The sequence below is a fragment of the Eulemur rufifrons genome, chromosome 7, assembly GCF_041146395.1.
Source record: "Eulemur rufifrons isolate Redbay chromosome 7, OSU_ERuf_1, whole genome shotgun sequence".
NCBI lineage: Eukaryota > Metazoa > Chordata > Mammalia > Primates > Lemuridae > Eulemur > Eulemur rufifrons.
In genome coordinates this window covers 285,364,822-285,484,457 of record NC_090989.1, presented here as the reverse complement: position 1 = coordinate 285,484,457, position 119,636 = coordinate 285,364,822, and the positions used below count along the sequence as shown (strand labels likewise).

The 119,636-nt window shown below is 51.8% G+C and overlaps 2 protein-coding genes across 3 annotated transcripts; both read right to left on the bottom strand.

Moving 5' to 3' along the window:
- Nucleotides 1–12,491: 12,491 nt before the first annotated feature.
- On the bottom strand, nucleotides 12,492–85,078 carry CAMSAP1 (calmodulin regulated spectrin associated protein 1). Its single transcript, XM_069477105.1, has 17 exons — nucleotides 84,890–85,078; nucleotides 65,016–65,278; nucleotides 63,767–63,928; nucleotides 53,861–53,941; nucleotides 49,976–50,117; nucleotides 41,932–42,071; nucleotides 41,742–41,838; nucleotides 30,323–30,497; nucleotides 27,786–27,877; nucleotides 27,206–27,290; nucleotides 24,100–26,518; nucleotides 22,768–22,904; nucleotides 22,012–22,220; nucleotides 21,499–21,601; nucleotides 19,830–19,945; nucleotides 18,733–18,851; nucleotides 12,492–14,397 (listed from the first exon to the last, which is right to left on the bottom strand). The coding sequence occupies exons 1-17, from the start codon at nucleotides 85,002–85,004 to the stop codon at nucleotides 14,095–14,097; spliced, it is 4,758 nt and encodes a 1,585-aa protein (XP_069333206.1). The 5' UTR covers nucleotides 85,005–85,078; the 3' UTR covers nucleotides 12,492–14,094.
- Nucleotides 85,079–96,540: 11,462 nt separating this feature from the next.
- UBAC1 (UBA domain containing 1) lies at nucleotides 96,541–117,204 on the bottom strand. Of its 2 annotated transcripts, XM_069474819.1 has the most exons (10): nucleotides 117,008–117,204; nucleotides 112,125–112,245; nucleotides 111,192–111,265; nucleotides 107,627–107,734; nucleotides 106,442–106,544; nucleotides 106,076–106,184; nucleotides 105,282–105,504; nucleotides 102,271–102,357; nucleotides 101,033–101,171; nucleotides 96,541–97,060 (listed from the first exon to the last, which is right to left on the bottom strand). In XM_069474819.1, the coding sequence occupies exons 1-10, from the start codon at nucleotides 117,143–117,145 to the stop codon at nucleotides 96,945–96,947; spliced, it is 1,218 nt and encodes a 405-aa protein (XP_069330920.1). In that variant the 5' UTR covers nucleotides 117,146–117,204; the 3' UTR covers nucleotides 96,541–96,944. The 2 variants fall into 2 exon arrangements, with proteins under 2 accessions (XP_069330920.1, XP_069330921.1); XM_069474820.1 differs by lacking the exons at nucleotides 111,192–111,265; nucleotides 112,125–112,245.
- Nucleotides 117,205–119,636: the final 2,432 nt, after the last annotated feature.

Here is a 119,636-nt window from a genome sequence, read left to right as displayed (position 1 = left end):
CTCTGGAGGGTGGGGGCCTGCTGGGGGCCCGACCGCCCTTTCATGCGCCCCCTCCTGCCTGCCCAGGGCCCTCCCGCTGTGAAAGCGCCCGGTGAGCCCTTGGTGAGAAGCAGAGCCAGGGTGGGTGGCCAAGAAGGGGTGCAGGGACTCACAGGGCAGGGGAGTCCTGGGGCCTTGATGCTGTGAAGCATGGTTGACACTGGGCGAGAGTGGCCGGGGCACATCCCAGCCGGGTGAGGGTCTGTCACTGGCTCCCGAGGTCCCACCAACAAGCATCCCCTCCCTGCCATCTCTCTGCACGGGCAGGGCCCCACGGCCACCTCAACGCCGAGGAGCCTTTGCGCCCCCTTCCAAGGGTGAGTGGAGTCCCCCAGAGAGGGCTGCAGGCTGGCTGCCCGGGAAGAGCTGGGTACGCTGAAGAACCGAATTCCAAAAGGTATCACTGCCTAGAATGAACTAAAAGAATATTTTTAAATGTTTTGCAGCACATTTTTTGGAAACACAAAAAATTAGTAAGAAACCTTCTGTTTTCCTCATACCTAATTGATCTAACAGAAAACTTTGCTCAAAATAATACCAGCCATGTGCGGGGTGAGTGTAGCCATGGACGGATGAAGTGACTGTTGTGCAGGGCGAGTGGGAGGGACGGGCGTGCTCAGGTACAAGGTCCACACGACCTGTGACGTGGCACAGTGTCATTCACAAATGGATTTGGGTTAGTTGGAAATAATACTGCAAGCTCTAGCGCAACCACTAAAAAATATATTTAAAGTATAATTGATATGCTAGGAAAAGAAAAGATACAGAATCATATAAAATGCTAAATAAAGAGAAGTCAGAAAAAAAGAAGACAGAAACTAGGAACATAGGCAATGAATGGAAAGCAGTTACAAACATGATATTAATACAATGAAAGCAATGATCACATTAAATGTAAATGGTCTAAATATACCAATTAAAAGACAGACTGACAGATTTTAAAACGTCTCAAAATTATCAAGAGTCACGTAACCAGCACGCCAGTCCCAGCCTCAGCAGTGGCCAGCATCGCACCCCAGCTCCCCGGCTCACCTTAAGCTTGGACGGGACTCCAGGCCGGAGGGCTTTAAGCAGTTCCCAGATGACGCAGGAAGGCCAGTGCCTCGCACGCCGCCAGCCCCAGGGAGCCGTGCTCCAGCTGGCAGGACAGGTCTGCAGGAAGCAGCCACGGTGGGGAAGGCGCCTGCCCCACCTGCAGAGAGCCCGCGGCCAGCACCAGCCCGCAGGGGAGGCAGGCGCACAGGGACGGGGCACAGGACGTGAAGAGAATCGCATGGTCCACTGGCATTGGGCCTCGGATCTGAGTCCACACCCCAGGGCCCCACCTGTCTTGGGCTTTCTGGGCCCTCTGCAAGGTCTGCCAGGCAAGCCCCAGGGCAGTGTGGAGCAGCCCCTCGCCTTCCATCCTGGGGGGACCCCCGCCAGCCACTGACAGGTCCCCCTGCTCTAAGGACCCAGCCTCTGCCAGCCTGAGCAGCCAAGTCCCCCTCCAGGGCTCCGGTTCCCTCTCCTCCCTGGGCCCTGCTCCGGCCCCCAGAGCTGCCCCTTTGTTCGCGGACAGGAAGCAGGGGACTGGCCCCGCCAGCCCCACACTGCCCAGGTCTGCCAACGCCTCTGGCCATGTCCGCCCTTCTCTGGCAGCCCCCTTAGCCCAGGCGCCCCCAAGAGCTAAGCAGCTGTGAGGGAAGGGCGTCTGGCCTGGGCCTCAAGTCCCCACCAGCCCCTGAAGCCTGGCTCCGGCCCCTGCACCCCAGGCAGGGATGGCGTCCTGCAGCTCCTCTCGTCACGGGAAAGCTGGCCCCCCACCCCGCCCCCCAACACGTGAGCGCCCCAACAGCCCCGGCTTTCTCGGAGGCTTTCCCACCACTGCTCACGTGACCCCCAGCGAGTCAGGCAGGGTGCTGGCAGCCGAAATCGCTACAGGCCAGTGTTCCCCGTCCCAGCCTGGGCACCCCGGCCGGAGCCCCCGAGCAGCCTGCGCGGCCACTCTGGGCTGAAGGGTGGTTTTCCCGCTTCCCATCCTGGCTGCTTAAAAGTGAAAATGGTACATTATGTGATAAAAAAATTAATAGGTCCAAAAAAAAAAGGAAGGGGGCTTACACACGAAACCTTCCCCACCGCGGTCTCACACCCTGAACCACCACCAGGCAAGTCCCTTTGTGTCCTCCTGAACGTCTCTGTGCCCGCCAGCCTGCAGCAGGGCCACACTCCTAAACCACTCTGATCACAGCGCTGGCCGCCTCCCTTCCCGTGGGAGCAGACAACCTGGCAGTCGAGGCTTCCTCCCAGAGCACGGGCCGACCAGAAACCAGGGTGGGCACGGGACTCGGCGGGCGTGGGGGCCAGGGTGACCTGATGACCACAGGCTGCCCACAGCCGACTGTCCTCAAAGCCCAAGCCAGCCCCACGCGGGGCCCCACCGTCCCTCCACCTCCTGCTGAGCTGGGCCATTCAGGCAGCTGCCCTGGGTTCAGACGGGAAACATTCCAAGCCACAGGACAGTCTGGCCCCATGCCCACGTGCCCAGGGTGGCGAGGCCAGCAAAACTGACCTGACCTCAGGAGGCTGGGGGACAGCTGTGGGGGCCAGAGAGCGGCTGGGCCCCGGGGGCCACCTCGGAAGAGCTCGCAGCTGTTCAACAGGCAGCCAGGGCTGTTCACGCCCACCTCCATCTGGACCATGGAACTCTGCCCAGTGCCAGGGCAGACGAGCGGGACGCGGACTCAGAACACCCCTCCACCCCAGCTCAGGGCCAGTCTCAGGTACACACCTGCCCGTCCGCCAGCCGACCAAGCCACCTGCCACGGCCGGTGCATCCAGCCCCGGGGTGCAAGGTGACCAGCCAGCAGGGCCTTGCTCGGACCCTGAAGTCACAGACCCGGTGTCACTCAGGTGGCCCTGGTGGAGGGAAGCTCAGCTGCCCGAGTTGCCGGGAGGATACAGTGGCGTCCGTGGGGTGGCCGAGAGGGGCATCCGGGGCCGGCACGCCGACCTGTGCATGCAAGGCGAGCTTCTGCGCGGGCACCATGAGGCCCTGCTCGGAAGAGGGCCCCTAAGCCACGGCTCCCCCTTCGGATCATGCCCCGTCTTCCCAGCTCCTCTTGCTCCCGCCACACCTTTTCCTTTGAACACTCACAGGCGTCATCTCCCAGCCAGGCTCTGCGACATGCCCCCCACCCCCAACATTGACCATTCGACCCCCCAAGAACCGTGCGCAGCAGGTACCGGGTTCCCTTTGCTGCAGGACACCTCTGCGTGTGGTGGACCAACTCACTTGGTTCTCTCCCGTTTCTCGCCTGTGGTTCCCAAGAATACCTGTAGAATGTGCTGGAAGGCAACGCCCCGAGATCAGGAGGGACTGTTGGGACAGCGCTGTCCCAGTCCCCCCGACACAGGCTGTCCTGCAGCGCCTTAGCCCAGGGGGAGCGAGACCCGGGCGGCTGGTGCAGGTGGGGCCTTCTCCCCGGCAGCCCTCCTGAGCCCGGGGGACCAGCGTGTGACGAGCCCGTGCTGCCTGTGCGTACGCGACAGTTCCACCTGGCGTAACGGCGCGTGTGGGGCGTTCTGTCTCCCCAGACTCAGAAAGGCCGGTAGCCAGTGCACAGCGAGGCTGCTGTGCTATCCCCTTCCACAGATGGGCAAACCGAGGCACAGACGGACCCATCACCGGCCGGGGTGTCTGGCTGCTGTCCGGGCTGGGGACCAGAGCTCTGCGCTCCTGTAGGAACCGACTCTCAGTCCACACCCAGCACCCGCCACGGCCCAGGGGCCTCACTGTCGCTCGCGGCCGGAATCCCTCAGCACCAATGCTCCCGGCTCCCACGGAGACGTCTCAATCCGCCCAGCAACCAGGTCGAATTTTCCTTCTAGACTCGGTCCACTGGCCTCGAGTTCTCCACCAGGGCACAAACTCCTAAGGGGCAGGGCTGCCCACTCGTCTGTCCTGTAACACCTTCCCATGGTGCTTCTCCGCCAGCACCGAGCCCGCATCACCTCAGAGAGGACCAGGAGAAACGCGAACTGCCCAAGCTGCGGGAGTGACCGCCCAAAGTCCCTGATGCATTACCAGCTCTTTGCGATTCCTTCCAGCTCTAGAAATCTTGTTATACAACTTAATTTCTTTAGATGAGCGGCAGAGTCGCGGGTGTCCATGTCCATACTTTGTTTCGCATCTAACACACGCGGCTCCACTCCTCGCACAGTTCCCAGTATTTTATAATACAAAAATGGAAAGAAACCACGTGAGGTCAGTCGGCCTTGGAAACAGCAGCTCTCCCAGCGGTGGAAGACATCTGCTATGAGCCGACCTGCACCCCCATTTGTAGGCTGAAGTCCTGACCCCTCTACCAACATGACTGTTTTTGGAGACAGAGTCTTTAAAGAGGTCATTAAGTTAAAATGGGGTCACTGGGGTGAGCCATATTCTAATCTGACTGGGGTCCTTGTAAGAAACGGAGGTGAGGGCTGGGCGTGGTGGCTCACACCTGTGATGCCAGCACTCGGGGAGGCTGAGGCAGGAGGATCACTTGAGCCCAAGAGTTTGAGGTTGCTGTGAGCTACGGTGACCCCCAACTGCACTCCAGCCTGGGAGACAGAGCAAGACTCTATTTCAAAAAAAAAAAGAAAAAGAGAAGGCGATGAAGACGCAGACAGGTGCAGAGGGACGACCCTGTGAGGACACAGCAAGAAGGAGGCATCTATAAGCCAAGAGTGACCCCAGGAGGAACCCACCTGCCAATCAATACCTTGACCTCAGTCCTCCAGCCAGAGAACCTACGAGAAAATTACTTTGTTGTTTATGCCACCCAGTCGATGGTGCTCTCTTATGGCAGGCCTAGCAAATTCTACCATCTACACAGGAGCAAACAATTCCAAACTGGCACAAGCTCTTCTGGAGAAGAGAAAAAAAAGGGATACTTTCCAAGTCCCTTGTGTTGCCATCGTAACTGTGGCCCCAACCTGAAAAGAACTGTATGAGAAGAAAACTCCAAGGCCCCACATCTCATGACATCACACCAGTAAAGCACCAGCGAACCAAATCCAACCACGCGCGGGAGGCTCACACGCCACGCCCAGCCGGGCTCACTCCAGCAATACAGGTCAGTCTGACGTTAGACGGACCGGTGAATTCCCTGCATTAACAGGATGAGGAAAACAGTCACGATCATTTCGATAGATACAGAAAACGAATTTGCTAAGATTCAACATAGCTTTTGGCAAACTAAGAAAAGGAGGGAATCGCCTTAATCCAATAAAGGATACAAAACACAGGACGAAGGTCCCATTGAACGTTAAATGTGATTCGCCATCGCCCCAGGCCAGGGCGTGAGCAGCTGCCCACAGGGCCGCTCTGTGCGCAGTCTCGGCCCGCCCGCAGCCCTCGCCAGTGTTGTCAAGACAGACACACACAGGCTTGGTGACTAACGATGGAGGGAACAAAACCATCACTCGCAGGATCTAACACGGAAAGTCCAAGTCAGTCTACAGATGAACTGTTGCAATTAGTAAGTTTAGCAAGGTTGCTGGATTCCATTTGACAAAAATCATCCATGTTTTTCTATTTACCAGCTGCAATCAGAATGTGAAATTAAAGAGAAGATACTAGTTATAGTAATATAAAGCATGAATTACCTAGCAATAAATCTAACATTAGAGGTATTAGACCTCTACTGGGAAAGCTACAAAATGTCATGCAAGCTTTAAGAGTTAAATAACTGTTAAATAACCCACCATGTTCGTGGGTCCAAGACCCAATACTAAAAAGATATAAAATCTCTCTAAATGGTTGTATAGCTACAGTGCAACCCCAAACAGAATCTCAACTTCTGGGGGTTGGGGGGAAGCTGGGTAGAACCCAACACGCAAGGTCCCCAAACCCAAGGCGCTCCTGATGGAGGCGGCTGGCGCCACACACCCTGTTTTACGACCACGCTGCGGCACGAGGCCCATGCCGTGGCGCCGCACGGACAGGCTGCAACACACAGCCACAGACTCCAGCTTCAACCACCACGGCCATTTCGACAGTTCTGCAGATCAGCGTCCGGTAAGCTCTCCCTGGGTTGACCCAGCTGTCTGCAGGGTCCCACCTTTCTGGAGACTGCGGGAGAGAAGCCGCTGCCCGGCCTTCTCCGCCCTCTGGAAGGTGCCTGTGTCCCCGGCTCAGGGCCCCTTCCCACCTGCAGCACCAGGGACACTGCCTCTCTCTGTGGCGGGGGTGCGGGCACAGACACCACGGAGTGGAATGAAGGAGAGAAACAAAACCACAGCCAACGGCACCGCCAAACGGTGGGGGAAGGCCGGTGTCCCCAAGACGTGGCTCTGGGATCACTGGATACCCGTTTAGAAAACCAAACGACGAAGACTTCCACAACACACGCAGGCGTGAAGGCCAACTCCAGGTGCACGGCCAGAACCAAAAAGGCTGAGACGGTAATTCCAAAAATATCTTCATGACCTCATGGTAGGGACAGACTCCTAAACTCTAAAAATAAGAACATTAATAATTTGGCCATTCAGTCTTACGAACGTCTGTTTATCCCAGACAACACAGAGAGTGAGAAGCCGCAGAGAGGATGATATTTATACCTTCTGTAAATTATCTTTCAAAAATTCTTCTGTAAATTAGAAAAGACAATTCATTAGAGAAACAGACAAGAAACTTGGGCAGGCCTTTGGTAGGAAGAAAACCCAAATGACCAACAAAGAGACGGAACACGCTCCACTTTGGTGGCAACAGGGACACGCCTGTCAGCAGCTCTGCGAGGCGCGCGCTGTGTCTGAAACGCCCGGCGACGGCTGAAAGGAACCACACAGGGCGCCTGTGCTGCTCACGCAGCGAAAGGAATCCCGTGCTCTGGACTATGAATCGGGGAGAAGAAACCACCCGACTAGATAAAGCAACCTAAGTAAACAAGGCCCGGAAACAAACGGAGCTCTCACGGAGGAGGGGCATGCTGGGTGCGTACACGTCTGGAAAGACGGGTCCCCCTCACTAGCACGCAGGAAACACAGGGCAACACCGACAGCCGGCGACGGTCGAGCCTGCACCCCGACAATCCACGCGAGCCCACTGTGCGCCAGCAGCTCCCGGGCCCCCGGCCTGAGCTGGAGACGGCGCTGGGCCCGTCCTGCCCGGTGGTTCGCTCAGCCCGGCCCCTGCCACGCACATTTAGCACCTCTGACTCAGGACGGCTGTAGCCGCCAGCGCAGCACACTGGCATCAGCAGCTTTCTGTCTTGGTGGCACAGGGTGACGGTGCATCTTAAAGCTAAGGACATCTCAGCTTCAGAGAAACGCAGCGTTGCTCTGACGCGCTCAGCCCCGACCCCGCACTGGCCCTCAGCGCCAGGAGGCCGGGCGTGCTTGTGAGCTGGTGGCGGAGCGCAGACTGGCGCAGGGGCCTGTGTGCGCACACCAACAGCCTGGTGCCGGGCAGGGCAAGCGGGGCAGGTGGCTTTCCGTTCTCACCTGTACACTCCCAACCGTCTGGGGCCAGCACTTCCAGTGACCGTGCTATTTTAAAGCAACGGCTATTTACTCAAGTGACCTACTTCTAGCCCAGGGCAAGGAAGACAGCTCTGAAGAGGAGGGCGCCGCCCAGCGTCCCCTGCAAGGCAGCACAGAGCGCCGACCCCACCACAGCCCTTCCCCACCCTCGCGGGAAACCCTCCCTGCCGCACCCCCATGTCAGAACCAGGCCTTTCCTTCGTACCCCGAGTCTACGAGGCTGACGCCACCTCTGTGGGGCGTCCAAAACCAGAGCCACGTCACCAGTTTTTCTTTGAAAGCACAGAAGTCAGGCCTGCAGCTTCTCAGGAAAAGGAGAGAAACCTATTTGCTTATAAACTCTCAGACCAGGAAAGCAGATTCATCTAAGAAACCACGAGACCTCTGGCCCCGGCTTTCCAGACGTTTCTCAGGCCCCTGCACAGACAGCACCAGAGCGGCCACCAGCAGGCGTCTCTGAAGTGCCCTGCAGGCAGGGCCGCAGGTCAGACGCTGAGGAGATGACCACCAGCCTAACTGCCAATCAATCGCCTGCCATCACCCGACTTCGAGCATCAGGTCAAAGTTCACACGCTAACATCACAGGCTCCACCCTTCCATACCCGTGAACACGTCTACACAGCTGCAGCAAATGTCACGTCTTGTATAGGAAGTGCCACTGCAGGGTGCCACCCTGTGCACTTAGCTGTCCACCCCAGATCACCTGCCCCCCAGATCTTCACTCGCCCACCCCACCCACCCAGTGTAACCAGCACTGGGACCACCCCACTACTCACATGCCTGCCCAGGGCCAGCCCCCGCCGCCACCTCCTCAATGAGCCAGCAGGCCTCGCCGGTACCCACCCGGGGCTGGCACCTGGACCAGAAGGCCTTGCACCACGTGAGGCCTTTGCACGCGCTCTGGGTGCTCAGGACACTCCCGTCTCCTACACGGCCCTTCCTGCTCCCCGAAGGTGGGCCTGGCGCCCGGGAGCTCGGCGAGTCAGACCGTTTGGAAGAACCCTTTCCACTCTCCAAGCTACTTGAACGCGTAAAGCTGTTTGAAAACCTTATCGGTAACCCAAATAGTTACACACAAGCTGTGATTTTCTTTCTTTTCCTTTCCCCTAGCAGATGGCACCCATGGCCCTCACGTGACAAGAGACGGATTGTGTCTAGCTACTCTGCGGCTGCTCCTCCTCCCTGAGAACACACTGCCCCTTCTCTGTGACCGTCCCTGGTGCGTCACAGCAGGCAAGACTCCAGCTAGAGACCCTCCACCCAGGCCACGGCGCCCACGTGTGCCGGTCCTCACCTGCAGCCAGCAGCGCCCCTCACCTGGCCCTGCAGAGGCCCCGTCTGGCTCTCGCCGGCTGCCCGGCGGGCCGTGGCTCTCACCGCTCCAGATCCCTACCGCGGGAGGCAGGGCAGTCACCTCCCCGGACCACCAACCAACACTGGCCAGGCTGTGCGGGACTCCAGCACACACAACTTTCCTCACAGACGTTTCTGATTGGGGAGAAGGAGTGAGGGCTCAGCGCTGGCCTCACCCCAACAGGAAGTTCAATCAACTTTTACTGACCCCCGGCCCGGTGCCAGCAGCGACGGTCCAAGCTAACCAGAGCAGCGAAGGGAGACGCCCTCCTCCTCCGCACCAGCTAGGGGAGACTGTCCCACCAGCTAGGGAAGACCGCTGCTGAGGCTCCGGTGCTGGCTCGTGGTCCTCGGCCCTTAAATACACATCACACGTAACTGAACACAATGGCGGCTGCTGTCCCCAAGGAAGGTAAACACCCAGTGCCAAAACCCCCACCCACCGTGTGATGCGGCCGATCAACTTGCCTGGCAGTGCCCCGTCTCCTGGAGTTGGACAAAGTATTAGCAGACCCGGCTTAGGAGCAAAACACCCCAGGGGGACTTTGGTGACAAATATTGGGAGCCACCAATTTAAAATGAGAACAAGCACCCTGGGCAAGTCCATGGCTGCACACCCGTGGGCACGTTCTGCTTCCGTTTTTAAAAGAATAAGGACCGTATTGTAATGAAAACAAAAACTTACCACCTGGAATAAAAGGAAAAAAGTAAATTCTTTTTCTTGAAAAAATGGAGATTAGAGAGCTTTACCAGTTCAACTAAAAATAACTGCTTAAAATAATCCCAACACCTTAAATTCCCGTCCCAAAGCGTCACACGCCAACGTGCCCACAATGCGGTCACAGGGGTCGCCCGGGGGAACAGAGGTGAGCGCCACCTCGGTGGTCTGGGTGACCACCCCTCAGCCGCCAACGGCACAGGATCCTCTACGCGTCAGTTTAACCCACACGTCAATAACCATGGCAACTGTGACAGGAACTTGCTCTCTGCGACGGCAGGAGGAAGACTGTGCATCGCTCTCTACGACAGGAGCGCGACAGCGTGGCTTTTCTCGACCTTGCCCCGTGGTGGCAAGTGCCGACCCTGCGAATGCCATCACCTGTGCTGCCAGCGCGCGAGTGGCCCCCTGGCACGTCCCGGGAGCCCCAGTCTGGGCAGGACCCCGACGCCCTCGAAGGCTGCTGTGTGCACAGCGGGAAGGCGGCCTGCGCCCCACGTCACAGCGTCCCCAGCTGAAGCATCTCAGCGCTTCCACTTCGAGAACAGCATTTGCCAGATGGGAAAAGGCCCAGCGAGTGCTCCAAGGTCAAGCTGGTTAATTGCCGACCTTCAAGTAATACTAGCCTAGGCTTCGTTTTTATGGCAAACGAGGTTTTAATACTGATTTTTTTTTTTTTTTTTTTTTTTTAACAGAGGCAACCCAAGCTTTTCATTGCAAGGCAATGTTACACCCTGGAACGAATCATTCACAAATGACACGCATGGGCCTGACCGCATGGCGGCCAGGCGCTAATCGACACTCCTCCGCCCGGCTGTCCACTCCCATTCTGCTCTGCTTTGGCAAAATACCTCCCCGCTTGCTACGTGAGGAGTAACTCAGAGAACGTAACGTGCTCTCTCTAACGGACAGGGAACAGGAGGTGTGAGCAGAGAGCTCTGCCGACGGAGCCTGCCCTCCTCTAGACTCGGGCTGAGGCGCCCCTCTCTCGGCTGACACTGACGTGCCCAGCTCGCCTCCCGGGAGGTGGCGACAGGCAGGCCGAGGAGCCCGTCACCTGTGCCGTCAACTCAGGGGGCCTGGGCTTCTCACAGGAGCAAGTGCTGTCCTCTGAAATCCCCAACGAGCTCCACAACTTGCGCCTTCAAATGGGTAAGTCACGGCGACTGGAGAGTGTCATAATATCCAATGTGGCTCTGCTGGGGACGCCAGGACCCCCTCAAGTGCCCTTAAAAATCTGCCTCCACCTTAGGCCCAGAGAAAACCTCAACTCCCTCTAGGAAAAGGAATGGTACGGAAGTCTGAGAAACACCATCCTGGACATGCCTGTTCTCCGGCCAGCGCCCATGGATTTGACCACCACCGTGGTGCGGAAATACAGCTGCTGTCCTTTCCCACACTCGCTCACAGAAACGACGAAAGGAAAACGCAAGACAAAACTGCTCTGAAGGTGCCCATTCACACTTCTCTCAAGTCAAACCCCACTTTGCAAAACAAATCATAATTGTAAAAGGTTTCCCAAGTTGGTTAATTCTTAACAGCAAATTATGTTTCAATAAATGCTTTTTCCTCCAAATGGCAATCATAGTTTCAGAGAATAAAATAACCTAGGGCCAGGCACAGTGGCTCACGCCTGTAATCCCAGCACTTTGGGAGGCTGAGGTGGGAGTGTCGCTGCAGCCCAGGAGTTCTTTTTTTACTATTTTTTAGTAAAGACAAGGTCTCATGCTCCAGAGATCCTCCTGCCTCGGCCTCCCGGAGTGCTAGGATTACAGGCGTGAGCCACCGCGTCCAGCTGGCCCAGGAATTCAATACCAGCTTGAACAACAACTGAGACCCCATCTTTACAAAAAATTAAAAAAAAAAAAAAAAAAAAAAAAAAAAAATTAGCCAGGCATGGTGGTGCACCTGTAGTCGGGAGGCTGAGGCAGGAGGATCGCTGGAGCCCAGGAGTTGGAGGCTGCGGTGAGATATGATGATGCCACTGCACTCTACCCAGGGCAGCAGCTCGAGACGCCCCCCGACCCCCACCCCGCCAAAAAAAGACCACATATCAGCAGACAGATTTGTAAAGTAATGGGCTTGTTCAAGTTTCATTTATCTCAAACACCAACCCCTCTGGGCTTCCAGCACGGTCAAGGATTTACATATAATCTTCTTCATATAGAATCATTTGGTTGACACTTTCTTTAAAAGTTATATTCTACATGGGTAGAGCAACTTGTCTTAAATAACACTGTTAGAATTCTGAAAGGCAATGACAGACAGGCAGCTGTTCCACTGTGAGAAACCTGCAACACAATACAAATACTACTGCAGGTGCTCTGGAGAATATGAAACATTTACAAACACTACATCTCAATGTCATAAACTGAAAAATAATGACTACACCACCACTGAAGCCGGAAAGCCTGAAACGAACCCCGTGTTTGGAACTTTTTGTAACGAACAGAAAAGTGGCTGTGCCAATGCTTGAAGAACACACGCATCACGCACACGCTGGCCCGGGGACCGGAGGCATCGGCCACGTCTGCGGCCATGTTAGTGCCTAGTGACACAACAAACAGCAAAAACCCTGCATGCTCAAGAACAATTTTCAGCATGTTCCACATATTTGACTAATCACAGCAAGAAAATTTAGAATTTACTCAGAAGTTCAGGAGGAATGCAATTTTCCAGCTCTAAGCCAGAAGTACCTCTAACTCTTCTTTAATTCCACTTATTTGTGAGCCTGTAAATAAAAACAACATGAAACTCCCCTGAAGGAGCTGGCGACACTCGATCGGCAGAAGGAACCAGATCAACCTCACACACGTGATTAATATAAAGCAATTAGTTCATTACTTTATTACATTTTAGTGCTTCCTTAAAATAAATATGGTAATAGCATGTCAAACATACATGGGAAATAAAGCACACGTGTGGAAACATGGTAACAGAAAACTCACGCAGGACTGCTCAGTGCTCAGCACTTGAGAAACGACAGCCGCCAACGGCCCCTCGCGGGAAGGGAGCGGCGGCGTCTAGCACGGTATGTACAAGGTCGCACGACTGCACCCTCTTCCCACGGACTGAGGAGACGGAAGGAAGGCCTACAGTCCCGTGTGGTGTTTTGTACACAATTCACGTGCCTTTTTCGTCTATCTAAAATTAGGTAACAGTACACTTGTCTCTAACCTTTTCTTTCTATTGATCTTTAATTTTTCTGCAGTTCAAGATAGGTTCAAGTAACACTCCCAAGAGAATATGTGCAAAACTAACATAAGTGGCTCCGGAATCTTCCAGCAGCTGGTCAGTCACAGAGGTGTCTCAGCAGCTGTGGCCAGCACGCATTCGCTCCCTGGGAATGTCTGTTCTGGAGAAGTGTCAACCCCTGTGGGGACCAACATGGAAAGGACCCAAAGCCATTCCACTTACTTGGAGTTCTGAAATAACTGCAAATAACCACTTAATTGCTGTTAAATAGGCAACAAAACAAAATTATCAATCTAAACTGAGAGCCACACACTCCTCTTAGAGCATGCCGCTCTTCCAGAAGCAAGGGTCAAGACATGACAAGTAGTGACATAACAAAACCACTAAAAGAACTGTCAGCGTAAGTGCATCATTTTAGGAGAAACATGCTCAGAGTGAAAAATATTCTACTTTACCAAAATCTGTCTTTATTAAAGTGAACAAATCATTAGAGCACTATCCAAAACTGAATCAGCAATGGCGTGGTTGGCTCAGCCTGCCACTTTAAACGAGGCAAACGCCACTAATAGTACCATTCACGGTCCTCATGATTGGGTGTCAGAGATAATCACCGCCACACTGGTAAGCATCATTCTAGCAGAAGACAGACTTTGCAGACTTCAGTGCTTTCAGTGAACTGGTATTTTCAGTAAACTTTTTCTGAGCAGCAGGGAACAAGAATTTTTTCAGAAATCTTAGACTTGGATATAAATGTTGGCAGTAGACACAATCAATAAATATCATACAACTTCTCAAATGAAAAAGATTTCCCACTATAAATTCCTTCTCTAAAGACACTCCAACACCCGACCCAGCGCGAGTCTGTCCTACACTCGCAGGGGCTACAGCCAGCCGGCACGAGGGTGCTGGGTGATGTGCAAAGGGGCAAGGTGAGAGGCAGGAAAGCAGAGTGGATTGCGTTCAACTCGTACTGACGGAGAACTTCAAGTAAGGGAGGCCGGCGGCCCAGGGGTCTCGCCCATGGGGGCCTCTCCTCGGGGGCCTCAGTGGTGAGCGGCGACCACAGCAGCAGGAACCACGGGGAACACGGCGTTTATTCCTCCATCCTCACGCCACCTGGCAGCCCTGCGTGAACTGGGAGCTAAGAGAGGGGTTTTCTTTGTTGTCTAGAAGCCTCTTTGCAAAAGGTCTGTTGTGACTTTGCACACTTCGTACCCAAATGGATGAAAATAATAAATAAGAATCCCGCGGGCAGGCCCTTCAGACACTTGGCCGCGTCCGTGTCATTTACGAGTCTGGGTCTTCTTTGGCACCGCAGGCCGCTTGGGCTGCCACAAGTGGTTGTGGATCGTGAGCGCGTCCACGCTGACGGACATGGTTTTGGCAGGGATCAAGTTAAACTGTTTTCGGTCTGAGCTGTATTTATACAGCTTGTCAATCATCTTCTTGGTGATGTTCTTTGGCCCCGTGCCAGTGAGTTTGTAGATTTCTTCAGTGTCGGGGTAGTAGCAGTAAAGCGCCCTGAACTGGCAGCCAGCGTCGCGAAACAGTATGATGTAGTGGTTGGCGTCACACTTCTCCAGCTCCTGTGTGGAAGGAGTAAAGGAGACTGAGACACTTCAGAGTCACTCCAGTCCTCATAGGTCCCCAAGCTCGCCAGGCACCACACCGGGAGAGGTGACCGGCCAGGCAACCCCACCCGTAAGGGCTTTCTGGTGTGTTAACTACAGTCCCCCTAGTTTAAACGATTAGGTGCACCCACTTCATGGGACACCGTATGCCACTGAGATGTCACTTTAGATAAAGGAACACGCTTTTAAGATTAAGGGAGCAGTGACATGAAAAGACGCTCCTCACCGTCAACCACCAGAGAAATGCCCCTAAAAAACCACAGTGGGACGCCCCCTCACATTGCTAGGATGGCGGTGACATCAGACAGACAGTGACAAGTGGCGGCAAGCAGGCGGAACTAGTCACTGCTGGTGGCCATTGGTACAGCTGCCGTGAAAACAGCTTGGTGACTCTTCACGCTGTTTAAAACAACAGTTACCACAGGGCCCACCGAACTCCCCTCTCGTGTGTATTTAAGAGAAATGAAAACATGTATCCACACAGAAGTTTGTATGTAATTGTTTATAGCAGCACTGTCCCTAACAGTCAGAAAGTAGAAACAAGAACATCACATGCACGTAGCAATAAAAACTATCTACAAACTAGAAACAACCCAAGTGTTCATCAACAGATGACTGAATAAACACACTGCGGCCGATCCATGCAGTGGAATATTACCCAGCCATAAAGAGAAACGACGTTCTGACACTAACTGTAACTCGAAGACAGTATCAACATGTAACGCCACGTGGAGGAAACCAGAGCCACAGATCACGCACCTTGTGACTCCATTTATAGGAAACGTCTGGAAGGGACAAGAGTAGCTCAGCAGCTACCAGGACGGATGGGGAGGGAATGCTGACGGGTGTGGGGTTGTTTTGGGGGGAACGAAAATGTTCTGGAATCATACAGTAGTGGTGGTTGTACTTGTCTATGAATATACTAAAAAGCACCAAATTGTATACTTTAAAAGGGTGACTTTTATGGTATGTGAACTATATCTCAATAAAGCTGTTAGCAAAGAAATAGAAAAATCTACAGCAAATATGGCAAACTGCCAACACTTGTCATGGTGTTTGGTGTAGCATGTTCTGAGGTTTGGAACATGTTTTTAAATGTCATAATCATTTTTAAAAATAGGCCCTCCTCACGCTGGGAAATCTGAGCACAGTGCATGGGTTTCACTTTCTACCCCAGCAGTACTCAAAGTGCAGCCTGGGGATCCCTGAACACTCTCCGGCATCCGCAAGGCCATCCCCTGCCCCGTGAAGTTCAGACGTCACTGTCACACTGTCATCGGCTGCTCACTCTCCTCTCCTGGGCATCCCCTTTCCAGAGGCCACACGACATGTGAGGTTGTAACAGGTGGCACGTAGAAGCTGCTAAGATTCTAACTTTCTTCTATAAAGCCAGGAATTGAAAAGATTTATAAAAATGTAAAATAATGCTACTCTTCTATTTATTCTTGCTTTAGAAACTAGTTATTTTTTACGAATGTATAGTTTTTGTCAGCATATAAGGGGTGTATTATTTTAAATATTATAAATATTTTTTAAAAGGTTAACTGGAAAAATTGGAGTCCAAAACCATACACACAATACTGACTTCAACTACGCACATGCTGTGTTCACGTATGAGCAGCACCAGAGGCCAGTCGGCGGGCTTAGCTTGCAGGGACAGTGGGTGGTGGGTAGCAGATGGCATCCCACTGACGTGAGCGCTGCCGTGCGGTGAGAAGGGAGCGCGGTCCCCTGGTGCAAGCGTGTCCTTAGAGCAGGCCGAGGCTGCTGCCGTCCAAAGGCCTGCATCCAAGGCCTTGCCGCTGGCGGAGGCCCCAGTCACCAGCAGGCAGGAGGAGCTCCCGCGCCTAAGCGCTGGTCTCCACGCTGCTTTCCTTCCAGGGGTCTAGAACTCCGGTGCCTGCAGGCACCAGGGGGCTTTGTGACCAGCCCCCAGTGAACGCTCTGGGCATCCAGCGCTGCAGGGCTTTCCTGAGCAGGAGCACGGCCCCCGGGCTGCTGCACTACCGCTGCTAGAAGCGTGTGCTCCAGGTGACCCAGAGCACGGGGCCCACACACGGGGGCTCTGACCCCACTGGGGTCTTCTCCCCGAGCACTGGGTGTGGGCGCTGAGCACCGCTGTGATGACCGGCGTGAGCGCCCACACAGGGGTGCAAGAGTGCTCCGGGCATCTGCGTGTGGGGAGACCCGGGGGACCGTGGCCACCCACTCCTCTGCGTGGAAATCTCGTCAGGAAAAACAGGATCCCAGGCTGCTTTTGCCCTCGTCAAATGAAACAAACTGGACAGGGAGGGGGAATACCACCAGTCTAGACAATCTGCGTTAGTGAGAAAAGGACACACCTGTTTTGAAGAGGAGGGTCACTAATACCACGTGCCATTTTAATTTTTTTTAGCTAAAAAGAACCCATGAGGACCAGGGGTTGGCCTTAATTATTAAACAGTAGAATTTCTGATGGAAGACAGATCACTGCATCATTTTCATTCATTCATTCAAAAGCCAACGTACCCCAAGGTCAGCAATCTAAGACCCACCACACCCGTGCCTGGGTCCTGGCGCAGGCTCGGCTCTGCTTCTCCGTCCCTAGAATTCCACTCCTGCCAGTCGTAGGAGCCAGCAGGGACCCGCCCGTAAGTGTCAGGTTCCTGTCTCCAAGCTCCTCCTTGGCCTGTGCCCCTGGATGCTTCAGAGGTGCCCGAAGTCCACACGCTCACAGAACCTGGCCTCCCAGGCCTCCCCACTCCACCGCACCTCCGTCTCACTCCCTTGTGCAATCAAGAGGCTCTGCAAGGCTCCACGCTCAACCCTGCCCCAAAGCTGGCCACGCCCACCCCCCCACCCTCCCAGGCCTGACCCTCACTCGCCCCCACTGCCCCTGCGCTTTCCTGCGGTCAGTTCTGACCCTCTTTGGAGGGCAGGTTGGTCACTGGCCCTCCTCTGCCCACACCTCGCATCCGCCTGTTCCACTCAGAGCAAAGCTGAAGTCTTCTCTGGGCCCACAGAGGCCCTGAATGATCTGTCCCTTGACCTCTGACCCCACTCCCCCTACTGGCCCTCCGAGTGTTCCCCAGCACACAGGCTCGCTCCGCCTGCCTGGAACACCCTTCCCCCACACCTGCAAGCTTCCTCCTTCCCTCCCTGCAAGTCCCTGCTCAAACGCCACCTTGGCATGGAGACCTACTGTGACCGACCCGCTGAGCTCGGCAGCAGTCTCCACATTTCCAGCCTGTGGCCAGCCCTGCGTCACAGCGTTTTCAGGGAATCAGCCACACCCACTGGCCTGCGCACTGTCTGTGGCTGTTTTCACGCTAGGGTGACAGGACACTTACTGCGTGGCCCTGCACAGAGGTCACCTGCGATTCTTCACCAGGTGACGACTCACCTCACCAACGTATCCCAAACACCCAGGACGGCATGCGAACAGGGAGACACACCCTGGGTCCTCCTTACTCCTTCCCCTGCAGACCAGAAGCTTCCGACTGCCAGGGCACATCAGGCCCTGACCTTGGCCCATCTACTTCCGGCCACCTGCTGCAGCCTTCCGCCTCCCAGCGGCAGAAGCTGGACCTCACGCTGGCAGCAGAGGTGGGGGAGTCGGACCTGCCCTGCTCCAGCCCACAGCCATGCGCGCCTAGGGCTCAGGGAGGGAAGAGTCAACAAAACAAGCAAGCAGTATTTACCCAGACAGGCTTCCCATTTCTCCGTGATCCGCACTCAACCCTGGAGCCCCTCCTGCCACCGTCACCGTCCACTCTCTCTGCCCTGCCACCGTCACCGTCCACTCTCTCTGCCCTGCCACCTGAGCACAGTGCCGCGCCAGCCTCCTGTATCTCCAATCACCTGGTTCCAGCTGCCAAACTAGTTCTACTATTTTTCTCCACTTAAATTTTTACTCAAATTTCCCCTTCCCCACCTCCCCTCACACCCCCACTTAGTGTCACCCACCTGGGTGACACAGATGAGTCTTCTCACCCGGCCTGGAAGGCCCCTGCCCTGCCCCTGGCTCTGCTCCAAGTGGAATGTGCGCTGGAGCGTCCACTCGGCTGGTCTAGGTCCCACTTCCCTGTCACAATTCTGCCCTGCTCGAGGCTGTCCCAACTCCTAAAGCCACAGCTCAGATGAGCACGAATGCCCGGGAATCACTGAGGAGAAGAGCCGTCACTCTTACGGCAGAGCGATGTAGCAGAAATTATGTACAAATAATTGTGAATGTTTTCTATTAAAAAGAACCCCTGATTTAGAAACACCTTTTATTCCACATAAAATTTAGTGGTAAAATCTGATACTTGCCTCCAATATTGAATTCTTGTGCGGTTCATTCACTTTTCCAGCCAGGCAGCAATGGGATATCGCATTGTGAATGATAGGCTTGTTTGATTTGCTACTGGGTTCCTTAAAGAGCTTGGGACCTAAGAAACCAGGGCAAGATTTGCAAAATTAGCATTTTAAGGTACAAACACACACACAAAAGAAAACCAACAATTTCTTAGCAGCGAGCAATGGGTAGGCTGAATTATGGATATTTGTGATTTTTTGAAAATGGGAAGAGCCACTTCAAATCTATTTGAAAGAATTCCGAGTTAAAAATTTTACAAAAACTAGGCTGGCTGCAGTGGTGTGTGCCTGTAGTCCCAGCACTCTGGGAGGCTGAGGCGGGAGGATCACTTGAGCCCAGGAGTCGGAGGCTGCAGTGACCTGTGATGACGCCACTGCAGTCCAGCATGGGTGACAGAGTGAGAACGGAAAGAAAGGAAAGAAAGAAAAGAGGGAAAGAAAGGAAGGAAGGAAAGAAAGGCAAGGAAAGGAAGAAAAAGAAGGGAAGGAAAAGGAAGGGAGGGAGAAGAAAAAAGAAAAGGGAGGAGAGGAGGGGAGGGGAGGGGAGGAGGGGAGAGGAGGGGAGAGGAGGGGAGGCGGGTAAGGGGAGGGGAGGGAAGGAAGGAAGGAAGGAAGCAAAAGAAAAGAGAACAAAAAAGGAGAAAAAAAATTTTTTTACAAAGACTAGAGTAGTAATTTACCCCCTTTCTAACTTCAGTTTCTTTACTGTAGAAAGACAAAACCAGGAACTAACTTTAAAAGTCTCAGGTTCAAAGTGCCCAGGACGCATGCAGCGCGCTGGCCCTGTGGGTGGTGGGTGACAGCCCCGTGCCTCCCACCGCCCTGGCTCATGGCAGACAGCAGGAGGGGGCCAGATGGGCCTGAGAGCTTCTACTCGGACAATGTACCTGTTCCAAACACCAAACAGCTAAACACAGCTTTCTGTCGCTAAATAAAACATTTTATTAGAAAAATACCTTTTAGACTAAAATAAAGAACAGATTTTAAAGAGCGCTCCACGAAGGCGTATGGACATGTGCCCAGTGACCTCCGAGGAGGGCGTGGGCCGTCACCTGTGTACTCTGCCACAGAGGCCAGGGAGGAGGCTGCGGAGGCGGTCTCCCAGTCTCGGTCCGTGCTCCTGCTGGGATTGCGGCTCAGTATGGGCAAGGCCTCCATCGACTCAACTCTGCAGAAAGGACAAAGGACGGGAAGGTGTAGCCACAGGCCACCCTCCCTCTCACCTGCAGCCAGCAAGGGCTGTAGCTACTTCTGTCACCTGGCAGCAGACCAGCCGGCAACCAGGGTGGGAAGCTGACCAGCATGGAGAGGGGCCTTCGGTGGGGGGCTCGTGTCGGCACCCACCCCGGACGGCATCGACACTCTGGGCAACGTATGAGAAACAAACGCTCCAGACGCTACAGAGTAACGAGGCGAGTCGGCCCCTCACCAGGGAAGTTTATCTTCGTGCAGCCTTTCCCCGGGGCACCGCCCTGTTGGAGCAGGGTCCAGGCACAGCACCGAGCCCCAGTGCTGCTGGCTCGGGGAGCCAGAGGGTGAAGTTTGGGCCGCCTGTGCTGCTGCCAAGCAAGGGATGGGACCCAGGGAAGGAAGGGCCGTGGGGGGCCGAGTCTGAAACCCAGGCCTCAGTGACGCCGAGCCCTGGAGGCCTGAGCTGAACCCTACAGGGAAGTCTCCACTGAGCACAGCAAATGCCGGCGCCAGGAGGAGGGACACAACTGCCCAGAGACATCATCCGCAGCACCGGGCTCTGAATCCAGCCAGAGTAACTGAACCCAGAGTCCCTCAAAGGGACCCTCCACAAGCCCAGGAGTCAAGAAGCCATGAGGCATGGAGAGAGGCAGGAAAACGCAACCACGGTCGCCAGAGCAGCAGCCACACAGACGTACACATGCAAACAAAGGACGCCCACAGCACTCGTGAGCAAGTGGGGGCTCAGCAGAGGCCCCTGGAGCCCTCGAGGAGCCGCCCATCGAGGTCCACGAGGGCCCCTGGCACACCCTCAAAAATGACTCTTTGACCACATGACCAGTGTGGGACCCCAACATGCTGCCCTGAGAAAAATGCACTCTCGCCCTGGGCTGTATCCGCCAGGACCGTCACCCTCATCCTGTCCAATCACGTGGAGACCGTCTACACAGCAACTGGCCTGTGCGCACCACAAACACAGGGCCGAGAGAGACACACTACGGACCGCCTGGGATCAGAGGAGACGGCAGAGACGCGGCGTGCCGGCGCCACGCAGGCCCCAAGCCGATCCCGGACCCGGAGCAATACAGTTATCAGGGACACGGTGGGGCAACTGACAACTGGATGTGGACTTCAAATCAGACCAGAGCGAAGTGCTGGTGTGACACCTGTGATTACGCAAGAGCAGGCCCTGTTCTAGGAAATACGCACTAAAGTGCTTGACCTTCAAGGGCCGGACGTTGCCCACTTGCTACAAACGAGAGCAGACGCATCTGCATGCGCAGCCAGGGGAACAAGGGGGGAGAGATGACAAAGCAAATGCCACCAGTTTAACCAACCGGTGGGCCTGAGCGGAGGGCACTTAGGAGTTCCTTGTGAAATTACTGCAACCATTCCATAAACGTGCACTTATACAAAAATTAAAGTTGAAAAACAAAGGCATCTCTCATGTGGTTTTTAATCTCAAAGTTCCACTCTCCCCTCTCAAATGTCCCCAGTCCCGTGCCCGGGGGCTGTCCCGGGCCTGCTTACCGCTGGGAAGGTGTGCCCCCCGAGTGAATGCTCTCCGGTTCCGTTGTCGCGGCGGAGGCCAAGGACAGGCTGGACCCAGAATGAGTGCGGCTCAGGTTGTCAGCTGCCAGAGATAGAAACAGACGCCAGCGCAATGAGGAGCTGTCACCAGGTGCCTATCAGCCCCCCTATCCTGGGGCACGCCGTGCCTCCCACTGCCCCACGGTGCTGGACAAAGCAGCCGGGAGCAGACCCTGGCGTCTATGGCATCCTGAGTCCTGCGGCCTCGACCCCCCACCCCCAGCCCCTGCCGGGGGGACCCGCTCTGCATCTGGATGAGTCTCACCATCTCAGACCATTCGCCCTGGCTCAACTTTCTCTTCTGTAAAATGGGGACAATCCTCCCCACCCCTCGCACCTCACAGTTCTTGAGAAAATCAAAACCAGATAACGAACGTGAGCACTCTACAGGGTGAACAAAGCTTCCCGTGCGTGAGGCACAAGGGTCACACGCCACACGACTGAGCCGCTTACGCGTCGAGGAGCACTTGGTTCCCGAGTCACTACACGACTCTTCCCGGTGGACTGACTTTGGCCGTGGCTTTTTCGCCTTTGATTTAGGTTTGCCAAGTCCCTGTTCTTCCAAAATCTGCTGCTGCTTCCTTCTCAAGTACTCCTGTTTTATGAGCTCTCGCCGCGCCTTCTCCTCCTCCTTCCGTATCCGATCTTCCTCAGCTTTGCGCCTGGGAGGACAGTATGTTCAGAATGATCCTGAGTTACAAGGATTCTCCTGCAGAACAATCTCCCTGACACGCCACCTCCCACAGTACTTGGCGTTGTCCAGGCACCGATTCTTTCCCCTGGCCCCCGGGCCTGAGGGTGGGCCGGCTTGCCCAGGGGAGGACACAGTGGCCACAAGGCAGCCCTGGAGGTGACCGTGACCCACCCTCGCTTCCCGGGAGGGCAGTGTGACTGCGGCAACCTGCTTCTTGAGCTGCACAGTGGAGGCCTGGCCGTAAAACCAGGGATTAGACGCGCACAGCTCATGGGCTGTCACGGGAGTTAAAGATCATCCCGGGAAGCGCTTGAACCAGAGCCTGGCACGGGAGACCCACCCAAATGCCTGCGACTGTGGACAGCGCCTGACAGCAGACATGCGGAGTGGAGTGATGTCACCAGGGACACTCCCTGCCGACCACGCTGGGCTGGCCTCCAGGCCTGCCACTGCCCTGCTCAGTCTGCCTTCCACGTGGCCCCCGCCCCTCCTGGACACAGAGCAGGGCAGGTTACCGGGCCTCATCCCGCTTGAGCTCAACTTCCGCTTCCAGCTGCTGCTTCCGCACGCGAGCCTCTTCTGCCTTGCGCTGCTGTTTGAGGAGGAAGGCTGCCCGCTTCTTGGCGAGTTCGTCTTCTGCTTTCTGTTCATCCTACAAAACAGACATCACACGCCACGTGGCAGGAAACACCCTTACGAAGCCCAACACAGCCTCATGTCAACCCTGCAGCAGACTTTAACAGACACTTAGAAAAGCCTGACGTGTATAGTCCAAACATTCTTTCCTCTTTTTCTAACTGATGAATAAGTGCATTTTTATAGACCCTAAAATACGAATGGAAAAGAAACCATGGCATTTAAAACACATTTGAAAGTTAGCCAACATTCTAAACGCCTCACACGGAGTTCAGTTTGCCTTAAAAACTACGGATGTGCTTCCAAAATATGAGCTAATACTCAAGTTGATTATTAACTTGTTTACATTTTAAAAGTACAAATAGCAAATAAACCATCTTTTGAGGAGATAAACCTGACGGTCTTGTATTATGCCATCCACGTTCTAACTGTCTGCAGGAAGAGCACATGGCGCATGCGCCCCGACAGTGGGAGGCGGCTGGCTGCCGTGCAAACACAGGGGTGCCCTGACAAACTACATGCACGGCTCTGCACATCGGACACCGCGTGTAGCCAGCTGCTCCTGGGTACCCACCCGCACTGCGTGTGACGGGGCTGGAGACCACAGGCAACTGCAACACAACGGTGAGTGTTTGTGTGTCTGAACACACAGAAGGTACAGTAAAAATACAATGTTACGATCTTATGGGACCACTGTCAGTGCCCAGCTGTCACTGTGAGGCGCCTAGCTGTACGTACTATTAAAACACAAAACAGGTTCTCACAATTTATGTTTCTCTTCATCTCAAAGAAAAAAATTGCAAGAAAGGCATAGATACAGAGCAAAAAAAGAAAAAAATGTTTTTAAAGCTCCTGTGTGTGTCCAGGGTCTCTGTATCAGGGGTTGGCAAACTTTACCCAGAGGCCAAGTTTGGCCCGCCACCAGTTTCTGCAGACCCTTCTAGCTACACATTTCTATTACATTTTTAAATGGTTGAAAAATATCTTGAGATATATGAAAATTACACGGACTTGCAATTCCAGGGTCCACAGGGAAGTTCTGCGAACACACAGCCACACCCATCGCCTAGGCACTGCCCATGGCCGCTGCCCTTCCCTGTCTGGCCCCTGCACTCACCCAAGCGCTTGTCACCCTCTCACAGCCAAGGGGAAGTGGCGACGCCTCATGACTGCTGGAAACAACTGGAAACAAACGCTACCAGTCTATTTACCTTGAAGAAGAAGCCGACCCCGGGCTTCAGGTCACCTTCGCTGACGAGATCTGCCGAGACGTCGACACTCACTGCCTCCCCGTCCTCGTCCGGGGCTTTCAGGCCCGAGAGGTCGACTTCGATGAGGCTGGCCTTGCTGCGCAGGGGCTCCTCCACGGGGACGCTCTCCTCTCCCGAGACGTCCGAGGCGCCCGGGCCTGCCTCCACACCAGCGTCCGGAACCTCTCTGAGGCCCGTCTGCTCCGACACCGTGTTTGTGTCTCTGCAAGAGGACAGCACCAGCGTCCGCTGGTTGCTTTCGTCATGGAGCCTGTAACTGTCAAAGAGACACTTCCCGTGCGCGTCACCGCCAGGCTCTGCAGCAGCTTCTGAGCCGGGGTCAGAGGGCGTCCGAGGGCGGTTACTTGGGGGGAAGGGTCTCAGATGCGGGAGCGTCTCTACGCTGGGTGTCGGAGTCTTGCTCCGGGAGGAGCCCTGCTGCCTGTCCTTCGGGACCTTCAGCTCGGCCGGCCTTCCAGAGCGGGAATTCCGACCCTGACCAAGACGAGGGGGCTTGCGGTGGCCTGTCACTGCAGTCGGGGAGAGCGGCTCCACAAAGTGGAGTGACGCCTTTGCTTTCTGGTCCTGTGAGTTATTTTTAGAACTCGGAGTTGGTATTGTAGGAGATTTCATAAGAAGCTGCTCTTGCTGCTGAGAAATCTTTAATATCGCCTGCTGCAGCGTACTGATGGTTTCATTAAGCTTCTCGATGGAAAGGTCACACTCGTTCACGTCTACGACCTCTCCAACGTTGTCTTCCAGGAGAGCAGCAGAAATGACCTTGTTTTTCTCCACGTCATGCAGCACGGCGGGGTCTTTCGGTTTATGCTGCTGAATGAAGGCCAGGCTCTCTCTGTCCACATCTTGGGCCTCGCTGAGATCTTCTCTCTGCTGCTCCTTCACGAGAAACTCTTCAGTTTTAGAAACACCATCGTCAAAGTCCTCCCCATTGTGCTGGGAATACTCTTTTGCAAAGTGCTCTGGCTGAAGTGGCTGGGAGAGGACGTCGGCCTTCCCCTTCCGCACCACGTGCAGGAACGCGGCCTTGCCCAGCTTCAGGCGCTGCCGCGCGGACAGAGCCTCCATCTTCTTCTTCTGGGCCTCGATGGCCCTGCGCTTCTCCTCCAGCTGCATGTGGAGCTGCACCAGCTCGGACGCCAGGAGGCTGGCGGGGTCCTTGCTGTGCCTGCCTGGGCTCTGCTCCCTCTTCTGTCTCCACGTCGTCAGAGGGGCCGGGCAGCTTTCTGACGCGTCTGGTGTGGTCTTTTGGGAGCTGCTGGTGCTGGACTTGGTCTCACAGCTGTTGAGTCTTTGGAGCTTCCTCTCCGCGAAGCTGGTCATCTTCACGCTTCCGCTCGCCATGGAGACGCTGCTGATCTGAGAGGTTGTGCTCAGACACGGGCTCGAGCGGCCACTGGCATCATCCTTGTCTTCGTGCTCCTTCACCTTCATATCCTCCTGCAGCTTGGCCGACTCTTCCTCACCAATGTATCTGGTGATGATCCCAGGATGGTCCTCGCCAGTGAAATCGTGCTCAGCTTCTTCTAGATCTACGGCGTCAGAGTCAGAATCCTGCCTCAGAATAGCCCACGGCTCTGAATCGTGAGAGCTGGGGCTTTTTGCACAGCTGATGTATAACCTTCCCTCTGCGTCCTCCTCGGCCCTGCCGACGTGCAGGAAGAAGCCGTCAGCAGCCTGTCCCTGAGGTAACGGATCGAACCCACCCATCGACAGAGGCCCGGCACGCGCTTCTCCTGCAGCTTCTGCTGACTGTGGTCCTGTCTCTGTAGGGTCAATGGTTGTGGGAAATTCTGAACAGGGGATTGGGGTAAAAGTCCTATTCAAGTCACGACTGCTGGTCACTTTCTTTCGTACCAGAGGCTGGTGGCCCTCGTTGGCCCTCCTGGACGTCAGGCTCCTTGGTCTCCCTTCCCCACGTTCGTCCTCCTTAGTGATAATCTGTTTCTCTTTTGTTGGCTTAAGCACCGCGGGCATCAAGGGCTCCAAGAAAAAACCGTCAGGCTTACTCTCCAAGGGGTCCGCCTGGCCCTGGGGAGACCTGGCACTTAATGTCAGGCCTGAGGCCCGAGGTGAGGCCCTGAGGACCTCAGGGTCACCACGGTGGGGAGCCACATCTGTTCTAATGATGGCGACAAGTTCTTCCTCCTCATCCTCAATATTGACATTGTTCAGGAGGCTCTTCCCATTGGCCTTGCTGGCTGTGGGGTGTGGCTGGTTCTGCGGGGTCAGATGAACTATATTGGACGCCAGACTGTCTTTGCTGATGGAGCGGGCCAAGCTGACGCTGTCGCCAGAGCCAGGATCCACATCGCAACTCGCCGCATGATGGAGAGCAAAGGGTGTCGGCTGGGACACGGGCCTAGAACGCAGGAAAGAAACCCACTGGATGCACCACACACACGAGACCCGACTCAGCGCCGACCGCGTGAGAACATTGGCTACGCAAAGAGAATGCAAATCTCACACGCAGAAGATTGAAAACCGCCTCCTCCCCAGGGAAAAAGAAAACCAGAGATGAGTGATTCTTAACCACTGTAGTCCCAAAACCCCTTGGCATCCTTAAAAATTACTGAGGACCCCAAAGGGCTTTTGTCTTGTTATATCTGTCAGTATTAACCTCTATTTGTCACACTAGAAATTAAAGCTCAGGCATTTTTAAACATTGATTAAAAATTACAGTAATAAGCCTATTACATGAAAAATGACTATATTTTTTAAAACAAAAAAGTCTACACAGTGTAAAGAGTGGCACTATTTTACACTTTCACAACTCTCTGGTAACTGGGTGGACCCTCCTATCTGATTCTGTCTGCTCTGACACCACATCACGTGGCCTCTGAAAAATCCCCTGGTACAGTCATGAGGGCACAAGAAAGGGGGGAATAGGCAGTTAACATCCTAGCATTGTTAGGAAAATAATTTTGACCTTGTGAACGCCCTAAAAGGGTCTCGGTGGTCCTTAGGGATCCCTGGACTTCATCTTGAGAACTGCTGTTTGGTCTAATGAACATCCAAACAGAAATGCCTTTGAAATGTGGAGAGTCACCTGTTTTTTTTTTCTGGCCACGCTACTGCTGCACCTCGAGGCTGACCATCGACTCGGGTTAGAGAACTAGATCGATGCCGCTGATCTGCAGTTGGAGGAAACAGTAAGTGTATTCAGTGTTGAGTAACCAATGTTATGCCATCTGAAATTCTTTCAGTATAACAACCATTTCTCTAGGAAATGAATTACGATTCAATAGTACTCCAAGGAAAGCAGATAATCAAAGCAACACCCCTTTCAATAGTTTCAGTAAGTAATGTGTGATTCAATAGTGATCAGTACAAAACATGATAATAAACTAGCCAGAACTACAAATGAACTTCAATATATAAAAGTTCTTGACTTACATAAACAGCAATTTTGTGTATATTACATATAATTTGTTGGCTTTTAATGATATTTTCACTGTAAGCTTATAAATTCTAAGGGACATAAATACAAATTAAAATTTATTCTGTTATAGTCTTCTTAAATAAATTGCTACAGCAAAATAAGATTAATTTTGAGAAGCATTATTTTACTGACCAGTAAGAGAAGAAATTGAGGAAAAGGGACGATGAAGAGGAAATGGGCTTCTTACCAGGGGGGTCCTCACCCTGCACCGCCTTCTGCTGTCTCTGCCTCAGCGGCAACAAGGGGTGGGGCGGGCTGAAGGCGGCAGTGCCTCTCCCACTACATGGAAAAGAATTTGAGAGAAAATCGCCAGCTTATTAAACTGCAAGTCCAAAAGCAAATGCAAAAGAAACTAGAGAGACCACCACGAATTCATACCACGCTGTGAGAAACTCACAGATTCTTTGGGGAAAATTACTATAAAAACAAACCGAAGGAGTACCAAGACTTCAAACTTGGGAGGAATATCCAAAAACTGGAGAGGACATACTGACTCCTGGTTGTAATCTGTGATACAACCAGCTTCAAATTTTAACAGCAAAACTCAAGTATGCAATTAAGGTTATCTTTTGAGATAAGCAAAAATAAAAATAGAAAAAGTGATCATTCAAAAAGTATGATTTTCAAAAATGCCTGTTATTGGTTCAATTTAAAAAAGAGAACTTCTGAGAAAAACAGATCATGGTGATGACCCCACTGTGTTGACCGCAGCTTTGAAAATACTGAAGGGCAACGTGGACGTGAGCCCTTCACAGAGAAGCAGGAATGTCCCACAGCATTGTGGGAGTGTGAAAACGTGCGTTTTTAGAGGACAATATGGCAACATCGACGAAAAGCTCTAAAGCATTCACATCTTTTCTATTCCTTGGATTATAATTTAAGAATGGTCAGAGGTACACACCGAGCTTCGGGTGTGAAGACATCCACTCCCAGTGAAGAATGGTGTGTGTGGAAAAGGTGCCATGCGTGCACGGCCCAGTGCAGTTTCAGCAAAGTGACACCTGTGGAACCAGCCCCCAGGAGTCCACACACTTACACCACAGGGAGGTGCTGTGGTCGTTTCACTCTGGGGAGAATCTGGCAGAGGGATAATTCACAAAGGTGGAATCACAGGGGATGCCTTACCACCCTGGGCTGTTGCTACCTCACCTAGGCCTAAAGTTTGGCGGGGGGCAGAGGGGGATGCTGCAAGGAGAGAGGGTCAAGGGCACTGAAAGCCCAGAGGAAGCAGGTGGTCACCACTTGGGGTACACGTGCAGACAAGCAGTATGAACGCTGCAGCCCAGACACTGGTGCCAAGAGCTGACCCCATGACGACACCCCATCTGTGGAAGACTGCACAGTTGCTCAAACTGCAGAAGGTACTCGCTGAATGGGAAAATTCCCACCACATCCTGTCAGGTAGAAACAGCAGATCACAAAGCACTATGGGTGCATTACACTCATTTTGTTTAAAAAGCAGCTTCCTGTGCACACATGCACTGCACATGCTGGATTCAACAACGGGAAAGCAAAGGCTGCAGAGAGGATGCTGAGCGCCACACCGGCCTGCACGTGAGCACACAGCTCTGGCCTGCAGAAGCCAAAGCCCTCCACCTCTGCTCCGGGTCTGGGGACACCCCATCTCAAAGCCCCCACATACAGAACACGTCTAAATCCCTACCTCAGCGACACCCTACACCTGGGCCTGCGCCCCTCTCAAAGTCCCAGCCCCTCAGGAAACAGCACTGCCAGTGCTACTTCTGCAGACCCAGATCTAGGGCTTCTCAGCCACCCCTTCCCCCTCGCTCCAAAAGCCCCACGGCTGATCCTTCAGCACACCGCCAGGCTGACCTAGCAAGCAACCTGAACACCTGAGCTTGTTTTATACCCTGCTGTCTCAATGAACTAGTCATTTAAAATCACTCGTGAATATCGTTTTAATCGTAAATGCCAACTCAACTGCCACATTTTAAACATGTTTTTCCATTTTAAAAATATCTTCTGCCCATGCAGGTTGGGTATGTTAACTGGCTCCAGGCTGGAACAAGCCTCCGGCCCTCCCGCCGCACAAGCATGAAACGAAGCTCACACCTACTCCAAGTGAAGGTTCCTTTATTCTCTCCCTAAATTCTGAGAGCAGTCAATCCACCCCAGATACGGTTATCCAAATTCGGTCTTGATGATGAAGACTCGTTTTCAAAAAACACTTCTTAAGCAACTCTATTTTTACACCAGTCTTTGAACAACTCTATTAATATATGCTTTTTTACCAGAATCAAAATGTTCCCTGAAGTTAATGAAGTAAATTGATATTCCTCATTGGCCATCACCGTGAGCAAAGAATTCACATTACCCGAAACGCAAGAGCATTTCACTCTTTATATGCTACTAGACTATAAAAAGCCAATTTAAACTATCAATTCAACTTTTCTAATCTTTAGATGACTTTTTAAAAAGTGTGATACATAGTGGGAAAGAGGACAGAGAAATACCTTTTGTCTAAATAACGTTAGGATGGGATGCAAGGCCTTTAAAGAATAGTGGACATAAGAGGCCAGATCATTCCTGGCCTTTGGGGAGGGGACTGAGTGGCCAGGGCAGGAGGACAACCTTTCACAAGCTACTCTTTTGTACTTTTTGTATTACCCATTAAAAAAAAAGATAACATCAATTAAGATTTTAGACTAACACGCAAAGGGACATGGTGGTGAACCGACTCTGAAAGTGGAAAGACAGACTTACAGGTACTCCGGCTCTTCTGGGTGCAGGGGGTGTCTATGGCAGCCGTCCGCCTGCTGCGCGGGGGGCTGCAGGTCGGCTGGGCTCCCCGCAGCAGGGCTGCCTAGGAAACTGCGTTTGGTCGCATTGGAGATAGGTACAGGAGGCCGGCTGCTTTTTTGATGTAACACTGTTTTAGCTACAGAAATAGCAATTTTACAAAAATGTTATTTACAGTTACTTACAACAACACTAGCAAGAAGCACAGAAAAAGTCCTGCAGCTTTCATAACCATTGAAGTAATTCAACTTTTATCTGAAACCAAACTTCTCCAAAAAAACTGATTTCAAGTTTAACAAATGCATTCTGTAAACAAGTGCTATAAATATTGTGCTACAATAAATACCAAAATTAAAAGATACAACACAGACTGGCAGGAGGAGGACAGGAAACGTGAACCAGCTGATGGGTTCTATCTTGGTCACCAGCACCCAGCGCCTACCCTGAAGCTCCCCACCAGTGGGCCGCTCCAAACCCACACGCCACCCACCACCAAGCCTGGTGCTGGAGGAGCTGCCGCACACCCAGCCCCTCAAAGGCCCACTGCCTCGGCGGGGTCAGAAGGGTCCTCATCTGAGACTAGCATGGAGGTAGCCGCTCTGTCAGGTCACTACAGCCCCTGAACCTGTGGGGTCAGGGAGGTGCCTAGCGGCTTGGGCTCCACTTCCCCGGGGCCCATGCCTGCTGGTCCACCTCCCTCAGGCTCAGACCTGAGCACTGACTCTGTCTCCAAAGCTGCTTCCCAGGCAACTGACCTATGGCACGTGGTGCCAGGAACAGCTAAAGGAGGCAAGAGATGGGGCCTTGGGGCCAGGTCGTCCCTGCCCAGCCAGGAACAAGGACCCACTGGTCCCCACTGGTAGGGAACGTCCTACCTGATGTGCTGTAAACACAGAGGAGACAAGCGTAAGGACAATGGGGTGGACAGCTGCACTGAGCTTTGCTAAAGCTCTAGGAAAGAGATAAGCAAAGGCTGGGAGACAGCAACAGGTGACCAAACGCCAGGAACCAAAGCCAAGGGCACCATGCTGCGCTCTCCTACAGCGGGGGGAGTGGGGAGACCAAGAATGAATGGCTCCCAGGGAGGCCGCTATCCCAAGGCGAGGCCTTGGACGGGAGAGGACGAGACTGTGACACATGGGATATGGACTTCTAAGGCCTTGAAAACCTCAAATTCGCAGATTCCCTGGAACTCTGAACCTACAGAAGGGGGCGCCCCTTCCTATTAAAAGCCAGCACCCCCGCTGGCCCCATGCTTGGGGATGACAATGAAGCTTCTCACTAGATGACAGGTGCCTCCTCCCCCACACAATACAGTATAATCAAGTTGTCAAAAGTCAAAGACAAAGAGAATTTTGAAACCAGCAAGAAGAAAGCGACTGATTCCATACCTGGGAACCCCTGTTAGACTACCAGCAGATTTCTCAGCAGAAACGGCAGGCCAGAAGGGAACGGAATAATACAAAGTGCTGAGAGGGGCGGAAACAATCAAGAGCACTACAGCCAGCAAAGCTACACTTCACAAATGAAGGGAAAATCAAGCCTTGGCCAGACAGAAGCTGAGGGAGTTCACCCCCTCTAGACCTGCCTTATAGGAAATGCTAACGGGAGTTCTTCAAGTTGAAATGAGAAACACTAAAAAGCAAATGAAGTATGAAACTCACTGATAAAGGTAAATATATAAACAAAACCCAAATACTGTATTACTATAACAGCAGTGAATAAATTGCTTTTAATTATAAAAGTTAAAAGACAAAAATATTTAAAATAACCCTAAATTATGTTAATGGTTACATAATATAAATAGTTATGGTGACATAAATAATACACAACGTGGAAGGGAAAAGCTGAGAGTTCTTATACAAAAGTGAAGGTAAGTTATTGTCAGCTTAAAACAGACGGTTACAAGAGATCTTACGTAAGCCCCAGGTAACCACAAAGAAAAATACCTATAAAAGTTACACAAAGAAAAAGAAAGGAAACAAAGATCATCAACACAAAACCAACAACAAAAAAACACAAATGAAGACAGCAGGAGAGAAAGAGGAACAAAAATAACTACAAGACATGCTGTTTTACTTCATCAGTTAAAAAAAAAAAGAAATAGAAAACAGTTAACAAAACGGTAACAGTAAATCCTTCCCTATCGATAAATATAATACTTCAAATATAAATGGATTAAACTCACCAATCAAAAAATACACTGGCTGAATGGATCGAAAAACCCAGATCCAACAACACACCGCCTACAAGAAACTCACTTCAGACTGAAGGACACACAAAGGCTGAAAGTGAAGGAATGAAAAAAGATATTGCAGGCAAATGGTAACCACAAGACAGCAGGAGTGACTGTACTCAGGAAAAATAGACTTTAAGTCAAAAACTGTCTCTAGAGACAAAAAAGGTCTTTATGTAATGATAAAAGGGTCAATTCAACAGGAAGATATGACAATTATAAATGTATATGTACCCAACATCAGACCTAAGTATATAAAGCAATATTGACAGATCTGAAAGGAGAAATATAGACAGAAATATAACAGTAGGAGACTTCAGTACTCCACTTTCAACAATGGGTAGAACATCCAGACAGAAAGTCTATACAGACAGCCGACTTGAACACTGTAGACCAAATGCACCAGACAGACACATACAGACTTCCCACCCAACAGCAGCAGAACACACGTTCTTCCCAAGCACACATAGCCCATTCTCTAAGATAGAGCCTATGTTAGGCTACAAAACAAGTCTTTAAACATTTAAGAAGACCAAAATCGGCCGGGCGCGGTGGCTCACGCCTGTAATCCTAGCACTCTGGGAGGCCGAGGCGGGTGGATCGCTCGAGGTCAGGAGTTCGAGACCAGCCTGAGCAAGAGTGAGACCCCGTCTCTACTAAAAATAGAAAGAAATTATATGGACAACTAAAATATATATATACAAAAAATTAGCCGGGCATGGTGGCACATGCCTGTAGTCCCAGCTACTCGGGAGGCTGAGGCAGTAGGATCACTTAAGCCCAGGAGTTTGAGGTTGCTGTGAGCTAGGCTGACGCCATGGCACTCACTCTAGCCCGGGCAACAGAGTGAGACTCTGTCTCAAAAAAAAAAAAAAAAAAAGAAGACCAAAATCATATGAAGTATCTTTTCCAAACACAATGGAATGAAACTAGAAATCAATAACTGCAAGAAAACAGGAAAATTCACAAATATGTGGAAACTACACACTCTTAAACTACTGTGTCAAAAAGGAAATCAAAAGGAAATTTTTAAAATATCTCCAGACAAATGAAAATGAAAACACAACACACCAAAACTTATGTGATGCAGCTAAAGTAGCACTAAGAAGGATGTTTGTAGCGATGAACACCTACACTAAAAGAAAAAAAGACCTGGAAACAACCACCTAACTCTACACCTCAAAGAGCTAGGAAAGGAAGAACGAACTAAGCTCAAAGCAGAAGGAAAGAAATAATAAAGATCAGAGTAGAAATAGATCAAATAGTGAATAGAAAAATAGAAAACAAATCAACAAAACTAAGAGTTAGTTTTGTGAAAAAAATAAAAATCACAACTCCCTTAGCTAGATCAAAAAAGAGAAGATTCAAATAAGTAAAATCAAATGAAAGAGTAGACATTATAACAGACATTTCAGAAATAAAAAGAGTCACAAGGGACTATTGTGAACACCTAGATGTCAGACTGAATAATGAAGTTGTGGACAAATTCCCAGAAACAGGAAGCCTACCAAGCCTGACTCAGGAAGAAACAGAGAGCCTGAGCAGACCAACAGTAAATAAAGAGACCGAAGCAGGGATCAGAGACCTCAACACACAGCAACGCCCAGGACCAGGTGGCTCCATGGGTGAATTCTATCAAATATTTAAAGAACTGATGACAATCCTCCTTCCAAAAAGTAGACGAAGAGGGGACACTTCTAAACACATTTTATGAGGCCAGCATCACCCTGAGACCAAAGCCAAAGACACCACAAGAAAAGAAAACTATAGGCCATTATCTCTGATGAACATAGATGCAAAAATCCTCAATAAAATACAGCAAACCAAATTCAGCAGCACCTCCAAAAGATTATACACTACGACCACGACCACGTGGGATTCACCCCTGGGAGGCAAGGTTGGTTCAACACATACAAATCAGTATGAAACACCACATTAACAGAGTAAAAGGTAAAAACCACATGGCCACAATAGCATGCAGAAAGGCATTTGACAAAGGCAATAGCCATTCATGATAAAAGAAAAAAAATCTACACAAAATAGTTATAGAAAGAATTCACTTCAAACGAAATAATGACCGTTTATGAAAAGCCCTCAGCGAACATTTTAATCAATGGGAAAAAACTGAAAGCTTTTCCTCTAAGGTCTGGAACAAGATAAGCGTGCTCACTATTGTCTTTTATTCTACATAGTACTGGAAGTTCTAGTCACAGCAATTAGGCAAGAAAAATTTTAAAAGGCATCCACACTGGAAAGAAGAAATAAAAATGTCTCTGTCTGCATAAGACATAACCCTATATGTAGAAAACCCAAAAGAACCATGCAATAACTATTAGAATAAATGAATTCAATAAAATTTCAGGCTACAAAATCAGCATACAAAAATCAGTATCATTTCTATATACTAACAAGGAAATACATGCAAAAGAAATCAAGAAAATAATCCCATCTATGGGACTGAAAATCCCATTTATGGCATCGAAAAGAACAAAATGCTTAGGAATAAATTTAACCAAGGAGGTGAAAACTATAAAACAATGATGAAAAAATTGAAGAAAACACAATAAATGTAAAGATATCCCATGTTCATGGATTGAAAGAATTAATATTGTTAAAATGTCCACACTACTAAATGTGATCTATTGATTCAGTGCAATCCCTATCAAAATTCCAATGGCACTTTCCACAGAAATAGAAAAACAATACTAAAATCCATATGGAACCATAAAAGACCTCACATAGCCAAAGCAATCTTGAGAAAGAAGAACAAAGCTGAAGGCATCAACACTTCCTAATTTCAAATTATACTACAAAGTTATAGTGCTCAGAACAGCATGACACTGGCATAAAAACAGACACAGACCAATGTGCAACAGAACAGAGAGCCCAGAAACAAATCCACACATTTACAGTCAACTGATTTGCAAAAAGGTGCCAAGAACACACAATGGGGAAAGGACAGTCTCTTTAATAAATACTGGGAAAACTGGATATCCACATGCAGAAGAATGAAACTGGACACTTATTTCACACCGTACACAAAAACCAACTCAAAAAGGATGAAGTAAAGACTTTAACCTAAGACCTGAAACCATAAGACTCTCAGAAGAAAACACAGGGAGCAGGCTCCTTACTGGCCTCAGCAAAAATGATTTTTTTGGATATCACACCAAAAATACAGGGAACAAAAGTAAAAATATACAAATAGGACTACCTCAAACTAAAAATGTTACACAAAGCAAACAATCAACAAAATGAAAAGGCAGCAGATTGGGAGGACATATTTGCAAACCATATAGCTGATAAAGGGTTAATATCTAAAATATATAAGCAACTCAACTTGATAGCAAAAATACAAATAATCTGATTTAAAGGTAGTCTATGGTATTAAATAGATACTGTTCCAAAGAAGACATACAAATGGCCAATAGGTATATGAAAAGTTGCTCAACATCACTGATCATCGGGGAAATGCAAAACAAAACCACAGTATCCCCATACCTGTCGGGTTGGCTATTATCAAGAAGACACGAGGTAAGTGTTGGTGAGGATGTGGGGAAAAAAGGGAACCCTTGTACACTGTTGGTGGGAAAGCAAATTTGTAGAGTCATTATAGGAAACAGTATGGGAGGTTCCTCAAAAAATTAAAAATAGAACTACCAGATGATCCAGCAAGCCCTCTTCCAGGCACCTGCCCAAAGGAAGTGCAATCAGGCTAAGGGCACCCCCGCTCCCATGCTCACCGCAGCCCCGTTCACTGCAGCCACGCGCAGAACCAACCTGTGTGCTGAGGACGGACGGATGAAGAACTGTGACGCACACACATGCAAAATGGAGTATTATTCAGTCTTAAAAAAGGAGCGAAACCTGTCATTTTTGGCAACATGGATGGACCTAGAGGACATTATGCCAAGTAAGCCAGACACAGAAAGAAAAACACTGCTTGGTCACACTTATATATGTGGACTCCTAAAAAGCAGCACTTAGAGAAGCAGAGACAGCAGGCGGCTGCCAGGGCTGGAGGGTGGGAGACAGGAGATGTTAGCCAGAGGGCACAAAGTTTCAGTTATAAGACCAGTAAGTTCCTGGGACCTGAAGGACAGCATGGGGACTATAGTTAATAACACTGTATTATATACTTGAAATTTGCTGAGAGATTGTAAGTGTTCTCAGCACGCACACGCACACACACAGAGGTAATTCTGTGAAGAGATATTAATTAGCTTGACTGCGGTATGTATACAAGAATATCAAAACATTATGCTGTACACCTTATAGACATACAATTTTAATCTTCCCTCCCAGCCACTGGGCCCACGACCAGGGTGACATCCAGCAAAACCCATGCCTGGGAGGAGAGGCAAACCCCTCCAGGGAGATGCAGGTGCAGCCAGCAGGCCCAGCAGAGCCAGGGGAGGGCGTGTGGCCCTGGACTCGGAGGGCGGGACCAGGGTGCTGATCTTGGGAGCACTCCCGAGACACAAGACCCAGCACGAGCCCAGGCTCACAGTGCACACGTCTTCCCGGGAAGGGCCTTCCTCATCAGCCAGGGGAACCACCAGAACTGCCACAGACAGCGGAGGACAGGTGAGGACTCAGAGGAGCCTGCAGAGGCTCAGGGGCACGTGGTCAGGGGGCGGCGGCGGCAGCAGCAGTGGGCAGCCCCCTGCTGCCTCTTCTGAGCCCCAGGGCTGCCCGAGCAACAGGTGCGGGGGCAGTAATCACCCACGGCAACGCGAGGACGGGAGGCGGCTTCCCAGGTGAGAGGCCAGGGTGGCTGCGATTACTGTAATGAAGTGCAGGGCTGGAGGGGCGGCCATGGGCCAGGGGAGTCATGGAAAATTGGAAAGAGCACAGCTTCCCCGGGAAAAAAACGGCCACGCGGCAGCAAGGGCACTGGTCAAGCCGTCTCGTGAGAAGCAACCAGGAACGATGAGCGGGCGCTACGGGCAGCTGTCCCACAGGGACTCAGGACTCCATGCTAGAGGGAACCAAATTACACCCTAGTGTCATAAAAAGGTATTTTAAACTAAAGCCCTCTGCTATCCAACATATTAGGAAAGCAGATGATCTGACCAGACGAAGCTCCAGGGCAGCATAAACGCAGGCCCCTACCGCCCCCACCCCACAAGCCTACTCGTCTTTCCTGAGGAAACTCGCTTGCCCTCCTCAGAAAGAAGCCTCCTCCCTGGGAAGTCGGGAGACTGCGCCCCCGACTCTAGCAAGCCCCTTCTGGGCCCTTCGTACGCACACAACTGTCTTTTCTCCTGGAACCCTTCTTGCCAGTGTTTCCTCCCAGCAGTGCCTGCCCCGTCTCTGAGACTAGCAACGCTACCGTGAGGGCACGTGGCGACGACTCCCCAGTCCCAGAGGGACCACCAGCCACATTCCCCGGACACCTCGGGTCATTATTCCATTCTACACCTCTCACTGACAAGGAGGAAACAGCAGCCGCAATGCCTCCGGGATTTGAAGGTCGCACGGTGTACCTGGGAATACTGCTCTGCCCCAGGTGGCCCGGAAGGCTTCGACTGGGGCCCAGAGAAGCAGAGTGCGCCTGGGCAGGGCCGGCTGCAGTGTGAGCAGCCCTGCCCCCCGGGCCACACAATTCAGCAGACCGCGTGGCACTACAGGTATGACATGCCATGTGGAGTCGACAGCAAGCCTGGGTCCTGGGACTCCGAAGCCACAGACGATCACACGGCAGGCCCTGGTGCTCTGGGCACGGGACACCCACTGCCATGCGCCCAGAACTGCCCATGAGGAGTCGAGTCCTGCCGGCCACTCACTCCAGGGCACAGGGTCAAGCACACCCACAAGACGGACGTGCTACCTTGAGACTGAGCCTGCAGAGGCCCAGGGGCACCAGCTGCAGGAGCACACGGACCAGACCCCGGTGAGCCAGCGCCGTAGCACCCACAGAGGATGGAAAAGGACAAAGCCCACGCCTGGTTAATAGGTGGATCTGTTCAGAACGCAGACAGACTCTGCCATCAGCCACTCTCGTGATGGGATGAGGGGCACACGTGTGAAGGGCCAGAGGCAGGGATGGAGACAAAGGGCAGGACTCCCGCCTGGCGAGGCTGCTAGAGACCAAAGCCACCTCTAATGTGGCACCAGCCCTTCGGAAGATCAACCAGCCACCCGACAGCAGCCAGAAGGGCCAGCGATTCATTCTGACGAGAGCAGACCATGCTGTGTCCGAGTTTGCCTCCCTGGCCACAGGGCTCCAGTCGGCACCACTGCCGCGTGGCTGACAGAGCAGGACCTACTGCACAGGGTCTCACACCACACTGTCAGTCCAGGGACACACCTACAGCCCAGGACGTGCAGAGGGGAGGGGGAACGACCACAGGACTCACTGGCCATGTCACATCCCAGAGGGAACTGTAAGCTACAGCTGCTTCCTGGCACTGCCAACTCCTCGTTCCCAGGCACCAGTGGGCAAGAGAAGGGGCCACCACTGAGACCTCTCTGGCTCTGGTGGCTCCACACACGCAGTTCCCTCTGCGGTCCCACTGCCTCCAAGTCCCCTCCCCACTTTGCCTAAAAACAACACTCTTCCTTTGGAGCCAACTCCTCCTGCTCCCAGTCTCTAGCACCTTGGCCATGGGTTCGTCACGGCACACACCAAAACGTTCCAGGGCTGAGTTAACCCAGCTGCCTTTCACTCCAGTGCTTAGAGGCCAGCCTGCCCCAGCGCCTTGCTCCCAGTCCTTGCTGAGCGAATTAACGTCAGGGAGGAGACCAGGCTCTTGGGAGCAGCAGCGAGCCGGAGGCAGGCCAGAGTGGGAAGGGGCGCGTGCGAGCCAGCACTCATATGCGGGCCCAATGGCAACAGGCTTCCCCCACCAGGCAGAACAGACTCAATCACCCCTTAAGAAACAGGAGACCTCAGAGGTCCCTGAGCTGCGAGTGTCCTGACAACGGCGGAGAAAGGCCATGCAGAGGAACCAGGAGAAGCCAGAGTGGGCAGAGCGGAGGCAGGCGTGAAGAAGGCGCGGAGCGGGGAGAGCACATTCTGCAAAGAGCAGGAAGAATGGAAAGCACTCTAACACCAGCCGCTGGCAAGGCCTGCACTCAGGGCTAACCTGAACTGGGACGGAGGCAGGTTTAAGAGTGACTGCAGTGTTTCTGTCTAGAAGATGGAACAGGTGTCTAGGGAAGAAGGGTTGGGAAAGAAAGTCAGTCCAGGGATGAACTGGTTCTAGGCCATCCGTGAGGAACTGAGGTGATTTAAGAACATTCAAACAGCAAAAGCTAACCGAGCAGTCTTCTAAACTTTGTCTTTATTCCTTCGTATTGTAAACTATACATCCACCCAGAAACTGCAGAAAAACATACACAGAGCTTAACAAAGACTTATACAGCAAAATCCACCTAACTAGCACTCGGGTCCAGAAGGGAAAATCACCAGCCCTCCAGTAACCCCCCACATGCCCCCAAAGGAACCTCCTCCCACCACTGATCACGCCTTCCACACACTCACATACACACACACGTGTCTCTCCCCCTCGGAAATACAGTGGAGTTCTGCCTGCTTTCCAGCTCTCTATGAAGAAAGTCACCCTGTGTGATATCTGGTGCCTTTATCACTGAGGTTCGCCCTGGTGGCTGCAGCTGCAGGGCATACGTTTCCAGTGCTGTGCAGCACCCCACCGCATGACAGCAGCACTGTGTATCCGCCCCACTGCAGACACGCAGGGGCTTCTTTCTTGCCACTCCCTAGGAGCACAGCTGCTCCCAGCACTCCCTCCCTGACTCCTGGCGCACAAGCACCCCATCTCCCGGGGTGTCCACAACAGGATGGGTTTGCCAAGCCAAAGGCAGACAAACCGCAGCACTGGGCAACGTCAAACATTTTCCAAAGAGGCTGCCCCAATTCAAACTCTTGCCAGCAGTGGTGAAAGTTGCCTCCCTGGACACTTTCCTCAACACCTGGCACTGCCCCCTGCTTTGCCAACCTGGCGGGGTGTGTGTGCGTATAACATATGCAGATCCTCGTCTATACCAAAGTTAGCTCCTGATAAACCATCGTTAGTTAAAAATATCATAGGCCAAAAATGCATTTAACACACCTATCCTACCAAAGATCATAGCTTAACCTAGCCTACCTTAAATGTGCTCAGAACACTTACATTCCTACATCTAACACAAAGCCTATTGTATGATAAAGTGTTAAATATTTCATATAATTCATGGAATGCTGAACTGAAGAATGGTTATGTGGTACTGAATGCACATCACTTTTGTACCATCGTCAAGTCTAAAAATCTTAACTTGAACCATTGTAAGTTGGGAACCATGTGCATATATCACTTTGTTTTAACTGGCAAACCCCCCGTTGTGGAGGCTGAGCACCTTTCCATAAGTTAATTGGGGATCCAGGGTCCCACTTTCATGGAGCACCTGTTATTTTCCTCATTTTCCTACTGGTTTTTCTATCTTCTTATTGATATGAATGAGCTCTTTATATAATCTGGATACTACTTATTTACCTATTATATACATCACATGTATCTTTTCCCCCTCTACGGCTAGTTGGGATTTTTTTGAACTCTTTTTATCATCTTTCAATGAAAAGATGATCTTAATTTTAATGTGCCTCAATTTTCAATCTTTTCCTTTGTGGCTTATGCTTTTATATTCTTTATAAGAAATCATTTCCTAACCCAAGGTCATGAAGACATTCTCCTATATTAACTTCTTAAAGCTTTCTAGATTGTCAAGGCTGGAAGATTTATTTCACTCTGTGGTAAACAGACTTTTTTTTTTGCCTTATTTAGAGGGAAAGTAAGAATTCCGGAGGGTGAGAGCAGCCATCATGGAATAAGGTGGAACGGTGCTTCCTGACCGAGAAGTTCATCAGAACCACCTGGAAAGCTTTTCCCAAATTCTTCAGGCCCATCCCTTCGATTCTGACTCCGCGGAACTGGGGGGTGCTGCATGGTTTGAAGGAGCTGAGTGACTCCAACGTGGACCACAATGGAAAAGTCGCAAACAAGACACTAAGGCAATGACACAGATCTCTGTATTTCTAAAGAAACTACTTAAATATAAAAACCATCACCATACAAAAATGCAGAGCTAATTAATTGGACTCCATCAAGGAAACTGCTACCGATCCATGGGAAGTTTGTCACTCACCATCTTTCAGCTCCTGAACATCCCTGGGCTGAACAAAGTCTGGTTTGACGTTCTCAAACCACCAGAAGAGCTCAGCGATAAAAACCATAACATTTGGCTAAAAGGAAAAACAAAGACAAAAAGAACAGGACATGATAAGTAGCTTATTCACGCACAGTTTTAAAATGTGTGTTCAATAATTCATTATTACCTTCAACACTAAGGGAGCATACAGCATGTCCTCCAAGGTGAGATAAAAGCATTTGTTAAGATACTCGTTGGAGAATTCTCTCAGGAGCCGGATGTTGTACAGACTATCGGCCATCGACGTCACCTCCTTCAAGCATATGTCTGACAGACAGAAAGAAATCACAATTTATTATGAAGATATCCTGCGTCATAGGAGTATTGTGTGTGTACAGAAACATAAAACTCTGAACCAAAAAACATTTTATATAAAGGTAGTGGTGACACTTAAGGTAACGACATTAAGAGATTTAAACATTACAGTAAATATTACAAGTAACACTAAATATAAAAGGAAAAGCACTCAAAAAAAAAAAAAAAAAACCTGGAGAAAACTCTCAGGTCTGAATTTGGTGGTGAACACCCACCCGTAAAGCCTGACAGAAATCACTGAGATCCGCGGTTGGACCAGGAAGGGAACCTGGCCGCACGGCAGGAGGTGAGCAGCAGGTGAGCGGTGAAGCTTCATCCGTGCCTACAGCTGCTCCCCATCCTCACAGCAGCAGCGCTAGGTTCCCACAGGAGCGCGCCCCCTCGCGTCCACTGCTCCCCGTGAGAATCGGAGGTGGCGCTGAGGCCTCAATGCTAGTGGTGCAGCGCTGGGAGGTCTGGCTGCACAGTAAATGTGAGGCGCTTGATTCGTCCTGGAACCATCCCCCCAACAGCGTCCTCCCTCCCCCTCCCCCTCAACACCTCCCCACCCCCACCCCTGGGGGAAAAATCTTCTTCCATGAAACTGGTTCCTGGTGCCAAACAGGCTGGGGACTGCTCACTTAGATTTTAAGATTGGGCTTCCAAAATGAATAGTAACAATCACATTTTAGTTTATAAAAGAGCCCTGAAGCATGTAATTAGCAAACATTTAACCAAATTTTTCAGGAACTGGAAACCCTCTGCATAAGGTTATTTCCCTGTTTGCAAAGGGTAGGAGGAAGGGAAAAGCATATATTTTAAAACGTCCAGCTTATCCAAGTCCACTCAGTGACAACACAGGCATTTTACTAATCACAAGAATCAAGTGACTATGCGTAGCCCAAGTCTCCGTCCGTGAAGAGGTGGGGGACAACTGGCTACTATTAATAGCATCTGGGGTGGGACAACTGCTCATTTCACACTGCTTTGCAGGGTGCCAGACCTCAGTGAGGACACGCCAGTGCACCACCTCCTGAGTCTAGGCGCTTCAGGTACAAAGTTGGGGGCTACTCTCACACAAGAACTGATAGAACAGCAGGATACAGCTCAAGACTAAATTAGAAGCTACTTAAGTTTATTTTGCCTGTACATGTATACATATTAAAACAGAGGAATCTGGCCAGGTGAGGCGGCTCATGCCTGTAATCCTAGCACCCTGGGAGGCTGAGGTGGGAGTACTGCTTGAGCTGAGGAGCTCAAGACCAGACTGAGCAAGAGCAAGGCAAGACCCTGACTCCGTCTCTACTAACAACAACAAAGAAAACCCAGAAAAATTAGCCAGGTGTGGTTGCACACACCTGTAATCCCAGCTAATTGGGAGGCCGAGGCAGGAGGATCACTTGAGCCCAGGAGTTTGAGGTTGCAGTGAGCTAGGCTGATGTCACTGCACTCTACTTGGGGGACAGAATGAGACTGTCTCAAAATAAATAAATAAAAATAAATAAAAAATAAAACCAAGGAATCTGAGAAATAACTTATTTTTAAATAAACTTTATTTCTAAGAAAAAAACCTGTTAAAAGCTGAGTAACTGTGCACATTTCTATTGGTAAGAAATGTTTCTTTTTTAAAATTCTGATTATGAAATATTATAACAACATATCTTATCTGTTTCAGATCTTGTTTTGCTTTGGAAATAAAACACAACGGATGTTGCTGGAGCCTATCTCCCTCCCCAAGAGCAGCCACTGTCCTACAGCTGTGAAGTGCCCTCCCCGTTCCTGCCGGAGCGCTGTGTCACACGTGGTATGTTCCTGCTGGAGCGCTGTGTCACACGTGGTCTGCATCCATCAGTAACGTAGCCAGAGAGAGCACTGTCTTGGCTTTGTTCACTTTACATCAATGATATCAAAACTATGCCTTATGATTTTTGCAGCCTGTTTTTCCCCCAAAACTCAATATTATGTTTCCAAGCAGATCTATGTTGACATGGGTCATTTGTCATTCAACAGCTACATGGTATTTCACAATTTTTTACTATGATAAAACATTCTGCAGCAAGCAAGCTTGTGCGTGCTCCTTGCACCTGCACAGACGGGTGCTGCCCAAGGAACCCCGGGAAGGGGACTGGCTGGGCCCTGAGCCACCCGCCCCTCCCGTGCCACACTCACCACGCTGTTCTCCCCGGCAGGGCCTGGACACCGCCACTCCCTACCCCCACCTCAGTGTCACATTTTAATGTATGCCAACTCAGTGGGTGTGAAATACCTCTTTTTGAAACAGCAAGTCCCTGATTACTGGTGTGTTATTCCTTCATGTTTACTGGCTGTTAAAGATGACTCCTTCTGTGAAATTCTGTTCTTCCTTTGCCTCTGGGTGGTTCCTCGTTTTCTGATTTACAGGATTTCTTTCTGTACTGTGATTTCAAAAGGACTGTATGACAATCCTTTGTCAGTTTAAATTTGTTGCAGATACTCTCTCATGGAAATGGTTTATCATTTAATTTTGTTTATGATGTCCTTTTGGTCACACAAAAGTTTTAAATTTTAATATGGTTAAATGTAATAATCTTTTCTATTACTTGTGCTTTTTTATAACTTAAGTAATCCATCCCTACACATCAGTATCATTGAAGTATTTTCCTGTATTCTCTTCTCAAAGCTAATCTCGGTGGTTCAGGTTCGCACCTTCACCCTCACTCCTGTGGGGGGTGGGGAGGACTCCGCGTGCTCCCTGCAGACGTTCCAACCAGCCAGACCTCCCTCTCCCCACCGCACTGCGAGGCCACCTCAAAGGACCAGGTTCCCTACCACGTGTTTCTTTTCTTGGTTCTATGGGTTCTTCTGGTCCACCTGACTATCCCCAAGCCAAAACCTCACTGTTTTAGCTAATGTAAAGTTAAACAAAACTTGATATTTGTACAGCAAGTACCTCATCTTTTTATTCTTCAAAATTAACTTGGCTGAAATCTGGGATACTAAGTAACAAAATAAATAATAAAAGAAATGGACTATAACCCACTGAATAAAATAAGCACCCATGAGGCCACGCTGACACACACCAACACATGAAGTGGGGGGAGGCGCCCTTCCCGCAGCAGGCCGCTCAGACCGCTCGCTAACAATGCGAAGGATCGCTGAGGCGAGAAACCATCCGGGCATGACAGCACTGCCAGGTGAGCTGGGTGAGAAAAGTGGCACTTACACTGTCCAAAGCCTCTCCCCACACGTTACTAATTCATTATAGAGCAAAATACAGTAACCTTAAAAGCGGAGAAACCCAGCACATGCCACCTAACCCAGTGAACAAAGCTGGCGTCAACAACACTGGGATTTCCTGACATTTGCCCTGCGGTGACGCGCTCAGAAGAACACATCACAAGGAAACAGCAGACAGCCCCAACAAGGGACACCTGACCAACTCGCCAACCTTAATCTTCAAAAACATCATGGTCAAGAAAGACAAAGGCTGGGAAACCAGACACGACAACAAAACAGGATGAGATGCTAGACTGAAAGGACATTACTAGGACAAATGACCAACTGAACGGGACTGCGGACTACTGCGCCAGTGTTAACTTCCCCGGTTTTTGTTGTGCTAGGAGAGTGCCTTTGCTCTCTCCAAATTATTCCCTCATGGCTCAAAGAGACATCACCACAAATGTGACACAATGTAACAAGTGGAAGATCTAGGCAAAAAGTGTACAGAAATGTTCCCTGAACAAACCCCTGTAAATTTAAATTTGTATCAAAATAAAATGTTACAACACATTAACCTTGTTCTTTCGGCCCTTACTCAACCATATGAGTTTTCCAGTTGCCATGTCAATTTCTGTGAAAATAAAAGTATTTATGTGACTGGTAAATTTACAGAACAATCTGGAGAAATCACAATTTTTATGATACTGCCTCTTGGCATCTAAGAATACTGTTTAAAATCTTCTTCAAAACCACAGACAAAAGTTTATGACTTTTTTTTACATTTTTTAAAACATTTTTTACATCTTTTACTTTTACATATTTTTCCTAATGTTTTTTGTTGTGCTTATTCCCAAGAACTTCACAGTTCTGGCTGCATTATGGGCAGACACACCATAATCAGCTGATTCTGGGGTACCTCAGGCTCCTCCTCCCGACCCCCTGCTCAGCTCCGGAGGACCTGCCGACAGGACACAAAGGTCTCCCTCGGAACCGTGTCTGCAGCAGGCTGGGTCAATAAGATTATCGGGTCCAATCAAGTCACTGCGAGGCCAAGAACACGCAGGAAGTGACTTTCCAGAAGGGATTCTCTCGGCACCGGAGGAGGAGGCTGTACAGATCCTGCTCCACGGTTAAATTCCTGTTTTCTCACACTGTGCAGGGGATTTCCAAAGATACTTACACGGAACGCCGGCCTGCAATTCTCTTCTCGTAGTCTACTCTTGGTGTCAGGGAATAATCTCCTCTTACAAAAAGCTAGGGGCATTACTCTCTGGGACAGCTTACGTAACACGGGCTGTCAATCGCGTGCAAGTCTGGCGAAAGAGCCCAGCAACGCCAGTGCGTGCGGAGGAGCTTTGTGACTACTCCGTCTGTGTCCACGTACGTCTTAGCTGTGGGTCCACCTGGTTGGGCTCCCATCTCTCTGGGTTCAACAGAAAATCGTCCATTCCATCTAACATCCCAAACGTAGATGACACATAAACAGCCTCAGCATTTTTCTTATTTTAGTATCTACCATATTCTTTGTCTTTTTCTGATCCATTTTTTCCAGAGGATTATCTATTTTATTAATCCTTTACTAAAACTAGCTTTTAATTTCACATATGCTCTAAAAATTTTACATTTTTTCTACTTTATTAATTTTTGATATTGAATTTACCAAGAATTTATTAGTTTTTATTTTAACAAGGTACATAGTCTTTAAAATGCCAAGCAGTGTTTTTAAAAGCTTAAAAACAGTTCTCTGCCCATTCCACTCCTTCGACCCTTTCTGCCTGTGGCCTGACACTCGCCTTGGTCAGAGAACACTGTGCCCCATCTCCCAGCGGTCACTGGGGAGCAGGCTGCGACCTGCCGCTGTTGCAGTGGACGAGACGGTGGCAGCCCAGGTGCCCCGCAGCTCTCCCCTGCAGTCACACAGCAGGAAGTGAGATAAACCCAGCATCAGACTCTGTACCCATCGCTACGTAACAGTTCCACAGCTGAGCTACACGGTGTCTCTGCTCACACCCCTGGTGCAACTGTTTCCTGGATTCAACACTTGCCTCTTTCTTCCCCAACTCTGCTGCGTCCTAACTGGGCTGGCACACCTGCCCCTCCTGGGCTTTGTCCCAGTGCACTCCCGGGACCATCCACGGAAAGGCTGGTGGCTCCCACCACCCTGTGACGGTCATGCACCCTGGATGGAGCACTCTCCCTGGTACTGGATCCAGCTGTCCTGCTTCCAGGACTGTGGCCTGATGTCATCGGGTTCCCTGACCTGTGTGTGACCTGCTGGGTCCCTCCAGTCACCCAGGAGCCCCTCTTGCACAGGGGCAGAGTTCACCACAATGCCATCAGCGGGGGCTCTGCTTCATGCTTCAGTAACTCTGCTGGGTGCCCGTGGGTCCTTACTACTTAGTCACTAGTGTCCTGGAGACATTTTTCTGTATTTTTTTCTCTTGGGGCTAAGTTCTTCTGTCCTGTTTTCTCTGTTCTCTTCCTAAGCTGATCCTCTGATTCTCCTACCTCTCTCCCTTATTTTTCACCTCTGCTTTTTGTTCTACTTTAAGGGAGATTTCTTCAACTCTGTTATCTAGCATGTTAGTGAATTATCGCATATCAGGGACCAAATGTTTCCTTCCAAGAGCTCTTCTGTGTCCAATCATTTTGTGTGTCTTCCAAAGGTTCCACCCCACAGCCCATCCTCGCTCCGAGGCCCCCCACCCTGTCTGGCGTCTCTCCTGCTCGCCTGCACCGTCTCTGCTACTTTGGTTCCCGTTCAGGTCAGTGGCTTTCCTCAAACAGCAGGGCTCGCCGTCCGCAGTCAAAAGGGAGGCAGCGGGGCCAGGGGTCTGCGAGAGGGCACTGAGCAGGGCCAGCTGTCTCACAGAGGGCTGCCCGACATCAGTGGCTGTGGCCTTCTTCCCTAGGCTTATCTCTACGGAGAAGAACCCTCCCCTGTCTCGTGCGTGGGCAGATCAGTATCACAGAGCCAAGCAGGGACAGAGGCTTCCTGGGGAAGGTGAACCGAGAGAACTGTTCTCACCTTCCGATATGAAGAATTTTATACAAAAGCCCTGATTTTGGTGTGTCACCTCATCCCAGATGCCTCTCTGCCTGGAGTCTGAGACCAAAGCCTATCTGGCTAAGGGTCCCCCGAGAGTGTCCCCCACCTCCTGAGGGTGTGCAGGAGCAGAAAAGCTCACCTGGGCTCTCGCTGCTCTTGAGGAACCACCCCCACCCCAGGCATTACTGTCCCCCGTGGTCCTCGGTGCTGCCATGTGGCCGCCTGGGGTGCCACGGGGTCAGCCGCCGCTGCCCTGGCTTGACCTCCTTCCTTTTCAGTCACCACTTCTCCACTAGTGCACTTGTCGCTCCAGGTCCAGATATACCCTGGTTTTCTCCAAGATGGAATTTGCAATTTAGTTGCTTATTCTCCTTGTTCTGGGGTGACTTTTGACTAGATAAACGGTCAGGAAACTACCTTCATTTTTCTTCCTTCAACTTTCTATGTTCTTTTTCTAATGCACTGAAATGAACCCAGTTCATTAATTTCAAAATTCCTTATTTTCTGGCATGCACACTTGAGGCAACAAATATCCCTTTACGTATCACTGTGAGCTGCACCCTGGGAAGTTCTTAAAAGTATGTCATTCACTTATTCAATATCTACTCCACACCAATTTATCCCAGACCCTGTTTCAGATGGTTGGGATACATCAGTGAACAAGACAAAGAAAACCCCTGCCCTGGTCAAGCTCACACTAGCAAGTCCCGCCGGGATTTCCTCCACAATCCATGAAATAGTTAGAAGTTCCTTCTCTAGTTTCTAGGCATTAAGGATTTGAGAGGGGAGTGTACTAGTCAGGGCTCCCCAGAGAGATGGAACCAGGCAGATGTATGAGAGGGGATTTATTAGAGGAATCAGATCCCATCATCACAGAGACAGAGAAGTCCCACGACACACCGTCTGCAAGCTGGAGAACTAGAGAAGTTGGCAGCCTGGCTCAGTCCCAGTTCGGAAGCCTCAGAAACAGGAAAGTTGATGGTACAGCTCAATCTATCCAGTGCCTGAAGTCTGGCACAAATGTTTCCCACACGGGATATTAGCCTAGAGGGCCCTCCCTTGGCCTTGTGAAAGTCTACCTACTTCAGAAAGAAGGGTGCTCAGCAATACCTAGATCAGAATTCGTGTTCCCACCACCCCTGTCCAGACACCCACTGTCATTCACATTTTTCTCCTCATCATTAGGTGATGAGCACCTGAAAGAGATGCATTGTCATCAGAATGTCACCAATAACAAGCAGGTGGTAGTTGCTCATAAATGGTTTGCAAACAGACTGAATCTTGCATTAATTATCACATCCCCAAACTAAGTTCTAGATATTTTAAATCAATTGAGGAAGATTTACAAAATTCCTCCCCATTTTGAGACATAGGCAAAGTCATGAATAATTTAGAAACACATTACCCAGATACTTTGAAGTACAATTTCTTTATCAGGTAAAATGCAGGCTAAGTATGTGCACAGCACCCCCAGCTCCTCCATCTGTGTGCTAACATCTCAACTGATTTTAAGGATTCAGTGGTACTTTCTGTGTGTTTGGCTTTTTGTTTTTTTACTCTGTAGATCAACGTATGCTCTAATTTCCCTTTAAGCCGTCAGGACTGCGCGGGGGACGCGCTCTGCACTCACCATCCAGTTTCATCTGCTCGGGGCAGTAATAGTGAATCACAGCTAAGAGAGCGGCGCCATCACTGCCGTCCCTCATCAAATCCTCCAGCAACGGGAAGTAGGGTGACTGCCTAGCGGAAAGGTGCTCTCGTCGATAGCGGACCTGTAGTTGATAAAAGGAAAACGGTCTCTGCGTGTGATGTCTCTTCACTACCATATATGTCACAGGCATCCGGTTAGATCAAGGGACATAACACCTGCTAGGCACACGGGGAACACTGCACCCATCCACGAAATGCCAATACGTCTGGAAGACACACTCTGCCTGGAACATACATGCCAAGAACGAGGGAATTGGGCTTTATGGCTACACTGGTCCCACCAGGGACAGCAATTACTTGCTAGACACACCCAGGGCCAGTCTACTCTAAACTGACGCTGGAGGTGGAAGCTGCCGTGGATGCGGCACACGTGGGGAAGGAGAGAGAACGCACGTCTACACTACCAAAGCCAACACACCATAAATAATGAGAAACAAGTTAAATGGTGAACATTCTAATGCTTGGAAGACCCAAGTTACTGTAACTTTTCTAAGTATTATCATCACTGGCCTCAGCCATTAAAAAAAAAAAAAACAGCATTAATATATGGTTTTTGAAATTTCAGAAACTGAGGTAGACAAAATTTCTCATAATACAAAAAATAGACACTCTAATAAATGCAACAAGAAACTAAATCATGCAAGGTGATTTAAAAGAAGTGCTTGTTCAAGGCTTCCGTACTGCTGCATCTAAAGAAGGCCACTGCGTGGTGTTCTGAGCTCCACCACACGGTCGGATCTGCTGCCACGGGCGCGGGTCAGTTTACCGGAGCACAAGACACCCCAGCTGCTGAGGGAAGGACGCTGGCCCAGGCACTACTCCCACACAGCTGCCGGGACCCTCGAGTTCCCTGCACTAACGTCCACAGCTTTAAAAATGGCGTATCCCGCTGCCCACGTGTTCTCCACAGTAGAGAGACACAATACAAACTACAGGAGCAGGCCCAGCAGTGTACAGTGATGACCTGACTTCTGAATTATGCAGATGAGCTCACCTCGAAGAAAACTTGTCTCTAGAATCTAGAATTTCAAGTTGTTATGTCAGTAACTGTATAACGCAGAACAATCAATATTAACATTTCACAAGAAACATTTCTAACACATTCTTTTAAATTTAGCAATAAGGCTTATTTTATGTCAATAAAATCTGCCTCGACACACTTTTAACTTGTTTCTCAGAGCCCACAGCACATCCTACAACACACGACCCGCCTCATACTATACCACGTGTGCAAAGTCCACAGGTTCCAGCATGCAGTGCACCACAGCATGCGCCAGGCCAGGCTTCCACGGAGACAGCAGGCACAGGGGATTGACCACAGTCATGCGGTAAAGCAAATGGTGTCTTGATTACAGATGGATGGTGTGGGTTCAAAATCAAGCAGAACACTCCCTGAACTACAAGGGTCCAGGTAGCTTGCACAACTGCCTTGCAAATCAGTTTCTGTAGACGTCTAGACTGTAAGGTGTGAGGTTAAACCTCTGAACCTGTCGCTCTGTATCAGACCTTTCTGAACTTATCCTCATTGGCCTAGTCACTGACCATTGTTGGGTAGTTATCAACTATCTAATACAAGAAACTGTAAGGGTCACTATTCTTGGTCACACTGTTCTGTTTTTATAAAATTCCCATCTGAAACCTGACTTCCTGCAGGACAGCTACATTCTGTGAGCCCCTGACTAAAGCACATCACTGTTTGAATATGCAGCTGTTTATCCTCCATGATTCAAGAAGTTAAAAGATCTAAATAATCATCAAAAATGCTTTTGTCTTCTTTCTCACTAACACATTTCAAAGACAAACAAGATGCTCTCTCCACGGCGAAGCAGAATTTATTACTGCTCAGATAGTCCCGCTTCCCAGCTCACCTCCACTGGTGTCCCCTTTATGACAGAATTCTAAGAAAAACCCGGCCCAAGTAATGAAACTAAAAGACACAGGCAATTAAAGGAGTACATATAAAACCGTCTGCAAAAAGACCTGTGTTCCAAAAGTTCACGTGGAAAGGCCTCTTGGGGTGCTAAGCATTTTTCCACGTGGACGGGGTCACAAACTGGCTCAGCTTCCAGAATGGGCCACCAGGTGGTGCATAACCAGAATTAAGGTTTTTTAACTTTCTTTTGACGTGAAAATCCACACTGAACTCCAGAAATCCTGTGTTTGTGCTGACCTAGCTCAGGCCCTTCCCCACACCGTGCAGGCTGAGGTGGCAGGAGAGGCTGCAACACCCAAGAGCAGAGGACTCCAAGCACGAGCACGAGCCCTTCTCTGCCGCCCCAGCCCCCTGGCCAGGTACCAGCTCCATAACTGGACAGCCCAGTTCACGGTGACTAACAGACGCTCCATTAAATACCACGGTTGGGCAAGGTAACAACAGGAAGAACAAAATAGAAAGAGTAACTAGGCATTAGATCACTTATCCTGCCTTCTGCTCCCTACTGGCAAAGAGCAGGTGCCCCGCCATTTACGCGTATGTCGGCCACTTAAAGGAGCTACTAAGAAATTGGGCAAGATGTACTTAGAATCCCGAAGTGCAACATCACAAAGCCTATTCAGCTCAAAATGAGGGCAACGCTCGTACTATATAAAGTGTAATAACAATGCCAAGGTGGACATTTAAACAAATGAAAAAAAAAAAAAAAAACAGTTTTAGGTGTGAGCAATTTTTAATGGAAGCAAGTGATCGCGACAGGATGGCTCTGCGGATGGCAGCTGGTGGCTCCGGGTTCACTTACGGGCACTAACTTCCAGTACCACTTGGAGGGAGACTGCTCGGAGGCGAGAGAAGGAAGGCAGGAGAGGAGCATCAGCAGAGCAGGTCCACGTGTGCACGCAGCTAGCACACTTTCCCCACGGCGTTTACACGGCAGAGGCAGGACAGCCTCTGGTAAGCAAAATCTTTCAAGTGCGCGTGGCCATAGGCATGTCGTATTATCAGATGATGAAAGTGGAAGACTACAAGTCATCTCCACAACACTATCCTTTGCAGTAGCAAAGGATACTTCGGAAACTTGCCACGAGTTGGGTACCAAAAGGCAAGAAGTCGACTCTGACTTGGCAAAGGGCTGTTCAGTCTGTACCCACACGTTTAAACAAGTCCATCTGAGGACAAGGAGGAAGCGCCATGCTCAAGACCCAGACGAGGGAGGCACACAGCAGGTGGCGTGACTTGCCACCCACCTTGCTAACAAAAGCATGGCCACTGCCTGGTGCCAATGGAGGGAGAGGGGGGAAGAGGGGAAGAAGGCACACCGCCCTCCACAGCGAGACCTTACAGACGGTCGGGCCACGGTATGTGTGCACTTAACTGTGCTTGGCAAAAGAGAAAATGTCGGAGGAAGCAAGACTAATGACCACAGCGTGTGGCACACCTGTCTGTGCCACCACAGCAAATGCACGGCACTGACCCACCTGGACCACGGCACAAGGTTTCCCAGATGCGCCACCAGCTACACTGCACCTCAGGGCAGTTCCTGGATTTCCAAGGGCACCTTTAGCAATGCGTGATTTCTGGGCTGACTCCCAGGTAAATCCTGTGGCCCCTACTCTTGAGCACCCCGATTCCCCCCAACTCACTCTTCACCCTCTGACAATTCCACACAAAACCACCCTTTCCTGGGAGGCAGGGGGACAGACTGCCCGTGCTGCCCTCAACCAGGCACAGAGGCCCAGCAAGCGAATCCAAGAGGCCGGGGAGTAAAATAAAGCACAAGTGGGAGTAACTAATGTAACTCTTTACCATTGGGACCAGCATTAATACAACAGTAACTTAGTGCATTCCAGAAACATTACATTTATTCTTTACCTTTTGATGAGCGGGACTTTCCAGTAACTGCTGTTTTAATTTAACTTCTTTCTCTGTTATCTCTCTCATTTTAAGATTCACCTAAAGTAGAAGAAAAACGTATTAACAAGGCAGTTGCTTCGTACGTAGTATGTAAAGGCTTTTCTGATGAAATTGGTGGTGGTATCAATGAATGTAATCATTAATACTGTATCACAAAATGTGACAATATTTGGAAGCTCTACATAACTCAGTGAAACCATTTTCCAAATGACCAATGCATGTTACAAAATCATGGGTGCGGCCAGGCGCAGTGGCTCACGCCTATAATCCTAACACTACGGAAGGCTGAGGAGGAAGGATCACTTGAGCTCAGGAGTTCAAGACCAGCCTAAGCAAGACAGAGACCCTGTATTTTCTAAAAATAGAAAAAATAAGCTGGGCTTGGTGGTAGTCCCAGGAACTTGGGAGGCTGAGGCAGCAGGACTGCTTGAGCCGGTGAGTTTGAGGTTGCCGTGAGCTAGGCTGACACCACTGCACTCTAGCCCAGGCAACAAAGCGAGACTCTGTCTCAAAAAAATAAAATAAAATCATGGGTGGGTAAAAGATGCAAGAAGAATGCAAGGAAAATAAATGGATTTTAATATAACAGAGTATATTTGTAAAAAGTTCACTGACCTAGTATCTAGAATATATAAAAGAATAAAACAACAATAAAAAGACCAATAATCCAATTTAAAAATGAGCAGAGGGTATCAGTAATATTTCCCTACAGGAGACATACAAATGGCCCGTAACCACATAAAGAGAGGCTCAGGCCAGGTATGCTGGCTCACGCCTGTAATCCCAGCACTCTGGGAGGCTGAGGCAGGAGGATCACTGGGGGCCAGGAGTTTGAGACCAGCCTGAGCAACATAGCAAGCCCCCGTCTCTACAAAAAGGAAAAAAATAAGCAGGATATGGTGGTGGCACCTGTAGACCTAGCTACTCAGGAGGCTGAGGCTGAAGCAAGAGGATCACTTGTGCCCAGGAGTTTGATTGAGGTTGCAGTGAGCTATGATGACACCACTATACTCTAGCTGGGGTGACAGAGCAAGACTATGTCTCAAAAAAAAAAAAAAAAAATATTCTTTTAAGTCCACAGTTGTTTTTTAGAATGTGAAGACTTCCTAGGAAGTTTGAAACTCTTGATAAACACAAAGGAATGAAAAACAACAAAAATGGAAAATATGGGGAGATATATATATATATTAATAACTTTTGTTCTCAATTTTTAACTACTTCTAAAGATAAAAGACAAAACAACACGTCTGGGGTTGCAGCAAAATGAGTAACAGTGATGTCTTCTATTACTGGTGAAATGGCCTCACTTTACCTGCAGGCAGCCTATGATAACCTAAACATACAGACTGTGATCCTAAAGTAACCCCTAGAAATACTGGAAATAAAATGGAACAATAAAAATTACTCAATCCAAAATAAAGCAGAAAAGAGGAAAGACAGAAAGAGATAAACAGAGTCGGGCTCAGTGGCGTGTGCCTGTAGTCTCAGCTACTCAGGAGGCTGAGGCAGGACTGCCTGAACCCAAGAGTTCCGGACCAGTCTGGGGGATATAGCAAGACCCTCTTAAGTGAAAGGCCCCTCTGGAGGGGACGGAAGAAAAGGAGGAGGAAAGGAGGGAAGGAAAAGAGATAAACAAAAATCAGGCCAGGCGAGGTGGCTCACGCCTTTAATCCTGGCACTCTGAGAGGCTGAGGCAAAAGGACCACTTGAGGTCAGAAGTTCCAGACCAGCCTGAGCAAGAGCAAGACCCTGTCCTACTGAGCACAGAAAAATTAGCTGGGCTTCATGGCATGGACCTGTAGTCCCAGCTACGAGAGGCTGAGGCAGGAGGATTGCTTGAGCCCAGGAATTTGAGGCTGCGGTGAGCTACAATGACACCACTGCACTCTAGCCTGAGTGACAGAGTAAGATTCTTGTCTCCAAAAAAAAAAAAAAAAAAAAATTTTCAAACAAGATGGTAAAAGTCAGCCATATGTATAATCACATTAAATGTGATTGGTCTAAACACTCCAACAGTAATGCAGAGATTGTCATATGGTATCTATAAGAAACTCATGTTAAATAGAAAGACACCAAGAGGCTAACAGTGAAAGAAAGGAAGAAGTTGTACCACGTACCCACTATTCTTAAGGAAGTGGGGACAGCTATGTTAATGTTAAGTGAAGTAGGCTTCTGGGACGTGGATCATCACCAGTGATAAAGCGAGACATTGCATAATGACAAAACAGTTAATTCATCAAGAGATACAAAAATCCTAAAATTGTGTGAATAACAGACTTTGAAAATACAAAAAGCAAAAACTAACAGAATTGAAAGGTGAAACAGACAAAATTACAACCACAGATTTCCACTCTCCTCTGAGAGTAACTGACAGGCACAAAAGTCAGAAAAACTACCACAGGAGATGCAAACACCAACAACCAATTTGAATTGACACATAAAACACTCTACCCTAAAACAGCAGAATGTATATTCTTTTCAAGTGCACACGAAACGTTCTGTGAGACAGAACATGTGGTTGGTGAGCCGTAAAATGAATCTCAATAAATTTAGGATTGAAGTCACAGAGTATGTTCTGACAACAGAATTAAATCAGAAATCAAAACACAAAAAGGGCCGGGCGCGGTGGCTCACGCCTGTAATCCCAGCACTCTGGGAGGCTGAGGCAGGTGGATCGCTCTGAGGTCAGGAGTTCGAGACCAGCCTGAGCAAGAGCGAGACCCCGTCTCTACTAAAAATAGAAAGACATTATATGGACAACTAAAAATCTATATAGAAAAAATTAGCCGGGCATAGTGGCGCATGCCTGTAGTCCCAGCTACTCGGGAGGCTGAGGCAGTAGGATCGCTTAAGCCGAGGAGTCTGAGGTTGCTGTGAGCTAAGCTGACGCCATGGCACTCACTCTAGCCTGGGCAACAAAGTGAGACTCTGTCTCAACAACAACAAAAAAAAAACAAAAAAAAACACAAAAAGATATCTAGAACCTCCCTCCAAATGTTGACAAATTAAACATCAAACTTCTACATAACCCAATAATAAAACAAGAATCCACATGTGAAACTGAAAATATTTTAAAGAGAACGATGAAAAAGCAACCTATAAAAATGCATACGGCACAGCTAACGCACGGCTTAGAGAGGAATCAACACGCTTATGTGAGAAACGAAGAAAGGCTTCAACGAACACCTTCCACCTTAGCCAGAAAAGGACAGCAAATCAACCCAAAATAAAGAGTGAAAATGACAACAAAGGCAAAAGGAGAAATTAAATATTAAACAATACAGGAAAATCAATAAAAACTAAAAGATTTTTAGATGATTAACAACATAATCAGACCAATCAAGGGAAGGGGGGGAAGAGGGAACAGAGGGAACATATCACTACAAATCAGATACATAAAAAGGAATAAAGAAGTAATATCAAGTTTATGTCAATAAACTCAACAACTAAATGAAACTGACATATCCCTTCAAAGTTACAAATCACCAAAACTGACACAATATTTAACAGAAAATCTAAACACATGTATATTAAAGAAATTAAATGCATAATTAAAATCTTCCCACTAAGAAAAGTCCAGCCCCAGAAGGTTTTACTAGTGTATACCACCAAAGACGTAAGGAAGTAACACTGACCATACACAAACTACCTCACAAAGAGGAGGAAATATTCCCCAACTCATTTTTTGAGCCCCGCATTACCCTGAGACCAAAACGAGAAAAATACATGATTAAATAAAAACTACAGACTAATATCCGTCAAGAACATTGGTGCAAAAATCATCAACAATATATTTGATGTTAGGAAATTGAATCTATCAATATATAAAAAAGTAACAATCACAACCAATTGGTATTTGTCCTACGGGGATGAAAGGCTGGTTCAAAACTCAAAAATCAATTAATATAATTCACTGTATCAACAGACTGAAAAAGAAAAGCCATATAATCACCGCGATAAATACAGAAAAAGCAGCTGATAAGTTCAACATGTACTCATGAAAAAAATATCCTAAGCAAACTAAGAATAGAAGGTAAGTCCTAAAAAAGGGCATCCACGAAAAGACTTAACAGCTAACCTCTGTAATGGAGTAAATGATTATTCTCTAAGATTGGACACGGGCAAAAATGTCTTCTTTCACCACTTCCATTCAATACCAGGAGGCCCTAACCAGTGCAATAGGGAATTTTTTTTTTTTTTTAAGAAGCAGGTTCTCACTCTGTTGCCCAGGCTACAGTGAAGTGGCATGATCATAGCTCACTGCAGCCTCAAACTCCTGGGCTCAAGTGATCCTCCTACTCAGTCTTCTAAGTAGCTGGGACTATAGGCCACACCACCAAGACTACCTGATTTTTTATTTTTTGTAGATATGGGGTCTCACTATGTTGCCCAGGCTGGTCTTGAACTCCTGGCCTCAAGTGATTCTCCGGCCTCAAGTGATTCTCCTGCCTCAGCCGCCCAAAATGCAAGAATTACAGATGTGAGCCACCACGCCTGGGAAAAAAATGAGCATATGGATTAGAAAGTAGTACTGCTGTCTTTATTCACAGACAACACGATCTTGTATACAGAAAATATTTAGAAATGTTTTAAATGCCACTAGAACTAATAAATAAGTTTAGTAAGGTCACAAAATATAAGGTCAATATAAAAATTACTAATTGCATTTCTATAGACTGATAACTAGAAAACAAAATTAGGAAAATACAACTTATAACAGAATCAAAAACATGAGAAGTACGGGAAGAAGGTTAACAACCTATACACAAGACCTTACCCTGAAAAACTATAAACCACAGCTGAGAGAAACTGAGTGCACATAAATGGAGAGACACAGCATGTCTGTGGACTGGAAGACACATATTGATAACACGTCAATTCTCTCCAAACTGATCTAACTTCAGTGCGTCCCAATCAAAATCCCAGCAAGTATTTTTTGTAGAAACTGACAAGCTGATTCTAAAATTCTTGGTGGACACGCAGAGGACCCAGAATAGCTAAAACAGTTTTTTTAATACAAAGGATATGGCGGTGCAAAGACTTGCACTGTCAAACTTCCAGTGTTCCCATAAGCTGCAGCCATCAAGGCTGCCTGGGGTTGGCATAAAAGACCAGGGCAACAGAACAGAGCCTGGAAACAGACTCACATGCATGTGGCCTAACTGACTTTCAACAAAGCTGCCAAGATAATTCAACGAGGAAAGAAAAATTTCTTCCACAAATGGCTAACAACTGTTATCTGTATGAAGGAAAAATGAAACAACTCTTCCCTCACATCACTCACAAAAGGTAACTCCACGTGGGTCACGGGGGTGTGCAAGAGCTTCGACGACACATCTGCACAACCGCAGAGCAGGTGAAGACTTCTTCGGAAACAAAAGGACAAACCATAAAAAGAAACACTGATAAACTAGGCTACAAAAAACTTAAAAGCCTTTGCTTTTTGACAGACACTGTTTAGGAAACAAAAAGACAGCCAGACTGGGAGAAGATACTCACAATATATATATCTGACAAGGTACTTGATTCCCAAATATATATATATTTATAATTCTTGCAATGTTATAAGACAACCCAATAAAAAACTGGACAAAATATTTGAATAAGCACTTTACAAAAGACTACAGATGATGCAAATCTAGGAAAATGTAAATTAAAACTACAATGAAATGCTGCTACTGATTGTTGACAAAAGTATAGAGCAACTGAAACTCTCCTATCTTGATAATGGGAGTTTAAAATTGTTACCATCACTTTGGAAAATATACTGGCAGTTTCTCCTAACAATTTAATTTAAATAGACTTATATAAGTTATATATACTTATCTCATATGACCCAGCAATTCTCCTCCTAAGTACTTACTCAAAGAAATGAAAATATAACTGCACGGACTTCCACACAAATGCTCCCAGTGGCTTTATTCAAAATAGGCAAAAACCGGAAAAGACTCGAGCGCCCATCAGAAGGTGGACGGACAAATTACGGCACAGTCACACGATGGGATTCTACTACGCACAGACAGAATCAAACTGCTAACAGACGCAATGCCATGGATCGAACTCTAGAACAGTTTGTTCAGTGAAAGAGGCCAGGCATGAGAGAGCCCATACCATACCAAGTGATTCCATTTTTACCAAAACCTGGAAAAGGCAGAACTAACCCACAGCAAAGGATGCAGCTCAGCAGTTACCTGGGTCAGGATTAGCTGCAGAGGAGCTTTTTGAGGGTGACGGAAACATTATCTTGATCGCGGTGACTGTCAAACAGATAACAGTCGCTTGTCAAAACTCACTCGGATCCATGTACTGCACGTAAGTTATACCCCATCAAAGCCGTTTTAAACACAGATAAAAGCGCCTGGCTGGGCATCAACAAGCCAAAGCAAGAGCCCCAGCAAGGTGTCCACGGCAGACCTTCAGAGCCCTCAGGAAGGAGGAGGGCCCAGGTCACACACGCAACAGGGAACCCAGACGGCAGACCCCTCGGTCTTGAAGAGAGAAGACAGCTAGTGGGCAGCTCCCCCAGAGCAGGGGAAGTGGCTTCCCCGGCAGGTGCGCAGAGGAGCTGGGAGGGAGGCTCCTGCATCCTCTCAGCGCTGCACGGATGCTCTCAGCTAAGCACCTGGGACAAAGGCCTAGGCCAGGAGGAGGCAGCTGAGCTAGTCCAGCGCAGCAGTGAAGGGAAGCCCAGGAGGGCAGACATGCTGGTGGCCCAGGCAGCAACCATCTAGGCTGGGGCAGGACACAGTCCCAGACTGATGCTACAAAGAAAGAGAAACTCCTCTCACTGGACAGGCCTGTCGTGTGGCCCATTCTCTCAGGAATAGCTGACGGGATGAGACCACCCAGACATAGAGCCAAACATAGGTAATGGCCTCACAGACGTGGATGCGAGAGCAGCTTACACCTGCACTCAAATGTACGGAAACGTGGTACCTACGACCAAAGCTTCAAAAGGAATGCAGATCTTACAGGCATCAAAGAACTGAGGCTGGAGAAAAAACTCACCCCTCTGGAAACCTCACAAGAGCCCAAAGCTTACTAAACATGCACCAATTCACAGTGGAGAGAAAACTGGCCAGCACGGTGAAGGTGGGGAAGCTCGTGAGGTGCCTGAGAATCCACACTGGAGAGGAGGCAGGGTGCACGACTGGGACACCAGGGACTTCACGCCGAAGAGGCTCTGGACGCAAGGAACGGGGGGGGGGGGGGGGGGGGGGGCGTTCAGCCAGCTGCGCCCAGAGCCCACACCCTGACCAAGGTCAGAGCAGCCACGTAAGGGGACCATTACTGTGAGGAACTTGGATTCCTGTGGAAATGCCACGGGAATAGCAAAACGTGGAAAACATTGAATACAAATTTAATTATTGGATGAGAAAAAAAGAAAAGATCATGAAAACTGAAGTATTAACTCCAGAAAAAACAGAACGTGTACAAGAAAAGGAATGTGAGCTATGAAAACAGGTGCCTAATCATAGCAATATAAAGTCTGACCACAGATGTGCCCAGCGTTGTCAATGTGACCTCAGAAGATGGGGACAGCAAGTAGAGGGACACACGAGCTATAATCATCGTTCGCCACAATCCTAAGTCAGTAGATGACATACCCGTGACAAGCTAGGAGCCAGAAATAGTGTATTTCTTTAAAGGAGGAAGAGAGGCGGAGGCGGCAGGATTGCCTGATGCCAGGAGTTCAAGACCAGCCTGAGCAAGAGTGAGATCTACCTCTACAAAAAAGAGAGAAATTAGTGGGCATGGTGGCATGTGCCTGTAGTCCCAGCTACTCGGGGGGCTGAGGCAGGAGGATCTCTTGAGCCCAGGAGTTGGAGGCTGCAATGAGCTATGACGACGCCACTGCACTCTACCCAGAGCAACAGAGTGAGACCTTGTCTCAAAAAAAAAAAAAAGGAGGAGGAACAGAGTAAACATGTGAGGAAAGTGACACCTCTGGAGTACAGGAAGATCATCTTTTATATATCTGCCAAGTCCACACACAAATAACCCAGGAAATTACTTATAAATACATAGCAAATACATGAGAATCCTGATCGGACAGGGGAGAAAGGAACATGCCCAGCCCCAAAGGAATGTGAGCGAAGATACGAACAAGCCATTTACCAGGGAAGAAAGATAAATAGCCACATACTTTATTTTTTTAAAGTTCAACTTTGCCAATGAATGAAGAAATTTAAAAAGACACTATTTTTCACCTTTCAAACTGGCAATCGATTTTTAATAATAGCTCACACATGGGAAAACGGTAAAAAGACACCTACACAGACCAACAGTGTAAGAAAAGTGATACAATCTGTATGGTCAGATTTGGTCAAAAAACAACCAAAAGTCCTTAAATATGAACATTTTTGTCACAACTATCCCTTGGTAGGACCGTGTTCTGAGGGAAACCGCTGAGACCGCACAGAGCGGAAGGAGACCACTCGGCCTCCACACCAGGCGCGGGCGGGGCGTCGGATCGGACGGGTGGGTGCTCACCTCACGGGGCGCACTGGGTGCAAACCTCGGCATGCGACAGAACACGCAGCAAACCTCCAGTGTGGTTTAAGTCTACATGTTACAAACAAAAACTATCGGAATTTTTATCAAAATGTGAACTATTTTCATAAGTGGCAAGATTTGGGTAATTTACATTTTGTTCTTTTTGCTCATCCATAGTTTCTAAATTTTCTATAACCACCATGTCATCTTTTATAGTAAGGGGAAAAAAATCAATAAAAGATGTTAAAGAAAAGTTAAAATTTGAATTTTTGACCATAATAAGCTTCTGCTAGGATAAGAGCATCACCAGAAGCCCAGACTCCCGTGGAAACGGGCACCAGTCCTGAACACCGTTTTTTACCAGGATTCCTGCTGACAACACCTCCCGCACGCACGGTGTCAGGAGCATGCACGGTGCCCGCCACCACGAGGCATCCTCCGGGCAGCAGCAGAGTGGGCAGAGACGGCCCTGGCCAGCACCCAAGTCCAAACTAGGGCCCAGAAGCTCCCCAGTGAGTCCTAGAAAACCCAGAGGCTTTCTGCCCTCTACCTTACAGCAGGGTCATGACATTTTAGGGGGCCTGCCTGTCCACCAGATTCCCCAAACCCCAGTTTGGGTGGGAAAACAACTAAAGAGCAGGGCAACTGTCCTAGAAGAAATCACAGCACAAAACTTTACCAATTCCTAGCAGAAAGACCTGCCTGTCCCAGCCAAAGGGAGAGGCTTTTAAGGGGAGTCAGCAAACAGCACTGCCAGCCTGTCTCTGCCTGAGCAAACTACGCAAGCAGCTACCCTAATTCAAGCCCCCGAGCACAGCCTCGCACAGGCTGCGCCACGTTCCACGGCCTTCACATTACTAATGCCCACACTTGCACACATTTTTGCAAAAAAGGAGGCTTACTACCCAAAAGTCTTTGGTAAGGTAATCCTATACATACTATTAAAATAAACATTCTTTACATACAAAAATTATACTATAAGCTTCTAAATGTAAAGGGAGAAAATGGTATTGAGAAGACACCATTTTTTCCTTTATCAAACTGCTTTCTAAAGTTGAAAATTCCTTCACTGTATGTAGGTACATGAGATAAAAAGAACTTATCCATTTAAACCATAACTGTGTACTGCATTTTCAAATACAAATTTATCACACTCTGCTCTTGACATTAAGGAGTAACGCCTGTTTGCTTTGTTTTTTGATGACAGCAGACACATTTCTGGACACAGATTATGCAAAATAAAGCCCCAGATGAAACGACTGAGAGGCTGGGTCTCAGTGTGACAGCAAGGACGTATGCTACTCTCAGGAAGAAGAGGACGGGCCACGGGAAGAGGGTCGCACAGCTGTGCCGTGGGGAGGCACCCACCTTGTTGATCCAGAACACCATGGCATCCTCAAGGTCGTATGGAAGTTCCTTCGAGGCGCTGAATGTTGAGAAGCGCTTGACGCTGGCCACCACCTTCTCGATGCTGATCATCTCCACGGTGTAGGCCATCATCAGGGCGTCCACCATCGCCATGTGGGCACTCTGGGGACAGAGGCAACAGTGATACCACCAGGTTACAGTGTAGGGGACCTGCCCAGACTCAGGACTCCGGCCTCATTGTTTCTTACCCTCCCGCATGAAGAGATGCTAAGATCTGAGACCTGCATTCCGTCCTATTTCAAGCCTGGCATTGTTGGCCAAAGAGCCTTAGGATGACAGGATCCAGGGAACCCTCTCAGGGAGGCAGCCCTGCGGCCCTTAGTGTAGCATTTCACGGTCCTTGTTTCTTCATCTCCCTAGCCAGCCTGTGAGATTCCCCCGGTCGGTGGTGGGCTTCCTACAGTCCTTCTAGCAGCTGTGGAAAAGGCACAGAGGGGAGACCTGCCCAAGGCCATCTGCCCATCAAGGGACTCTGGCTACTGGTCCACCGCTCTGCGGGTAAAACTAAACCACGTCTTTGTGCCATGTCCTCACAGAACACAGTAACATTCTCTTCACCCAAAACACATCATCCACAAAGTCTGAGACTGAAGCCACAGGCTGCAGAATGCCGGGGACAACCTGAACAAAGGAAGTGCAGGAGCACGAAGAATGGCATAGACCTAGCACGTTCCAGGGAAGAATTGTCAGCAGCTTGGCTTCAGAGAAAGACTGGGCAGGCAGTGCTTAGGGAAGGAGAAGGCGTACTTATTTATTTTGGCAGAGAAACACTTCTAAGGTATGCATTTGACAATCGAATAGAATGGGCTCAACAATCGTATTTCAAATGATGTGGAAAAAGCTTTCCTCCAACATTTTTCTGACTAGACCTCCCTTCAGTCTCAGCTGTCACAGAGCACTCACAATGGGCAAGAGAGCTAAAGGCAAGCTGCTCCTTTCCCCATTTTCCAAAACAATCACGCACTTGAAAAGATGCATACATCAGAGCACACTCCGCACACGCACGCGCACGCGCGCACACACACACACACACACACGCACGCGCAAACCCCGCCGTCCTGCCGCACTCCCGCGTACACACCACCTGCTGCCTAAAGTGCCCAGTCTGCGCCGCCAGCGTGTCACCACCAGGCACACAGACGGAGCCCACGGCTCCAGGGGCTGCCTCCAAGGGCCACAAGCCACTCACCATCTTTATGGGTGCTCGGCCGAGGTCAGAGTCTGTCACGGGGGTGTCGTCGCTCTCCATCACGTAGATCCCTTTCCGAGACAGGGCCTGAATGACAGACTGGTGTCCTTGTAAGGCGGCCACCTGGTCTCCTTTCAAGATGAGGCTGCAGACACGACAGTACAGCTCACTGGACAGGAGAAGCTTGATGACGGGGGGTTTAATGTGCTCCTGCTCATACTGGTCAATGTAGAAAGGGTCCCTGAGGTCCTCGGGGATGTTATCTGCAGCCAGGAAGAGAGCACCCTGTGAGCACAATCGCACGCTCGAGTCTCCAGAGCACCCCCAGGGCGGATGACGCCCGCACACAAGAGCCCCTGTTCATGCACCAATGAAATGGGCGACCATCAACATAAACAGGTCCCAGGCTGGTCGATAATTTCATTGTCTGCTGCACTGACAAAGCAAACCACAGCACCGCAGACTTGGGGGACACGGGCAACAAGCCGTTTCATGACGCCCACCCGCCATGGCCCGGCAGGACGACTCTCCTAACGTGCAATGGTGAGAAGCTGGTGTGGAAGCCCTGCCACTAAAGGGCAACTGAAATGTAGTCGGGCTAGGACCACACAGTGCCTGGTGACACCAGACAAGACGGCATGTGGGCACAGCCGGCACTGGCCCTGGGGAGGGAGCCCAGTGTGTCCTCTTTCTGATGTGAAAATCAGAGGTGACAACAAAGGCCGGGGTCTTTACAGAGCAGAGCGCCAGGCGCGGTGCTGCGGTTACCATGACAGAGGCAGAACGGTGGCAACCAGGCCTTTATCCATCTTTGGACCAGGCTGCACTAGACTCTTTACATTAAACACGTTATTACACTTACACATCACTGCGATGCTCCCAAATCAGGACTACTGTCCCTACATTACAAATGAGAAAACTGAGGCACAGAGACAGTAAGTGATATGCCCAAGGTCACGGAAAGCAGAAACCAGCCCTGAACCCACACACTCTGACCCAGGGAGTATCCTGTGTACTCTCAACTACCAGTGCCTCCCACACCACCACCACCAGGGGCAACACGCATGCACACAGCAGCCGCGCGGACCACCGCTGGTTCCGCCCACTCTGCCAGACAGTGCGCAAGTCTATGAGCAGCACCTCCCAGTCGAGCTCCTCACTCGCCTTGCGTGATGCCAAGAGCCGTCCCGCAGAAGGGAAGAGGGGTCTCTGTAGTCAAATGCATTTGGGAAACACGAGGTCCCATGGAGGAAGACCCTCTGTCTCTGACATGCTCTGTGCCCTGAGACTCAGCTGGGGCACAGACGGCCTCATCCCCCATGGATGCTTTTGGAACTCTCCCCACCTCTGGCTACCTCCAAGAACAGCTGGGGGAGAAAACCCGCTGCTACCGGAGTTGAAACCACCAGCCATGCCAGGGACGTTCACCACACGCCAGCAAGCCCCTCTTCCTGTCCAGGTGCTCCGAAGCACTGCCTGAGGGCAAGACCGACTCAGTGTGTGACTTTTAGCAGCTCCCCTCCTCTTTCTCCACTCCTATCTCCTTTTACTTTCTTTACAGGTACTGTTTTCTGAGCCCTGAGTCATTTAATCCCAGGTCTGCGAAGCCACGTCCCTTCCCCACAGTCTGAGCACCGCACAACTGGTTTCCTATTCCTGAACAGCAGCAGCCACCAGCACACAGCACTTTCATTTTTAAGTGGCACACACATCAAATTTGGTCACCACGGCAACCCAGAGTGGCCAGGGTGAGCGTCAGCTCCAGCTCTTTAAAGCTGGCTTAAGGGAGTCGAATCCACGCTCAAATCCTGAGGACCACATCGGGTAATCTTGTACTCTGAAGTCACTTGGATTTGAAACAAAAAAGACACACCGATAATAAAAGGAACAGACCCCAAGGTAACGCAGAGCAGGAAGACTCGGGCTTTCCTCGCCAGCCAGTGGCAGAGGTGGCACACGAGCAGGAGCAAGAGAAGGGACGGAAGGAGTCGCCGCACCTGCTGGAATGAGGTGTCCCAGGGAACCAGAGCAAGGTGGCCAGGGCTGGCCAGGGACAGCAGGCAGCCTGTGAGGCATGCACCTCGGGGACAGCGGGCCCTGCCTCTGAAGGGTGGGATGTCAGGGGAGGGCCCTGAGCCAGAGTCCCACAATCTGACAACTTCTTTAGAAGCTCACGCCAGCTGCTAGGGAAGGATGCGGCCTTCATCTTCCCAGCTGAGCAGTCACCGCGGCCTGGCCAGCCAGGGCTCCCGGCGAGAGCAGCCCTGCCCTGACCTGCAGATGCCTCCCCCCTGCTCTCTTCCAACTCGCTGCCTGCTCCACCTCGGCCTCCAAGTCTCCCTAATTTCTCCATGTATTCGGAGAGGCACGTCCCACCTCACTCCTCAGGGGACCTAATTCAGTTTGGTGGCTTCAAAGACCAGACACAGAGTGATCCCTAAATGTACATTCCTAGCCCTGGCCACTTCCCTTGATCTGCCTATCTGACATCTCCATGCAGATTCCGGGGGCACCTCAAGCCCAATCGGCCTGGTCCACACCACGCTCCCTCCCACTTGGACAACTGGCACAACTTAGGAGAGAAAGACCCCCCCCTCCCCTGCTCCTTCTCTGGCTTGGGCAGCACCATGCCCTGCTGCCTGCCCCTTCTCTGGTCACTTCTCCCTTTGGCTTCTCTCCTGGCGTCGGTCTGTGCATCTGGTGTTGTTCAGGTTTGCCCTGACCAGCTTCTGCCCTTGCTGTGTCCACGGCATCGGTCACTGTGTGTGTGACAAGTTCCAAATGCTCCTCATCAGCCCATTCCTTTCTTTTGGGCTTCCACTCTCTCCACCCGCCTCCCCGTCGGAGCCAGTGAGTCTCTGCCCTGCCGCTCAGCTGAATCACCTAGGAGCTCTCCACCACAAGGACACCCATGCCACCGCCCAGACCAACTCACTCAGGATGGCCTGTGGGCAGCCTGGGCATCAGCATCTGACACTGAGCATCACCTCTGCAGAAGCTCCAGAGGTGGCCATGACAGTCCCCTTCTAGAAGATGCTGTTACTCTTCTATTACAGAAATTAGTCCCCCCCAAAGTAATTTCAACGTAAGGTAAAGTGACCAGAGGTGGTCTTCCAGATGACTACTACCCATACCCCCACCTCTATCCTGGAGATACCAGACACAGGAGAAAGAAAAGCCAACACCATGGCCCCTGCAGGCCTGAGCCCTCTGACCCCTACACACCAGGGAGAACCGATAATAAAACTGCACCCAACAGCAGCAGGGATGGGCATGCGCTGGGAAGAGTGGGCACCCACAGTGCTCTCTCCCACTGTGCTGCGCAGGTTCAGGTGCACGACATGGCCAGGAGGGGAGACAGACCCCTGGGAACCCTAGAACCAGGGGCGAGGATCCCCGAGAAGAGGGCAGGGGTGAAAGGGTCCTTTAAGTCTGTGAGTAATGTCCTAGATACCCCCTGGCAGCCCACGTGTGAAACCAACGATGGGCACAGCGACAACTTCGAGAACTACACAGGTTTCCCCGTCCGGCAGACAGACCAGAACCGCAGCACAAAGGCTGTGAAAACTACACCGACAGCAACCACAGCCACGGAAGGCAGGCCAGGACTTGCAGCCTCAACCCAGCCGGCCTGGACTACCCGCCAAAACAAACTAAAAAGCCAACATCAATAGATTTCTAACAGGATACAGCGTCTCAAGACATAATATTCTAAATGTCTAACATACAACCCAAAATTACTTACCAAAAAAGAAAAAACCGACAGGAAAACCTACAGCTCTCAAGAGAAAAGACAATCAATAGTGACCCCTGACGACCAAATGTTAGGACTGTCTGACAAAGACTTTAAAGCAATTATCATAACTATGCTCCAAGGAAGGAAGGACAAACACTTGAAAGACACGAAAACACTAACACAAAACAGAAAACTCCAGGGAAAGAGAAGTCCCAGTATGGAGCAGAAGGCAGGCAGGTGCTGTGAAGAGAAGGGCTGGCAGAGCAGCTCCCCTGCCACGGCCACCCTGGCCTCCCCACGAGCAGCACTGCCCAGACACAGCTGCCCCCACGACGGCGAGGGGTGGGCAGCAGACCGCCAGCCCTCATGGGACACACCCCACGCCACTTCCATTTCCAGGCTTGGTGGTCACAACGCAGGCACCAGCTCTTCTACAAGGACAGTGCCTGGTGGAGGGACACGGAGGTTTCACAAGGGCAAGTTCGATCAGTTTGGGGGAAGGGTGACACACGGGGACAGCCGAGCACAAACTGTAAGGCCAGAGGCTCCCCACCCTGACATGCGGCCACCCTCATTCCCACCTCAGGCCCCCAGGAAGGACACCACTTTCACCCTTCTCCCCAGTGAGCACCACACAGTTAGTGCCCAGGGTTTCCAGGGCAGGCTCACAGAAAAGCAATGACACCCCTGAGAAGCGCAGCCCACATCTGACAAAGGGCAGGGAGGGACAACCTGATGACAAGTCAGCACAGCAGGACCTGAAAGACTAACAGGGAGGACCTCTGCTTCAAGTCCTGGCGGACCAGAGGGCAGCACCGGCACGAAGCTTCGCCAGCTAACAGAACGGTGAGGATCAGTCCAGTGAGCCCGACCTGGGGACAAAGCTGTCGGCCCGAGGGCCTGCGCCCCTTCCCCAGGACGGTCTGTGCGTTCCAGGAGAGGGGGTAAGGAAGTTCAACTGCATTTCTGGCACCTCACAAATTTCTCAGGACACAGTTTGGACTCCAGGGCCTGCCAAACAGAGCCTACCCCACACTGTGGTTTGGACACGTCCAAGGCTGCACCCTCGGTGCAGGAGTGAACCTGAACTGGACCAGCCTCAAAGGCCAGAGCGAGGCTCTGAAGCACCTGACCCGGGAACTGCAGTGGGGACACCGGGACTGCCACTGTCTCCAGGTGACTGCCAGAAGCTGAAGCGAATTCTCCTTGGAGGAAAAAAATATCTTAGGCCTCAGATTGTTCCTAAAATCTTTCAAAGACAACGTTCAGTCCATAATGAAAACAAGCAAGTGAGCAAACGACAAGCCCCGGTGGACGAAGCCGGCAGCAACGGCGAAGCACAGAAGCAGGCCCGCCGATGCCCAGCGCAGCCCTGCCCACCGACCACAACCAAAAACTCTGCACAAAACATAGAATACCTGAGGGTTCTGGAAAGCAAGCAGCAGCACACACGCTGGGGAGAAGAGCCAAGCTGGAAGCAGCAACCCTTACTGGAGAATTCCCCAGTTTTGTTTTCTTTCTTGTCCTGGCTGGACCTGAAGGCAGCCCTGGCCCCAGAACTGTGCAGCGGGCACAGACAGCCAAAACCCTGAGAGAAACCCTGTCTTTCTCTGGCCAGACGACCAGGAAAAGGGGACCCCCACAAGCTGTGGGCTGTGGGAGGGGACAACCTGGGGGTTCCCCTTTTTTCTCTTGCAGCCTGCCCAACTGGCCACAGTCACAGAACGGTGCAGTGATCGCATGGGAATCCTCCTCTTCCCAGGCAGAGGATAAGGAAGAGCCAGGAACTGGGGGGGAATTCAAACAGGATCGGGGGAAGGGGAGCCCTAAGACGTGTCTGAGCCTGCACAACCCTGGGCTTTCCTGAGACAGAGCCACAGTCACAAGGCAAAGTCTCTGAGAACTGAGCTGACAAAAGGGCAAAACAGACCCGTGGTCTGACCCTAATGGGCGTACTGCAACCTGGCCGCAAAATAATCAAAATCAACATTACCCAAAGCATTTTGATAGCAGCCAGAAAATAGTCTCACAATGCAATGTCCAAAATACCCAGAACACAACCCAGATCACTCGGCACACAAAGAACCAGGTTTCAAGGGAAAAGACAGGCAGCAGAGGCGAACCCCACGAAGACCCGGATGCCGGGTTAACAAAGACTTTACAGCAGCTATTATGACACGCTCCATGAGGTCAGGGTACACAGTCTTCAAATAAGTGGGAAAATAGATGTTCTCAGCAGAGAAATAAAAACTATAGAAAAGAACCAAAATTTTAGAACTAAAAAACACAAAATCCACTGGATGGATTCAACAAAAGAATGGAAATGACAGAGTAAAGGAGTCAGTGAACTCGAAAAAGAGGTCAACAGAAACAGTCCAATCTCAAGAAAAGAGAGAAGAAACAGAGGGCCCGGAACAGTGAGTCTGGGGGAGCTACGCAGCGAAGGGATCGCCCCAGCGTGTGTGGGGAGGAAAGGAGACTGGTGCAGCAGAAGCGTACGAGTAAATACGGCCCGAATCTGGTGGAAGACACCAATTCATAAGCCCAGGAAGCCTAGCAAACCCCAAACAGAATAAACTCAGAGGAAACCATGTGCAGACACTTTGTAGTCAAACTGCTGAAAACCAAAGATGAAGAAACAGGCCCCTGGGGCCCCACATTTGAAGTGTCAGCCACAGACTTTAAATGACTACGCTTAAACAACACAAGGAAACAACACAATTAAAATTTTTGGCAGAAAAGCGGAAACTATTTAAAAATAAGAATAAAGAACTTGACAGATCAGAAAAAGAAAATAGAAATTCTAGAACAGAAAAAAACTAAATTTTATACAACGGACTGTCAGACAGCAGAGTGGATACAGGTGAGAGAATTAACTGGAAGGTTAGTCAAAAGAAAGCACCCTGAATGGAGAGTGCAGCAGAGAAGATCAACGCCACCACAGGTGTCACAGAAATGTAACTGGAGGCCCAGAAAGAAAGGTGAGGAAAAAATGGGTCAGAAACAGTATTTAAACACATTAATGGACAAGAATTTTCCAAGACTTTTTACAATTCACAAAGCCGTCGTTTCGAGAAGCACTGCAAGAGGCCAGGAGGATTACAGAGAGAAACCCGCACACCAAGGAACATCGAAGTAACACTGACGAAATCCCAAGAGAAAGCAGCAGAGGGATCGTCACAACCACAAACGCTGCAGGCCGCACAAAGGACAAGCAAGGAGAGGAAGGCAGCCCGGTGTGAGGACAACAGGGCATCATCTTAGCACCCTCCCCACAGGTGTCACTGAGACGACCCACGGATGCTCATTCCTGCCTGGGTCACACAGGAGTCCCACCTACAACAACAGGTGAGCCCAGCAGAACTTCCCAGCAGGAAGAAACCCCACTAACAGTAAGTAGGCAGGGGACACAGCAAGAGATCCTACCACAACAAAATGCCCAACACAGCAGCACTTCCTATTCCCTCTGGGCCTAAGACACCCCCTTCTCCCAAACCAGAGACACCTCGAGCCAGGAAAATCCAGCAAGCAGACTCAGACACCGTGCAGCCGGGGGGCACCAGCAAAGGGAATTATGCTACAAGTGCCCGGCTGGGAAAGTCACTCCATCCCTCAGAGGCAGGGGGTGGCCAGCCACAACACCCAGCCCAGGAAGCTCTGTGTCCTGTTGGCGAAGAATCCCACCTCCACCCAGAGGCACCAGGCTGCTCAGTCTGGGGAGGCCCCTTCTGCCCTCAAGCAACATCAGCAGGGACCAGTGGGAGCCCCAGAGGCAACAAATAAATCAAGCCAACTAAAATAGCACCACAGAAGCTCTGAACGCTAGACTGTCACTGGAACCACAGCCTACCAAAGTAGGCCAAAGCCTGCATGCCAAACCACAACAGGGTGATCGTCTGCTAAAATAAACTTCTAAAGTACCCACAGTCTCCTAACACAATAGCCAAATGAGCAGGAAACAATCAAAAATTACTACCTTAACAAGAAAAGACAGCCAGGAATGGTGGCTTGTGCCTGTAATCTCGACACTTTGGGAGGCTGAGGCAGGAGGATCATTTGAGGCCAGGAGTTTGAAGCTGCAGTGAGCTGTGATCACTCCACTGCGGTCCAGCCTGGGCAACACAGTGAGATCCTGTCTCCATTAAAAAAAAAAAAAAAAAAAATCAACGGCACAAACACCAAAATGAATCAAATGTTGGAATTATGTGACAAGGATTTTAAAGAACTATCATAAAATGATTCCACAAGTAATTACAAATTCTCTTGAAACAAAACTCGAAAATTTCAGCAAAGAAAGGAAAGTTATAACAAGAACCAATTACAGAACTGAAAAATAAGATAACAGACATTTGAAACTCATTGGATGGGCTCAACAGAAGAGTGGAGAAGACAAGGAGAAGAATCACTGAACTTGAGGTCAGAGCAATAGAATTTACCCACTCTGAATGACAGACAGAAAACACAATGGAGGAAAAAAAAGAACAGAGTCTCAGAGACCTGTGGGAGGACAACAAAAGACCTGCTGTATCCCTGGAGTCCTAGGAGAGAAGAGAATGTGGCTGAAAGAGTATTTGAAGAAATAACAGTTGAGAACTTCCCAAATACAGTCAATGATACAAATGAAAGAAACAGATTTTAAGAAACTGAGTGACCCCAAATAAGATAAATCCAGAGAAATCCACGCCAAGACACATCACAATCAAACTTCTAAAGCTAAAGACAAAGAAGATATTTTGAAGCAGCCCAAGAGAACTGGCACAGCACAGGACACCAAGTCAGCCACAGTGGACTCTCAGCTAAAGCCTGGAGGCCAGAGAGAAGGGGCACATTTTTTCAAGTGCTGAAGGAAAAGAACCATCAACCACAAATTCCATCTCCGGCGAAACTATCCCTAAGAAATGAAAGGGAAGCAAAGAGATTCTCAGATGAAGGAAAATAAAATTAAGAAAAAAAAAAAAAAAAAGGGGTCTCTAAAAAACCAAAAAATGGCCAAAGAAAGAAAACAGAAAGAAAAATGATAACAGAAGGAATCTTGGAGCATTAGGAAGAAAAAAATCAATGGAAAGATATGGGTAATACGGGTAAATGAAACAGACTACCCTCCTTATGAGTTTTTTAAGCTACATATGATGAAAGCATCGTCAGACATTCAAGACAATGTATTTAAAAGGAAGGAAGGTGGAGGGACCTAAATGGAAAAAAGGTTTCCACACCTCGGTCAAAACAGTAAAACTCGATAACAGTAAAGGCTGTAAGTATATCGTGATGCCCAGAGCAACCACTAAGAAACTATACAACAAAATACACCCCAAACAACATAAATCAAGATGAAATCCTAAAAAATGGTCAAGTAACCAACAGGAAGGTAAGAAAAGAGAAACAGAAACAAAAAAGAGAAGAAAACAACAACAAACAGTAAAATGTCAGACTTAAGTCCTAATGTATCAACAATTACATTAAATGTAAATATTCTATACCAATTAAAAGACAGATGATTGGCAGAGTGGATTAAAAAACAATACAGGCCGGGCGCGGTGGCTCACGCCTGTAATCCTAGCACTCTGGGAGGCCGAGGTGGGCGGATTGTTTGAGCTCAGGAGTTCGAGACCAGCCTGAGCAAGAGCGAGACCCCATCTCTACTAAAAATAGAAAGAAATTATATGGACAGCTAAAAATATATATAGAAAAAATTAGCCGGGCATGGTGGCGCATGCCTGTAGTCCCAGCTACTCGGGAGGCTGAGACAGAAGGATCGCTTGAGCTCAGGAGTTTGAGGTTGCTGTGAGCTAGGCTGACGCCACGGCACTCACTCTAGCCTGGGCAACAGAGTGAGACTCTGTCAAAAAAAAATAAATAAATAAAAATAAAAAACAATACAACTACATGCTGCTTAGAAGAATCTCACTTCAAATTCAATGACTTAAGTAGGTTAAAAAGTAAAAGATGCGAAAAGATATACCATGCAAATATTTTTTAATAAAGCAGGAAGAGTTATATTAGTATCTAATAAAGTAGAAAAAAAATTACTAGAGACAAAGATGGACATCACATAATGGTAAAAGATCAATCCACCAGGAAGATCTTAAAATCCAAATACCTATGCACCAAACTACAGAGCCTAAAAATACATGAAAAAAATTAACGAGATGAAAAAAGAGACAAATTTACAAAAACAGTTAGGGACTTCAATACCCTCTATCACCAACTGAGAGAATCACTAGACATAAAATCAACAAGGATATAAATCTGCACAGCACAAACTACCAAAAGAATCTGACATGTACAGAATGCTCCAACAAACACAACACTCATTTTTTCCAAATGCCCATGGAACATTCACCAAACAGATCATATCAATCATCAGCTATAAAACAAACATTAACAAGTATAAAAGAACAGAAATCAGAGTACGTTATCTTACCATAATGAGATCATACTAGAAATAAAATGGCAAAACAGGAAATTCTCTATAAACACTTGGAAATTACACTTCTAAATAATTCTGTGTCCCTACAAAATCCATCCGGAAACCTAATCCTCATTGTGGGGTATCAAGAGGTAGGGCCTTTAGGAGGTGATGAGGTCCTGAGAGCCCCACCCCCAGGAATGAGGTCAATGCCCTTATAAAGGGGCGTGCGGGAACCTCTTTGTCCCCTTCCACCCTAGGAGGAAACACACAGGAGAAGGCACCATCCACGAGGAACAGGCCCTCACCAGATACCAAATCTGCCGGTACCTTAATCTTGGACTTCTCAGTCTCCAGAACCGTGAGCAAGAAATTTCGGTCGTTTACAAATTACCCAGTCTAAGACACAGTAGTCCCCGCTTATCCCCAGGTGACACATTCCGAGACCCTCAGTGGAAGCCTGAAATATCGTACCAAACTCTACATATACTCTATTTTTTCCTATACTTATATAAACTATGTTAAAGTTTAATTTATAAATCAGGCACAGTAAGAGATTAGCGATAATAAAATAGAATAACATACTGTAATTAAATTGACGTGAACGTGCTCTCTCGCTGACTCTCTAAACTCTCTAAACATCTTACTGCACTGTACCCAATGTTGAGAGGACGAGCGGGGACAAACTGCCTGTGTGATGAGAGCAAGTGAGGTGAACAACACACACTGTGATGCAGCCTTGGGCTACTACTGACCTGAGGGGACATCAGGAGGAGGATCCTGAGATTGGGGGGCGGTAGCTACACAGAGAGGAGACCCTGGACAAAGGGATGATTCACATCCCAGGCAAGATGGCACGAGATTTCATCATGCTATTCAGAACAGCATGCAATTGAAAACTCATGGATTGTTTATTTCTGGAATTTTCCAAGTAACACATTCAGATGGCAGTTGACCACAGGTAACTGATAAGGATGGACTACTGTATTTTATCATAGCAGCCCAAACAGACTAGGTCAAAGAGGAAGTATCAAAAAAGATTTTCTTAAAAATACATACAACTGAATGAAAATGAAATGACAACACATGAGCATAAGTGAGATGCAGCTAAGGCAGTACTGAGTGGGAAATTTATAGCACTAAAGGCTTACATTAGAAAAGAGGAAATGGGCCCTGTACAGTGGCCCATACCTGTAATGCCCACACTTTGAGAGGCCAAGGCAGGAGGATCACTAGAGGCCAGGAGTTCAAGACCAGACTTCGCAACACAGCGAGACCCCATCTCTACAAAAGGTAAGATGTGGTAGCACACACCTGTTGTCCTAGCTACTCAGTAGACTAAAGCACGAGGATCACTTGAGCCCAAGAGTTTGAGGCTGCAGTGAACTATGATCATGCCACTTCACTCCAGCCTGAGCAACAGAGCGAGATCCTGCCTCTAAAGAAAACAGAATGAAAGAGAAAGGTCAGGTCTCAAATCAATAATATAAATCCCTAGCTCAAGAAACTAGAAGAAGAGCAAAATAAACCCAAAGCAGGCCGGGCGTGGTGGCTCACGCCTGTAATCCTAGCACTCTGGGAGGCCGAGGCGGGTGGATCGCTCGAGGTCAGGAGTTCAAGACCAGCCTGAGCAATGAGCGAGACCTCGTCTCTACTAAAAATAGAAAGAAATTATCTGGCCAACTAAAATATATATAGAAAAAAAAATTAGCCGGGCATGGTGGCGCATGCCTGTAGTCCCAGCTACTCGGGAGGCTGAGGCAGTAGGATTGCTTAAGCCCAGGCGTTTGAGGTTGCTGTGAGCTAGGCTGACGCCACGGCACTCACTCTAGCCTGGGCAACAAAGCGACACTCTGTCTCAAAAAAAAAAAAAAAAAAAAAAAAAAACAAAACCCAAAGCAAGCAGGAGGAGGGAGGCAAGTGTGGCTATAAAAGAGGTCCTTATGAGGATGGAATTTTCTGTTCCTAGATTATATAAATGTCAACATCCTGGTATAATGTTATGTTGCAATTTTATAAGAAGCCACCATTGAGGAAACTGAGTAAAGGGTACCCAAGACCACTCTCTGCAGTATTTCTTACAACTGTATGTTAATATACAATTATCTTAAAATAAAAATTTCATTTTTTAACATTAGTGTCACTTAAGTTGGTATTCAATCCCCCACTGCTAAATTTGACTGGCTACAAAAAATTAATGAAATTTAAAAATTTAATTTTTTAAATTGGCCAAAGATTTTAAGAGATACTTCACAGGAGATATTCAAATGGACAATAAGCATATAAAAAATGCTCATGATCAGTCATCAGGGAAATGCATACTAAAACCCCAGTGAAACAGCACAACCCGTCCCCTTGAACGACCAGAATAAAAACGCACGGCGATATCCAATACCGGCACAGACGCAGAGCCACGGGGACTCTCACGCGCTGCTGGTACAGACAGACGACAGCCACTCTGCACAACAACTGGGCACTCTCTTATCAGGTTAAACACACTTCTATCTCATAACCTGGTAATTCCATGTCCAGCTATTTAAGATAAATGAAAACATCTGTCCACACAAATGAATGTTCACAGCGGCTTTATACATAATAGCCCAAAATTGGAAACAACCCAAATAATCATCAACAGATGATGCAGAAACAAATGTGGGCTACCCACACAATGGAATACTAAGCAAAAAAAATCTATGCAACATGGACAACGTCACAAGTACCATGCTGAGCGAAGGAAGCCGGATGCACAGTCCTTACCGTGTGACAGGAACTCTGGACAGCCGGCCGCGTGCAGGGATGCGCAGCGGGCCGGGGAAGCCCGGGCAGCTCCCTGGGCAGGGGCTCATGGAGGTTCCGGTCCACCAGCACACATTTGTTTAAACTCATCAAACTATACTCTTAAAACATGTCTGTTTGATTGTATGTAAATTATACCTCAGAAAAGGCAGTTCTCTCAAAGATTCCCAATAAAAGTCTTCACTTGATACCCTGCAATGGCCACTAATCACTGCACCCTAGCAGAGACTGCTCTGAAAAGCCCAGATTTCATACATCTCTTCCCTCCTCAGAAACCTCCAAGGGCTCCCGGATTCACACAGAGCAAAACTCCAATTTCTTAGTCAGCCGCTCAAGGCACTGCATGGCCCTTGGTACTTTTTCCAATCTGATCCCGCCTTCCCAGCGCACTGCACTCACATGCCACCCAGACACGTGGAACACACCGCTGCCACACTCGCCTCCGGCCCCTCCTTGTACCTGCTCCTCGGTTTCCCGGTGGGGAACCTGCAGCCTCGAGGCCACGTGTCCTCCGGATCCCCGAGTGTGGCCCTTTATGAAAAGGATTTGCTCTGTGAGGTTTGGATTCAGTCAAAAGGCTGCACTTAAGGATCCAAAAGGCACACGTGGCCCCTACATGAGGCCGCAGGTTCCCACCCCTGGATGCAACATTCCAAATTCCCTCAGAGGAGTCTCTTTCCCTCCCTCACCTGTTCTGCCAGTAACCTCTGCCCTTCTCTCAATAAAGCACCAGCCTCCTCGGCCTCTCGTTACAGGTCTTTGTGTATGTGCCCATTCCTGTCGCTATGTGCAGAGGAGCACGCCAAGGACCCCACCGTTTACAACACGATACTCAACTGAGCTGATGTAAGTTCAACTTTGACTAGTTGAGTTACAAGTGACTGGGGGACAGTGACGTGAACTAGTATGAAAAAAAGAGAACTAGGTGGGAGCTCAGGAAAGAAGTCAAAAATAGAAGTAAAAACTCAAAGACCACCAGCCCAGCATGGTGGTGTGGCCTATAGTCCCAGCTACTCGGGAGGCTGAGGCAGGAGGATCACTTGAGCCCAGAAGTTTGAGGCTGCAGTGAGCTATGATGATGCCACTGCACTCCAGCCTGGGCAACACAGTGAGACCCTGTCTCCAAAAATAACAAAATTCAAAAATCATCTTTCTGTATGTGATAACAAAATCCATGAAAGTAGAAAACTCCATGAAATAAAGACTATAAATATCCCCATCAAGGGTACCACCGCTGCCATGCTCGGACTCCCTACGCAGTCCAGGTGACCGTAATTCACCCTTGGCCAACTCCCATGTCTGTCGACCAATCCAGTTCTGTGGGTTCTGCTTTCATGATATCTGTTGGCTCAACCTCCCCTTTTCACCCCCACTGCAAACAATCAAGGCAAGTCCTCGGCTCTTCAAGCCTAAACAACATCAGCTCAGATGCTGCAGCTGTCTGTGTCCTCTCCCCACTCCAACCTGCTAAAAACATCTTCCCAGGCTTGCTCCCTCACCATGCCACTCCCCTACTTAAAAACCTTCCCAGACACACACAAAGAAATCCCCAGCCATCATGAACGCTGTAAACAATCTGGCCTCAGACTAGTTTCCAAACTAATCACCTACTATTTCAGTCCACAAATCCTCTGCCTCAACAAGGCTAATCTAATCAGCGCACCTGAAAACATTTCTCCTCCGCACAGTGCTGTGGCCAGATGACCCTCTGCTCTTGGGGCCTACCCACACCTTGTCCGTCCCTCAAAGCCTATGGCACACAAAGCGTCCCAAGGACTTCAACCCACAGCGGCCCCTCCACCTCTGCAGCACCAGGCACTGTGGTTTCCATCTGCTCAGCCAGCAGCTCTGTAGTGATGTCACACGGTCATTCTTTAACCACTGCATTATTTCATTTTCCCTTGTGCATGCCAATATTTCATGGAGATTTTAAGCAACAAAGGAGATGGCAACATATAATTCTCCCCGCCTTTGTATTTCCTATAGTGCAAAAAAAAAAATTATGCACATAGTAGCCATTTGATATTGCCTTCATCCTGGCCACTCTCGGACTAGATCAAAAATGACAGCAATCGCCGGGCACGGTGGCTCACGTCTGTAATCCTAGCACTCTGGGAGGCCAAGGCAGGTGGATCGCTCAAGGTCAGGAGTTCGAGACCAGCCTGAGCAAGAGCGAGACCCTGTCTCTACTAAAAATAGAAAGAAATTATCTGGCCAACTAAAATATATATATAAAAAAAAAAAATTAGCCGGGCATGGTGGCGCATGCCTGTAGTCCCAGCTACCCGGGAGGCTGAGGCAGTAGGATTGCTTAAGCCCAGGAGTTTGAGGTTGCTATGAGCTAGGCTGATGCCATGGCACTCACTCTAGCCCGGGCAACAAAGCGAGACTCTGTCTCAAAAAAAAAAAAAAATAATAATAACAGCAATCTGAGTTTTTCTATAGTTCAATTGGGGAGCAAAAAACAGCACTGGTCCATATAACGCTGATACGGCCACGAAAACAAATCAGTAGCAAGAGAAGCCTATGACCTATTAGGGGAATAAATGTCGCAACAAGAAAATGTTAAGGGCTCTTTGGAGAACATGTGCATAAAGTTAACATGCTGAAGCAAAACAGTGGCTGACCCTTTTGAGGGTAGCTCAAATTTAAAGGATTTTAACAATCTGAACCTAAAGACAGATTTATGATCTTTGGGCTAATGCTTAGCAACATCAGGACAGGAAAGAGAACAGTACAAACTGATCTATCTTTAGAAATATAAATTCATCCATTTATGGCCACCAAAACAGAATTATAAAACACATCTTCTACTCCACCTGTTTCAAAGGTGTTTCAAACACTTTTATCCATTCAGTAAGCACTTGAGCACTCTGCACTGTGGACACAGCATTAAGCAGGACACCCACAATGCCCGCCTCACAGAGGGGGATGCCCAGCTGGACAGCAGTGGGTCCTCAGGACACCTATGCAGAGGAAAGGTCACACTACCAAGACCCACCAGCGACCCCCACGGTATCTAGTGCCACCTAACAGATGCTCAATGAACATCTGAAGTTTCTCTGTAACCTCCCACCTCAGAAACATCCAAACCCCTTGCCAAGAACAACAAAAGACTATTTAAAAATACAACTTAAACTCATAAACCAATAATCTGAAGAAATCATCGCCTAAAAATCTTGGCAATATTCTTATGAAACTGAAAAATGAATAAGGCATCCCGGCGTCAGGAGCCTTGGCCCATCCAGGGAGCTTTGAAGGTTTCGTGGCCAGCTCTGGAGCTGGAAAGGGGTTCTGAGTGCAGAATTTATTTTAGCCAAACGTCACTATAACAAAACAACATGGCCACCCCCTGGAGTTGATTATGAAGAGGTTTGCTCATAATACCAATTAAGCAAACCAGAGTCTAAACTATTCTTGTCTACATAATGAAACAGCTGGCAGTGGATCCAGTACAGGTTGACCCTTAAGTGGGAACTAAAGCTCAGGCCTCACAGGCCACAACGTCCTCACATTGATTTCTTATTCCATAACATTGTTTCCAAATCAGTAAACTACTCCAGGTTGAGTGTAGGGGACAGAGGGAGGGAGGGAGGGAGGAGGAGACACGGCACTTCCTCCGGGCAGGCCCATGTGGACTCTCTCCGGCCCAGTGGGGGGCGAGGGGGGGGAGCAAGAAGGTTGAACTTGGTGACCCCTGCGCTCCTACCCAGTGCCCTAGGATTCAGGGCAGCTCAGCCACCTGGGCAAAGGGACAACTTGGTTTCCACTGAGCTACACAGCAACATTCTTGCAAGTAGTTGAATGTCTTCTAGTACTTTCCCTGGGTTTTTTTGTTAACATTGTCCTTGAAAGAGAACAAAAGCTATTCCTCCCTACCTGCCCCCTGAAGCCAAGGCAGAGATACCTTTGAGTCTCCTGAGGGCATGTGTGAAATGCACAGTGGACAACCGGACCTATTCTGCAGAATGAACAGAACTTAAGCCACCCCTTTAAACTCTTTTACCAATTTATTACAACTTTCACCCAAATGTCACCACAAAAATCTCGCAGCTAAGCAGGTTCTGCTCCTTCTTGCAGACACTTTTAAATAAACGTTTTCAAGAAGTCCAATAAATTATTTCTAAAAATTAATTAAAACACTGTCAATGAAACAAGAGTTACCAAAAAAAGGGAGGGGGATCTAAAAATAAAAACACAAGACAGCCCACAGTTCTTGGCTGTGGCACCAGAGACAAATAAAACTGGAGGAAATGTTTCTGCACAGCCATATGCCACAAGGCCTGGCCAAGGGTGAGCCCTCCAGAGCCTGGCCGCTCACTACCAGGGCAGAGACACCCAGGACCCCAACAGGCAAATGCAAAACAAGAAGGCAGCCTCAGCAATCAGCCCTAGAGTTTCCACATGCTTTCAATTCTCATACAAATGGAAAACCATTTGGTTTTATTTAGCAACCTACAGAACAACTGCAAAACACAAAAATATTTAAGTCATTTTCACAAACATACACCCCCAAAACTGATTTATGATTAAGGTATCCAGACTGAAAGAACCACTTCTAATTAGCTGAAACCTAAGTTGGAGAGGTGGTCGGGCTCAGTGGCTCACACCTGTAATCCCAGCACTTTGGGAGGCCAAGTGAGGAGGACCACTTGAGGTCAGGAGTTCAAGACCAGCCTGGTGGTGAGACTCCATCTCTATAAATAAATAAACTGGCCAGAAGTGGTGGCCTATAGTCCCAGCTACTCAGCAGGATCCCTGGAGCCCCGGAGTTTGAGGCAGCAGCGAGCTATGATGAGACGATGCCACTGCACTCCAGCATATGTGACAGAGGAAGACTGTCTCTAAAAAATTAAAATTAAAAAAATAAGCTGGAGAGGTGCATGGAAATATCCAAAAGAGGAAACAGAGAATATGCTCCTGGATTAGGAAAAGAGTTTGCGAAAACCCCCTCCCCACCCAGTCTCCCAAAAGACACAACTACACACTGGGAAGCAGCAAACCTCACACCAGGCTGACCCTAATGACAACAACATAAATCATTTCAGCTGAGCTGAGGCAAGTATTTTTTTTTTTTTTTGGGTCATGTGGATTTATGAATTTAAAGGAAGATCATTATTTTTAAAAAATTACACCTGCTCCCCTTCTGAAGCAAGGTATAGAATGGAAAAGTCATCTCATCTGGCAAAAATGAATGAAAATCAGACCTCCTAAAATCAACGTTTGATGTGCACACTGCTGGCCGAGGCACTGTCACCAATAGCAAGGCGCACTCCAGTCTCAGATCCTAAGGAAGTACCTGATCTCAGTTCCTGCTCATGTTTCTAGTCTTTAAATAACCACCTTTTAGTAATTCCAAAACTTTAAAGCCCATTTTGGTATCAGATTCTGAATTCATTATCCGATGAGTCAACAAGTACTAAAGCCTAATCTGGTACTGGAAATAAAACCGGACTAACCCGGTACTGACACTGAGACGCACATTATTTCTAGATAGCTGACAAATCCCACACTGAGTGCCAAGGCCAAATGCAACAAAATAGAAATGGATTCACCTTGCTAAAGAAATTGGAAAGCATGTACACGGGCCAGGAGTCACGCGGAGAATGCACCAGGCTCCAGAGCAAAGGCTGCGGGGCCAGCGCCCCTGTGCGGCTGCAGTGGAAAGGCTAACCCCACACAGCAGTGGAGAAGAGCACAGGGGAGTCAGCATGAAGCTGGCAAGAACCCATGGGGGCACCGTGGGATAATGAAAGCAAGCAAGGACATCACTAGGAAGGGTGCAAAAGTGAAACATGGTTTAGTGATGCAAACACGTGGTGAAACACAAAGAAAAGCAAAACAACGGCCAACACAAGATGTGAGGTGCGGGGCAGGGGGTGTGGCCTGCAAAGGTTAACGGAGACCCACTGCCAGATCCCAATTCTCGGGTCTACCGTTACTCTGTACACTTGACTCAAAAAACTATTTATATGTTGTTTTTATCAATTCCATTTTTAAACAGTCATGTAAATCATGTAGCAGTGTTTCTCCATCACTTCTATGCCAAAGCTAAGTAAAGCTCAAGTGAGCCAGGAAGCAAGGATTGTTAAAGAAAAGAAAAAATTATTTCTTAACTACTTACACCCTACAAAAACCGGTTTAAAGTAAAGCAATGTGTTTAATCCCTAAAACTTACAAAACGTGTTTGTCCTTATGACTAACTGGGTCTAGCTGGGGCACAGGCCGCTGTCTACGGGGAAACGCCTGCTCAGCAAGTTCTCGAAACCGGTCAACTGAACTCTTCCGAAAGGTTCTCTCCTATTCAGTCTCACTCCAGAAAGGGTACCATTTTCGCCAGAATAAAGACAATTTTTTAAGGCTTCATCAAATTAAAAGAGGATGGCAAGTCTTAACCCTTAACTTTCCACCTGAAACAAAGCACCTGAAATTAATAAAGAAGTCAACCCATGACCAGAACCACTAGGTCCGTGAAGTTCCCAGAGCACGAACCACGAGCGTCTTAATCCACTAAGCTCATTAGGGCCTCGCCAACAGGACGCAACGAGGTTACCCCGTTCTCCAACTCGGGGACTAACCGGAGGGGCTCCCTACGACTGGGTGCAGTCCGTGTCGTGAGCGATTTCTGGTTGGAGAATTCAACAGCTCGTGTGTTGTGTCAAAATTCGTAACCAACGAGCGGCTCGGCGTCGCGGGTGCCAGCCCGGACCGCCGCCCGCACCGGCCCAGCCGCCCCCAGCCGGGGCCGCCGCCCCCAGGCCGCGCGGGCCTCCCCGCACCTTCCCACCTGCCGAGCAGCGGCGCGGAGTCCCGGCAGGAGCCGCCCGCCCGCTCCGCCCGCTCCGCCCGCTCCGCCCGCTCCGCCCGCACCTCCCGCCAGGCCCGCTCCGCCCGCACCTCCCGCCCGGTCGCGGCGCACAGGCCCGCGCGGCCCACCTCGGCCGTAGGCCTTGGCGCAGAGCCACTGCAGGTTGGCGGCGATCTTGGCGCGCGCCGCGTCGTAGCGGTCCAGCGGCACCAGGTCGGCGGCGCCGTCCGGCGGGGCCTCCATCTTCCCGCGGCCTCGCGGCCCGGCGTCCGCGTCACCGTCCGCAGACAAAGGGCCGCGGCGCGGCCTCCACAAAGGCGCCGCCGCCCCTCGCGCCGGGCCCGGTGCGCCCGAGGCCCCGCAGCCCCGCAGCCGGCGCGCCGGGCGGGGGCGGCCGCGCGGACCCGCCTCACCTCACAGCCGCCGCCGCCGCCGCCACGACTGCCGCTGCATGTTGCGGGCCGAGCGGGGCCGAAGAGGCGCCGAGCCGCGACCCAGCGAGGCGGCAGCGGGCTGGCGCGGGCCGGGGGCGGCGGCGACGCGTGCGCGGTCCCGGGGAGGCGGCGGCGGCTGAGGCGGCGGCCAACGGGCGGGAGCGCGCGCAGCCCCGCGACCTCGCGCAGGCGCAGTGGGCGCCGCCTACCGGCCCACGCCCACTCCACCCCTTCCCGCAGGCGCAGTGTGCGCTGCCCGTCGCCCCGCCCCGCCCCGTGCCCGCCCCGCCCCTTTCGGCAGGCGCGGTTACCGTCCCGCGCCTCCTGACCCCCTTCGCAGGCTCTGAGGCGCGACGAGCGGGCCGCGCGGTGGGCGGGGCCTCGGGCCGTGGGTGGGCCGGCCTCGGGTGGGCGGGGCCGGGCCGGAGAGGCGGGGCCGGGCGACGGTGGGCGGGGCCGGAGGAGCCGGGCCGGGCGCCCTGGGGGCTGCGGGTGGCGGCGACCTAGCTAGGCGACAGCGCCGCACGGTGGGCGGGAGGCGGGCGCCGCGGTCTCCAGGCCGCTGTCCGGGGCCAGGCAAGGCGGCGACCGGGCGCTGGGGCAGCAGCAGGTGCGGCCTGGGCGCGGATCGCGCTGTCTTGATGTCGCGTCAGGGCCCCGAGTTGGCCCAGGGCCACTCATCGCCGAGGTGCCGCGACCTCTCTGCCAGGCAGGGAGCCCGGGGGGCGTTCACCGGCCTCCCAGGCAGGGCGGGGCGGGGCGGCGGGGAAGGGGCGGGGCGACCCCTCGGTGGCGCTGCCGCGGGACTTGCCGCCGATGGAGGAGGGGCGCGGCTGGCCCTTTGAAGGGACAGTTCCGGTGGCTCCTGTCATCCCAGCACTCGGGAGGCCGAGGCGGGAGGATCGCTTGAGCCCAGTCGTTGGAGGTGGCTGTGAGCTGGGCTGACGCCACGGCACTCTAGCCTGGGCGACAGAAGGAGACTCTGTATAAAAAAATTAAATTAAATTAAAAAATATATCCCCCCTCGCCCTGACGGTAAGCCAGGTGGTTTCCACACAGGCGCCCCAGGAGCCTCCTCCGTCCACGTCCCATCTGGCGCTGCCAGGACACCCTCCTGAGCCACGTCGCGCCCCCAGGACCAGAGCGCGGTGGGGGCGCACGGCCTCGATGACCAAACACTGGGCCCTCCACACTGCCCTCGGGCGTCCAGAGCCCCCAGGCCAGGCGAGAGGGGGGAAGGTAGTTGGGCGGCAAGTTTGTGTCTTCTCTGGTCTCCATCAAAGACCCCCAGGCAACCACACGGCTAACTGAAAAGGGGGCAGAGGCAGCAAGCTCACTCCTTGGTATTCACCCAAAGGGGCGGAAAGCGCCCGTCCACAGTAACCTGCACGGATGTCCGCAGCAGCTGTCGTCACGAGATGCTCTTCCATAGGCGAGGACCAGCCGCCGTCCCTCCCCACGCCAGGGTGTGCTTTGGCGCTGAGAAGAGAGGTGCTCTCAAGTCATAAGGAGACCGAGAGCCTTACCTGCAAGTGCTGCATGAAAGAAGCCAGTCCGAAGAGGCCACACGCCGTGGGCTCCCACTGCAGGACACGCCGGGGAGGACAAAACCACGGGACAGTGAAAAGGTCAGTGGCTTGCACAGGTCGGCGGGGATCAGCAGGGGGGGCACAGAGGACGTGTGGGCACTGAGGCTGCTCCACGTGACACCACAGTGGCACATACACGTCGCTCACGTTTGCCCAAACCCCCGCGGAGACCGTGGGCTGACTTGGGGTGACGATGACATAGGCCCATCAGCGTAGTGTAGGTTCGTGGATGGTAACAAGTGCACCCCAATGCTCTGTCAGCACAGGGAAACGGGTGGGACATGGATGGGGACTCTCTGTACTTTCTGCCCAACTTCCTGTAAACCTAAACCCGCTCTAAAAAATAAAATCTAATAATGTCCCCAAAGCGCATTGGGGAGTCCCGCAGCTCAGGGAAGCGCCCGCTTGCTGGAGGAGGCTGAGGCCCGGCTGCTGCCCCAGGCAGGGGCCGTCCTGCCTCCCTCCCGTGGGCCCACGAACCCCGATCCTGCCTGGACACTCTTCCTCCTGCTCTTCCCTCCTGGGCCGAGGGTGGGGGTCACAGCTAAGTCAAAGCTTCACTGGGCCCCCTGGGGCCACCGTCCACCCTCTGTCTCCTGCTGTGATGCCCTCTGAGCAGGCCTGCCCAGCCACTGGGTATGCTGGTTTTAACTGGAACATTCTTCCGGGGAGAGGGAGAGTACAGGGCCTGGTGGGCCGTGGTGAGCACCCCGAGCAGGAACAATACTCGGGTGCCAACAGCTGAGCTATTCCGGGACTTTGGAGGCACCCCTGCCGCCGCCAAGTTCCTGTCCGGCTAAACGTCACTCTGAAGTTTAAGCACGGGGTCCCCACTGCACTGGGAGTCCCCAAGGCTGGGGTGCCTCCCCTGGACCCCAGGGCCAGCCCAGAGCGCGCAAGGCTACTGCAGCCGTCAGTGGGCATTCCCCACGTGCTGGCCAGGGCTGCACCCAGGCCCCAGGCCCCACCCCCTACTTTGCAAATGTGGAAACTGAGGCTCAGAGACTCGGGCTGATCTGGAAGCCACACCGAGAGTCAGTGCTGAGGGCCAGGCTGCCTCCCTCAGGGGCTCGGCCCTGCTCTTGGGGGTCGGAACCAGGCACGACTGCTCCTGCTGCCCCAGACGGCCCGCTGCTCCCAGCAGAAGAGGAAGCGCTGGGTCCCCCAGCCGTGGGACTCGGGGACCCTCCCATCCCACAGCTAGGCCACCGCTAGGGAGAAAACCCGTGGGCACGGCACTGAGAAATGCTGCTCTCCAGGTGTGCAGGGGTCAGGACATTGGCAATCAGACCTGGCCCCGCCCAGGGCCACGGCACCCCCACATTCCGTCCAGGATGCTCCCACAGGTGCAGGTGGAGCACAGTGGCACACGCCTGCAGCAGGGCCCCCCAAGGAGGAAACACTCCTTTAATTTAAACCTAATTAAGTGAATTAATTTAAAGTCAGTTTGTCCCTTGTGAGAGAAATTAAGTATGAAGGAACGAGATTTTGCCAGGGTTGAGCTCTGCATGGCCAGATGCCATTGCAAGAGCTATGACGGTGGTGGCCCCCAACTCAGTAAGCATGTGTTCCTCCAAGACGGCAAACACGCCCAGTCCTCCCTGGGAGAAACGTGTGCTCCACGTCCCCGGGACGCCCTGGACTGGCCTGTCCACCACTGGCGGCTCCTGGGTCCTCCCACACTCTGCTCCTTGCTCTCCCGCACGGCTGCTGGTCAGCGCCCCTTGTCCGGCTTTCAGGCTGAGGGGACAGGCAAGGCTGGGACACAGCCCAGCCTCCGTGCACAGAGGCTGCTGCGTTCACAGTGGAGGTTCTGGGAGCCCCTGAGACCCCCACAGGCTCCTGCCCCAGCGCTGGGGCCACTGCCTGGCTGCCAGGCCAGCCCCGTCCTCATGCGGCACAGAACTTCCCCTCTGCACAGCCACCGGCTTGCCCGCCCTCTGCGAAACAGAGTAAACGCTGTTCCTGTATTGGTCGGGAACCTGGACCCAGGACGGCTGTGCCATCACCTTCGCCAGCGTCCATGGCGGGCAGCGGAGGGGCAAGTGGTGTGTATGGCGGCACATGGACCGAATCCCCACCACCCACGCCCAACAGTGGGGTCTCCCGACCCTTAGTCACAGGCCAGCAGCTCGTGGGCCTGGGCCTTGGCCACACCACTCTCCTGGACGGCCTGAACCCCAAGCATTTCATGTTTTTTAATTTCTTTATTTTAACTTTTTTGTAGAGACAGGGCCTTGCTATGTTTCCCAGGCTGGTCTCGAACTCCTGGCCTCAAGCAGTCCTGCTGCCTTGGCCTCCCACAGTGTGAGACCACAGGTGTGACCCACCACGCCCCCAAAGGCAAGTGACTCAGTAGAACTGCTCACTATGTCTTCTTGGGGATCTTTCAAATTTGGAGGGCAAGATGATCTTGAGAAGGATGAATTCTCCAGAACGTGATGCAGAGGTCAGCTTCAGGTGGCCAGAGGGACAGGTGCCTTGCCGGGCCTGCACTGGGCTGAAACAGCCCTCAGTGCCCACAGGTGCAGGGAGGCCGGCCCGGGGCACGATGGCCAAGGGGACTCAGCAGCAGGGGCGGATCCAGGTCTGAGCAGGGCACCAGCTGGCAGCTCCCGAATTCCTGGTCCAGGCAAAGGAAGGAAAATCCGGGGCACGGCCCTGCATGGGGGCTGCCGGCCTTTCTCCCACGCCGGCCACGGACGGCCTCCTAGGGCAGCTCCAGCCAGAGGCCCCTCCACAAACTGGACAAAACTGGTCAAAGCCCTTCGGGGACACTCTCAGGACCGAAGTCCCTCTTTACACGTGGAAAGGGGGCACCGAGGGCCTGGGGAGACAGCTGTGAGGAGGGGGTGCCTGGCCCTGTCTGGGGCCCTGGGGGAGGCTGTCCCCAAGTCCACCACCTGGGAAGAAGTGTCGTCAGTCTTCAGTGGTGCCCACAGGGCCATCCCGGGGTCCAGCCAGACACTGGCCGCCAGGGCAGGGAACACACAGACTCCCGACACGCTGAGAGGACAGTGAACACCAGGGGTCACAGCCTCTAAGCCAGGAGGGGCCTTTGGGGTCCCAATAAACCACTCCTTAAGGATAGGGACCAGAGACCCAGAGGGTAAGGGGACCAGTTTGTGGCTTAACACTATGTGGGGGCTGACGGGGTACCCAGGGGTCTGCCAGGCTCTGGGACCTCATGCCCCCTGTGTCCCAGTACGAGGCCCAGCCCAGAAAGCAGCCAGGAGATAAGCCAGGGAGGAAGGGGGCTGGAGGGTAAGGACAGGCAGACCAGGGGGCACCCCCTCTTTGCCCACTGAGCTTGGGCCCCGCGCCCACCCGGAGAAGTGCCAGGAGACCCGGGCTTGTAAATGCCGGGGCAGGGCCGGACCTGAGGCCAAAGTGGGTGGGGAGGGAGACCTGGAGGCCCCCTGCAGGCCAGCGGGAGCCGGGGGCACCCCCACCTAACATGTCTTCCGGGGACCCTCTGCACAGCCACCCAGCCCCGCAGGGTCCCTGTGGGTGAGTGATCTGTCCGCCCAGCCCTCCCCAGGATCCTCTGGGCCCTGGTGAAAGCCCCTCACCTGGGTGCCCGCCGCCCTCCCATCCTCCAGCCCCTACGTTCCTCCCAGCTGTTCCTCCTTGGCCCTGACCTGCCTCCCTCGAGGCCCCTGGCTTATCTCTGGCTCCCCACGGCCCTGGACATGAGTGCCATGCACACGGCTGTCTGGTCCCAGCTCTAGGCTTCAAGGGACCCACCTGTCACCTCTGGCCCTACAGTCCCTGGGCTGCCCCCAACCAGCCCCGCAGACGGCCCTGGGCACGGCTAGGGGAGTGGGAGCCGTGGTAGAGCTCGAGGGGCCCTTGCCTGGCTGCGTCCCCCTGGCCTCAGGATGGCTGGGCCAGCTCTGCCGCTCAGACCCTCACCTGGCGGCAGCCACGCCCAGCCATGGTAAAGGTCAGGCTGCCCAGGTCGTCCACGCTGGGCCCTCAGGAGGGCCGAGCTTGCCCGAGGCTCCCCCGGGTTCCTCCAGTCCCCGTCACCTCATCCTAAGAAGATGAGATCAGTACATTACCATTTTTTTCTAATAGTGTTTTAATAACATTAGGCAGGTGGGTTGAATGGCAACCCCCAAATTATGTCCACCTGGAACCTGTCAATGGTGCCTTGTTTAGAAAAGGGGTCTTTGCAGATGTGATTAAGGATCTCGAGGTAAGATCATCCTGGTTTGCGGGGCCCAAGTCCAGCGACAAGTGGCCTTATGAGAGACACATCCTGAGGACAGCAGGGCGGGAGTGATGGGCCACAGGCCAGGGAGTGTCTGGAGCCACCAGAGCAGGAAGAGGCAGGAAGGAGGCTCCAGGGAGGTAGTGTGGCCCTGGACACTTGGATTTCAGACGTGTGTCCCAGACCCGGAGAGGGCACACTGTTGTCGTGGCAGCAGCTGTGGTCACTGGTCAGGCGCACTGCACGTCAGGAGTGCGGGGTGGACGGGAGGGGCAGCTCATTCTCTCCTCAGAGAGCAGCAGCGAGAGCCCCGCAGGCCCCTCCCTCGGCAGGCCTTGGTGGTCCGCGGCAGCCAAGAGGCGTGACGGGACCCTGGGGCACACGCTCCACGCCCTGGTGTACACCCTGGGCACAGCCAGTCTCCAGGTCCCCCTGCATCCGTCCCAGGGTGGGACACGCCCCAAGGAAGTCACCGTGACACCAGGGGAGGCCAAGCTTAGGACCCTCCCTCCCGAGGGCCGAGAGCAAGTGACCACCGACCCTGGCGCATGGCACGGTGCTCTGCCAACACTCGTGCACTCCAGGACAACGCTCTGCCCGCCCCACACCCCAGCAGCATCGCCCTCCCTCCGGAGGGAGGGCGGGGCGAGGAGGGGCGGAACACCAAGCACACACAGGGTGGCTCAGGGCACGGGGCACTGCAGCAAAACCCACGGCTGGGCCCAGAGGCCGAGCCCAGCAGGTCCCCCCGGCCCCTGGATGGGCCAACAGCCCACAGTGGTCCCCCCATGGCCCCCAGCAGGACTGTCCCCTGGGCACAGGCCAGGCCCCAGCCCATCCAGGGCCCATGCGCCTGCCCCACCAAGTATTTGCTGGGGGCCTCCACAGCCAGTCCTGGAGCTGGGGGTGCAGCCAGGGCCCTGCCCTCGAGAAGGTGCAGCCTGCGGACCCCTGGCCTTCCCCGCATCCAGTGCCTCCGAGGGCCACCTCTCAGACCCTCATGCGCAGTCCCGTTGCTACGCCTCCTCGTGGCAGTGGCCCAGGTAGCTGGGCCCTGCCCTTCCTGCCCACCTGTGCAGCACCGACAGTTAAGGCTCTGCAGTGTCCTGAGCACGGGGTCCCAGAGGAAGTCACCACTCCAGGTGGCTGTACAACCCCACGAGAAGTTTCAGCTTGACCTCAGCTTTTCCAGGAAATACCGGTGTCATCGCTGAGCTCGGCCACCTGGGCGGGAGAGAATGCTGTCAAGGGAGCCGCCTAAACCCCTCCACTTCCCTGAGTCCATGCACCACCCGCCTCAGCCCCCCATCCTGGTCTGGAGCCGTCGTGTGGCTGGGCCCAGGGTGGGAGCATCGTCCATGTCGCCTGCCCAGGGAGGTCTGGCTCCACTGGCCCCCAAACTAAGGAAATGGCTTAGCAGAAGCTCCAAATGACACCGGCGGCCTTTTCCCGACAGAATGGGCGTGCACCAGCCCGTCTGCGAGGGAGCGCTGGGCTGGGCAGGGACTGAGAGCCCGAGAGCCAGTGTCCCCGTGCCACACCCAGGCCACACCTCCAGCAGCGGCGACGCAGAGCTGGTTGGGCCAGGCAGTGAGCAGTCGGAGCAGACCGTGCTCAAAGCCACGCTGGGCACGTGGGCGCCATTCCTCCCCTGTGGACCGAGGTGAGAAGGGCACGAGCGCGTGCGACAGACCTCACTGCACTGAGCGCCCGGCTAAGTCTGCCTAGAAAAGGATCTGGAGTTCAGGGTGTGGCGGCCACCACATTTCCCCTTCTGAAATACGACCTTAGCCCTGAAATACGCGTGGCCGGCACAGGCTGTGTTCACAGGAGAAGTTCCACCAGCCCAGGTGGCCGGGTCAGGGGAGCGGCAGGACCAGGCCCTGAGCGCCCCCCAGCGGTCAGCGCGGGAGCAGACGTCACATCCACAGCAGCAGAGAATCCTGCTCTAAAATCCCTCCGCCCACAAGTCAGCTTTACCTCCACCCACGTTCACCCCCTGCTGCGGCTCCTTCTAGAACCCCACCACTGTATTAAAACCACAGCCAGATCCAAACACGGACCCACAATTATCAGAAGACAGGACTAAGTAGAACAGATGTCCCACCGCCGGGGGCCTATGGGGGCTGAAGGGAGGGCACAGCAGAAGCAGGGACAGCAGTGGGACCCCACGCTTGCAGGACCAGCCACGGGGGACAGGACATTCATTCTCAGAAGAAAAGTGCCCCTTGCGCAGGCAGCACACGCGCAGCCTCTCAAGGCAGGCCACCTCCTGGAGCAGGTGCAGCCCGGCCGCCCCGGCCTCGTGGCTCTCAGGTTGCAGAAGGAAGCTGAGCTGAGCAGCAGCCGGGCTCGACCCAGATCCTTGGGAAGGTTTGGGTTCCGCAGCTGACGGGACCAGGAGCCACCGACAGGCCTGTCCAGCAGTGCCGGCCCCCCCCTCCCCCGCCAGCGTCGGTTCCTCAGAAGGGATTTCTCAAGCTTGACCCTTGTTCGTTTTCAGACAGGGTCTCACCCTGTCGCCCAAGCTGGAGTGCAGTGGTGCAATCACAGCTCACTGCAGCCTCCACCTCCTGGGCTCAAGTGATCCTCCCACCTCTGCCTCTCCTGGTTAATTAAAAAAAAAATTTTTTTTTTTTTTTTTTAGAGATGGGGTCTCTCTATGTTGCCCAGGCTGGCCTTGAACTCCTGGCCTCCAGTGATCCTCCTGCCTCGGCGTCTGAAAGTGCTGGGATTACAGGTGTGAGCCGCCAGGCCCAGCCCACGGGGAACATTTTTATGGATAAACGCCAAGCTTCATGACCTGGAAAAAAAAAAAGAGTATCCCTCCCACATCAACACCTCCAACGATCCCCCACAACAGGTCACGAAGCTACCACTACCTGCACGGCTCGGGGCGGCCAGGTGTGTCGGCGGCTGACGGATCCACTGCTCTGGTTCATTCTGTTCCTCCCAACACTGGGATCCTCACCAAGCCTGGCTCTGCCCTCAGGGGCGTCCCCGATGCTCAGGCATTGGCTCAATGCGGGGCCTCATCCCCCACGGCTCCTCCTGGCCCACCCAGCCTCACGCAGCCCAGACCTTGTGTGGGACGGTGCAAGCCGAGAAACTCACTCCAATGTCAAGTTTTCTGCACCCAGTCTTAACACTCACCAAGCTTTGGGGATTGCTGCTACCAGGTAAACTGAGGGAACACCGACCTTCGCTGTCCGTAGACCTTTACCAGAACCGATGCCTACTCCAGAGTCCGAGCTGACAGCAGCGCCCGGGATCGAGCCGCAGGTCCGCACGCTGCCTCGCCCGGTGCCTGCGTAGCAAAAACAGAGCCCGTCCACGCCCAGGGTGAGGAAGCCATTTCACCTTCCCTTCCTCGATGGTGGTGCCTGAGAACTGACGTGGTCCTGTGCACATCTTATTAAAATTACTACCTTTATTTCCCTTTGATATTCCTGTTATGGCTTTAAATTGATTTTTAACTTAGGCATGTAATGAGGTTGTATTTTCCCTAAATTTCACAGTGAGACAGCAAAGGAAGCCTTGGAGAGTAAGTGGTCTAAAGGGGGCTGAGGGGGCTGGCCCCACCCGGAGCCCATGCCCAGGGTGGCCACGTGCAGACCATGGCGGCACCAGCGATGGCCACGTGTGGCAGCCTGGGGCGTAATCCTGATCACACCAGCTCTCATCTGGAGGGGAAACCACCCACGCGCCCGAGCTGCAGGCCTTGGCTCCCGAGGACCCACAGGGCCACCTCCCCACACAGCCAGCCCACCCTCAACTCGACTGAGGAACCAGGAGCCAGTGGAGAAGGGGCCATAAACCGCAGGGCTGGCTCAAGGCCACTCCGGAGCCAAGCCTGGTCTACACCGAACACTGTGAACAGCAGGTGCAAACTACATGCAGGAGAATAAGGGGTAAGTCCAGGAAGCAGATGTTACCTGAGGTCCCAATTGTATGTGTGGCTGCTGCCCAAGTGCTCACCGGGTTGGCCTCGTCTGGGTCCATGGGCGGGGCAGGAAACCGACCTCTCGGGAGCCGGAGCCACTGGGCGGCAGCGTCCACGCGCTGCGGCAGCCCCACGGCCCCGAGCCTGCTGGGCAGCGCGTGCTGCAGGCCAGACACTCCTGCTCCGTTTCCAGGACTGTTTCTTCCACCAAACTGGCTGCCTGGCTGCTCTGACAGGTGGGCACCGACAGACTTTCTCACTGAGGGGCTCCTTAAACGTCCCAACAGATGAGAAGATGTGCATGGCCGGCGTGACCACTGCCAATAGGGAGCTGCACCGGCCCAGGGCTGGGCCGCACGAGACGTTCTCCGTGAAGAGCGTGAACACGCAGAGCCCTGGGGCCATCTGGGCCGTGCTCTGTGGCTGAGCTGCAGAGCTGCACGGAGGGCGGCAGCCCCAGGCCAGACCACAGCTTCAGGAAGGAACAGTCCCCCCGGAGGACAGTGACACGGGGCAGTGCAGGGAAGAAGAAAAACAGAGGAAAGACCCGTGGGATACGAATCAAAGGACCGTGTGCTCTGATTCTGATGGCCACTTAGAAACAACACACAGGCAAACCGCACCCAAAGCGTGCAGAGCAAATCCTGGAAACTCTATACCACACAGCTGCGGGGATACAGTCGTAATCACTTTTTTTTTTTTTTTTTTAAAGAGATGGGGTCTATGTTGCCCGGGCTGGACTCAAACTTCTGGGCTCAGACGACCCTCCCAGCTCAGCCTCCCAAGTAGCGGGACTCTGTATCTCTACATGAGGCTTAGATGTGAGATTTACCACCTTTAAAAAGCATTTTTAGTATTTCTGCCCAAAAGTTTTAAATCTAAATCTCAAGAGCAATGAAAAAACCTAGATCTGTAAGAAGAAATGCTTCCCTAGAGCACCCTACTCGGCTAGAACGGCTCAGCGCCCCGCCGGGCCCCCACACCGACGGCCAAGCACACCCCCCACCGAGGCCCCCACACCAACGGCCAAGCACACCCCCCACCGAGGCCCCCACACCGACGGCCAAGCACACCCCCCACCGAGGCCCCCACACCGACGGCCAAGCACACCCCCCACCGAGGCCCCCACACCGACGGCCAAGCACACCCCCCACCGAGGCCCCCACACCGATGGCCAAGCACACTGGGGGCCGGCAGGGAGCGGGGCTGCCTCAGACATCCGAGAGCCGACGGCTTAGGCAATAATCATGAGCAGAGCTCACAGAAAGAGGAAACACTTTCTCATTTTAAAGCTCAATGTTTTTTTTTAAAAAAGGAAAAGGGCGGGTGCAGCAGTGGTGGCTGTCCCTGGGGAGATGAGCCCAGCGATGCGACTGTAAAGTCCCCTACGTCCAACAGCAATGTGAGACTGTGCCAACAAAATGCGTCCACAAGATTCAACCAAAATATCCACGTGGCCACAGCACCTGCCCCGGCAGGAGTGGGACGGAGCCGAGCTCGTGGGAACGCAAACGTGCAGGAGGTTCCCGGCTTCCTCCTTGGCACCAAATAATACTAAGACAGAAAATAGGAAAAAGAGATTTTATTTATTAAAGAAAAGTCATCTGTGGATTACTCTAGTTAAATTAGTAAGTTTGACATTAACACTTTGGATTGAAACATGCCTTCTTTCAAACAACAAGTGGACTCTACAAGCAACGCCTAAGGGTCAAGTCAAGCAGCATCACAGGAGCCCGAGGGAACACTCTGGAGAGGCCGTCCTTCAGCTTCCCAGCCCCAAAGCCACTTTCGTAGACGCCTGTCAGAAGCCCAAAGCGCCGCCTTAGGAACTGCCACCGCAGAAGTTTGTAAGCAATAAGGTCAGAGAACGAGTGCGCCGCGGCACCTCTGACACCCGGGCTGGGTGCAGAGGGGGGGTTTCCAGGAGGCCCCATCTCCCCGTCTCCGGCTGCTCCTGGGGAGGCTGCAGCAGCCCTGGGCAGCCGCGGGGGACAGCACCGCCTACGTGCGGTTCAGCGTCTGGAAGATTCTGGAGATCTGCAGCATGACCGGCCCCGTCTCCGGGTCGTTCATCCACTGGGTGCTGTTCAGCGGGTTCTCCAGCATGTCTTCGAACGCTGCGGGCAGAGCAGAGCACAGCTGAGCCGGCACACACACCCGCCAGAACCGCAGCAGCTTCCCTCTGCGAGAGGCTTCCCGGAACGGGGGCCGCAAGTTGCCAGGGCACGCGGGGCCACCGCTGACGCTCCGCCTGAAAACCCACATGGCCGCGCCCGACCTGCTGACCACACTGGTGACTCTGAGACAGACGCTGCGGCCCCGGCCCATAAACCCACTTCCAATCCCACCCGGAGAAAAAAGGACTTACACACAAATATAAGCTTGTACGCAGACTTAAATACAAATGTTGTATAAATACACAAACTTACATACTAAATATTGCAAATTTAGTGACAAATTAAAAACACCTAAATGTTCATTCAACCTTAAGAAAATGAGGGCGCAGTGGTCACGCCTGTGACCCCAGCTACTCGGGATTCTGAGGCAGGAGGATGGCTTGAGCCCAGGATTTCAGGTTGCTGTGGGCTATGATGATGCCACTGAATTCTACCCAGGGCGACAAAGTGAGAGCTTGTCTCAAAAAAAAAAAAAAAAAAAAGTAACAGAGTACTTCTGAAAATGAAAACTTTGATCTTCTAAACAGTTTTCAAAAATTGTTTTCCCAAAATAAGTGCTTTCAGCAAGCAGCTCTCGGGTCGCGGCACAGTGAAGGTGGCACAGTGAAGGCGGCACAGTGAAGGCGCGGCGCTCTGCAGGGTGCCAGCCTGCTCTGCGGGGCCTGGCCGGCTGCACAGCACACCTGGCCACGCCGCACAGCGGGGCCTCTCCAGCAGAAGCAGCCCAGGCCGGCAGGCACGAAGGACGGTGCTCCCTGCAGCAGCCCCCAGCCCCGGGATCAGTGTGAACCACACTTAGCTCCGTCCGTGAAGGTACAGCCCAGGCCCTAAAACCACCCCAGTGTTCTCCTGATTAAAATGCTCTGAAAACCAGTGTAGGCTCTCAGAAAGATAACTTGGCATCTGTGAGAACACTCTATAGGGTGTGGCGCGTCACAGACCCAGTGAGGTCGGACAGGGCTGGGGACCTAGTCCCCTACCTGACCCCCAGCAAACAGCACAGCAAATGCCAGAAGGATAAGAGCTGAACAAGAAGATGAAAACCATACAGAGGAACGTCTGAGGAAGGACTTTCTCCTGTATGCCTAACGTCAGCATTTCAGAAGGTGCCACACAAAAGTAAGGCGCAAACACGTCTGCAACACGCGACAAGGGCAGATGTTGTTGCCACATAACATGCTATGTACGGGCGAAGCTCTAGGCCTAGTCTCGCCGTTGGCAAACAGACGGCAGACTCGGCGACACGCGACAGGAGAGGCGCGCTGGCCGACAGAAAGGTGCCCCACGCCAATGATCACCAAAAGGAACACAAGTCGTAACAGCACGACCAGGCCTCTGTCTGTGGGACGGGGTGGGCGGGAGCTCTGGGTGATCTCGCGTGGCGACACCGGAGAGCAGGCCCACGAGACAGACGCGGAGCTTACAAGGCTCCACCGGCTGTGAACTGGTCACGTGACTCCCATCTACTCATCCTTGGGGGTGTGAGCTGCACCCGGAGGTGCTGCAGCAGCCAGTCCAAAGCGCCCGGCCGAGATGACGTCAGCGCGCAGGGCCACAGGGCCATCTGTTGAGTGACCTACAGAGCACTCCTCTGTACCCACTGAAAACTCGTTTCTAAAACAGTAAGAGCAGAGAAAATGCACGAAACGGGACGCGAGAGTGAGCAGCGGCCGCGGTTCCGAGGGGTGACTGCAGCCCTGTCCAGCACACAGGTGCCCACAAAGACATCGGAGGACACCCGGCAACGGGAGGAGGACAATCAAAGGGAACTTCAGGTTGCTTCTTCATTTCCAAGTTTTCTATAATGACATATTTCTTCTAAAATGATAAAGGCCATTTAAAAAAGTCGTATCAGAGATGTTTAAATACGAGCTTGAGAGAAACGTGCGCCTGCGCAGGACCCGGCACCGCGGGCGAGTCAGGAGGTCCGGTGACTGGGGGAGGCCCAGCACCAAGGCTCTGGTCAGGGAGGGCCGCGGTCCTGCCGGGCAGAGCTCAGGGCTCCCTGCTAGCTCATTCCTGGCGCAGCGAGCGCCGCACGGCGTCAGCCGGCACCCCATGTTCCACTGACTTAGACCTGCAGACTGGTAGGCTCGCTCCGTGCAGTCTGGTCAGACACGGGCCAAAGGCTCCACGTTAGCCACGCGGTAACCTCGACAGACGGGCTGAAACCCTTCACCTCTCAACTGGAGGAAAAGGAGAACTTCCTTTATCTGATCAAATGTGCCTTTAAAAACCACCATAATTAGCAATCTCACTGGTAAAGTATCAAAGGAAAATCCTGCAGAAAGGGTCTCTGGACAGACCCACGGCAGCACCTGTTGAGGTGTAAGGTCCAGAGATCGCAGGAGAGACATACTCTCCGTGTGCAAGGGACCACTGAGAACAAAAATAACCTCACAAAGACACACCTCAGATTTTAGAATTTGGGTAAACAGAGGAAAATTCCCTCTCTCACACCAAAAATACACTTCCAGGTGAATTACAGACTTAAATAAAAAAGGAGAAACTTTAAAGCTTTTAGAAAAAAATAAAGGAAAACGTCTTGCTGACCTTGGTTTTCTTTTAAAGGTTCACATCGTAAAAGAAAACAGACACACTCAAGGACAGCAAAACACAGAGCTGTGGATCGGCGTCGAGCACGTAAGAAGCCAGAAGCTGGACGGCACCTGGGGCACAGGCACCCGGGCAGGCTCAGCGTCCAAAACGGGAAGCACTTTCTGAGCAAAGAAAACAATCCGGCAGAACAACAGGCCAGGAGCCAACAGAAGGCCCCACACAGCGGAGGCCCCGCACAGCGGCAGGTCAACTCCCGAGCAGGACTCAGCCCTGACGACCAGGGAGCGGCAGCCCCTCCCCGCCTGCCTGCCCAGGCCCCAAATGCCTTCCGGGCCCGTCCGGGGCCACTGCCGCAGCAGGGCCCTGCCAGCCCAGCTCTGGGTGTTCAGCGTAGAGAAACCCTCGTCCCTGTGCACTGGGGGACGGGGACAGACGTTCGGAGCAGCATCAGAGCAGCACTACACGCGCGGCCCAAGTACCAGAGAGCAGACAGAGAAACCACCTGGTACACTCAGTCGATAAGATACTTCACAGCACTTCACAGAAGAACGCCCAAGTCGCAGAAGCCACCTAAATGTGATCCTGTTTACATGAAGGCAGGGACAGGTGAGGGCTGGGTAGGGTACACAGAGAGCTGACAAAACGACAGGAAAGCAAAGCCCTCAGGACGGCAACCGCTCTGCAGGCAGAGGGTGCCCCAGGCCCACAGGGCCTGCAATACTCTGCATGTTAAGATGAACGGCAGATACGTGGCTATTAGTTTTACTATTCTTCTTTTTTTTTTTTTTTTTAGAGATGGGGTCTCACTGTGTCGCCCAGGCTGGAGTGCAGCAATGTGATCCTAGCTCACTGCAGCCTCCAACTCCTGGGCTCAAGCATCCTCCTGCCTCGGCCTCCTGAGTGCTGGGACCACAGGTGCATGCTACTGTGCCCGGCTTAATTTTATTCTTTGAAGTTACAAATACTACAGAAGCATTTGCATGTATGTATCTCACAATGAAAATACATAATTCCTGAAGAGGCCCCTCTAAAAAGCCCAAGCCTGTCTGTGCTCACGGAAGTTCCGGAGCTGCTGGGAGCTGTCTCTCCCTCCTGGACTGGGAAAGCCGCTGGCACTGGTTTTTCCAGAGCTGTGTGTGCAGGAGACTGTCACCCCACGAGCAGAAGCTGACTCAGGCCCCACGGTGACCCAGGCAGGAGCTACGCCACAGGCTGCCACCCTGCAGGGCAGGGAGCACCGCCACCGCACAGCGGTTCCCAGCACGGCTTCTGTGCCCTCCGCCCACTGTGGGAGGAAACCAGCCACTTCTCACCTGCCCCCGCCCCCACCTGAGTCAGGTAAAGACGACATACCTAGTAGTGTTTTAGGGTTGGTCAGACCCAGCTGCACCACCGGGTTATCCAGGATGGCCTGAAACAGAGGGCTGTCGGGGTCGATGCCCTTGTCCAGCTCCTCAGGGGAGGGCTTCCGGTCCCCCAGCAGCCACTCGCACTGCAAAGCCAAGAGTGTCACAGCTGCCGTTAGTTCCTTGTCAAGGCACCGTCAGCATCAAACACCTGCACCTTTCTGTGAGCCCCTGGCAAGTCCCCAAGGCTGCTCTAGCTCTAACTGTAACGGACTTTGTTTTTTTTTTTTTTTTTTTGAGACAGAGTCTCACTCTGTTGCCCAGGCTAGAGTGAGTGCCGTGGCGTCAGCCTAGCTCACAGCAACCTCAAACTCCTGGGCTCAAGCGATCCTCCTGTCTCAGCCTCCCGAGTAGCTGGGACTACAGGCATGCACCAACATGCCCGGCTAATTTTTTCTATATATATATTTTTTTAGCTGTCCATATAATTTCTTTCTATTTTTGGTAGAGGTGGGGTCTCGCTCTTGCTCAGGCTGGTCTCGAACTCCTGAGCTCAAACAATCCGCCCACCTCGGCCTCCCAGAGAGCTAGGATTACAGGCGTGAGCCACCGCGCCCGGCTGTAACGGACTTTGTTATGAAACAAACCCGGTCCCCGTTATGTCAGGCTGGAGGGAGAAGTAGGCACCAGTCTGGGTTTCTCTCCAGACCCTGGCGCTGCAGTGCAATCGGACCACTGCCACCCACTCCTGGAAGTGTTGGGTGATTAACAAATACACCAAGCGCCCGGCTTTGTTCCGGGGAAGAAGCCCAGCATGACTGAGCTCCTGCCACAGGCAGCAGACGGGTCTGGAGACGTCTGGACACAGACATGCCATCGCTGGCGTAGCTGTTGGAACCATCAACGCTACGGGCAAGTGGAGATGTCGTGGGCCCACCACGGAGCCCCTCTCTGGGCAGAGCTTCTGTCAGCAACCGGCATGTGTTTATGGAAAGGCAATCAGCTGGAGTCCGTTTAATAAAATAAATTAACACATTACACGCTCACCCATAGAATATGTACAAATAAGGCACTGTTTTTAGATAGGCAAAGCCCAGAATTTTCTCAGTATTTTCAAAATTTTATATTACTGGAAACAGCTACCCCACTGTTTCACTTAAACGGCACCATGACTGACAGCGAGCAGAAGACTCTGGCATGCACGGCACTCCGGGAGGGGAGGGAAAGCCGCCGCCCGGTACTCACAGCCGCGTTCTGCTGGTTGTTGTTCACCCTGAGGGCGTCCAGCACCTCCTTCTCGTCGAAGCCCATCTCCATCAGGGACACCACCGCCTGCGGGAACCAACAGCCCGTTACAGACCCACCTCGGGGAGGGCGGCACCAGGTCCCCGTGGGGACCCACTTTCCATGAACAACCTTAGCAGAAGGGCCCTAAGATACTGCCGAGGGATGCTCCACTTCCGAGTTCTCTTTCCTTACAGCTTTACCGGGACACTTCTTAGTTTGCAACATCCTAAAGCCAAGGGGCTGTAGGCTGCCGCTGCAGGTAGCAGGGACCAGGCTCGTCTGTGGGGCCCCAGGCCGGGAGGCAGCCAGACCCGCCGCAATCCCCCTGGGGCATGTGCTGCCGCCCGTGGGTGAAAACGCTCACAGAGCTGCCCCGAGGGCCTGCTGTCCACGCACGAGTGGCGTCCCAGGAAGGTCACACCAGTAAACCTGATTCAAATGAAGACGAAAATGTCATAGGATTTGTGGAGAGTGGAGGTTTTATTCAGATTTTACCTTGGAAGAAAGAAACTAAAAATTTTTAAACTTCTAATATTTAACAGAACTTAACCTGTAAGTGTAAACATACCCTAATTCTTAGAGCAATGACCCAACCTTCAGTGTGTTGGGGGAAGGACAAAATCGTGTAACAAGACAATCCTTCCCTTTACAAAGGACTTGTACAACACGATGTTTTAAAAGGTCAATTTTGCAAAAAATTATAAAGGTTTCATCAATTTTTAAAAAGCATCTCATAATCCTTGGCAGGTCAAACCCCACTCCCTGGAAGCCCTAGGTCCTCTCCCCCTTTCTCAGTTCTCTCGAAGGGGTTAACTAGTCCGACTCTGTGGCCCACAAAGCTCTCCATGCCTCTCACGTGGTCACGTGGTCACAGACACCGTCACACACACCCAGTCTGGGCTGGGCCGCAGAGGTTTCCAAGGGAGCCCCGCAGGAAAGACCTCTCGGGGGGCAGGCAGGAGGCCGCCGAGTTCACAGTCCACACTTTTACTTGTGGTCTGTCTCACTTGCCTTCCTGGGCCACGTCCCAACTCCAGGGCCTCCAACAATGAGTGCTGGGAGAAGGGCCCACCTACAGCACTGTGATGTCCAAGTCATATAAGCAGCCAGGAACCTACTGCTGAACTCAGCGACAGGGTGGCCTTTAGTTGGCTTCAAAGAAACCATCTCTCTCCTCATGTCTGCTGTGCACCAGCACTTCCGAGGTGACACTCTGGTAGCCCCGCCCCTCCCTACGAGAGCAAAGCCTTCCTCACGGCAGCAGTGGGGGGTCCCTGCGCTGGAGGGCCTGCACCTCCTGAGCAGTGTCCTGTCCACAGCCAGGGGTGAATGGGGTGGGGCAGCAGAGAGCCGTGTGGTCCCAAGTCCCAGCCCTACCCCCGCCCCCCCCCCCCCCCCCCCCCCGCCCCGGCCCACTGTCCTTTCCCCGGAACTCGGTAACATCTTGATCCTCATCAGACGCTGCCTCCTCCACGACAGGCAGGTGAATCCAAGGGCAGGAGAAGGGCTGCTATGCTGGGCACTCGAGCCCTGACAACTGCCTAACAACTGTCACCAGAGAAGACTTTCCATGAAACTGTCTAACTCGGGAGACGGGAAGGACAGCAGTGAAGTATCCTGGGAGGATGAGCAGGTGGAGACGGAGCGTGAACATCTGTATCTAACAGCAAAGGGCTCAGAAGCTAAAAGGAATGTAAACCAGCAACCTCGCAGGGACCACGCGGGACCCAGACCAGCAAAGCGGAGGAGCTGCTCCGTCCCCAACAGGCTTCCAGGAGCAGACGTGGACCTGCCCCCGGAAGACCAAGACAGACTTGCTGGCACACCTGGAACCGCCAGGTTTGACAGAGTGAAAGCACTTTCCAACGCACAGCTAAACTCACGAGAACGGGAATCAGCAGGGTAGAAACAAAGCACGAAACCAGCCCTGGGAGGGCGGGAGGCGCCTCACCCGCAGGAAGTGGACCGTGGGCCATGCGAGCTGGGGTGGGAGCCGGGACGCTGACTTACAAAGCAGGGCCCCGAGAGGATGGGCAGAAGCACCAGAACTGCGTTGTCTGAGTCTGACTCTTCCTGTGCGGGGAAGAATCAAAGCCGAGGAGCTGTGGGCTGCACTGGGGGTGGAGGCCAGGCCCCTGGCTGGTGGTCCTGTGCAGCCCCCAGCAGAAGCAAACTCAGAATCGTCCCGGTGGAGCTCAGCGAGCAGGCCACGTGGGATTCCCACGGAAAACTCAAGCTGCACAGGCGAGACCAGGAGCAAAAGCCACCTGCCACACCAGAATCAGGGGCCACTTGCGACCAGCACCCTGAGCAAACAGATCAGCGACCTGGAAGGAAACGTGAGCGCGTCTGAACAATGTAAAAGGTCAAAGGAGGAATTAAAACCCTGAGCAAAGAGCAGGACAGTGGAAAAAGAACAGGAAACACAGAAACATCACTCATGAGGTGACGCTAGGGAGGGCCACGAAACGTGCCCCGAGGTCAGCTGCCCGGGTGCAGCCGGAGCTCTCCTGGGCCAAGGGCCCCTGGATGCTGCAGACAGCAGGGCGACACGGCCGCCTGACCAGCGCCTCCGCTCACGAGGCCGCCCCCGGGTTGCCCTCCAGGTCTCCGGGCGGTCAGTGACCCGACCCAAACCCAGAGCGGCTGCGGCAACAGGTGCAGCTCGTGGACACTTGCAGTAGGAACAGGAACTTGAAAATTTTGAGTTTTTCTAAAGATGACAGACATGCTGATGAACGACTGAGGCTACTAAGAGGAAATCCAGGCACCGGGACTGAAGACAGAATAACTTACAGGTGAACTTGGGAACTCAGGCCCCCCCTCCAGGCCTGTCTGCAAACCGCCCTGGCTTTACTTTCTCCAGGACGGGAGCTGGCCTGGCTGGGGGCCCCCAGCTTTCTTTCCACAACGCAGCCTCAAGTGAAGGCAGGGCGACTCCACCTGGTGACAGGTCCAACAACACATACCCGAGCATCAGCCCGAAATTCCCTTTTCCTCCGAATCTTCTTGAAGATCTCTGTTAGTTCATCTCTGGCCTCCTCATCGTCGGTGCTAGTTCCAGCAGCAGCCTCGGAGGTGCCCGCCGTGGCGCCCGCAGCCCCGGGTGAGGCCTGGCCTGGGAGGGGCGTGTCTATGGCCGGGTCCTCTGCATGCTCGATGAGCCACTCCATGGCCTGGGGCACCGACATGCTGAAAGGCAACAAGAGGCTCTTGCCAACAGCCCAGGTGACCCGACCATGTACTTCCTGCACATGCCCAGGACAAGGCCCTTCCCTGTCAGTGATTCTCTGCATGGAGGGACAGCTGGCACTCTGGTCTCACCTCCAGCGACCCATGCCCCTGGGCGGAACACAGAAACCCACGTGCCGAGGGAAGAACCAGACTCAGAAGGACACAGCGCGCGTTCAGGGCCGCAGCACAAAGGAACCTGGTTTATGGGTTATTCATTTTAGATCGGCATACAGGAGTAATTAGAAATAGGACCCTGAGGAAGACTATAGAGGATCACCGGCCCTGCTATGAACAGGCTCGATATGAGTTCTCATAAAATGGCCCGAAGAGCAGTTACAGGGCGATGATTTGTCACGTCCCCACCCCCCACCAAATGCTTTCCGGCCGTGTATTTAAGGGACCTCTTTAAAAACTCACACCCTAGAAATGATTCAATCATGCAAGTGTCTGGGACGGGAGGATGTCGCCCACAGGGAGCCCCCAAGACTAAGCCCCGCGTCCAGTCTGGAAGGGAAGCGGCCCCACGTACTGGTTCAGCCGCAGGGCCTTGGAGGCCCTGGTCTCGGGAAAGCCCATCTCCGTGAGCTGCCGCAGAGCAGCTTCGTCCACACGCTCGTCCTCGTCCTCGTCCAGCATAGCTGCAAGAGACCAGGCCCGCGTCAGGGCGCTTCCCCGAGCGCCACACGCTCTCGGCGATCTGCAACCTCAGGCTACCTACGAACCAACCACCTCACCCACGCCCACAAGCGAGAATGATGGCGCACGCGGGCCGCTGCCCACGCGGACTGCAAGTGGGAAACAGGGCGGAGGGTGTTCCGGCTGCAGTGCCGAGGGCAGTGGGTCAACAGCTGGGCGCGGATGCAGAATCATCCATCAAGCTGGGGTCTGCGCCTACCGTTTGCCTTCTTAAACAGTTCCACTGCGTCCGGGTTCAGCGCTAACAACTTCTGTGCCACCTTGATGAGAGACACCAATATTTTCCGGAGCTCTGTCTGGAACTGTGGTGAAAAAAAAAGAGATAATTTCTTTAAACGTCCAAGAAACCTACTTGGATCTGTAACCCCACTTCCCTGTCCTAGAGTTTTGAACCTGTGAGAATCAAAACCGCGCTGCTTTCCTTCAGGAGAGTGGAGGGCGGCTAAGCAGGAAGAGGGTGGGACTGGCAGACAGCCCGGGGGCCCCCTAAGGAGGTGCTCACAGCCTGGGAAGGAGGGGGCTCTTCTGTCTGCACAGACAGGCCACGAGCAGGGCCTCTCAGCTGGCAACACAGAGGCAAGGTCCAGGGACAATCACTCTGTGCCAGTATGACAGTCTCACGGCCAGCGAGGACACCGTCTGGCCAGCTGGTACCATGTGGGCAGAAGACCTTGGACGGACTCGATGGGCTCCACGGCTGTGGCTCTCTAACTGCTGCCTGGCTGAAGCACGACCGCCAGCAACAGCACCTGCCACGGCCAATCGATCTCAGGAAGAGAGGAGGAGCTGGCAGGACGCGACCAGAGACCCTCTCTAGACAGGTCCTGGTTGCAGGGCCCAGGGACGGGGCTCAGCTGTCTCCTCTCCCACACAAGCCAACACCTTCCTGCGAGACACCACACTCGGGCAAGCACACCTCTGAGCTGGACACACAGGCCAGAAGGGACAAGATGCTGACCACTATGGAAGAGCTACATGCTCTGGTTAGTATGGAACTCTCTGGAAGACACCCAAGGCAGTCCTGTTCCCAAGATGAACCAGGGCTCAGGATAGTGCTCTCAGATCAGACAGAGCTGAGGGCCAGCGCGTGCCCTGCGTGCTGCCCTAACTTGGAATTTTCCAAGACAAAACAATTCAAGAGTTCAGATTTCTATCTCCAAGTTTTTGCCAAACTCAGGGCCAAACTCTTAACACTCTCCCAGTGGTATCCAGTGGTATCTATCCTTTCAGTCTTGCCTTCAGATGTCTTTTAAACTCGTTACTGTGGAATAATTTTAGATTTGAAGAAAAGTTGCAAAAATAGAATTCTTGTGTATCTTTCACCAGCTTCTTGCGGCTCCCACCCCGTGACCAACACACGCCCCGTCCCCGCTGGGCCACTCACGTCTCGCATGTTGGTCTGGACCACGGCCCGGTCCATGTTGTAGGAGGGCAGGCTGGCAGTGGCCTGGAAGATAGCATCTCGATCTGGAGCTTTCTGTTCTTGTTTTTTCTGCACAGAAGTAATCAGAAAGTCAGAAATGACCATAAGCGCAATAAAAGGCAAGATTATGTCAAGTGAATAAAAAGCTCTAAGCAGAGAGAGAATCTGTTTCCTTTAGGAACAAAAGCTGTAAACTCCTTGACGAGCTGGGGGTATTCCGGAGAGTTCTGTGCAAGACCTCAGGGACAGAAGACTGGACATGATGCTTAGGACACAAGTGTGGTGATAAAGCAGGGGAGGAGAAGGTGGCCACAGGATGACAGTCGCACAGGCTACAGCAGGGCTGGGGCGAGGGGGACGGCTTCGGAGGAACCACACAGATGTGCAGGGAGGCCCGGGGGCCAGAAATACGCACCTGTCTCTGCTGCTTTTGGAACCCTCAATGCGACAAGAAAGGAATAAAGATGGCAGAAATTCACAAGAACAAAACGGATGGCAGAGAAAACAAAACTAGAGGAAAGGCCACAAATTTTCAGAAGACGGCAAGTGGCGGGCGGGATGGGCAGAGCTGCGAAGGCTGACGCCACGGGCTGGCCCAGCAGACAGCCAGCCGGACTCACTGCCCCGCCACCCTCCCAGAACCGCAGGACACTCAGAGGCATCAGGTGCCATAGCGGGGGGAGCGAGCCCCAGGCGCAGGAGTGGCACTCTGCCCCCACCCTGCGCAGCTGGCAGCCACCTGGAGGGACTGAGCCAGAGATGCCCGCAGGCCAGGAACCCCAGGCTCCGCAGAGGGCGGCCAGGAACCCTCCTGCACCCTCACCTGCGAGACCAGCACCTGTGCTACTCAGCGTCAGGGACAGAGCAAGAGACGCAGCCGGGGGTGGGAGGGGCACAACGGCTGGGTCTCTGCGCCACAGTGACGCCCACCAGCTGGCACAACCTGCCTGGGCACAGAGAGCAGCTGACAAGCTGCTGGGCCTCTTAAAGGCGACATACAGCCAAGGACAGCGGCTGGATATTTGGGGAAAGCGTCCAACATGAAAGACAAAAACCAAAATAAGAACAGGGAAAATAAAAAGAAGCACAAAGGAAAGAGATAGGGAGGGAAGAGTTAAGCACTTAAAACTCAGGAACCCGACCCCACACCCAGACAGGAACGCGCCAGACTGACAGACACAGCCATCTGAGGACAAGAACTGCTTGGCAAGTTTTAAAATATTATACCCAGCCACAAAAAAGGCCGCAGGGCCGGGCACGGCGGCTCACGCCTGTAATCCCAGCACTCGGGAAGGCCAAGGCGGGAGGATCGCTTGAGCTCAGGAGTTCGAGACCAGCCTGAGCAAGAGCGAGATCCCGTCTCTACTAAAAATAGGAAAATTCGCCGGGCATGGTGGTTCGAGCCTGTAGTCCCAGCCTGAGCCCGGGAGTTGGAGGCTGCAGTGAGCTATGATGGCGCCACTGCTCTCTAGTCTGGGCGACAGAGCAAAGTCCTGTCTCAAAAAAAGAGTGCAGAAAGAAAAGAGAAAACAAGGAGAGGAAATTATCAAAAAACAATCCAGGAAAACTTCCAGAACTCAATTTCCCAGAAGCGCACGTGAACCTCCAGGTTCAACGTGCCAGGCACAGAGGAGGCAAAAAGACCTGCGTCAGAGACGTCGTGAAATTCCAGACCACTAAAGCACGTCAGAGGACTGACAAGTTCCAAACGGGGCAGTGGCAGGAAGACGGATCTGCAGGGAGGAACATCGGGGCTGACCGCAGAGCCCACCCACGGCCCCAACCTGGAAGCAAGGCCTCAGGACCAACGTCCCCCCCCCAGGCGCTGGAGGACGTCGGGTTCCACCAGACCACGTGAAGAAGCCAGGAGGAACAAGACACTCGGGTCTGCGGTGGCAGAATTCAGAGATGGTCCAGGCTCCCTGCGCCTGCAGTCCTGCGTCACGATCCCAGGGTGTGAGCAGGACAGAGTCCACTCTGGAGTTAGGTTGTGTCCTATGTCACAGCTGACTCTGGGGGAAAAGACATGACCCTTGGTGGGCCTGACCTAATCAGGCGAGCCCTTAACAAGGGCAGGGCTCTTTCTGGTGACATTCGGCACCTAAGGCATGCTGTTGCTGGCTCTGAGGATGGAAGAGGCTGTGTGGCAAGGAAGGACGGCTGTGCCCAGGGGCCGAGAGCAGCCCCCAGCTGACCACCAGAAAGAGGGAGCTCAGCCCTCCAACTGCAGGAACCAGATTCCGTCCACTCCCTGGCAGAGGGGGAAGCAGATTCTCCCCCGGAGGCTCCGGACAGGAATGCAATTTCAACTCGGGACCTGAGCAAAGAAACCAGCTGAGCCCAGCCAGACTTCCAACCTGCAACACTGTGAGCTAAGAGATGAGTGTTGTTCTAAGTGGATAAGTCCGTGGCAATTTGTGAGGTGGCAAGAGAAAACTTAAACAGAATCAGAAGGTCCTGACTCGGGAGAGACGGAGGAAAACTCAGGCTGTGCAACAGGCCCCAAAGGCACCGGTTCAGGCAGATGCAGGGGCCAGAGGGACGTGGAGAGCGGATTCCAAGGGCAAAGGGAACTGGCAGATGACCTCACGTGTGACCATGGAGGGAGGGCTGGGGGTTCACATCCTATTCATTAAGAAGCCGACAGAGTCTAAACTTGATCATCTAGAGATCAGGCAGAGAACTGCCAACGCTAACCATGTAGGCATGAGTGGTTGCTTTAGGGAGTATGATTTGTATTACTATTTGACTTTTTAATACATGTGTTATTTTGACTTAAAAATGATTAATAATTCATAAAAATAGGAATAAACAGCTTACAATGCTTCATTTTACAAATGTGTGAGGAGAGCTGGATCCACTGAACCCTGCAAGCTACAGCGGCTGTGGTCAGACCCCGCTGTTTGCTAGTCATGGGCCTCTAAGTCTGAATATCAACGGTCACAGCCGTAATTTGAGCACAGCAGATCCTCCTTGCAGCAGTTCCCAGAAATGGGCCTGGCTCAGGGACAGGCAGCCCAGATCTGTCCAACACAGACGAGCTGGGCGGCTGCCCCTGTGCCGCCCACACGAGGCCAGGTGTGGCTGAAGATAAGGAGGGGACCCAAGCCCAGGGCACCCCTCCTGAGCCCTCAGTCGCAGACGAGACCCTAAAATAGCTCGTCCACCCGTTTAGCCTGCTCTTTCTCTGGGGCAAACACCTGCCCCTGCATCTCAAAGCCCCAGTAAGAAACTCTACCCCTCACTTTCTTCTCCACGCCAGAAAACAAGCCAGGTCTTCCGTGCTGGTCACACAAAAAGGGACCAGGACCAACAGGGGTGAAACAGGCAAGGCACGACAGAGAATCCCTGATAACCACGTAACTAGGGCCAGCCGTGACAGAGAACTCCCAACAACCACATCCACCGTAACTGCGGCAGGTGTGTGGGTTGGTGAGTAACCACCTGAGAGGACAGTTGTCTCTGACATCCTTGAAGTACAGGCGTCTATGGATAAAGATCTCCAATTGCAAACTTTGAAACTTACCTTTTCTTCTGCTGAGACCTCAGCCATCTTAGGAATTGGCGTTGGAGCACGCTTTTTTATCAATAATAGGACATCTAGAAAGAATGACATTGATGTCTGTCATGCTGGTTATCACTTCGCGCCCACAAGATGGCATGAATTGCTCTAGATGACCCAAGTTCTAGATGTTCCCGCTCGTCCCCCAACCCAAGCGCCCACGTCAGCCGGCCTGGCAGAAGCCCACAGGTGACGAGTGGCCCAGGAAGTTTGCACAGCATAGCCCTGACCACATAAAGAACTGGTGGGAATCTTGCAAAAACGTTCTCACTTTAATGCGCTGTTTTGAAAATCTGTGAGGTTGGAGAGTTTGGTCTTAATTCTCAGCTAAAAGTCTGGGGCATGGTTCTTCCACGACCCACAACTGCGGGTCACCTGCCACTTAGTTCTGGGCCTGTTAGCAATACTGTCAGTATTTTCAAAACAAATCACTTAAAGGAGTTCCAGAATGAAAGTCATTATATGAATGACATATAGAAAACTGAGGTTTCTCCCCAAGTGCCTCCAGACACAAAACCATAAGGAATTAAATGGCTGTGTATAATACGAACATCTCACTAGCATGCTTAAAACAATCACAATGATCATTTCCAACCAAGGTTTTATTTTTATTTCCAAAAATAAAACCTACAGAAGCTCTGGAGTCTCTGGTTTCGCTTTGAAACAGAACAAAAATTAAATTCACGTTTGACTTCTCAGATGTCTGCCGCTTGTTCAATTTCAGTTTCTGCTGTTTCCACAAATATTCCATAACACACACTTTTTTTTCATAAAAGAAACATGAAACCATTTAGTCTAATCTGGTTTTCTCGCTAACGTCCTGCTCGGAGCCCCGACTCCCTGCTGGCCAGGCCTGTGCCCACAGCGCTGCTGCCTGCTTCCCCGCAGCAACCTCACCTTGGTCTTGGACGTTCTCTTCTGAGATTGTTTTAGTGTCACTCAGCACCCTCTCTGAAGCAGCATGTATTAATTTGTGATGGGTTACATTTTTGGGGTCTTCTAAGCTTCCATGAGCACACTAGGGGAAAAAAAACGATGTTATTTCAAGATAGAAAACAAATCATCATACTAATAATATAAGATCTGAGGCCGGGCGCAGTGGCTCACGCCTGTAATCCCAGCACTCTGGAAGGCCGAGGTGGGTGGATCCTTTGAGCTCAGGAGTTCGAGACCAGCCTGAGCAAGAGCGAGACCCCATCTCTACTAAAAATAGAAAGAAATTATATGGACAGCTAAAAATATATAGAAAAAATTAGCCGGGCATGGTGGTGCATGCCTGTAGTCCCAGCTACTCGGGAGGCTGAGACAGGAGGATCCCTTGAGCTCAGGAGATTGAGGTTGCTGTGAGCTAGGCTGACGCCACGGCACTCACTCTAGCCTGGGCAACAGAGCGAGACTCTGTCTCAAAAAAAAAAAAAAAAAAGATCTGACATCCTAAGCCACACCAGGAATTTACAGGTTTTTCTTACTAGCTGAGAAATTAAAGCGTAGCTCAAATTAAAGAATCCCCATTAATGGTGGAGGCCGAATGCAAGACCACATGCTGGATCTCCTCGGCCAGTGATCTGATCACCAACCCGCTAAGTACTTCTGAAACAGGCTCACAGCTTTGACATATAATACCCTACTCATAATTAATGGCAACCCGAATCGCTTTAGTCTGGAAAGATCCGGGAAGTAATTTTTAAATGAAAATAACAGGTCCATTGTTTTCTGCTGATTTAAGACCTAAGTATGTTTTGTGCACTTGTTTTTCTTTCTTCCACAGACACAGGAAAGGGGCGAGGAGACAGCAAAGACTGGTTCAAAGAGTGACCACTGAGCACCCCCAATGCCCCAAGAGGAGCACTTAGCACGACTAGTCTCAGCTTAGCCCTGGCTCACTGAGTAATGCCACACTACAGATTCGGCTCACAGGCCACTCCTGGGGCGGCTCAAAGGGGATTGGTGGGCACAGAGCTGTGTCCAAGTCACCAGGGCCCTGGACACCCCGTAACACCTGGGTGGGGAAGGCACTGAAGTCCTCACCCACACGGGAAGGCAGCACACGGCGGCAGTGAGGACTCCACCCTCTCACACACCCACCGCTCGCAGGCATGACCTGGGACGTCATCTCCACAGCTACGGACTCCAACTCCAGGCGAAGCCTGAGCACGCGCCCATGAGGTCCCTTCCAACCCTGTAATTCTAATGTGAAGAGCTCACGGCTAATCGCGGGCTGGGCCCGGGAGACACTGCTCGCCATTTCAGCCTCTGCACAGCAATGCACAGCTGTGGGCACCGGCTCGCAGGAGTTCTGCTTTCCCTTAGACACGGGCCATCGGACCACCACGTAGGCTCACCATTTTGTGAAGACGGAGCAAGCGCTGGCGGTCCCATGTGATGCAGACCCAGGTGAGCGCATGTGCCTGTGTTGGCGTGCAGACACGCCCACCAGATTGTCACTATCGCTTCAGACCACACGGCCCCACACACCCCGCCAGACAGCGGTGCCCACCTAATCAGCTGCGGCCCCTCCACATGAACCAGAATCTCAGGGTGCGGGGAGTGGGGCTGCACTTGTACACTTCAGAAAACATCCACAGATGCTTCTACAGCCCGGGCTGAAAACCTTTGCTCTTACGGAGTCCCTGAGGTGAGATGGCAGAATTATCTGATGGCTGTGGCACCATTCCGGGACGGCCCGGCCCCAAGACACCCAGCGGGCCAGAGTCTTGGAGGCCGTCCCCGGACCTCGCAGGTGGCTGGGTGCAGACCCACTGCAAGCTGGCTCACCGCCTCCCTCTGCTACCGAGGAGGCTCAGATACCCGCACACACAACTTCCTACGAGAAGAAAAAAATCTAAGCATATGCTTCACCTCGCAACACTGGCATTTTAAGAGTAACTGGAATTTTCCATTACTCTCAAGACTGAAAATGATTCTGAAAAAAGGATCATGAAGGCTTTGGGAGCGGTCGGTCATTCATTCACGTAAAACCAGCATGGCTGAGGGCGAGGAGGTAGAATCCAGTAATGGTAAAATACACTCTCACCACTTAGGACAGAACAGAGAAATCAACTTCTTTGAACTTGACAATGGTTCTGCTCCCAGAAATACTGGGTATGCCTCTTCACAGTTCTAAAATTTGCAGCCTAGTTGATTTGTCAAGTTCAGAATACAGAATACAGTCTACAAAACACAACTTTCCAAAACAATCGGAAAAAACTGTGCTCTGCAGCATGTGAACAGCACACAAGGAACAAAACATAGGCGTGAGTCACCCACACTATGCAAGACTCTCTCGTTCTGTTTCTTTGGGGTACAGTCGTGAAAAAGCCCTAACAAAGACCACCACCAGGCAGGGAGGTGCTAACCCACAGCGGAAGAGCGCTGACTTTCTGTCCACTTATACCTGACATAATCTGTCATTTGAAAGTACACCTTTAGGTAATCCAGGAAATTTTAACAACCACACTATCATATACACCAACTCCACCACAACAGAGGCATAATTTACTTACAATCACTAACCATCTCTCTTCCAGGCAATGGAAGCTAGAGACCACCATGGCGATCCCTATGTGCACAAAACAAAAAAGGGAAAGGCAATAATGGCATTCCTTTAAGAGTTATGATAATAAAACCCCTCCTTAATACAGCAGTCACTCTCAGGAGCACTGTGGGGGGATCAAAGAAGAAGAGCCCACATTGTTCCCCTGAGGGCAGAGGGGAAAGAGGGAGAGTAAAATATGCCAGGGGAAGCCCACGCCAGGGGAGGAGCTCCGCTAACACACAGACCAGGCTCCCTGCTAAGCAGTCTGAGCAGTCTGCTATTCCAGACACAACCTGGGAATCCTCGTGCAACGAATGCGTTCCGGCTGCCCCCAGAACAGGTCTGGGCATGCGGGGGGGGGGGGGGGGGGGGGGAGGTTCCTGACAGCTCCGCTCCGGAGGCCTGTAATGCCTGTAACACACGAGGCCTCTGCAGTGTAAAACTCCCCTGGAGGTCAGATCCTCCACTCCTGGAGAGACTGCAGAGTGGAATGAAGTCTCAATTTAAAGTAGGATAATGACAGAAAAATCCCAAATGATATATCTCAGTACTGAATGGAATAATAAATATCAGGAACATAATAATTAGCATCATATAGAAATTGGCTGTCTAATCAACCCCAGGTGCTCCTGAAATTCATTAGTAAGTGTCTGTAGATCAAACAGTTCTCATTTCCTGTTCGCCTTCATAAAATAATACCATTAGTGAGTTAAACTGAATGCCATACTAGTGCAGGTGACATCCCATGTCGACACAGTTCGGGGTTGACAACTTATTTTCATTTATTCCATTAATCCACACGTTTGTTTTAGTGGCTGCTCTGAGCCTGACCCTGGAAGTGTGGATACAAACCGAGTCTTTAAGGAGCTTCTGTCCGGGGTGGAGGAAGAAATAGCACCTCAGGGAGGTTTTAAAAACACACACAAACACACACACACACACACACACACACACGCCAGACAAGCAACAAAGCCTGGCTCTCACAGGATGCCCAGAGGTCCCTAGCCTTTTAGCTCAGTACTGTCCTGGTGGCTTTCTAGATGGCAAAACCACAGACTGGGCCAAAAGAAAAACAAGAAAGCAGCCAAAAACACAGTGCCCTTGAACGTGTGTGCCTGGAGGCCCCTCCTCAACACAGATCTCTATGGCATGAAATCATGACTGTTCGAGTCCCGTGTGTTCCAGGAGGCTTGCCATGCCTGCCTGACAGTTACAGAACAATTCCCCAGAACCATACTCATGAGAGTAACTCAAAAGTGCTCCTTGTGAGCACTTGGATGACGTCTAGACAACAGCTGGCTACATTCTAACACAACCAACCTGTCAATATATAGATATGTAACATCACACGGAGTCCCCACTGAAAGGCGGCAGCCTCCTTTAAATTCTGACAAAGAAGCACTTTATCATGTCAGGTAGAGTTTCCTTAGGCTACCAGAGTCCCGTAAATAGTCCTAGCTGGCCTTACGCATCGAGTTTAGAGAGATGGAGGCCTCAGAAACTGTTATTAGTTCTAACAATCAGCACCCTAAGAAAGTAACTATACAGGAGTAGTTCACGTGATTACACTTTAAAAAGTGTCTCTTTCGGTTTAGAGTCCCTTCTCTTGGGCCTTCCCACTTAATTTTATCTCTGCAGAAAAGCAGCGACACAGGCAGTGTCCGCAGTGGGACTATTTTAAGTGCCTCCACCTAAGACGCGTAAGTGGCCCGAGCCAAGCCCTGGCCCACACACCGGCCCCAGGAAACAGCGTCCCGCTCTGTGGGGAAGGGGAAGGGGCCTCCTGGAGGAGCTGCTGGAAAATGAAAACCTCTCCCCAAGGCAAGCAAGCACAAATGCTGGAAAACCGTGAGGCCTGCACCGTCGGCGACTTCACCTCTCCCAGTCTCAGTTTCCCTGCCTGCTCCTCTCTCCCAGAGTAGCGGTAGAGTTAAATGAGAGGGTGACTTGTAGAGCGCTCGGCCTGGTGGCTGGCTCGGGGAAAAGTGTCCAGAGGTGCTGGGGCGCTAGAAGGGAGGTAGTTGAGAAAAGGGACAGGAGGCGCTGCCTCCACCCCGGAGAAGACACAGCCTGGGAGCTGCGGACCGGGCGGCGGGCCTGACGTCGAGGAGGAGAGTCCGGGATCGAGCCGAGGGTCCGCCGTCGAGGCAGGAGTCCCGGGGCGGGGCGGGGCGGGGGCGAGGCGAGGGGGCAGGATGGGGAGAGGGCCGAGGAGCGGGGCGGAGTCGCAGGAGACCGGCCTTACGTGCTTGAGGCAGCGCTCCTTGAGCTTCTCCACCGAGGTGTCCTCGGTCGCCTCCTCCAGCCACTCGGCGCCGTCGGCCGCGCAGATGTGGAGCCGCAGCACCTTGCCCGCGAAGATCTTCTCCTCCTGCACGAACATCCCGCCGCCGCCACCAGGGCCTGCGCCCGCCGCCCGGGCCCGTGAAGGTCACCGGGCGGGCGGGCGGGGCGGGGGCGGGGCCAGGCCGCCCGCGCGCGCCTTCGCTGGGCCGCGCCGCCGCCGCCCCGCCCGGCTCCCGGCCGCCCGGCCGCCCGTCACCAGCGCGGCCTGAGCGGTCGCCTCGCTCCCGCCGCCGCAGCCGCCGCACCGGAAGTACGCAACGAGGCCCGCCCGGCGCATGCCGGGAGATGCAGTTCTCTGCAGGCGCCGCACTCCTGCGCGCCGGAAGTACGTAAGGGGGCGCGCCCGGAGCGCGCCGGGAGCTGAGGTTCCCAGGTCGCTCCCTCGCCGGCACTTCGGCTCCGACGGCCAGGTCCGCGCCGGTGTCGCGAGGCAGCAGGATACGTCAGTGACGATTGTGTATTCAGTGCACGTTGAAATAATATTTTGGATTATTGGGTTAATTTTAATACCTGTTAAAATAAACCTGACGTGTTTCGTTTTACGTTTTGAGATCCGGCTGCTGAAACGTTTAACATCGTGCATGTGGCTGCTGTGATGTTTCCAACGAACCGCACTGCCCTGGAGCGGAGGTCCCCAAAGTGGGGTCCCCTGGGAACTGTTGGGGCCGGCCCCGTCCACCCCCGGGACGCGAGGAGATGCAACCCCCAGGCAGGAGGAGCACGAGTCCGCACAAGGCTGGGTGTGGGGGGCCCCGGCGCGGCTGGAAGCTGCCCCACAGGCACCGGGGTCCAGGTGGACTCAGAGTCTCTGCTTGGCCAGATTGAGTCAGGCTCCCGAACCTTCTCCTAGGCCCATGGGTGCGCTTCCTTGTAAAATCCCGCTTTGGCAAAGCACCTGCTAAATCAGTTTAGCCAAGACATCCCACCCTCGACGTTGGGTCACCCTCCATGTCTGATCCGGTTCTTCATCCTCCACCGTCCCCAGGGATGTCTGGTCACCCTGGCCATCTGCAGCAAAATCCTCCTCACCCTGATGTCTCCTCCTCGTAGTTTCCATCCATTGACCCCCACCCTGTTCCCTGGCTGTAGATTCCCACTGGCCCGTGGGGTGTTCAGCGATGAGCCCAATCTCCTTCACAAGACCCGGTTGCTCTGGTCTCTGTAGCTATCTCAGTGGTCCTAAATAAAGTCTGCCTTACCATGGTGATAAATATGAATGCCGCAGTTTGGGCCAGACCCTGACCGTTGACTGACCTGTGCTCACTCATCTCGGTCTTTCAAAAACCCTTTACTGAGTGAGCAAAGATGAGTAAGACACAGTTGCCGTTCTCAGAGGCCAGCAGTCTACGTGAGGGGTGGTCTCAGTATCTCCCACCTCCAGGCATGTACTCTCTCCACACCATTCTGCACACACTTCCTCATTTTTGTTCTTTATGGTCATTCCGATCTTGTCCAAATTCCGTTTGTCTGGTTGGGCTTCTACTAATTGCCTCCCACGAGCCACAGCCTCTGCTACCCAGTGAGACTACAGTAATGATTAAGAGCAGAGACCAGGGTATGGGCCTGGAATGGGCATTTTTAACTCAGGAAGTGGAAGTGTGGACTGTTAGGGACCCCGAGACTAGCAGGGCTGGGAGGGGGCAGTGGTGACAGGTGCAGGGTGACCCGGGAGGAGGAGTGGACAGGAACAGGAGCAAAGACCTGCAGGAAGGAATCGAGTGCAATGTGTGAAGAAAGTGAGGAGTATCCCAGAGCTCCTGCATCATCGGGGTGGAGGGCGGGGCAGCTGGAGGGCTCAGGTGCAGACTGAGGGGATGGTAGTAGGTGACTGGATGGGCACAGAGGAGGTGGCAGGGGGCAGGCTGGAAGGGAAAAAGTCGGGAAGCTACTGCGTCCTTCCAGGGAGCGATGCTGAGGGCCTGGGCTGAGACAATGGAGCAAGGAGGACAGGTTCGGATGGCCTGTGGGGTGTAGGGTGGGCAGGATTTGGCAGTGCCTCTGATGAAGGGAGGGTGGAGACCAGAGGGAAATCAAGGCTGACATGAAGGCTCAAGCCCTGGTGACAGGTACAGGGCAGGGCCACCCCTTGAAGGAGGGGAGGAGGGCCCGTGCAGTGGGAAGGTGCTCAGCTCACTTTGGGCAGGGGCCCTGTGTGTGCAGGGGACACTCATGTGGAGGTGGCCAGGGGCAGCTGAGCCTACAGCACTGAAGCCCAGGAGAGGGATTGGCCTGTTGTCAACACGGCAGCAGACGCCAGAACTAAGAGGGTGCCCACCCTGCCTCACATGTAGGGAAGCCCATGAAGAAACCCAAGAAAAAGATAGCAGGAAAGCTCTTAGCGTGTGTGCAAAAGGGGCCTGTGGGAGAGCTGGAAATATCCTGTCATCTCAGGGAGTGTCCTCGGGGCCGGGCAGGGGGCCTGGGGACACGAGCCTGGTTGGTGTGGGTCTGGCATCTACAGCCACAGTGATGTATGTAACAAAACCGCCCTAAAACTCAGCAGTTAACAACTCTCCGTCAGTTCTCAC

What these genes read in the sequence shown, in the direction of transcription:
- UBAC1 (XM_069474819.1), bottom strand. Translation starts at nt 117,145, where the DNA reads ATGTTCGTGCAGGAGGAGAAGATCTTCGCGGGCAAGGTGCTGCGGCTC. An exon ending in AGAGAACGTCCAAGACCAAG is followed by an intron (nt 111,266 to 112,124) that starts GTGAGGTTGCTG and finishes CATTCTTTCTAG; the next exon opens with ATGTCCTATTATTGATAAAA. An exon ending in AAGGCCCTGCGGCTGAACCA is followed by an intron (nt 105,505 to 106,075) that starts GTACGTGGGGCC and finishes GTTGCCTTTCAG; the next exon opens with CATGTCGGTGCCCCAGGCCA.
- CAMSAP1 (XM_069477105.1), bottom strand. Translation starts at nt 85,004, where the DNA reads ATGGAGGCCCCGCCGGACGGCGCCGCCGACCTGGTGCCGCTGGACCGC. An exon ending in TGTTCAGGAGCTGAAAGATG is followed by an intron (nt 30,498 to 41,741) that starts GTGAGTGACAAA and finishes CTATTTCTGTAG; the next exon opens with CTAAAACAGTGTTACATCAA. An exon ending in ACAAGAATTCAATATTGGAG is followed by an intron (nt 14,398 to 18,732) that starts GCAAGTATCAGA and finishes CCTTCCACACAG; the next exon opens with GAGCTGGAGAAGTGTGACGC.